Genomic DNA, 144,179 nt, shown 5'->3' with positions numbered 1-144,179 from the left:
AAAATTCTTATCACCTTGAAGTTGTCTGTAATCCTCTGTAATCTTGTTTAGTCTTTAATTTTCTTCAAGCTTCTTTCATCCTCGTCGCCAATGTCACATTTGTGGCCCGAAATGTGAAGTTAATAAAACATTAAACACAAGTTTTATCAGTTAAACTTCTCAGGGTCTTTATTTTTCCATTTCCCTTTGTTCTCCTGCTTGTTCTCTTATCTCTCTCTCATACCACGTGACTTCCGGTATATCTCATACATATTCATTATCATGACAACGGGCAGCAATCTCCTCCAATAAGTGCTGAGGAGGTGGGATTAAGGGGGTGAACTGCCAATAGGTAGCGGTAGAAGAGTCGTCAGAGCCTGAGTGGAAGCAACCTGCCACAATAGGAATTGAGGAGGCCTGCTGAAGGGAACCGGCCACGAAAAGGATGCGGGAAGCAGGGCCATCCCAATAATGACTTCAACTTCCCTTCCCACCAATCGAGGAGATGGGGGGGGGGCGCTAAATCCATGGGGAAGGAGCCTGATCCGCAGTTATTCGCGTCTTGCCCGACGCTGACTAACCGCCCTCACAGCCATGGCGACCATCCCTAACCCAACATCTTTCACTCCCCTGTGGACGTGGCGTCCATCCAATTTCTAGCATCCTTCACTCCCAGGAGAATGTGGCGACTGTCCCTATTCCTTCATCCATCACACACTGTGTCTGAGGAGGCGACCATCTCTATCCTAGCATCCTTCACTATCGTTTGGACGTGGCGAACATCCTTATCCCAGCATCCTTCACTTCTGGGGGACAGCGGGACAGTCCTCATCCCTGCATCCTTCACACGGGGACTGATGAGGCGACCATTTCTATTCTAGCTTCCTTCACTCTCGGGCGGGGGGTGGGGGTTGTGACAACCGCGACTAACCCAGCATCATTCACTCCCTGAGGGGAGGTGGCGATCGCCACTACCACAGCATCATTCACTTCCGGGGTAGATGGTGACAGTTCCTATCCCAGAATACTTCACACCCTGGGGGACGGGCGACCTTCCTTATTCCCAGCAGCTTTGACTCCCGGAATAGTGTCGTGGCGACCATCTCATCTTCGACTCTCGCTTTGGGGCCGATGCGACCGTCTCATCCCATCATCGTACATTCCTGGGGAGAATCATGGTAATCATCCCTATCCCAGCATCGTTCAGGTCATGGACGGAAACATGCTGACAATCCCTATGCCGGCATCCTTAGGTCCTGGAGAAAATATCGACTGTCCCTATTCAATCATAGCAGCCGTCCTTATCCTTCCATCTTTCTCTCCCGCGGAGGAACGTGGTCAATTCCCTTTTCCAGCATCCTTCACTCCGGGGGACACGTGTCAACCAAACCTATCCCAGCATACTTCACTTCCGTGGGGGACATGGGGAACGTCCCTATCCCTGCATCCTTCACTCACAGGGAGGCATGCCGATTAAACCTATTTCTGCTTCCTTCATCCCCGCGGGAGATGTGGCGGAATTCCCTAGCCCAGCATCATTCATTCACGGCGGGGAGGGGGGGGGGCGACGTGGCAACCGGAGGGCATGGCCACCGTCCCTTTCACATTATCCTTTATTCCCTTGGAGGACGTGCCAACCGCTACAATCTTTGCATCCTTAACTCACGGGGGATCATGGCGACCCTCCCTTTCCAAGCATCTTTCATGCCCGGAGGAAACGTGGCGATCCTTCTTATTTCCAGTTTCTTAGACTCCCCGTGGGGACGGGGGAACGTCCCTATCCCCGCATCGTTCACTCCCAGCGAGACATGGCGTCCATTCCTATCGCTGCATCCTTCACCCACGGGGTGGGGGACGTGGCGTCCGTCTCTATCGCAGCAATTTTAACTCAAGGGGGTAAGTTGCGTACATCACTTTCCCAGCCATTCCTCCTGGGGAGAGGTGGCAACCGTCCCTATCCCAGCATTCTTCACCTCCTGAGTAGGACGTCGTGATTCTTCCAGTCCAAGCATCAATCACTCTCGGGTGCAACATGGCCACTATCACTATCCCAGAGTCCTTCACTCCCAGCAGGACGTGGCATCCATCACTCTCCCAGCATCTTTCACTCCGGGAGGGAATCCTGGCGACTATCCTTATACCAGCATCCTTCAGACGTTGGGGAATACATGGCAAGCATCCCTATCCCAGCATTTTCACTCCTGTGTGAAACATGTGAACATCCCTCTCCCATCATTCTTCACTCCCTGGAGGATAACATGGCCACTATCACTATCCCAGAATTCTTCACTCCCTATCTCAGCATTCTTCACGGTGCATACTTCCCTATCCCCACATCCTTCAATCCAAGGTTCACGAGGCGTCCGTCCAAACCAGCATCCTTCTTTGCTGGAGGGAAACATGGCGACCATCCCTATCACATCATCCTTCACTACCAGGACGGAAACATGGCGACTATATCTATCCCATCATCCTTCACTCCTAGGCAAAATGGCAACAAACTCTTTCCCAGCATCGTTCAGTCCCTGGCTGACATGTCGTCTGCCCATACGCCAGCATCCTTTACTCCTGGGACGACGTGGCGTACCTCCCTCAGCCCCTGGCTGACATGTCGTCTGCCCCTATCCCAGCATCCTTCACTCCTGGGGCGACGTGGCGTACCTCCCTGTCCCAACACCCTTCACACTCAGGGTGACATGGCGACCATCCTTATTCCCGCATCTTTCACTCTCGTGGCGAAACATGACGACCTTCTCGATCCCGGCATCCATCACTTCAGGTAGGAAAGAGCGACTTTCCCTATCCCAGCATCCTTCAGTCGCGGGGTGGGGGATTTGGGAAGTGTTGTGGCTTGACGGGCAGCCGGCTTCCCCAATTAGAGTACAGGTGGCAGTGATGAATGAAGGCAACTGAGGAATAGGGACCAGGAATAGCTTGACGGGCAGGCAGCTTCCTCAATAATTGGGCAGATGGCGAAATTTAGCTGCTAAGCGGCAAATGGGAAGCAGGATCCGCGCTGATAGACGCTTGACGGACAGGCGTACTCACAATAGTGGGCGGGATAGCCTCGGTATTCGTGGATTGGATGTGCATAGCTACCATTTGCGAGCGGGAGCCGCCTGAAGGATATCCAGTGCCTCCAATAGAAAACAGTAGGCAGTATTAATGGTACCGGCTCGCCAATAGGGAGAGAGAGAGAGGTGAAACGTCAATACCTGACGGGCAGCCACCTCCTCCAATAAGTGATGAACAGTCGGGATTAAATGGGTCGAACTGCCAATAGCAAGCGGGAGACGTGACGTCAGAGCCTGTCGAGCAGCAACCTCCCCCAATAGGAATTGAAGAGGCGGGCTGAAAGTAACGGGCCATAAAACTGATGCGGGATCCGGGGATAGCACTATGATGACGTAGTCTTCCCTTCCCACCAATCGAGTTGGAGGCGGTTCTCAAGCCACACAAAAGGACCGGGAACCGCAGCCATTCGCGGCTTGCCCGGAGCTGACTTAACGCCCTCCCCTTCATGGTGACCATCCCTATCCCAGCATCCTTCATTCCCAGGGGGACATGGTGACAGTCCCTATCCCAACTGCTATCACTCCCCGGGCGACGTGGTGACCCTTTCTATACTAGCATCCTGCAACCCCTCGGGGATGTGGCGCCCGTCCATATCCAAGCAATCTGCACTCCCATGGGGATTTGGCGACTGTCCACATCACTTCATCCTTCACCAAGGGGGACTGACGAAGCTACCATCTCTATTCCAGCATCCTTCAGCTCGGGGGGTTGGGGCAACCGCCACTAAACCAGCATCCTTCACTCACAGGAATGACGTGGCGACCGCCACAATCCCAGCATAATTTACTCCCGGGGAGTGGGACGCGACGACCGTCCCTATCCCAGCATTCTTCCTCTCCTGGGGAGGACATGGCGTCCCTCCCTGTCCCAGCATCCTTCACTCTCAGGGTGACATGGCGACCATCCATATCCCCGCATCCTTCACACTTGTGGTGAAGCATGACTACCTTCCCTATCCCAGCATCCATAACTGCTGGAAGGAAACAGCGGCTTACCCTATAGCAGCATCCTTCCGTCGCGGGGGTGGGGGGAATTTGGGAAGTTTTGCCGCTTGACGAGCTGCCGCCTTCCCCAATTGGAGTACAGGTGGCGGCGATGAATGTAGCCGACTGGGCAATAGGGACCAGGAATACCCTGATGGGCAGGCCGCTTCCTCAACAACAGGGCAGATGGCGGGTTAGCTGGGAATCGGCCAATGGGGAGAACGGACCGCTCCGATAGACGCTTGACGGACAGGCTTAGTCACAATAGAGGGCGGGATTGCGTCGGTGTTCGGGGATTGGAGGCGCAGAGAGAATAATTGAGAGCGGGAGCCACCTGAAGGATATCTAGAGCCTCCATTGGGAAAACAATAGGCAATATTAATGGTAGAGGCCCGCCAATAGGGAGAGAGAGGTGGAACGTCAAACTTGACGGGCAGCCATATCCTCCAATAAGTGCTGAGGAGGTGGAATTAAATAGGGCGAATTTCTAATAGAGTGCGGGAGATGATTCGTCAGAACTGAAAGGCAGCCACATTCCCCAATAGGAATTGAGGAGGCGGGCTAAAGGGAACCGCCATGAAAAGGATGCGGGAACCAGGGCCAGCCCAATGATGACTTGCTCTTCCCATCCCACCAATCGAAGGGGAAGAGGGGCTAAAACCATGGGGAAGGAACGGCATCCGCAGCCATTCACGGCTTGCCTGACGCTGACTGAGCGCCCTGCCCGCAATGGAGACCATCCTTATCCCAGCATCCTTCACTCCCGTGTGGGCGTGGCGGCCGACATTCTCCCAGCATCCTACACTCCCAGGGGTATGTTGCGACTCTCCCCATCCATGCATCCTTCACACTCGCGGACTGACGAGGCAACCATCTCTATTCCAGCATCCTTCATCCCTTGGGGGTGTCGCAACTGCCACTAAACTAGCATCCTGCACTCCCAGGGGAGACGTGGCGACCGCCACTATCCCAACCTTATTCACTCCCGGGGGACATGGCGGCAGTTCCTATCCCAGCATCCTTTACTCCCGGCTGGACATGGCGTCCCTCCCTGTCCCAGCATCCTTCACTCTCCGTTTGACATAGCGGCCACCCATATCCTCGCATGCTACATTCTTGTCGGGAAACAAGCCGACCTTCCCTTTCCCAGCATCCATCTCTCCTGGGAGAAAATAGCGACTTTCCCTATCCCAGCATTCTTCAGTAGCGTGGGGGGCATCTGGGAAGTGTTCCCGCTTGACGGTAAGCCAGCTTCCCCAATTGGAGTACAGGTGGCAGAGAATAATGAAGGTGACTGAGCAGTAGGGGCAAGGAACAGCTTGACGGGCAGCCCGCTTCCTCATAAATAGGGCAAATGGGGGCATCTAGCTGCGGAGCGACCAATGGGGAACAGGGGACGCGCTTTTAGACGCTTGACAGTCAGACGTAGTCACAATAGGGGGCGGGATTGCGTCAGTATTCGCAGATTGAGGTACAGAGTGACCAATTGGGAGCGGGCCCCTGAAAGATATCCAGATCCTCCAATTGAAAAACTGTAGGCTCCATTAATGGTGGCGGCACGCCAATAGGGAGAGAGAGGCGGAACATCAAATCCTGACGGGCAACCATCACCTCCAATAAGTACTGAGGAGGTGTGATTAAATTGGGCGATCTGCCAATAGCGAGCGCGAGACGAGACGTCATATCCTGACGGGCATCAACCTCCCCGAATAGGAATTGTGGTGGCGGGCTGGAGGGAATCGGCCACCAATCGGATACGGGAACCAGTGCCAGCACCAAGATGACTTCGTCTTCCCTTCCCACCAATCGAGGGTGGTGGGGCTAAAGCCACAGAGATGGAGCTGGATCTGCAGCCATCCCTGGCTCGCCCGGCGATGACTGGAAGTCCTCTCCGCCATGGTGATCATCCCTATCCCAGCATCCTTCGCACCACGGGGGACGTGGCGAACTTCCCTATCCCAACTTTCTGACTCCCAGCATCCTTCACTTCCAAGGGGACGTGGCGACTGTTTCCATCCCTGCATCCTTCAAACTCTTGGGCGGACGCGGCGACCATCCCTATCCCAGAATCCTTCACTTCCGGGGGGGGGACTTGGCGGCCGTCATTGTCGCTGCATACTTCACTCTCGGGTCTAGGTTGCGTCCATCCCTTCCCCAGCATCCTTCCGTCTTGGGGGTACGTGACGACAGTCCCAATCCCAGCATTCTTCCTTTCCTGGAGAAGACGTGGTGCCAGTCTTAATCCCAGCATCCGTCACTCCCGGGTGTAACAAAACCACCATCACTATCCCAGAATCCGGCACTCCCAGCGGGATTTGGCATCCGTCCCGCTCCCAGCATCTTTAACTCCGGGAGGGAAACCTGGCGACTATCCCTATCCCAGCATCCCTCAGTCTTTGGGGAATACATGGCAACCATCCCTATCCCAGCATTTTCACTCCTAGTGTAAACCATGCGACCATCCCGATCCCAGCATCATTCAGTCCCGAGGGGACGTACCCACTAAACCTATGCCAGCATCCTTCACTCCAGGGTGGACGAGGCGACACTTTCTATTACAACATCCTTCACTCCAGAGGTCACGTGCCAAACATCAGTAACCCAGCCTTCGTCACTTCCGTGGGGAACATGGGGAACGTCCCTATCCCTGCACTCTTCAGTCATAGGGTGACATGCCGACTAATCCTATCACTGCATCCTACATTCCGGGGGAGGGATGTGGCGGCATTCCCTATCCCAGCACCATTCACTTACGGGGTGGATGTGCCAACCGCCACTATATTTGCATCCTTCACTCACGGGAGGATATGGGGAATAACCCTATCACCGTATCATTCTCTCCCATCGAGACATGGCGCCCGTCCCATTCGCAGCAACCTTCTCTCCCGGGGAGGGGGACGTGGCGACCGACTCTATCGCAGCATTTTTCACTCCAGGCGTCAAGTTGCGTCCATCCCTTTCCCATCATCCTTCCCTCCTGGTGGGAAGTGGCGACGACCCTATCCCAGCAATCTACATCTCCTGAGGAGGACGTGTTGACCGTCCCAATCCCAGCATCCTTCACTCTCGAGTGCAACATGGCGATCATCCCTATCCCAGAAACATTCACTCCCAGCGGGATGTGGCATCCTTCTCTATCCCAGCATCTTTCACTCCAGGAGGGAAACCTGGCGACTATCCATATCCCAGGATCCTTCAGTCCTAGGGGAATACATGGCACTCATCCCTATCCCAGCATTTTCACTCATAGTGTGAAACATGCGACCATCCCCATCCCAGCATAATTCACTCACGAAGGGGGCGACGTGGCTACCATCCATTTCCTAGCATCCTTCACTCCCAGAGGGCATGGCCGCCGTACCTATGCCAGCATTTTTCTCCTCCTGGGTGGACGTGGTGACCGTCCCACTCCCAGCATCCTTCACACCCAGGACGAAAACATGGCAACAATACCTATCCCAGCATCCTTCACTCCTAGGCTGACATGTCGTATTTCCCTATCCCAGCATCCTTCACTCTTGACATGGCGACCATCCATATCCCCGTATCCTTTACACTTGTGGTGAAGCATGCTGACCTTCCCTATCCCAGCATTCAACTCTCCTGGGTGGAAACAGCAACTTTCCTTATCCCAACATCCTTCCGACGGATGGGGGGTGGTGGTGGTGAGCGATTTGGGAAATGTTCCCGCTTGACGGAAGCCAGCTTCCCCAAATGGACGACAGATGGCAGCAAAGACTGAAGGTGACTGAGCAATAGGGAAGAGGAACAGCTGCACGGGCAGCTGGCTTCCCAGCATTCTTCACTCAAGGATGGACCAAGCGACACTCCCTATCAGAGCATCCTTCACACCCGGGGGGACATGGCGACCTTCCCTATTCCAACATCCTTCACTCCAGGGCGATGTGTCAACCATTCCTATCCCAGCATTCTTCACTCCATGTGGCAGTGGGAAACGTCCCTATGCCGGCATCATTCACACCCAGCGGGACATGGCGACAGTCCCTATCCCAGCATCTTTTACTCCCGGATGGAAATGGTGTCCATCCATGTCCCAGCATCCTTCACTCTCAGGGTGACATGGCGACCATCAATATCCCCGCATACTTCAGTCTTGTGGAAAAACATACCGACATTCCCAATCCCAGCATCCAGCTCTCCTGTGTGGAAACAGCGACTTTCCCTATCCAGCATCCTTAAGACGCGTGGTGGGTGGGGGGGATTTGGGTTGTGTTCCCGCTTGACGAGAAGCCAGCTTCCCCAAATGGACAACAGGAGGCAGCAAAGAATGAAAGTGACTGAGCAATGGGGAAGAGGAACAGCTTGACGGGCTGGCAGTTTCCCCATTGGAGTACAGGTGGCGACGAAGAATGAAGGTGATTGAGCAATAAGGACCAGGAACAGCTTGTCGGGCAGACGGCTTCATCAATCTTAGGGAATATGGCGGGATTTAGCTGGGTTGCGGACAATGGGAAGTATGGTCCGCGCTGATAGACGCTTGACGGACAGGCTACTCACAATAGGGGGCGTGATTGCGTCGGTATTCGGAGATGGGAAGTGCTGTGCAACCAATTGGTTGCGGGAACCTCCTTAAAGATTCCCAGGGAAAACTGTAGGAACTACTAATGTTTGCGCCCCACCAATCAGGAGAGAGAGGAGGAAAATCAAAACCAGACGGGCAGATATCACCTTCAATAAGTGCTGAGGAGGTGGGATTAAATTGAGCGATCTGCCAATGACGAGCGCGAGACGAGACGTCAGATCCTGACGGGCAGCATCCTCCCCCAATAGGAATGGTGGTGGCGGGCTGAAGGAAATCGGCCACCAATAGGATACGGGAAACAGGGCAAGCCCCATGATTACTTCGTCTTCCCTTCCCAGCAATCGAGGGGGCTGACGCTAAAGCTACAGGGATGGAGCGGGATCTGCAGACATTTCCGGCTCGCCGGGCGATGACTGAAAGTCCTTTCGGCCATGGAGACCATCCCTACCCCAGCATCCTTCACACCCGGAGGGACGTGGCGAACTTCCCTATCCCAAAATCCTGACTCCCAGCATCCTTCATTCCAAAGTGGACGTGGCGACTGTCCCCATCCCTGCACCCTTCTCACCCTGGATCGGACGAGGCGATCATCCCTATCACAGAATCCCTATTCACTACCGGAGGGTTGTGGCAACCGCCGCTAACCCAGCATCATTCATTCCCGGAGGACATGGCGACATTCCCTATCCCAGCATTATTCACTCCCGGGCTGACATGGCGTTCGTCCCTGTCCCTGCATTCTTCATTCTCAGAGTGACATGGCGACCATCTCTATCCCTGCATCCTTCACTCTTGTGGGGAAACATGCCGACCATCCCTTTCCCAGCATCCATCTCTCCTGGGAGGAAAGAATGATTTTGCCTATGCCAGCATTCTTCAGTCGCGGGGTGGGGGCCTTTGCGAAGTGTTGCCGCTTGACGGGCTGCCAGCTACCCCAATTGGAGTACAGGTGGCGGAGAAGAATGAAGGCAACTGAGCAATGGCCCAGATGGGCAGCCCTATTCCTCAATAATAGGGCAGATGGAGGGATTAAGCTGGGGATCGGCCAATGGGGAGCAGTGTTCGCGCTGATAGACGCTTGACGGACAGGCGTAGTCACAGTAGAGGGCGGAATTGCGTTAGTATTCGGGGATTGGAGGTGCAGAGTGAAAATATTGGGAGCGGGAGCCACCTGAAGGATATACAGACCCTCCATTAGGAAAGGAATAGGCAGTATTAATGGTAGAGACGCGCCAATAGGGAGAGAGAGGTGGAACGTCAAAACCTGACGGGCAGCCATATTCTCCAATAACTGCTGAGGAGGTGGGATTAAATGGGGCGAATTGCCAATAGTGAGCGGGAGACTGGTCGTCAGAGCCTGAGGGGCAGCAACTCCCCACAATAGGAATTGAGGAGACGGGCTGAAGGGAACCGGCCATGAAAAAGGTACGAGAACCAGGGCCAGATCACTAATGACTTCCTCTTCCCTTCCCACCAATGAAAGGGAAGCGGGGATAAAACCATGGGGATGGAGCGGGATCTGCAGCCATTCGCGGCTCGCCGGCGATGACTGACATTCCACTCCGCCATGGCGACCATATTTATCCCAGCATCCTTCACACCCGGAGGGACGTGGCAAACTTCCCTATCCAAATATCCTGACTCCCAGCATCATTCACTCCAAAGGGGACGTGGCGACTGTCCCCGTCCCTGCATCCTTCACACCCTGGAGCGGACGAGGAGACCATCCCTATCCCAGAATACTTCACTACCGGGTGGTTGTGGTAAAGTGACTTTCCCTATCCCAGCATCCTTCAGTCGCGTGCGGAGGGGGGCATTTGGGAAGTGTTGCCGCTTGACGGGCAGCCGGCTTCCCTAATTGGAATAAAGGTGACGGCGAAGAATGAAGGCGACTGAGCAATAGGGTCAAGGAAGTGCTTGCCGGGCAGTAAGCTTCCCCAGTTGAGGAATTATGGCGGCGAGGAATTAAGGCGACTGAGCAATAGGGTCCAGGAACAGCTTGACGGGCAGCCCGCTTCCTCAATAATAGGGCAGATGCCAGGATATAGCTGGGGAGCTGCTAATGTGGAGCAGGAGCCGCGCTGACAGACACTTGACGGACAGGCATAGTCACAATAGGGGGCAGGATTGCATCGGTATCCGGTGATTGGAGGTGAAAGGCGACCAATTGGGAGTAGGAGCAGACTGAAGGATATCCAGCACCTCCAATAGGAAAAGAGTAGGCAGTAATAATGGTCGCGGCCTCCCAATAGGGAGAGAGAGGGGGAACGTCAAAACCTGACAGGCAGTTAACTTCTACAATAAGTGCTGAGGAGGCGGGATTAAATGGGGAGAACTGCCAATAGGGAGCGGGAGATGAGACGGCATACCCTGACAGGCAGGAACCTCTCCAATAGGAATTGAGGTGGCGGACTGAAGGGAACCGGCCACCGAAAGAATGCGGGAACCTGGGCCAGCCCGATGAAGACGTCGTTTTCCCTTCCCACCAAGTGGGGGAAGCAGGGCTAAAGCCATGGGTAAAGAGCGGGATCTGCAGTCATTGGCGGCTCGCCCGGCGCTGACAGATAACCCCCCGCCCCCGCCCCCACGGCATGGCGATCATCCATATCCCAGAATCCTTCACTCCCTGGGGACATGGCGACAGTCCCTATTGCAACATACTTTGCACCCAGGGCAATGCGTCGACTCTCCCGATTCTGCATCCTTCGCACACGGGGACTGACGAGGCGACCATCTCTATTCCAGCATATTTCATTCCGGTGGGATGTCGTAACCGGCACTATTTCAGCATCCTTCACACCCGGGTGACGTGGCGAACTTCCCTGTCCGAACATCCTCACTCCCAGAATCATTCACTCCAGGGGACGTGGCGAGTGTTCCCATCCCTGCATGCTTCACAACCGGGGGCGGACAAGGCGACCAACCCTATCCCAGAATCCGTCACTCCAGGGAGTGTGTGGCAACCGTGACTAACCCAGCATCGTTCACTCCCGGTGGGACATGGCGACAGTCCATATCCCAGAATTCTTAACTTTGGTGTGGATGTGGCGATCCTCCATATTTCCAGCAGCTTAGATTCCCGGAGGGACGAGGACAATATCCCAATCCCCGCATCCTCCACTCCCGGGGAGGAGGACGTGGCGTCCTTCTCTATCACAGCATATTTCACTCTCGGGGTTAAGTTACGTCCATCTCTTTTTCAACAACCTTCCCTCATGGGGAAATGGAAACCGTCCCTATCCCAGCATTCTTCACCTCCTGTGGAGGACTTGGTGACTGGCCCAATCACAACATCCTTCACTCCCGCGGGCAACATATCCACCATCCCTATCCCAGAATCATTAACGCAGCGGGAGGTGGCATCCGTCCTTCTCCCAACATCATTCAATCCGGGAGGGAAACCCAGCGACTATCTCTATCCCAGCATCCTTCAGTCCTTGGGGAATACATGGCAACCATTCCTATCCCAGCATTTACACTCCTAGTGTGAAAAATGCGACTATCCCTAACGCATCATCCTTCTGTCGGGGGGGGGGGGGGCGTGCCCACCGAACCTATCCCAGCATCCTTCACTCCAGGGTCGACGAGACGACACTCCCTATCATAGTATCCTTCATACCCGGGGGGACATGGCGATCTTCCGTGTTCCAACATCCTTTACTCCAGGGGGATGTGTCAACCATCCCTATCCCAGCATTCTTCACTGCCGTGCGGCACGTAGGAAACGTCCCTATCCTGGCATCATTCACTCCCAGGGGGACGTGGCGACTGTCCCTAGCATAGCATCTTTCAATCCGGGGGGAACGTTCCGTCCGTTTCGATCGCAGCATATTTCACTCCCGAGGCGGACATAGAAGCCGTCCTTATCCTTGCTTCTTTCTCTCCCGGGGAGGAACGTGGGGATCTTCCCTTTTACAGCATTCTCCACTCCCGGGGGAATGTGGCGGCCGTCCCTATTCCACTATCCCTCACTCCAGGGGGCATGTGGAGCAGCATCCATCACTTCCGTGGAGTACATGGGGAATGTCCCTATCGCTGAACCCTTCATTCACAGGGAGATCTGTCGACTAACCCTATCTCTGCATCCTTCATTCCCGGGGGGATGTGGTGGCTGTCCCTATCACAGCATCATTCACTCACGAGGGGGGCGACGTGGCTACCATCCCTTTCCTAGCATTCTTCAGTACTAGGGGGCATGGCCACCGTCCCTATCCCAGCATTTTGAACCTCCTGGCGAGGATGTGATGACCGTCCCAATTCCAGCATCTTTGACTCCCAGGATGAAAACATGGTAACATTACCTATCCCAGCATCCTTCACTCCCAAGCTGACATGTCGTCTGTCCCTATCACAGCATCTTTCACTCTGAGGGCGACATGGTGTCCATCCATATCCCCGTATCCTTTACACTTCTGGTGAAGCATGGCGACCTTCTCTATCCCAGCAACCATCTCTCCTGGAAGGAAATAGCGACTTTCCCTATCCCAGCAACCTTCAGTCGCGGGGGTGGGGGGCATTTGTGAAGGATTGTCGCTTGACGGGCAGCCGGCTTCCCAATTGGAGTACAGATGGCGGCGAAGAATGAAGGCGACTGAGCAAGAGGGACAAGGAACAGCTTGTTGGGCAGCCCGCTTCCTCAATATTAGGGCATACGGCGGGATTTAGCTGGGGAGCGGCCAATGGGGAGCAAGGCCCGCGCTGATAGACGCTTGATGGTCAGGCGAGGTCAAAGTCGGGGCACGATTGCGTCGGTATTCGGGGATTGGAGGTGCAGAGCGATCATTTGGGAGCGGGAGCCGCCTGAAGGATATTCAGATCCTCCAACAGGAAAACAGTAGGAAGTATTAATAGTAGATAGGGAGAGAGAGAAGTGGAACAACAAATCCTGACGGGCAGCAAACTCCTCCAATAAGTGCTGAGGAGGTAGGATTAAATGGGGCGAACTGCTAATACGGAGCGGGAGACAAGTCGTCAGAGCCTGAGGGACAGCAACCTCCCACAATAGGAATGGTGGAGGCCTGCTGAAGGGAACCGGCCACGAAAAGGATGCGGGAACCAGGCCAGCCTAATGATGACTTCCTCTTCCCTTCCCATCAATCGAGGTGCAAGCGGGTGTTAAGCCATGTGGAAGGAGCGGAATCCGCAGCCATTCGCGGCTTGCCGGACGCTGACTGCCCGGCCTCCCCGCCATCCCTATCCCAACATCCTTCACTCCCGAGAGAAGGTAGCGACCGTCCCTTTCCCAGCATCCTGTTCCCCGGGGGATTTTCGCGACTGTTCCCATCCCTTCATCCTTCACACACGGGGACTGACGAGGCGACCATCTCTATTCCAGCATCCTTCATCCGTGGGGGGGAGATGAGGGTGGGTGGGGTGTAGCAACCGCCACTAACCTAGAATCCTTTAGTCCTTGGGGGGACGTGGCGGCAGCCACTATCCCATCCTCAGTCACTCCCTGTTCACATGGCGACAGTCCCTATCCCGGCATCCTTTATTCCCGGGGGCGACGTGGTGACCCTCCCAATTCTTGCATCTGACAATCCCGAGGAGAATTGGCGACAGACCCTAACCCATCATCCTTCACTCCCGTGTCGACGTTGCGACCATCCCTATCCCAACATGCTTCACTCCCGTGTGGACGTGGCAACCGTCCCTTTCCCAGCATCCTTCACACCCAGGGTAATGTGGCTACTGTCCCTAATCCTGCATCCTTCACACTCGGGGACTGACGAGGCGACCATCTCTATTCCAAAATCCTTCATCATGTAGGTTTGTCGCAAGCGCCACAAGCCCAGCACCCTTCACTCCCAGGGGGGACGTGGGGACCGTCACTATCCCAGCCTCATTAACTCCCAGACGGACAATGCGACAGTCCCTATCCCAGCATCCTTTACTCCCGGCTGGAAATGGCGTCCATCCATGTCCCAGCATCTTTCACTCTCAGGGTGACATTGCGACCATCAATATCCCCGCATACTTCACTCTTGTGGAAAAACATGCCGACCTTCCCAATCCCAGCATCCAGCTCTCCTGTGTGGAAACAGCGTCTTTCCTATCCAGCATCCTTCAGACGCGTGGTGGGTGGGGGGATTTGGGATGTGTTCCGAAGCCAGCTTCCCCAAATGGACAACAGTTGGCAGCAAAGAATGAAGGTGACTGAGCAATAGGGAAGAGGTACAGCTTGACGGGCAGCTGGCTTCCCCAATTGAAGGACAGGTGGCGGCGAATTGGTTGCGGGAGCCTTCTGAAAGATATCCAGAGCCTCCAATAGGAAAGCAGTAGGCACTATTAATGGTTACACCCCACCAATCGGGAGAGAGAGGAGCAAAATCAAAACCAGACGGGCAGTCATTTCCTCCAATAAATGCCGAGGAGATGGGATTAAATTGGGCGATCTGCCAATAGACGTCACATCCTGACGGGCAGCAACCTCGCCCAATAGGAATTTAGGTGGCGGCCTGAAGCGACTCGGCCAACAATACGATAATGGATCAAGGGCCAGCCCCACGATGACTTCATTTTCCCTTCCCACCAATCGAAGGGGGCGGGGCTAAAGCCACAGGGATGGAGCGGTATTCGCAGCCATCCCCCGCTAGCCCGGCGCTGACTGAAAGTCGTCTTCGCCATGGCGACCATTCATATCCCAGCACCCGTCACACCCTGGGGACGTGGCGAACGTCCTATCCCAAAATCCTCATTCCCAGCACCCTTCACTCCCAAGGAGACGTGGCAACTCTCCCCATTCCTGCATCCATCACACCCTGGGGCGGACGAGGCGACCATCCCTATCACAAAATCCTTCACTCCCTGGGGTTGCGACAACCACCGCTAACCCAGCGACATTCACTCCCGGTGGAAATGGCGACATTCCCTACCCCAGCATCCTTCACTCCCGGGGTGACATGGCGTTCATTCCTGTCCCAGCATCCTTCACACTCGGGTGACATTGCGACTATCAATATCCCCGCATCCTTCACTCTTGTGAAGAAACATGCAGACCATCACTATCCCAGCATCCATCTCTCCTGGGAGGAAACAGTGACTTTCCCTCTCCCAGGATTTTTCAGTTGCGTGGGGGGTGAGTGGCCTTTGGGAAATGTTGACGCTTGACGGCAGCCGGCTTTCCCAATTGGAGTGCAGGTAGCGGCGAAGAATGAAGGCGATTGAACAATAGGGACCAAGACGAACTTGACGGGCTGCCATCTTCCCCAATTTTAGTAGAGGTGGCCGCGAAGAGTGAAGGCGACTGAGCAATAGGGACCAGGAACAGCAAGGCGGTCAGTCTGCTTCTTCAATAAGAGGGCAGATCATGGGATTAAGATGGGAATTGGCCAATGGGGAGCAGGGGCCGCGCTGATTGACGCTTCACGGACAGGCCTAGTCACAAAAGGGGGCGGGATTGGATCGGTATTCGGGTATTGGAGGTAAAGAGCGACCAATTGGGAGCGAGAGCCGCCTGAAAGATATCCAGAGCCTCCAATAGGGAAACAGTAGGCAGTATTAATGGTAGCGCCCAGCCAATAGGAAGAGAGAGGAGAAACGACGAAACCTGACGGGCAGCCATGTCCTCTAATTGCTGAGGAGGCGGGAATAAATGGCCGAACTGCCAATAGTCAGCGGGCGTCGAGACGTCAGCGCCGGTCGGGCAGCACCCTCCCCCAATAGCAATTGAGGAGGAAGGCTGAAGGGAACCGTCCACGAAAAGGATGCGGGAACCAGGGCCTGCCCAACGTGACGTCGTCTGCCCTTCCCACCACTCGGAGGGGATGCAGGGCTAAAGCCACAGGGACGTAGAGGAATCCGCAGCCATTCTATGCTTGCCTAGCGTTGACTGACCGCCCTCCCCTCCATGGTGACCATCCCTATCCCAGCATCCTTCACTCCCGTGTGGACATGGCGAACTTTCCTATCCCAGCATCCTTCACTCCTGGGGGGACATGGCGACAGTTCCTATCCCAACATCCTTCACTCCCGAGGGAGTGACCATCCATATACACGCATCCTTCATTCTTGTGGGGAAACATGCCGAATTATTTTTCACAGCATCCATCTCTCCTGGGAGGAACAGCGACTTTCCCTTTCCCAGCATCCTTCAGTCGCGTGGGATGTGGGGTGCATGGGAAAAGTTGCCGCTTGACGGGCAGCCGGCTTCCCCAATTGGAGTGCAGGTTGCTGCAAAGAAAAATGGCGAATGAGCAACAGGAACTAGGAACAGCTTGACGGGCAGCCCGCTTCCTCAATAACAGGGCAGATGGCGTGATTCAGCTGAAGAGCGGCTCAAAGGGAGCAAGGGCCGCGCTGATAGAAGCTTGACGGACAGGCGTAGTCACAATAGGGGGCGGGAATGCGTCAGTATTTGGTGATTGGAGGTGAAAAGCGACCAATTGGGAGCAGGATCCGCTGAAGGATATCCAGATCCTCCAATAGGAAAAGAGTACGCAGTAATATTGGTCGCGGCCCCCCAATAGGGAGAGTAAGGAGGAACGTTAAAACCTGACAGGCTGCTAACTCCTACAATGTGCTGAGGTGACGGGATTAAATGGGGAGAACTGACAATAGGGAGCGGGTGACGGGCAGCAAGCTCCCCAGTAGGAATTGAGGAGGCGGGCTGAATGGAACCGGCCACCCAAAGGATGGGTGAACCAGGGCCAGCCCAATGAAGACGTCGTTTTCCCTTCCTACCATGTGGGGAAGGTGGTGCTAAAGCCATAGGGAAAGAGCGGGATCCGCAGACATTGGCGGCTCACCCGGCGCTGACTGACAGCTCTCCCCGGCATGGCGAATATCCCTATCCCAGCATCCTTCACTCCCGTGTGGATGTGGCAGACATCCCTATCCCAGCATCCTTCACTCCAAGGGAACATGGCAACAGTCCCTATTACAGCATACTTCACTCCCAGGGTAATGTGGCGACTGTACCAAACTCTGCATCCTTCACACACGGGGACTGACGAGGTGACCATCTCTATTCCAGTATCTTTCATCCCGTCGGGGTGTCGCAACAGCACCATTCCAACATCGTTCATATCCGGAGGGACGTGGCGAACTTCCCTATCCCAACATCCTCACTCCCAGAATCCTTCACTTCCGGGGGACGTGGCAAGTATCACCATCCCTGCATCCTTCACAACCGAGGGCAGACGAGGCAACCATCCCTTTCCCAGAATCCATCACTCCTGGGGTTTGTGGCAACCGCCACTAACCCAGCATCATTCACTCCCGGGGCGACATGGTGACAATCCATATCCCAGAATCCTTCACTCCGGTTAGGACGTAGCATTCCTCCTTATTTCCTGCAGCTTAGACTCCCAGGGGAACGTGGTGAACCTCCCTATACCCGCATCCTCCCCTCCTGGGGAGGAGGATGTGGCGTCCGTCTCTATCGCAGCATATTTCACTCTCGGGGGTAAGTTGCGTCCATCCCTTTCCCAGCATCCTTCCCTCCTGGGGGGACATGGCGTCCATCCTATCCCAGCATCTATCCCCATCCCAGCATCCTTCAGTCCTGGGGAAAATGGCCACTGTCCCTATCCAATAATCCTGCACTCCCAGCATCAAGTGTCTGTGGAGGACTTGGTGACCGACACAATCCCAGCATCCTTCACTCCCTGGGGTAACATGGCTACCATCCCAATCCTAGAAAACTTCACTTGCAGCGGGACATGGCATCCGTCCTTCTCCCAGCATGATTCAATCCGGGATGGAAACCTAGCGACTATCCCTATCCCAGCATCCTTCAGTCTTTGGGGAATACATGGCAACCATCCCTATCCCAGCATTTTCACTCCTAGTGTGAAAAATGCGACCCTTCAGTCCCGGGGGGACGTGCCAACCGAACCTATTCCAGCATCCTTCACTCCAGGGTGGATGAGGCGTCCCGCCCTATCACAGCAACATTCACACCTGGGTGGACGTGGCGATCTTCCCTATTCCAACATCCTTCCGTCCAGGGAGGATGTGTCAACTATCCATATCCCAGCATCATTCATTCCCAGGTGGACATGGTGATCGTCCCTAGAACAGCATCCTTCAATTTGAGGTGGTGGGGAAAGTTGTGTCCGTTTCTGTCACAGCATATTTCACTCCCGAGGCAGACATAGCAGCCGTCCTTATCCTTGCATCCTTCTCTCCAAGGGAGGAATGTTAGAATCTTCCCTTTTCCAGCATTCTTCACTCCATGGGAAATGTGGTGGCCATCCTATTCCACTATCCCTCACTCCGGGTGGCACGTGTCAACCATTGCTATCCCAGCATCCATCACTTCCGTGGGCGACATGGAGAATGTTCCTATCCCTGCACTCTTCACTCACAGGGAGACATGGCAATTATCCCTATCTCTGCATTCTTCATTCCCGGGTGGATGTGGCGGGAGTACTTATCCCAGCATCATTCACTAACGAGGGGGGCGACGCGGCTACCATCCCTTTCCTAGCATCCGACACTCCTGACGGCATGGCCACCATTCCTGTCGCAGGATCCTTCACTTCCGAGGAGGACATGCCAACCGCCACTATCTTTGCATCCTTCGCTCACGGGGGGATATGGTGACCCTCCCTCTCCAATCATCCTTCACGTCTGGAGGGACGTGGCAATCCTTCTTATTCCCTGCAACATAGACTCCCGGGGGGACGTGGAGAATGTGGCTATAACCGCATCATTCACTCCTAGCGAGACATTACGTACGTCCCTATCACAGCATCCTTCACTCCTGGGGAGGGGGTCGTGGAGTCCGTCTCTATCGCAGCATTTTAAACTCAAGGGGGTAAGTTGAGTCTATCCATTTCCCAGCATCCTTCCTTCCTGGGGGGACGTGGCGACCGCCCCTATCCCAGCATTTTTCACCTCCTGGGTAGGAAGTGGTGAACATCCCAATCGCAGCATCCTTCACTCTCGGGTGCTACATGGCCACCATCCCTATCCCAGAATCCTTCACTCCCAGCAGTACGTGGCATCGTTACCTCTCCCAGCATCTTTCACCCCGGGAGGGAAACCTGCCGTGTATCCCTATCCCAGCATCCCTCAGACCTTGGGGAATACATAGCAACCATTCCTATCCTAGGATTTCCACTCTCTGTGTGAAAAATGTGACCATCCCTCTCCCAGCACTCTTCACTCCCAGGAGAGTAAAATGGTCACTGTCCATACACCAGCATTCTTCACTCCCTCTCCCAGCATCATTCATGGTGCGTCTTTTCCAATCACAGAATCCTTCATTCCTGGGGAGAATCATGGCGACATCCCTATCCCAGCATCACTCACTCCAAGGACGGAAACATTGTGACTATCCCCATCCCAGCATCCTTCAGTCTTGGGGAAAATGGCCACTGTCCCTATCCAATCATCCTTCACTCATAGGCAAAATGGCAACAATCCTTATACCAGTATCCTTCACTCCCAGGCTGACATTTCATCTGTCCCTTTCCAGAATCCTTCACTCCCGGGGGGACATGACGTCCCTCCCTGTGGCAGCAACCTTCGCTATCAGGGTGACATGGCGGCCATCCATATCCACGCATCTTTCACTATGTGTGGAAACATGGCGACCTTCCCTATCGCAGCATCCATCTCTCCTGGAAAGAAACAGCGACTTTCCCTATCCAAGCATCCTTCAGTCGAGGGAGGGGGGCATTTGCTGCTTGACGTACAGCCGACGTCCCCAATTGGAGTACAGGTGGCGGCGAAGAATGAAGGCGACTGAGCAATAGGGACCAGGAATAGCTTGACGGGCAGCCCGCTTCCTCAACAATAGGGCAGATGGCGGGACATACCTGTGGAGCAGCCAATGGGGAGCAGGGGCCGCATATTTGAAGCTTGACGAACAGGCATAGTCACAAAGGTTCTGCGTCAGTGTTGAGGGATTGGTGGTGCAAAGCGATAAATGGAAGCGGGAGCCACCTGAAGAATATCCAAAGCCTCCAATAGGAAAACAGTAGACAATATTAATATCGGCACCCGTCGATAGAGAGAGAGAGAGAGAGAGAGGTGGAACGTTATATCCTGAAAGGCAGCCATTTCCTCCAATAAGTGCTAAGGAGGCGGGAATAAATTGAGCGATCTGCCAATAGGGAGCGCGCGATGAAACACCAGGGTCTGACGGGCAGCAACCACCCCCAATAGGATTTGAGGTGGCGGGCTGTAGGGAATTGCCCACCAATAGGATACGGGAACTATGGCCAGCCCCATGATGACTTCGTCTTCCCTTCCCACCAATCGGGGGGGGGGGGGGCGAAAGCCACAGGGATGGAGCTTGATGCAGCCATTCCCGGCTCGCCCGGCGCTGACTGAAAGCCCTCTCTGCCATGGCGATCATCCCTATCCCAGCATCCTTCATACGTGGGAGGATGTTGCGATCATCTCTATCCCAAGATTCTCACTCCCAGCATCCTTCACTCCCAAGGAGACTTGGCGATTGTCCCCATCCCTGCATCCTTCACACCAGGGGGTGCATGAGGCGACCATCCCTATCCCAGAATCGTTAACTCTGGTAGGGACTTGGCGATCCTTACTATCACCGCATCCTTCACTCCCAGTGAGACATGGCATCCGTCCCTATTGTAGCATCCTTCACTCCCGGGTTTGGGGACATGGCATCCATCTCTATCCCAGCATCCTTCATTCCAAGGGAGACATGGCGACCGTCCCTATCACATCATCCTCCACTCCTGTGGAGGGGGACGTGGCGTCCGTCTCTATCGCAGCAGTTTTCACTCCAAGGGGTAACTTGCGTCCATCACTTTTGCAGCATCCTTCCTTCCTGGAGGAACGTGAGACCGTCCCTATCCCAGCATTCTTGCCCTCCTGGGGAGGACGTGGTGACCGTCATAATCCCAGCATTCTTCACTCCCGGGAACTACCTGGCCACCATCCTTATCCCAGAATCCTTAACTCCCAGTGGGACATGGCATCCATCCCTCGCCCTGCATCTTTCACTCCGGGAGGGAAACCTAGCGACTATCCCTATCCCAACATCCTTCACTCCCAGGAAGGAAACATGGCCACCATCCCTATCCCAGCATTTTTCACTCCCTATCCCAGCATCCCTCACGATGCATCCTTCAATCCCAGGTTCACGTGGCGTCCGTCCAATCACAGCATCCTTCATTCCTGGGGGGAATCATGGCGATCATCCCTATCCCAGTATCATTCACTCCCTTGATGGAAACATGGAAACTATCCCTATCCCAGCATCCTTCACTCCCGGGGGATGTGGCGACTGGACTGTCCCCACCCCTGCATCTTTCACTAACAGGAACTGACGAGGTGACCATCTCTTCCAGTTTCCTTCACTCCCGGGAGTTGTGGCAACTGCATCATTCAGTTCCGGACCACATGGCAACAGTCCCTATCCGAGAACCCTTCACACCCTTGGGGAAGTGGCCACCCTACTTATTCCCTGCAGCTTTAACTCCCGGGATGGGGTCATGGTGAAAGTCTCTATCCCAGCTTATTTCACACCTGGGTTTAGGACAATGCACCATCCCTGTCCCAGTGGTGGGACGTGATGACCCTCCCTATCCCAACATCCTTCACCCCAGGGGGCGACGTGATAACCCTCCCTTTCCCAGCATCCTTCAATCCCTAGGAGATATACCGAACATCCTTAACCCAGCATTCCTCACTCCCAGGGGGACGTCGAGACCACCACTATCCCAGCATTCTTCAGTCCTCGGGGAATATATGGCAACCATCCCTATCCCAGCATTTTCACTCCCTGTGTGAAACATGCGATCATCCCTCTTTCACTCCCTATCCCAGCATCCTTCAATCCCGGGTGCATGTGGCGTCCGTCTCATCCCAGCATCTTTCACTCCCAGGAGGGAATATGGTCACTATCCCTATCCCAGCATTTTTCACTCCCTATCCCAACACCCTTAACGGTGCGTCCTTCCCTATTCCAGCATCCTTCAATCCCGGGTGCACATGGCGTCCGTCTTATCCCAGCATCCTTCATTCCTGGGGGGATAATGGCGATCATCCCTATCCCATCATCCTTCTCTCATCGGCAAAATGGCGACAATCCCTATCCCAGCATCCTCTGCTTCCAGTGTGACATGGTGACCCTCTCTGTCCCAGCATCCTTCACTCTCAGGGTGACATGGCGACAATCCATATCCCCTCATCCTTCACTCTTGTGGGGTAATATGGCGACCTTCCCTATCCCAACATCCACCTCTCCTTGTCAGAAACAGGGACTTTCCCTATCCCAGCATCCTTCAGTCACGGGGGGTGGGGCATTTGGGAAGTGTTTCCGCTGATGGGCAGCCGGCTTCCCCAATCCCACAGATGGCAGGATTTAGCTGGGTAGCGGCCAATGGGGAGCAATAGCAGCGCTGATCACAATAGGGGGTGGGATTGCGTCGGTATTCGGGGATTGAAGGTGCAGAGCAACCAATTGGGAGCTGGAGCCGCCTGAAGGATATCCGGAGCCTCCAATAGGAAAACAAGGGAGACATGGCGACCATCCCTATTAATGTCATGACCCACCAATAGGGAGAGAGAGGAGGAAAAACGTTAAAACCTGACGGGCAGCCACCTCCTCCAATGTGCTGAGGAGGTGGGATTAAATGGGGCGAACTGCCATAGGGCGCGGGAGACAAGACGTCAGCTCCTGATGGGCAGCAATCTCCCCAAAAATAAATTGAGAAGGCGGCCGGCCACCAAAAGGATGTGTGAACCAGGGCCAGCGCTATGATGACGTTGTCTTACCTTTCCACCAAGAGGGGGAAGCAGGTCTAAAGTTATAGGGAAGGAGCGGCATCCGCAGCCATTCACGGCTCACCCAGCGCTGACTGACAGCCGTCTCCTGTATGGTGACCATCCCAATCCCAGCATCCTTCACTCACGTGTTGACATGGTGTTCTTACCTATCCCAGCATTCTTCACTCCCGGGGGGCATGGCGACAGTCCCTATCCCAATATCCTTCACTCCCGAGGCTGACCTGGTGACCCTCCCTATACTTGCATCCTATCATCCCGAGGGGATATAGTGAGCATCCCTATCACAGCATCCTTCACTCTGAGGGGGATGTGTTGACTGTCCACATCCCTGCATCCTTCACATACGGGGACTGATGAGGCGACCATCTCTATTCCAGCTTCTTTCACTTCCGGGGGTTGTGGCAACCGCCACTAACCCAGCATCATTCACTCCTGGACCACATGGCGACAGTCCCTATCCAAGAATCCGACTTACTCCCAGCAGCCCTAACTCCCAGGATGAGGTTGTGGCGACAGTCTCTATCCCAGTTTATTTCACTCGTGGGTTGGGGACGATGCACCCGTCCCTATCCCAACATCTTTCACTCCCGGGGAGCGACATGATGGACCTCACTATCCCATCATCCTTCAATCCCCAGGGGATATAACGAGCGTCCCTATCACAGCATCCTTCACTCCGAGGGGGATGTTTTGACTGTCCACATCCCTGCATCCTTCAACGGGGACTGATGAGGCAACCACCTCTATTCCACCTTCCTTCACTTCCGGGGGTTGTGGCAACCGCCACTAATCCAGCATCATTCCCTCCTGGACCACATGGTGACAGTCCCTATCTGAGAATCCGACTTACTCCCAGCAGCCCTGACTCCCAGGATGGGGTCGTGGCGACAGTCTCTATCCCAGCTTATTTCATTCATGGGTTGGGAACGATGCACCTGTCCCTATCCCAACATCCTTCACTCCCAGGGGGTGACATGATGGCCCTCACTATCCCATCATCCTTCAATACCCAGGGGATACAGCGAGTGTCCTTAACCAGCATCCTTTACTCCGAGGGGGATGTGTTGACTGTCCACATCCCTGCATCCTTCAACGGGGACTGACGAGGCAACCACCTCTATTCCACCTTCCTTCACTTCCGGGGGTTGTGGCAATCGCCACTAACCCAGCATCGTTCACTCCTGGACCACATGGCGACAGTCCCTATCTGAGAATCCGACTTACTCCCAGCAGCCCTGACTCCCAGGATGGGGTCGTGGCAACAGTCTCTATCCCAGCTTATTTCACTCGCGGGTTGGGGACGATGCACCCGTCCCTATCCCAACATCCTTCACTCCCAGGGGGCGATATGATGGCCCTCACTATCCCATCATCCTTCAATCCCCAGGGAATAGGGCGAACGTCCCTATCCCAGCATCCTTCACTCCCAGGTGGATGTAGCGACTGAACTTATCCCAGCAACATTCACTCCCGGGGGAACATGGCGACCGAAACTAACCTAGCATTCTTTGCTCCTGGGGGGGAAGTGGCAACCGTCCCTTGCCTAGCATCCTTCACTCCCAGGGGACCAGGTAACAGTTCCCCTCCCAGGATCCTTCACTCCCGTGGAGGACATCCTTCACTCCCATGGGACCAGGTAACAGTTCCCCTCCCAGGATCCTTCACTCCCGTGGAGGACATGCCATCCGCCACTATCCCCACATCCTTCAAACCCAAGCAGATGTGGCGATCATCCCAATCCCAGCATCCTTCACTTCCAGTGGGACATGGCCACCGTCCCTATCCAAGCATCATTCACTCCCAGGGGGACCGGGAGACCGAACCTACCCAAGCATCCTTCACAACTGTGGGACAGGGCGACTGTCCGTATCCCAGCATCCTTCACTCCTGGGGCTGTGGTGAATGTTTGCCAAGCTGCCTGTCTTCGCTCTGGTGAGCCCTACTGTACTAAAATTGGCCATGCATTATCTCTACTGATAAGGACACTGCCCATGGATATAACTGGGAGTGAAGGATGCTGGGATTGGGACGATCGCCACGTCCGCTTGGGATTGAACGATGCACGGATAGTGGCGGTTGGCACGTCCTCCACGGGAGTGAAGGATCCTGGGAAAGTGACTGTTCCCATGTCCCCCGGGAGTGAAGGATGCTAGGGAAGGGACGGTTGCCACTTCCCCCCCCCAGGAGCAAAGAATGCTGGGTTAGGTTCAGTCGCCACGTCCCCCTGGGAGTGAAGGATGCTGGGATAGGGACGACCAGTCTGCCCCTAGGGCCAGAGAAAGATTGCTTGTTTCAATTATTACATTGCTCGAAACAATGTGGTCGATGAGGCGATCCAGTGGGGCCATCTGAACTCTCTGGTGGGTGAGTTCCCTTTCGCCGGAACACAAGGAGCTACCACTCTGGATATAGCCTTGGAACCGAAAAGGAAACATCCAGGAGTGCTGGAACCCTGAAAGAAAGAAAAAGGCGAACTCCTGAAAAATGCTACTTCTGTGCTAAAAGCTGGCACCTCAGACAGAAGTCCCCGGCTCGATTTGCTACTTGCAGCTATTGTGGGAAACTCGGCCACTTTGCTAAAGTGTGTAAGGAGAAAAGTACTCCCACTGATAAGAAGAAGAAGAGAAAAACCAGGAAAATGCTTCCTGGACCTGCAGGAATGGAAGACAACTGTGAAAAGGGGGAATTTTCAGACGAGCAGGCTAAATCAACTTCGAGTGACAGTGAGGTGAGATCCCCTGTGATAGCTCAATTGTCTCCAAAGCTTGGGGGATGTTACAGACTGGAATGTTCGACTATGAAGGGGGAGGTGAATGGTGAGACTCTTGATTGTCAAATAGACTTGGGGAGTGCTGACAACACGAGAGAGGTGTCAGAGCCATAAATTTGCAGAGATATCTAGCGAACCGAAAGATATCGATGGCTTGTAGTGGAACTTACAAAAACTGTATGGGACAAGTGTAAAGTTACTTCAAATTTTCAGGGACACTGCCTGGCTGATGTGTGGCTCTTTATCATACCAGAACTCTTCGCCCCTGTGGTACTGGGTATAGATATTCAATCTCAGATTAACAGTGTAGTGTTAAATTTCGGTGGGCCATTACCCACACTTATCATCCCCTGCGCTAGTTACTGCAGTCTGTCCACATTAAAGATCAAAGCTCCCTCCCTTTTCAGTGATTTATCCTGAGCCATTCTTACAGCAAAAAGGATCGTGAGTTTATCAAAGCTGAGACCCAGAGATTGCTTAAAGAGGGATTAATTGAACCCAGTAATAGTCCATGGCGAACCCAGGTGGTAGTTGTGAAAAATCACACTAAGAAACGACTGGCTATTGACTACAGCCAGACAATCAACCATTACACTAACCTGGATGCCTACCCCCGCCACGCATCAATGAAATTATTAATCAGATAGCGTAATACAAACTGTTCTCCACTATCGACTTCAAAGCAGCTAACCACCAAATCCCATTCAAAAAAGGGAATGAACCTATACAGCCTTTGAGGCTGATTGGGGGGGGGGGGGGTTATACCACTTTAAAAGGGTTCCTTTTGAAGTCACTAATTGTGTGTCAGTGTTTCAGAGGGAAATGGATAAGATTGTTAGGATGTATGAGTTACAGGGTACATTTTCCTAGCTAGATAATGTCACTATCTCTGGGAAAACACAGACTGAGCACAACAACTTAACTAAATTTTTAGCAACAGTTAAAGAACTCAACCTTACATTTAACGAGGGTAAATATGTGTTCAACGTGACAGAGCTACCAATTCTGGGCTACATTGTCTGGAAGGGCGAAATCTGCCCCGACTGGAAAGAATGCCCCCCCTTAAGAAGTTACCACCCCCAAACTCAGAAAAACCCCTGTAAAGGTGTGTGGGATTATTTTCCTACTACTGCAAATGGATTCGGGACTACGCCATGAAGACACACCCTCTGTTTGACACTAAATCTTTTCCTCTCTCTCCAATGGCCTTGAAGGGTTTCAACAGAATTAAAGCTGATATTGCCAAAGCTGCACTCTCGTCCACTGACGAGGATGTCCCATTCCAAGTGGAAACTGATGACTCAGATTGTGCCTTGGCATGAACGCTTAATCAAAAGGGCAGACCTGTGGCATTTTTCTCCCGCACCCACGGACCTGAACTTAAACATGCTGCCATTGAAAAAGAAGCCCAGGCTATTATTGAAGCTGTTTGCTACTGGAGACATTTTCTAGCCGGGAGAAAATTTACTCTTGTCACTGATCAGAAATCTGTAGCCTACATGTTCAGTATGAAACACAAAAGTAAAATCAAGAACATTAAGATGGCACGCTGGCGAATAGAACTCTCAACTTATGAGATCCAGTACAGACCAGGCAGGTTAAATGATCCCTCTGACGCATTGTCACGATCTGCTGCTGGAGCTCAGCTGGAAGGGCTGAAAGGATCCTCAGTTGACTGTGCCACCCAGGAGTCACGAGATTCTTCCACTACATTAGGACTAACAACCTTCCTTATTCTCTGGAAGAAGTCAGAAAACTGATTAAATGCTGTCCTGTTTGTGCAGAATTCAAACCGCAATCCTTCAACGCTCCAGAGGCCACTCTCATCAAGGCAACCCGACCTTATGAGAGGATTATCCGAGATTTTAAAGGGACATTACCTTCCAACAAAAATGAATATTTCCTTTCTAAATCAGGAAATGTGATGGACTTGCCAGCATGTTTATCTGAGCCTGGAAACATGCTGCTGAAGAGCCATGCTCGGGCGCGTAAAACAAACCCCCTAGTCCCACCAGTTCAGCTACTGCATACTAACCCCAACTGCGCTCATGTTAAATTCCCAGACTGGAGTACTGCCACTTTACCCCTAAGAGATCTGGTCTCACCTGGTTCGCCCCTTCCTCGCATCCCAACCTAGAGAGGTTGAACTCAACCCCTTCCCCAGCCTGTGACCCCTAGTAAGCTTTCAGATGGCCATGCTGGGGCTCCAATGCATCATGCTGGTGATTTTGGAGTGGGTCCAGAAGCCAGTCCTTCCCACACTACAGACCCAGGGCCTGTACCAGTTCCCAAGGTTGCAAAGGAGCCCACCTGTTTTGAGACAAAACACCAGAATTTTGATTGCTTGCAAGATACTGGCATATTTTGGCTGTTAGAGTATCTCAAGGCCAAACATGGTATCCAAGTATTGCTTGGTTCACTCTTTCCTAGCAGCTGTCTGTCATGATAATGAATATGTATGAGATGTACCGGAAGTCACGTGGTATGAGGGAGATAAGAACACAGGCAGGAGAACAAAGGAAACCGTAGAATAAAAGCCACAGAGAAGTTTACCTGATAAAACTTGTGTTTAATGTTTTATTAACTTCACATTTCGGGCCACAAATGTGACATTGGCAACGAGGATGAAAGAAGCTTGAAGAAAATTAAAGATTAAACAAGATTACAGAGGATTACAGACAACTTCAAGGTGATAAGAATTTTCTCTGTGACTCAGTACTTTTTGGGCTGGAATATTTCCTCATGGCTGGGGCAGACGGTAACACATAGTGGAATTGCTCATTTTGATCCAACGGGTGATGCAAGTACTGTAAGTGTGAAGTGGAAGGCATGGCTGGAAGAATTTGAATCCTACGCCGACAGTTGTGGCCTATTTCTAGATACTGGTACAGTTGAACAAAAAGCGCAGAGAAGGGCGTTACTTCTTTTTACTGCAGGACCCTCAGTTTGGGAAACATTTAAGACACTTTTAAATACTGGAAGAAAAGATGAGTACCAGAAAGCGGTAGATGCATTAAATGCACACTATGTAGTGACACTGAATGCTACATTTCAACGCCATTTGTTTCGGAGAACGAGACAAGAAGATGGCCAGACAATTGCTCAGTACGTGACGAGACTACGCCAGCTAGCTGTTGGATGCAATTACATGCCAGCTGATTTGGACAACAAATTATTGGATCAAGTCGTACAGCACTGCAGATCAGATAAACTCAGAAGACGTCTACTGGAAAGAGGGAGTGAGTTGGAACTCACCGATGCTTTAACCATTGCTGCTGCATTAGAGGCTGTTGAAGGGCAATTTCATACCATGACCCTGAAAGACAACTCAAGCCAGCAAATTAAGAGGCTCTCACATCGCCATAATCAGCCAAGATATACGCCAACACAGGACGTGGAGTGTTATTGATGTGGAAACCGAGGTCACTTTGGAAAAGACCCATATTGCCCGGCCAAAGGCAAAGTTTGCAGAAAGTGTGGAGGTAAGGATCACTTTGCAAAGAAGTGCAAAAGCAAGTCCAATGCAGACCAGAAGAAGAAGAGTACAACTTCCAAAGGCAAAGCCTGGGGGAAAAGAAAGTATCCTGGAAAGAAAGATACCATTCGCCAGATAGGCGGTGACGATGATGATACCCAGGAGGAACAGAGTTGTTACCAATTTACATTGAATGAAGTACATCATGAGAAGGTCCCAGTGATCATTGGTGGAGTGACAGTTCAGGTGATTGTAGACTCAGGCAGTGACAGTAATGTGATTGATCGACATTTATGGCAGAAGTTGAAAAGGAAATAGATCATCTGTACCTCAAAGAAGTGTTCCAAGAAACTGTATCCATACACAGCAACTAAGCCATTGCAGACCATTTGATGTTTTACTGCAACTGTTGAAGCTGGAGATAAGTACACCGAAGCAGAGTTTATGGTCATAGAAGAGAAGGGAGAACCATTGCTGAGTAGAAGCACAGCGCAAGACCTGGCAATACTTCATATTGGAGCTTGTGTCAATTCAATTCAGTCATACGAGGATATGAAGCAAGAATTCCCCGCAGTCTTCCAAGGAGTAGGAAAACTGAAAGGTCGACAATTGAAGCTAGCGGTAGATGAAACGGTCAAACCCAAGGCACAACCAATGCGCCGAACTCCGTTTGGACTTTGTGGGAAAGTCGAAGCCAAAATTAAAGAATTGATCGAATAAGACATTATAGAACCAGTGGAAAATTCGACACAATGGGTCAGCCCAGTAGTGATTGTGCCCAAACCAAAGGGTGACATAAGATTATGTGTTGACATGAGAATGGCCAATGAAGCTATAATTAGAGAACGACACCCTATACCAACAGTGGAGGAAATACTTCAAGAACTAACTACCAGCAAGGTATTCTCAAAAATTGATCTGAAATAGGGCTATTATCAATTAGAGCTGGATCCAGGTTCCCGAGATGTAACTACATTTGTGACTCACTGTGGATTGTATTGTTACAAGAGACTATCATTTGGAATTAATGCAGCTTCGGAGATCTACCAGTATGAAATCCATTGAGTGATTCAAGGCATTCCTGGAGTTGCCAACATTTCTGACGACATCATAGTCCATGCACCAATGAAGGAAGAGCATGACAAATGGTTGAGGCGTGTACTATCTAGGCTACAGGAGGCAGGCCTTACCGTGAATGGAAACAAGTGCCTGTTCGGTGTGTCAGAAATGGACTTCATGGGACACAGACTTACACAGGAAGGACTAAACCCTGCAGAGGCCAAGGTGAAAGCTATTGAAGAGGCACGTGCACCTCAGAACGCAACAGAGGTGAGGAGTTTCCTGGGATTGGTCAATTTTTGTGCAAAGTTCATTCCTAATTTCGCTACAGTGGCAGAACCACTAAGAAAACTAACCAGGAAAGGTGTACCATTTCATTTTGGATCTGAGCAGAAGAAAGCATTCACAGCGCTGAAGCAAAGCCTGACAGATGCAAAAATTCTTGGATATTACGATCCGGCGGCATCAACCAAAGTCATAGCGGATGCCAGCCCGGTTGGTTTAGGAGCCGTGTTGGTCCAGATGCATGATGGAGGACCAAGAATCATTGCCTATGCCAGCAGATAGTTATCAGATGTGGAAAGAAGATACTCTCAGACAGAGAAAGAAGCACTCGGACTTGTATGGGCCTATGAGAGGTTCCATGCATATTTATACGGCATTGAATTTGAACTCATCACAGATCATAAGCCATTAAAGGTGATCTATGCACCTAGATCCAAACCATGTGCCAGAATAGAGAGATGGGTACTCAGACTACAACCCTACAAATATAAAGTAACCTACATTGCAGGGAAAGCAAACATTGCAGGGAAAGCAAACATTGCAGATCCGCTGTCCAGATTGGTGAAGGATGGATGTCCACAATCCAAGTCAGAATTGGGAACAGAAACAGAGAGCTTTGTACGCTTCGTAGCTATTCAGGCGACACCGAAAGCTGTGACTACGAAGGAGGTCGAGAGAGAATCCGAACGTGATCCAGAACTCATGGAAGTAAGAGAATGCATACAGAGTGGACAATGGGACAAGTGTTCTCACAAGGCTTACATTCACATTGGAGACGAACTTTGTTGCTTCGGACAGTGTGTATTAAGAGGTTGCAGATTGGTGATACCGCAAAGATTGAGACCGAAGATCGTATCCTTAGCGCATGAAGGACACCTAGGCATTGTTGGTACCAAACAAAACCTCAGGACCAAGGTATGGTGGCCAAATTGTGATAAAGACGCCGAGAAATTTGTTAAAACTTGTCACGGATGTCAAATTACAAGTAGGAGTAACCCGCCAGAACCGATCCGGAGTACGCAATTTCCGACAGGACCATGGATCGACGTAGCTGTTGATTTTCTTGGACCTTTACCGACGGGTGAATCAATTATGGTAGTGATAGATTACTACAGCAGATACTATGAGTACGTGGTGTTGAAGTCCACAACCACTGAAAAAACAATACAAGCATTAGCAGAGATATTCGCAAGATATGGATTACCTGTTACATTATACTCTGACAATGGTCCACAATTCATTTCAGAGACATTTACGGAATACATGAGGACCACAGGTATCCACCATCATAAAGTAACTCCGAAATGGCCGCAAGCCAACAAGAGAAGTAGAGAGACAAAATCAATCCATTGAAAAATGATTGAGGATTGCACACGCAGAAGGACAAAATTGGCGAGAAGCATTGCTATCTTTTGTGGCTGTCTATCGAGCAACGCCTCATGCAACCACTGGAAAAAGTCCTGCAGAAGCATTTTTTGGGAGAAAAATCTGCACAAAAATGCCAGAAATAAAGGAAATCCGAGACAACCAGGAGATGAGGGACCATGATGCTGAAAAGAAAGGTGCAGCAAAGCTGTACACAGATTCGAAACGCGGAGCCAAGTACTCAGACATCATGCCAAGGGATAATGTTCTAGTGAGGCATGAAACTGGTGGTAAGCTAGACACACCTTATTACCATCAACCCTATACTGTCGTATCCAGAAGTGGCAGTGTGGTGACAGTCAAGTCTCCGACTGGAGTCCTGTATAAGAGAAATGTATCAGGTGTAAAAAGGTACCAGTCCAGAGATACATCGAGCAAAGAGGTTGAAAGGCCAAAACGAGATGCTGAAACTGAGAGACCTGATGATGTTCCAGAGGCAGTTACCAGCACTCCTGATGAAGTGACTAGAGTGCCAGAAACACCCGAAGCCGTGGCGAGCAGTATTTCCGATGCCGAGAGTGAACAACTGAGAAGCGACGACAATATCGCAGGCAGGCCGAAACGAAACCGGAAAGTGCCCAAACGATACGAAGACTTTGTGCCATAGTTTTAATAAGAACTTTGGGACAGTATTTTAATCTTATATCATAAAGTGCATGTATGAATGCTGTAGGAAGTAAATTTTATGTAGTTGAGTTATAGTATTACCATTAGTTACGGTGTTTGTATGTTTCCGAGGGATATTGGTAAGTGAAGGTAAAGTTTATTTCTGATTAAAGGAGGGATGTCATGATAATGAATATGTATGAGATGTACCGGAAGTCACGTGGTATGAGAGAGAGATAAGAGCACAAGCAGGAGAACAAAGGAAACGGGAGAATAAAGACCCTGAGAATTTGACCTGATAAAACTTGTGTTTAATGTTTTATTAACTTCACATTTCGGGCCACAAATGTGACACTGTCCTTTTGATTTTAACCCTTCTTCTGCCAGGGTGAGTCTGTGGTGAATGTCTGCCAAGCTGCTTGTCTCCCCTCTGGCGAGCCTTGCTGTACTAACATTGACTGTGCATTATCTCTATTGTTAAGGACACTTCCCATGGGTATAACTGTATATGCACCTATTGTCTTTCATTATTGTACCATGAGTTTCTGCTTATAAAAACCATGATTATTGTTTGACCACATCGACTTTGTCTACTTCATCAACTGGCACTTCAGGAGGGAACATGGCCACCTTCCGTCCTGGGGGGAAAGTGCCAGCCAAACATATCCCAGCATCCTTCACTGCAGGGTGGCTGAGGCGACCCTCCCTATCACAGCATCCTTCACACCCTGGGGGACGTGGCGACCTTCCCTATTTCAACTTCCTTCATTCCAGGTGGGATGTGTCAACCGTCCCTATCCCAGCATTCTTCACTCCTGTGGGGGACGAAGGGATCGTCCCTCTGCCGGCATCATTCACTCCGGGGAGACATGGCGACCATCCCGAGAGCAGCATGCTCTCCCGGGAGTGGGGGAGGACGTTGTTTCTGTTTCTATCGCAGCATATTTCATTCTTGGGGCGGACATAGCAGCTGTCCCTATCCCAGCTTCTTTCTCTCCCGGGGCGGAACGTGGGGAACTTCCCTATCCCAGCATCCTTCACTCCCGGTACGGACATAGCGGCCGTCCATATCCCAGCTTCCTTCTCTCCCATGGCCGAACGTGGGTAACTTCCCTATCACAGCATTCTTCACTCCCCATCCCAGTATCATTCACGGAGCGGCCGTCCCTATCCCAGCATCCTTCACTTCTGGAGGGGAATCATGGTGACCATCCCTATCCGAGCATCCTTCACTACCAGGACGGAAACATGGCGACTATCCCTATCCCAGCATCATTCAGTCCTGGGGAAATTGGCGACTGACCCTATCCCATAATCCTTCATTCCTAGGCATAATGGCGACCTTCACTATCCCAGCATCCATTTCTTCTGGGAGGAAACAGTGACTTTCCCAATCCCAGCATCCATCAGTCGCATGGGGAGCATTTGGGAAGTGTTCCCGCTTGACGGGCAGCCTGATTCCCCAATTGGAGTAGAGGTGGCGGCGAAGAATTAAGGCGTATGAGCAATAGAGATCAGGAAAGGCTTGACGAGCAGCCCGCCTCCTTAATAATAGGGCAGATGGCGGGATTTAGCTGAAGAGCGGCGAATGGGGAGCAGGGGCCTCACTGATAGAAACTTGAAGGACAGGCGTAGTCACAAAAGGCGGCGGGATTACGTCGGTATTCGGAGATTTTAGGTGTAGAGCGACCATTTGGGAGCAGGAGCCGCCTGAAACATATCGAGAGCCTCCAATAGGAAAACAGTAGGCAGTATTAATGGTCGCGGCCCGCCAATGGGAAGAGAAAGGAGGAACGTCAAAACCTGATGGGCAGCTATGTCCTCCACTAAGTGCTGAGGAGGCGGGATTAAATGGGGCGAACTGCCAATAATGAGTGGCATTCGAGACGTCAGCGCCTGACGGGCAGCAACCTCCCCCAATAGGAATTGAGAAGGCGGGCTGAAGGGAATCAGCTACGAAAAGGATGCGGGAACCAGGGCCTGCCCAACGCGACGTTGTCTTTCTTTCCCACCAATCGAGGGGGATGCGGGGCTAAAGCCACAGGGATATAGAGGAATCCGCAGCCATTCTCGGCTTACCCGGCGTTGACTGACCGCCCACCCCGCTATGGCGACCATCCCTATCCCAGGATCCTTCACTCCCGTGTGGCCGTGGCGAACTTCCCTGTCCCAGCATCCTTCACTCCTGGGGGGGACGGCGACAGTTCCTTTCCCAACATCATTCACTCCCGAGGGGACATGTCGACCATCCATATACACGCAATCCTTCATTCATGTGGGGAAACATGCCGACCTTCCCTTTCCCAGCATCCATCTCTCCTGTGATGAAACAGCGACTTTCCCTATCCCAGCATCTTTCAGTTGCGTGGGGGCGTGGGGGGAGCATTTGGGAAGTGTTGCCGCTTGACGGGCAGCCGGCTTCCCCAATTGGAGTACAGGTTGCGGGGAAGAAAAAATGCGACTGAGCAATAGGGACCAGGAACTGCTTGACGGGCAGCCCACTTCCTCAATAATAGGGCAGATGGCGGGATTTAGCTGAAGAGCGGCGAATGGGAGCAGGGGCCGCGCTGATAGACGCTTGACAGACAGGCGTAATCACAATAGGGGGCGGGATTGCGTCGGTATTCGGGGATTGGAGGTGAAAAGCGAACAATTGGGAGCAGGAGCCGCCTGAGGGGTATCTAGAGCCTCCAATAGGAAAAGAGTAGGCAGTAATAATGTTAGCGTCCCGCCAATAGGGAGAGAGAGGTGGAACGTCAAAACCTGACAGGCAGCCATCTCCTCAAATAAGTGCTGCGGAGGCGGGATTAAATGGGGCTTTTTGCCAAGAGGGAGCGGGAGACGAAACGTCAGCGCCTGACGGGCGGTAACCTTCTCCAATAGGAATTGAGGACCCTGGATAATGGAAATCGGCCACCAAAAGTATGCGGGAACCAGGACCAGCACAATGATGACTTCGTCTTCCCTTCCCACTAATCTAGGGGGGAGGGGGGGTTGGGCAAAAGCCGCAGGGATGGAGCGGGATCCGCTCACATCCCCGGCTCGCCCAGCGCTGATTGAAAGCTCTCCCCGTCATGGCGGATATCCATATTCCAGTATCCTTCACACCTGGGGGATGTGGCGAACTTCCCTGTCCCAACAACTTCACTCCCAGCATCCTTCACTTTGGTGTGGACATGGCAATCCTCCTTATTCCCAGCAGTTTTGACTGCCGGGGGGGACATGGGAAACGTCCGTATCCCGGCATCCTTCACTCCCAGGGAGACACGACGCCCATCCCTATCGCAGCATCCTTCACTCCCGGGTTTAAGTTGAGTCCATCCATTCCCAGAATCGTTTCCTCCTGGGGGGAGGTGGTGACCGTCCCTATCCCAGCATTCTTCCCCTCCTGTGGAGTACTTGGTGACCGTCCCAATCCCAGCATCCTTCAATCCCGGGGGCAACCTGGCCACCATCCCTATCCCAGTATACGTCACTCCCAGGGGACGTTGTATCGGTCAGTTTCCCTACATCTTAACTCTGGGAGGGAAACCTAGCAACTATCCCTTTCCCAGTATCCTTCAGTCCTTGGGGAATACATGGCAAACAACCCTATCCCAGCATTTTCACTCCTTGTGTGAAACCTGCAGCCATCCCACTCCCAGCATCCTTCACTTTGTTAGAAACAGAAATACCTTTAAAGAAATTGCTCGAGACAAAAATTGAGAACAAAGAACATTTATTACAACAACAATGCAAAGTTGGGTGCTTCTCCTTACCCTGGGAATACACACAAACACAGGGGCTCACCCAACTTTTATACAGTAAATTTCAGTATCAGAATACCCTCCCCCTTACATTCTTCTGCCCCCTGGATGGGTTTGGCATAGGCAATCCTTCCTGCCTACGTGCAGTTTCAGTATACTTGGAGGACCAGGGGGTATCCTGTCGGTGCCCCTTCATGTTATTGTCCTTATTCACACCTTCCTGTTTCTCGGAGCTACAGTCTCTTGGTATGTAGAGTTGGCTCATCCTGTCTAGGGTTGACTAATTTAATATGTATAGCTTTGTAAATCTGTGTAAGGTTAACTAATTAGATATGTAGAACTTGGCACTTCTGTCTATCCAGACTTCCTACATTCTATTGTTCCTTACCGCTCGTTATCTTATTCTTATGGTAGCTCATTGATCTTGTCACAAAGACTAGAAGATTCTTATGTTAATCGTGCTGACTCTGCTTTCCTGCATCCTAATTCCCAAGCTCATCCTGTTTGTACTGGTTACAGCCATTAACTGATGTATGAATTTTAGTTTCCTTCATGTTCATAATTTTAGATCAGTTTTCCCATCTCTCACAATCCTCACTTTTCTTTTAGATCAGTAATACTGATCTTTCACCATGATCAGTGTTACTGATCTTAGGTTACTGGTCTCAGTGGTACTGATCCCCCCCCATCCTCACTTTTCTTTTAGATCAGTATTACTGATGCTGTAAAGTGTAAGGTGTTGTTTTTCCCAGCTGGTCAATAACCGAATTGCAGTCTCTGTGTCGTTGGAGAGTTAAGGCTTTGGGGTGTAGTGTTCTGACGAAGGGTTCGATGAATTTAAAGTCTTTAGGTAGGGGAGCACCATAAAGGTCAGAGTAGCGAGTCCAGCTGCTATTAGGGTTGTTAGTATCAGGCTCCAATTCTCAGTAAAGAGTCTAGTCCATCCCACATCAGTCCGAGGTTGCCAAGTCTGAACATGGGCATGGGCAGATTCTCGTTGAAGTCCTGAAGCAGTGTCTTTAACCGCCCGACTGTTGTAAGCATTGTCCTGTAGAAGTCTGTGAGAAACGCTGCCTTCAGCAGCGAACGTGTCCTGAAGAAGTCTCTGAGAAATGCTGCCTTCAGCAGCGAACGAATAGTCGAGAGTCAGACGGTTCCGTTGAATTGTGGCTCGTATCTGCCGTTCTTCTTCAGCCCCAAACCCTAGGGCCACCGATCTCCGAAGGCTGTCTGGAGTCTGATATTGAAATGCCAAGCAGCTTTAGAGTACTGTAGCAGCTCACGTTGTTTGTAACTGGTGCTCCCCTTCACGAGGTGGTGTTTGTGATGAGAAGAGACCAAGCTGCGGGGATTGTTTCTTGTGTGTTGCAGCTTGTCTGCTAACATTAGCATGAGTATCATTGAACTTGTGAGTGCAAGCCTGTCTGTGTACATTAGCATATGTATTAACTCTCTCTCTCTGCGACATGTACAATCCTGACTACCATTCTGTCTGTCTTTGTCCCACCATGTCCTTTGTGTTATCGCTTTAAAACTCCTGTCTTTAATACCTGTGTAGGCTAAGATACAAATTAGATGTACTCCACTAAAGCTGTTCAGTTCCCCTGGTCCATATTGGAATCCCTTGTTAACCCATATCCCACTATGACTATACATTAAATCTATGCCCTGTCTACATTCTAAAGGAAAATAATTGTCACCTCTGCTGCCCCTATCCCAGGAGGACTTAATACATTGTGAGTAATTAAGTGATGTCCCAGAAATGGAGAAGCAACAATTAAACAATACAATAAATGGTAAAAACAACATTACGGCACTTTTTCACGTCGTAGTGTAACTTTCAGGTCAGAAGGAAGAGGGACTGCACGCCAGGTGGAGGGTAGATTATCAATGTTGTTATTCTGTGGTTCAGTAGCTGGTTTAATTCGTTGGATGTGGCTCCAGCCTTTTTCTTTCGTTCGCACGGCAGTGTCTGTAATAAAAAGTACACAATAGGGGCCATCCCAGACAGGTTTCTGTTGGTGATGTTGGCATGCTTTTACATATAACCAATCACCAGATTTAATAAAATGAATAACAATCTGACTTTTCTTTGTGTTAGTGTAAAAATTGTAAAATGAAACACAAACCATATTTCCATGGGTTTTGAATATATTAGACCTTATTAAAATGCAGTTGGAGCTGCTTGTCTGTATGAGGCAACCAACCTGCAATTTGTTAGAGTGAGTACATAACAGACATTGCAGCACAAGAGCCCCTGTGAGAGAACTTGAAACATATTCAACCTTTAGTTCTGCCTTAAGTAAAATGCCTTGTGCCACAGCTCACAGGAGCTGGCCTTATTTAAAACAGTCTGTAAAATAGGCACCAAAAAAATTTAAAAGATGTTCTTATGAAGATTGCACACACAATCATTTAAGTACAGGCTAGTTTCTATTATATTCCACTTAAAGTTCTGCTGCATGAATCCTGGAGCTTGTGGAGTCATTATTGAATCAAGAAATATTGGTGCCATACCAATCTCATTCTAACATGCCAATTTCTCCAGTCCTTAAGTCAAGATGTACTGAATAGCATCTGGTACAAGATCTGTGAGTTATTAATGATATTATTATTCTTATGCACCCAATTGTTCTGAACTATGCCACCAATTTAAATCATATTCCACCTATGGCAGTACTCACACAGCACCATAGACCAGTTCGCAGGTTTATTTCTCCATTAAGCTAAATCCCATTGCGCAGGGTTTACCTCCGTGATTATTTACAATGTAACTTCCGCACTACCGGATTTAAATATAAACCTGATGAATGGGGGGGAGAGTTATCATGAATTAAATTACAGCGGCAATACAGAGAAATTGTGCTGAGGCATTAATTTCACTCCGGAGGTAAATGCACCAGAGAAATGAATGATTAAACTTATGGGAATCACCAGAGGTATCTTTATTCACCAGAGGTGGGTGATCTTTAAACTCACGGACCTTGACTGCTGAATGTGTAGAAGGAATGTACTAAATCTATTGATAGGGCTCCATACCTCTAACTGCAAGAGAGGAGCCTGGAGCCTCAGATTCAAGTGAACAGCACACAATTAATTAGAGCCACAATGTGCTTAAAGGGACATGCACACTCCCCCTTCAACTGGCTGATCCAGCCACTTTACACATCAGATCCTTTCTTTATCTCACACGCTTAAAGTTAAGATGTATAGAACTCACCCTATTTGCGCAAACATTTATCCCTGCAAATGTTATAACATCACTCAACTCTCAGGTACTCCCTGTGCAAAATCACGTTTGAATACAATTTATTTCATAAATTGGAATTAACTGGTAGTTAAATTTGCTCATTCTACAGTATTGATAAATGATCATTTATGACATTTAAATTTTAGCATGAATTTTAATCAATATTGGTCAGTGACTGAAGTGGGAAGTCGTGATTTATGAAATTATCTCTGGTCTCTACTCTCCCACTCCCAGCGCTTCTCCCAATGTCCAGGAGCTGGCACACAGTCCCTGCCATTTTTTCATGTTACTCATCTACTATTCCTTTAACTGCTTGCATTAAAATTTTAGCCTTTGCTTTCTGCTTATCCTCAGATGTCTGGACAAATGCTTTTTGTGTGATCATTAGAAGCTGGGTTATTCCCTGCTCATGCCAATTTTCTGTCTTTTGTAATTTTCTTCTAATGTCTGGGGCTGAGTTGGTAACAAAACCAGTTAGTACCAATTGTTCCCCTGCTGGGGATTCTATGTCGAGACCCCCATATTGTATTTTTATTTGGTCCCAAAAATTGGTCTAACTGTTCGGCACATCCCTGGGGATCTTCTATCAGGGAGGTCAGTTCTTTCTTAAAGTTACGCACTTCAGTACTGATCAGGGGCACATTTACGAAACCGAGACCCTCTCCCACGGGAACTTCCCGCAGTGGTCTCATCCAGTTGGTTTCTGGCTTATTAGGTCTGGGTTCCTGCTCCCTGGGAAATGAATCAAAGGGTTCTGCCCTTTCTTCCTGAAGAGTCTCACACTGTTCTGAATTAAAGTTACCTCTCTCTCCTGTCAACAGAGGTGGTAATCGAGTGCTTTGTGAGCGAGTCATCATACCACTCCTGCTCTCTTCTCTAGTGGTGGGGGAGGTGCAGAAGGGTAGGTTATAGGAGGGGGTGGAAAGATAGGAGCCGGCATAGGAGAAACATAAGGTGGAGGGAGGGAATGTAGCACATCCCACCCTTGTGGTTCAGGGACAAAAGGTTCCTCCTCTCTCTTGTCCCTGTACTCTTTTTTCTTTCAAAACCAATTGATCACACGATCCCCTAAGCCAGCAGGCTGCATATTCCCTGCTCTCTAGGTTATCTCTCTGGTTTTGATAGAGCCAGATGTTCAAAGCTTGACACATCCAGTCATCCTCGGATCCGAGCTTTGGCCAGTACACGGAGCTCCCTTTAATCGGGTATTTAACCCAGTCCCTACAACAATACCTGACCATGGTCAGTTTGTCCTTTCCACGGGTCCTTCCTGTGCCCCACTCAGATAACATCAACCCGGGCGGCTGTACATAGTTATCTGATTCTTACATCCTTTACCAGGACTCTCTTCCTTGCTACCCACACTTCCCATACTGATAGGCAAGTAAAATGCCTCTTACCGAGTTCCAGTAGCAATGCTCTAGCGCGCTTCCTTCCGTCATTTGTTCTCAATGCCTCTTCTCGGATATCACTCGCTTCTTCCACTGACCAGCCACCCGTCGTCTGTGAGTCCAGCTGAATCAGCTGGGGTGCTCCTACTCTCGTCGTCAGGCACTCTGTCAGTGGAGGGAGTGTGATCCCGGACGAGCCCCCATTTGTTAGGAACAGAATTACCTTTAAAGAAATTGCTCAAGACAAAAATTGAGAACAAAGAACATTTATTACAACAACAATGCAAAGTTGGGTGCTTCCCCTTACCCTGGGAATACACACATACACAGGAGCTCACCCAACTTTTATACAGTAAATTTCAGTATCAGAATACCCTCCCCCTTACATTCTTCTGCCCCCTGGATGGGTTTGGCATAGGCAATCCTTCCTGCCTACGTGCAGTTTCAGTATACTTGGAGGAGCAGGGGGTATCCTGTCGGTGTCCCTTCAAGTTATTGTCCTTATTCACACCTTCCTGATTCTCGGAGCTAGTCTCTTGGTATGTAGAGTTGGCTCATCCTGTCTAGGGTTGACTAATTTAATATGTATAACTTTGTAAATCTGTGTAAGGTTAACTAATTAGATATGTAGAACTTGGCACTTCTGTCTATCCAGACTACCTCAACTTCCTACATTCTATTGTTCCTTACCGCTCCTTATCTTATTCTTATGGTGGCTCATTGATCTTGTCACAAAGACTAGAAGATTCTTATGTTAATCGTGCTGACTCTGCTTTCCTGCATCCTAATTCCCAAGCTCATCCTGTTTGTACTGGTTACAGCCATTAACTGATGTATGAATTTTAGTTTCCTTCATGTTCATAATTTTAGATCAGTTTTCCCATCTCTCACAACTCCAAGGGGGAAACATGGCCACCCTCCCTATCCCAGCATCCTTCAGTCCTTGGGGAACACATGGCAACCGTCCCTATCCCAGCATTTTCTCTCCATTGTGAAGCATGAGATGATCTCTCCCAGCATACTTCACTCCCAGGATGGAAACATGGCCACTATCCCTATCCCAGCATCCTTCACTCCCAGGATGGAAACATGGCCACTATCCCTATCCCAGCATCCTTCACTTCCAGGCTGACATGTCGTCTGTCCCTATCCCAGCATCTTTCACTCTTGTGGGGAAAATGCCGACCTTCCCTATCCCAGCATTCATTTCTCATGGGAGGAAACAGCGACTTTCCCTATCCCAGTATCCTTCTCTTCTGAGAGGAAACAACGACTTTCCCTCTCCCAGCATCCTTCAGTTGCGGGGCGGGGGGGGGGGGGGTCATTTGGGAAGTGTTGTCGCTTGACGGGCAGCCGGCTTCCCCATTTGGAGTACAGATGGCGGCGAAGAATAAAGGCGACTGAGCAATAGGGACCAGGAACTCCTTGACGGGCAGACCATTTCCTCACTAATAGGGCAGATGGCGGGATTTAGCTGGGATGTGGCCAATGGGGAGCAGGGGCAATGCTGATAGACGCTTGACGGACAGGTGTAGTCACAATAGAGGGCGGGATTGCGTCGGTATTCAGGGATTGCAGGTGCAGAGCGACCAATTGGGAGCGGAAGTCGCCTGAAGGATATCGAGAGCCTCCAATAGAAAAAGAGTAGGCAGTATTAATATTAGCGGCCCGCTAATAGGGAGAGAGAGGATGTACGTCAACACTTGACGAGCGGCCATGTCCTCCAATAAGTGCTGAGGAGGCAGGATTAAATAGGGCGATCTCCCATGAAGGAGCGGGAGACTTTTCCCCAGAAAGAATTGAGGAGGTGGGTTGCGTGAACCAGGGCCAGCCCTATGATGACGTTTCTTTCCTCCCCACCAATCGTGGAGGAGGAGGGTCTAAAGCCGCAGGGATGGAGTTGGATTCGTAGCCATCTCTGGGCCGCCCGGCGCTGACAGCCCTCCCCGCCATTGTGAACGCCCGGCTGCATGCGAGATGGGAGGGCAACGGGCTTTCTTCCCCCATCCGGGCTGACCACTGGGGAGACGGGCTGACGTGACGGCTGGGCGGTGACGGTCTAAGGGGCATGGTAAACGCCGCCCTGGCTGGAGGGATAGGACGGCTGACAATTGGGTGAGCGGGAGCTGGAACCCACCCAACGACGCAATGACTGACAGCCACCTCCACCATTCGGATGCCAAGTTCGGCGTGAGGGACGTAGTTAGACGAATCAGAGAGAGGCCTATCAATAGGAGGGCGGAACGTCGGCACCTCCTCATCCTTGACCGACTGTTGAACTGACCATTGGGGGGGGGGGGGAGAGTTGGTGCGCGGGTGGCGCTAAGGGAATTGGTGGGCCAATAGTAACGCAGGACTGGTGATCGACTGAATAATTGGGAGCCTGGGCGTGCCGACCAATCGCTGCTGAGGAACTCTGACGTGTGGGCGAAGCACTCCTTCCTGCACCCCCTCCACACATCATTGAGCGACGGGAGGACTGACTATTCGGAGCCAGGAGGCTTTAGCGGCGCACCAATCGGAAAGCAGCATTCCCGACATGAGGGCGGGTCTTGACGGGACGTGATGAGCGACGGACGCCCAACCAATGGACGTGGGCGGAAGTTCCGCCCAATCGGTACGTTCTGTTAAATGGAAACGTCCTGTGCGACGTTGGCATCGGCCAATTGCCTGCAAGCTCCACCGATACAGGAGGCGGGATCTACGTAATTGACGGCTGCGCCCACCAATGGAGTGGGCGCGGCGTATGAGCAGTGCGCAGACGTCACCTCGCCGGGTGCCCGCCCGCCCGCCCGCGTAGAGCGATGGCGGCGGCCGAGCGGGTTTGGACGCGGCGGGACGAGGACGAGGAGGCCCCGGACGGGCGGAGGCCGCATAGGCGGCGGCGGCGGCGGCGAGGCGGCCAGGAGCAGGCCGGAGCCGAGGCGGTGCCCAAAGAGGCGTCTGAGGAGGAGGAGGCGAATGCCGGGGCCGAGGTGGAGGTGGAGCTGGAGGGGCCCGGGGGGCCGGAGGTGAGGCGGGGGGACGTGGGAGGTGGTTTTGGGGTCTTTAGGGGTTTGTAGAGGGGGTCTATGGTGTGTAGAAGGTACCTGGTCGGTGTAGAGGGGCTGTGTAGAGGGATACCGGGAGAGTGTAGAGTAGGTCCGGCGGGGGGGGAGGGGGGGGGTGGAGTAACAGGAGGGACCGGCGTGGTGCAGAGGGAGTTCTGGGGAAGTGTAGGGGGGGGTTCTGGGGAAGTGCAGGGGGGGGGTTCTGGGGAAGTGCAGGGGGGGTTTCTGGGGAAGTGCAGGGGGGGTTCTGGGGAAGTGCAGGGGGGGTTCTGGGGAAGTGCAGGGGGGATTCTGGGGAAGTGCAGGGGGGGTTCTGGGGAAGTGCAGGGGGGGTTCTGGGGAAGTGCAGGGGGGTTCTGGGGAAGTGCAGGGGGGTTCTGGGGAAGTGCAGCGGGGGGTGCTGGGGAAGTGCAGCGGGGGTCTGGGGACGTGCAGGGGGGGTTCTGGGGAAGTGCAGGGGGGATTCTGGGGAAGTGCAGGGGGGGTTCTGGGGAAGTGCAGGGGGGTTCTGGGGAAGTGCAGCGGGGGGTGCTGGGGAAGTGCAGCGGGGGGTGCTGGGGAAGTGCAGCGGGGGGTGCTGGGGAAGTGCAGCGGGGGTCTGGGGACGTGCAGGGGGGGTCTGGGGACGTGCAGGGGGGGTCTGGGGACGTGCGGGGGGAGGTCTGGGGACGTGCGGGGGGGGTCTGGGGACGTGCGGGGGGGGTCTGGGGACGTGCGGGGGGGGGGTCTGGGGACGTGCAGGGGGGGGTCTGGGGACGTGCAGGGGGGGGTCTGGGGACGTGCAGGGGGGGGTCTGGGGACGTGCAGGGGGCGGTCTGGGGACGTGCAGGGGGGGTCTGGGGACGTGCAGGGGGGGTCTGGGGACGTGCAGGGGGGAGTCTGGGGACGTGCAGGGGGGGTCTGGGGACGTGCAGGGGGGGGTCTGGGGACGTGCAGGGGGGGGGTCTGGGGACGTGCAGGGGGGGGTCTGGGGACGTGCAGGGGGGGGGTCTGGGGACGTGCAGGGGGGGGTCTGGGGACGTGCAGGGGGGGGTCTGGGGACGTGCAGGGGGCAGTATTGGGGTCTAGGGTGTACAAGTGTGCAGGGGGTGCATAGGGGTCTGAGGGGTGTCGAGGGCATCTGAGGGGTGCAATGGGGTAGAAGAGGGGAGAGAGAGGGGGCCTGAGAAAGGGGTTTTGTTCGGTCTCACCCTGAAGTGGTCCGAGTATTGACTTTCCCCTTCCTCCCTCCCCCCTCCCCCCCCACATCTCACCCATGACAAACGCACTGACACTGCCTCTCCCTCAGGACCAGCCCCGTGGCCCGGAGGCAGACTGGGACGAGCCTGAGGCCCCCGTCTGGTCCTGGAGTCCCAGCAGCGCCGAGCGTCGTCTCCGGCCCCCGCCTCAACGGCGGCGGAAGTCCGAATATCCGCGGAGACGGACCTGCATCGCTTTCACCTACTCAGGGGCAGAGAGCAGAGAGACCTTGGGGTACGGGGACCATCGTGGTGGGGAACGGAGAGACCTCGGGGTAGAAACGTCAGGGACTGAGTTACAGGGAAAGAGCCAACAGGTTCGGCATTTATCCCCTGAAGATTTACTGGGATGTTGCCCGGAAGGCAGGGACTGAGTTACAATGAAAAGTCCTACAAGTTCTGGACATTATCCCCTGAAGATTTACAAGGACTTTGGCAGGAAGTCCAGGACTGAGGTACAGGGAGAGGTTCGACAGGTTCGGGTCTTTATCCCCTGAAGATTTTCTGGATCCTTGTCCGGACATCAGGGACTGAGTTGCAGGGAAAGGTTCAACATGGTTGGGGCTTTATTCCCTGAAGATTTACTGGGATGTTGCCTGAAATTCAGGGATTGAGTTACAGGGAAAGTATCAACATGTTTGGCACTTTATCCCCGGATATTTATTGGGATGTTGCCTGGATGACATGGACTGAGTTATCGGGAAAGGTCCTACAAGTTCTGGATATTATCCCCTGAAGATTTTGAAGTACTTTGGCAGGAAGTCAGGGACTGAGGTACAGGGAGAGATTCGACAGTTTCTGGACTTTATCCCCTGATGATTTACTGGGTTGCCCGAACGTCATGGACTGAGCTACGGGGAAATATCCTACAAGTCTACTTGGATAGTTACATGGAGAGGACTGGAGGGGTATGGATTGGGTGATGGTCAGTGGGACTAGGAGGGTGGGGATTTGTTACGCATGGACTAGTAGGGCCGAACTGGCCTTTTCTGTGCTGTAAGTGGTTATATGGTTAAGTCCTGGACAGTATCCCCTGAAGATTTACAAGGACGTTGGCAGGAAATCAGGGACTGGTACAGTGAAAGGTCTGACAGGTTCAGACGTCATGCACTGAGTTACAGGGAAAGGTCCTACAAGTTCTGGACATTATCCCCTGAAAATTTACAAGTTCGTTGGCAGGAATGCAGGGACTGAGGTAGACGGAGAGATTCGATAGGTTTGGGACTTTATTCCCAGAAGATTTATTGTGTTTCCTCGATGTCAAGGATTGAGTTACAGGGAAAGTTTCACCTGGTTCATGGCTTTATCCCCCTAAGATTTACTTGGATGTTGCCTGGACGTCAGGGACTGAGTTACAGGGAAAGCGTCACCATGTTTGGGACTTCATTCCCTGAAGATTTACTGGGATTTTGCCCGGAGTTCAGGGACTTAGTTACAAGGAAAGGTCCAACAGGTTCGGGACTTTATCCCATTAAGTTTTACTGTGACGTTGGTTGGAAGTCAGGGACTGAGTTTCAGGGAAAGGGTCAACATATTTGGCACTTTATCACCTGAATATTTATTGGGACTTTGCTTGGACGTCATGTACTGAATTACAAGGAAAGATCCTACAAGTTCTGGACATTATCCCCTTAAGATTTACAAGGACGTTGGCTGGAAGTCAAGGACTGTGGTCCAGTGAAAGGTCCGACAGGTTCGGGTCTTTATCCCCTGAAAATTTACTGGGATGTTGTCCGGACACCAGGGACTGAGTTACAGGGAGAGGTTCAGCAGGTTTGTAACTTAACCCCCTGAACATTTTCTGGTACATCTTCCGGATGTCGGGAACTTAGTTGTGGGGATAGGTTCAACAGGGTCAGGGCTTTATCCCCTGAAGATTCACTGGGTTGTTGCCCGGACGTCAGGGACTGAGTTTCAGGAAAGGGCCAACAGTTTCGATACTTTATCCCTCTTAAGATTTACTGGGATGTTTCCCGGATGTCAAGGACTGATTTACAAGGAAATGTTCACCAGGTTTGGGACTTTTATCTCCTGAATATTTACTGGGATGTTGCCCGGAATTCCAGTATTGAGTTACAGAGAAAGGATCATCATGTCTGGCACTTTATTCCCTGAATATTTACTGAGTTGCCTGGACGTCATGGACTGAGTTACAGGGAAATGTCTGACAAGTTCTGGGCATTAACCCCTGAAGATTTCTTCGGACGTTTCTCGGACGTCAGGGACTGAGTTACAGGGAAATGGTCAACAGGTTTTGAACTTTATCCCCTGAATATTTACTGGGATGTTGCCGGGACATCAGGGACAGAGTTACAGAGAAAGGTCCAACAGGTTAGGGACTTTATTCCATGAAAATTTACTTTGAAGTTTGTTTGACATCAGGCACTGAGTTTCAGGGAACGAGTCAACATGTTTGACAAATTATCCCCTGAAGATTTACTGGGCTGTTGCCTGGACGACATGGACAGAGTTACAAGGAAAGTTCCTACAAGTTCTGGATATTCTCCTCTGAATATTTACTTGGACGTTGACCGGATGTCAGGGAATGAATTACAGTGAAAGGTTTGACAGGTTCGGGACTTTATCCCTTGAAGATGTATTGGTTTGCCGGACATCATGGACTGAGTTACATGGAAAATTTCAGGTGGTTCGGGACTTAATCCGCTGAAGATTTTGTGGGATGTTGCCCAGAATTCCGGGATTGAGTTACAGGGAAAGTGTCAACATGTCTGGCACTTTATCCCCTGAATATTACTGGGTTGCCCGGACGTCATGGACTGAGTTCTGGACATTATCCCCTGAATATTTACAAGCACGTTGGCAGGAAGTCAGGGACTGAGGTACAGGGAGAGATTTGACATGTATGGGACCTTATCCCCTGCAGATTTACTGGGATGTTGCCAGGAATTCAAGGATTGAGTTACTGGGAAAGCATCAACATGTTTGGCACTTAATCCCCGGAATATTTATTGGGATGTTGCCTGAACGACATGCACTGAGTTACAAGGAAAGTTCCTACAAGGTCTGGACATTATCCCCTGAATATTTACTAGGACGTTGGCCGGATCCCAGGGACTGAATTACAGTGAAAGGTTCGACAGGTTTGGGACTTGATCCCCTGAAGGTGTGCTGGGATGTTGCCTGTACGTCAGGGACTGAGTTACAGGGAGAGCTTCAACAGGTTTGGCAATTAATCCCATGAAGATGTTCTGGAACATTGTCCTTGTGTCAGGAACTTGTTTACAGGGAAATATTTAACAGGGTCGGGTCTTGATCCCCTGAAGGTTTACCAGGTTGTTGCCCAGAAATCAGGGACTGAGTTTCAGGGAAAGGGCCGACAGGTTCGGGATGTTATTACCTGAAGATTCACTTGGATGTGGCCCAAACAACAGGGTCTGAGTTACAGAGAAAGTGCCAACAGGTTCAGTACTTTATCCCTCCGAAGATTTTCTTGGATGTTGCCCGGACGTCAGGGAATGAGTTACAGGGAAAGATCCAACAGGTCCGCGTCTTCATTCCCTGAATATTTATTGGGACGTTGCCTGGATGTCATGGACTGAGTTATTGGGAAAGGCCCTACAAGTTGTGGATATTATCCCCTGAAGATTTGTAAGTACGTTGGCAGGAAGTCAGGGACTGCGGTACAGGGAGAGATTCGACAGGTTCAGGACTTTATTCCCTGAAGATTTTCTGGGTTGCCAGGACGCCAAGGACTGAGTTACAAGGAAAGGTTCGACAGTTTCAGGACTTACCCCCTGAAGGTTTCCTGGAACGTTTCTCGGATGTCAGGGAATGAATCACAGGGAAAGGTCCAACAAGTTCTGGATATTATCCCCTGAATATTTTCAAGGACGTTGGCAGAAAGTTGGGGACTGAAGGACAGGAGGAGATTCGATAGGTTTGGGACTTTATTCTCAGAAGATTTATTGTGTTTCCTCGATGTCAAAGATTGAATTACAGGGAAAGTTTCTCCTAGTTCATGACTTTATCCCCCGAAGATTTACTGGGATGTTGCCTGGATGTCATGGACTGAGTTATCGGGGAAGGTCCTACAAGTTCTGAACATTATCCCCTGAAGATTTACAAGGACGTTGGCTGGAAGGTCCAACAGGTTACGGACTTTATCTCCTGAAGATTTATTGGGATGTTTCCCGGACGTCAGGGACTGAATTACAGGGAGAGGTTCTGCAGGTTTGGAACTTAATCCCTTGAACATTTTCTGGTACATCGTCGGAACGTCAGGAACTTAATTATGGGGATAGGTTCAACAGGGTCGTGGCTTTATCCCCTGAAGATTTAGTGGGTTGTTGCCTCGATGTCAGGGATTGAGTTTCAGGGAAAGGGCCAACAGGTACGGGACATATTCCCTTAAGATTAACTGGGATGTGGCCTGGACATCAGGGACTGAGTTACTGTAAAAGGTCACCAGGTTTGTGACTTTAATCCCTGATGATTTACTGGGATGTGGCCCAGACTTCAGGGACTGAGTTACAGTGAAAGGGATGTTGCTGGATTGTCAGGGACAGAGTTACAGGGAAAGGTCCCACAGGTTGGGAACTTTTTCCCCCGAAGATGTGCTGGAATGTTGCAGGGATGTCAGGGACTGAGTTACAGGGAAAGGACCTACAAGTTCTGGACATTATCCCCTGAATATTTGCTAGGATATTGGCCGGATGTCAGGAACTGAATTACAGTGAAAGGTTAGACAGGTTTGGACTTTATCCCCTGAAGATATGCTGGGATGTTGCTGGATTGTCTGGGACGGAGTTGCAGGGAAAGGTCCCACAGGTTCGGTACTTTTTCCCCTGAAGATGTGCTTGAATGTTGCAGGAACGTTAGGGACTGAGTTACAGGGAAAGGTCCTACAAGTTCTGAACATTATCCCCTGAAGAATTACAAGTACGGTGGCAGGAATTCGGGGACTGAGGTACAGGGATAGATTCGACAGGTTTGGAACTTTATCCCCTGAAGACTTCCTTTTTTTTGTCTGAACGTCAGGGACTGGGTTACAGGTAAAAGGGTCACACGTTCAGGACTTTATCCCCTGAAGATTTCCTGGGATGTTGGTCGGAAGTCAGGGACTGAGTTACAAGGAGAGGTTCAGCAGGTTTGGAACTTAATCCCCTGACTATTTTCTGGTACATCGTTCGGACGTCGGGAACTTAGTTATGGGGAAATGTTCAACAGGGTCAGGGCTTTATCCCCTGAATATTTACTGGGTTGTTGCCCGGACATCAGGGACTGAGTTTCAGGAAAAGGGCCAACAGGTACGGGACATTATTCCCTTAAGATTAACTGCGATGTGGCCCGGATGACAGGTTCTGAGTTGCAGTGAAAGGGCCCACAGTTTCGGTACTTTATTCCCTAAAGATTTACTGGGATGTGGCCCAGACATCAGGGACTGAGTTACAGGGAAAGGGTTAATATGTTTGGCACTTTATCACCTGGATGTTTATTGGGATATTGCTTTGGTGTCATGGACTGAGTTATCGGGAAAGGTCCTACAAGTTCTGGACATTATCCTCTGAAGATTTATAAGTACATTGGCAGGAAGTCTGGGACTGAGGTACAGGGAGAGATTCAACAGGTTTAGGACTTTATCCCCTGATGGTTTACTGGGTTGCCCGAATGTCATGGACTGAGCTACAGGAAAATGTCCTCCAAGTCCTGGACAGTATTCCCTGAAGATTTGGCAGGAAATCAGGGACTGTGGTACAGTGAAAGGTCTGACAGGTTCGGGACTTTATCCCCTGAATATTTGCTAGGACATTGGCCGGATGACATGGACTGAATTACAGTGAAAGGTTCGACAGGTTTGGGACTTTATCCCCTGAAGATATGCTGGGATGTTGCTGGATTGTCAGGGACAGAGTTACAGGGAAAGGTCCCATAGGTTCGGTACTTTTTCCCCTGAAGATGTGCTGGAATGTTTCAGGGACTGAATTACAGGGAAAGGTCCTCCAAGTTCTGAACATTATCCCCTGAATATTTGGTGGGACATTGGCCGGAAGTCATGGGCTGAATTACAGTGAATGGTAAGACAGGTTTGGACTTTATTCCCTGAAGATATGCTGGGATGTTGCTGGATTGTCTGGGATGGAGTTACAGGGAAAGGTCCAACAGGTTATGTACTTTTTCCCCTGAAGATGTGCTGGAATGTTGCAGGGACATCACGGACTGAGTTACAGGGAAAGGTCCTACAAGTTCTGAACATTATCCCCTGAAGATTTACAAGTACGGTGGCAGGAATTCAGGGATTGAGTTACAGTGAGAGGTCTGACAGGTTCAAGACTTTATCCCCTGAAGATTTACTGTGACGTTGGTCGGAAGTCAGGGACTAAGGGACAGGGAGAGATTCAATAGGTTTGGGACTTTATTCCCTGAAGATTTATTGGGTTCCTAGATGTGAAGGATTGAGTAAACAGGGAAAGTTTCATCTGGTTCATGACTTTATCCCCTGAAGATTTACTGGGATGTTGCCAGGACGTCAGCGACTGAGTTACAGGGAAAGCGTCACCTCGCTTGGGACTTTATTCCCTGAAGATTTACTGGGATGTTGCCCGGAGTTCAGGGACTGAGTTACAGGGAAAGGTCCAACAGGTTCGGGACTTTATCCTGTTAAGTTTTACTGTGATGTTGGTCGGAAGTCAGGGACTGAGTTTCAGGGAAAGGGTCAACATATTTTGACACTTTATCACCTGAATATTTATTTCAAATTTGCTTGGAAGTCATGGACTGAGTTACAGGGAGAGCTTCAACAGGTTTGGGAATTCATCCCCTGAAGATTTTCTTGAACATTGTCCTTACTTCAGGAACTTATTTACAGGGAAATGTTCAACGGGGTCGGGGCTTGATCTCCTGAAGGTTTACTGGGTTGTTGCCCAGAAATCAGGGTCTGAATTTCAGGGAAAGGCCCAACCCATTCTGGACGTTATTACCTGAAGATTTACTCGGATGTTGCCCAAATGACAGGGTCTGAGTTACAGAGAAAATGCCAACAGGTTTGGTATTTTATCCCCCCGTAAATTTTCTGGGATGTTGCCCGGAAGTCAGGGACTGAGTTACAGGGAAATGGCCAACAAGTTCGGCACTTCATCCCCAAATTATTTACTGGGATGTTGCCCGGAAGTCAGGGACTGAGTTACAGGGAGAGGTTCAACATGTTCGATACTATATCCCTTGATGATTTTCTGGTTTGGCCGGACGTCAAGGACTGAGTTACAAGAAAAGGTCCTACAAGTTCTGGACATTATCCCCTGAAGATTTACAAGGTCATTTGCTGGAAATCAGGGTCTGCGGTCCAGTGAAAGATCCAACAGGTACGGACATTGTTCCCTTAAGGTTAACTGGGATGTGGCCCGGACGACAGGTACTGAGTTACAGGGAAGTGTTCACCAGGTTCCTGAGTTTATCTCCTGAAGATTTACTGAGATGTTGGTCGGAATTCAGGGATTGAGTTACAGGGAAATGGTCAACATGTTTGGCACTTTATCCCCTGAATATTTATTGGGACGTTGCTTGGATGTCATGGACTGAGTTACAAGGAGATGTCCGACAGGTTCTGGATATTATCATCTGAATATTTTCAAGGACATTAGCAGGAAGTCAGGGACTGAGGGACAGAGAGAGATTTGATAGGTTTGGGACTTTATTCTCTGAAGATTTATTGGGTTGCCGCCGGATGTCATGGATTGAGTTACAGGGAAATGTCCTACAAGTTCTGGATATTATCCCCTGAATATTTTCAAGGATGTTAGCAGGCAGTCAGGGACTGAGGGACAGAGAGAGATTTGATAGGCTTGGACTTTATTCCCTGAAGATTTATTGGGTTTCTTAGATGTGAAGGATTGAGTAAACAGGGAAAGTTTCACCTGGTTCATGACTTTATCAGCTGAAGATTTACTGGGATGTTGCCTGGACATCAGCGACTGAATTACAGGGAAACCGTCACCACGTTTGGGACTTTATTCCCTGAAGATTTACTGGATGTTGCCCTGAGTTCAGGGACTGAGTTACAGGGAAAGGTCCAACAGGTTTGGGACTTAATCCTGTTAAGTTTTACTGTGACGTTAGTCGGAAGTTAGGGACTGAGTTTCAGGGAAAGGGTCAACATATTTGGCACTTTATCACCTGAATATTTATTTGGACGTTACTTGGATGTCATGGACTGAGTTACAAGGAAAGATCCTACAAGTTCTGGACGTTATCCCCTGAAGATTTACAAGGTCATTGGCTGGAAGTCAGGGACTGTGGTCCAGTGAAAGTTCCGACAGGTTCGGGACTTTATCCCCTGAAGATTTACTGGGATGTTGCCCGGAAGTCAGTGACTGCTTTACGGAAAGGGCCAACAATTTTGGGATGTTATTCCCTGAAGATGAACTGGGATGTTGCCTGCGCAACAGGGACTGAGTTACAGTGAATGGGCCAACAGTTTCTGTATTTTATCCCTCCGAAGATTTACTGGGATGTTTCCTGGACGTCAAGGATGAGTTACAAGGAAATGTTCAACATGTCTGGACCTTATCCCCTGATTATTTACTGAGTTGCCCCGACGTCATGGACTGAGATACAGGGAAATGCCCAACAAGTTCTGGGCATTAACCCCTGAAGATTTCTTCGGAGTTTTCTCGGACGTCAGGGACTGAGTTAGAGGGAAGGGTCCTCCAAGTTCGGGACTTTATCCCCTGAAAGTGTGCTGGGATGTTGCCCGTACTTCAGCGACTGAGTTACAGGGAAAGCTTCAACAGGTTTGGGAATTCATCCCCTGAAAATTTTCTGTAACCTTGTCCTTGCGTCAGGAACTTAGTTACAGGGAAAGGTTCAACAGGGTCGGGGCTTGATCTCCTGAAGGTTTACTGGGTTGTTGCCCAGAAATCAGGGTCTGAGTTTCAGGGAAAGGCCCAACACATTCAGGACGTTATTACCTGAAGATTTACTTGGATGTGGCCCAAACGACAGGGTCTGAGTTACAGAGAAAGTGCCAACAGGTTCGGTACTTTATCCCCCCCGGTAGATTTTCTGGGATGTTGCCCGGAAGTCTGGGACTGAGTTATAGGGAAATGGCCAACATGTTCGGCACTTTATCCCCAGATTATTTTCTGGGATGTTGCCCGGATGTCAGGGACTGAGTTACAGGGAGAGGTACAACAGGTTCGGTACTGTATCCCTTGATGATTTTCTGGTTTGGCCGGACGTCATGGATTGAGTTCCAAGGAAAGGTCCTACAAGTTCTGGACATTATATCCTGAAGATTTACAAGGTTATTGGCTGGAAGTCAGGGACTGTGGTCCAGTGAAAGTTCCGACATGTTCGGGACTTTATCCCCTGAAGATTTACTGGATTGTTGCCCGGACGACAGGGACTGAGTTACAGTGAAAGTGCCAACAGGTTCGGTACATTTTTCCCTGAATATTTATTGGGACGTTGCCTGGATGTCATGGACTGAGTTACAAGGAAAGTTGCTACAAGTTCTGGACATTATACTCTGAAGAATTCCTGGGATGTTGCCCGGATGTCAGGGACTGAGTTACAGGGAGATGTTCAACAGATTTGGGACAATCTCCTGAGGTTTTTCTGGAACATTGTTCAGACATCAGGGACTTATTTATAAGGAAAGGTTCAACAGGGTCATTGCTTTATTCCCTGAAGATTAACAAGGATGTCGGCAGGGACTAAATTACAGTGAAATGTTCGACAGGTTCGGAACTTTATCCCCTGAATATTTACTTGGATGTTGACCGGATGTCAGGGACTGAATAACAGTGAAAGATTTGACAGGTTCGGAACTTTATCCCCTGAAGATGTGCTGGGTTGTTGCCAGGACGTCAGGGACATAGTTACAGGGAAAGGTTCAACAGGTTTGGGACTTTTATCCCCTGAATATATACTGGGCTGTTGCCCGAACGTCATGGACTGAGTTATATGGAAAGTTCCTATAAGTTCTGGTCATTATCCTCTGAATGTTTACTTGGACGTTGACCGGATGTCAGAGACTGAAATACAGTGAAATGTTCGAGACTTTATCCCTGAAGATCTACTGGTTTGCCTGGACATCAAGGACTGAGTTACAGGGAAAGTTTCAGCTAGTTCGGGACTTAATCCCCTGAAGATTTTCTGGGATGTTGCCTGGAATTCCGCGATTGAGTTACAGGGAAAGTGTCAACATGTCTGGCACTTTTATCGGGACATTGCCTGGATGTCATGGACTGAGTTATCGGGAAAGGTCCTACAAGTTCTGGACATTATCCCCTGAAGATTTACAAGGACGTTGGCAGGAAATCAGGGACTGACGTACAGTGAAAGGTCTGACGGTTTCAAGACTTTATCCTCTGAAGATATGCTGGGATGTTGCTGGAATGTCAGCGACAGAGTTACAGGGAAAGGTCCAACAGGTCTGGGACTTTATCCCCTGAAAATTTATTGGGACGTTGCCTGGACGACATGCACTGAGTTACATGCAAGTTCCTACAAGTTCTGGACATTATTCCCTGAATATTTGCTAGCACGTTGGCTTGATGTCAGGGACTGAATTACAGTGAAAGGTCCAACAGGTTTGGTTCTTTTTCCCCTGAAGATGTGCTGGAATGTTTCAGGGACTGAGTTACAAGGAAAGAGCCTCCAAGTTCTGATAATGATCACCTGAAGATTTACAAGTACGATGGCAGGAATTCAGGGACTGAGGTACAGGGAGAGATTCGACAGGTTTGAAACTTTATCGCTTGAAGATTTCCTTTTTTGCCTGAATGTCATGGACTGAGTTAGAAGGGAAGGTTTGACAGTTTCAGTACTTTATCCCTTAAAGATTTCCTGGAATTTTTCTCAGATGTCAGGGAGTGAGTCACAGGGAAAGGTCCAACAAGTTCTGGATATTATCCCGTGAAGATTTACAAGGACGTAGGTCAGAAGTCAAGGATTGAATTACAGTGAAATGGCCAACAGATTCTGGACTTTATCCCTTGAAGATGTACTTGGTTGCCCGGACGTCAAGGACTGAATTACAGAGAAAGGTTCACCAGGTTCTGGACTTTATCTCCTGAAGATTTACTGGGATGTTGCCCGGAATGCAGGGATTGAGTTACAGAGAAAGGGTCAACATGTTTGGCACTTTATCCCCTCAATATTTATTGGGACTTTGCCGGACGTCATGGACTGATTTATAGGGAAATGTCCTGCAAGTTCTGGATATTATCCCCTGAATGTTTTCCAGGAAGTCTGTGACTGAATTACAGTGAAAGGTTCAACGGGTTCGGAACTTTATCCCCTGAAGGTGTGGTGGGATGTTGTCCGTACGTCAGGGACTGAGTTACAGGGAGAGCTTCAACAGGTTTGGGAATTAATCCCCTGAAGATTTTCTGGAACACTGTCCTTACATCAGGAACATAGTTACAGGTAGAGGTTCTACAGGTTCGGTACTGTATCCCTTGAAGATATACTGGGTTGGCCGGACATCAGGGACTGAGTTTCAGGGAAAGGGCCAACAAGTTCGGGACTTTATTCGCTAAAGATTTACTGGGATGCTGCCGGGACGTCAAGGGCAGAGTTACAGGGAAAGGTCCAGCAGGTTCGGGACATTAACCCCTGAAGATTTACTGGGTTGTTGCTCGGACATAACGGACTGAGTTTCAGGGAAAGGGCCAACAGGTTTGGAACTTTATTCCCTGAAGATTAAATTTGATGTGGCCCGGATGACAGGGACTGAGTAACAGTGAAATGGCCAACAGATTCTGGAATTTATCCCTTGAAGATGTACTAGGTTGACTGGACGTCAAGGACTGAGTTACAGGGAAAGTTTCACTAGGTTCGGGAATTTATCTGCTGAAGATTTTCTGGGATGTTGCCTGGAATTCTGGGAATGAGTTACGGGGAAAGGGTCAATATGTCTGGCACTTTATCCCCTGAATATTTACTGGATTGTCCGAATGTCATGGACTGAGTTACAGGGAAAGGTCCTATAATTTCTGGACATTATCCGCTGAAGATTTACAAGTACGTTGGCAGGAATTCAGGGACTGAGATACAGGGAGACATTCGACAGGTTTGGGACTTTATCCCCTGAAGATTTACTGGGATGTTGCCTGGAATTCAGGGATTGAGTTACAGAGAAAGGATTAACATGTTTGGCACTTTATCTCCGAATATTTATTGGGACGTTCCTCGGACGTCATGGACTGAGTTACAGGGAAAGGTCCACAAGTTCTGGACATTATACCCTTAAGATTTACAAGGAAGATGCTCGGACGTCAGTGACTGAGTTACAAGGAAAGGTCCTACAATTTCTGGACATTATCCCCTGAAGATTTACAAGTACGTTGGCAGGAATTCGGGGACTGAGGTACAGGGAGAGATTTGACAGTTTTGGGACTTTATCCCCTGAAAATTTACTGGGTTACCTGACGTCAAGGACTGAGTTATTTGGAAAGGTTCGACAGGTTCAGGACTTTATCCCCTGAAGATTTCCTGGGACGTTGCTCGGACGTCAGGGACTGAGTCACAGGAAAAGGTCCTACGTTCTGGATATTGGCCCCTGAATATTTACTTGGACATTGGTCACAAATCAGGGACTGAAGTACAGTGAACAGTTCGACATGTTTGGGACTTAATCCCCTGAAGATTTACTGGGATGTTGCCCGGACGTCAGGGACTGAGTTTCAGGGAAGGGGCCAACAGCTTTGGGACTTTATTCCCTGAAGATTTATTGGGATGTTGCCCGGAAGTCAGGCAGTGAGTTACAGGGAAATGGCCAACAGGATCGGCACTTTATCTCCTGAACATTTACTGGTATGTTGCCCGGACGTCAGTGACTGAGTTACAGGGAGAAGTTCAACAGCTTCAGGACTTTGTCTCTTGAAGATTTACTGGGTTGTTGCCTGGATGTCAGGGACTTAGTTTCAGGTTCGGGATGTTATTCCCTGAAGATTTACTGGGATGTGACCCGATTGACAGGGACTGAGTTACAGTAAAAGAGCCAACTGGTTCAGTACTTTATCCCCCCCGAAGATTTACTGGGATGTTGTCCGGATGTCAGGGAGTGAGTTACAGGGAAATGGCCAAAAGGTTCGTCTCTTTTTCCCATGAACATTTACTGGTATGTTGCCCGGAAGCATGGATTGAGTTACAGGGAGAGGTTCAACAGGTTCGAGACTTTATCGCTTGAACATTTACTGGGTTGGCCGGACTTCAAGGACTGAGTTACAGGGAAATGTCCTACAAGTTCTGGAAATTATTCCCTGAAGATTTACTCGGATGTTGGCCTGACGTCAGGAACTGTGTTACAGAGAGAGTTTCAACAGTTTCGGGACTTTATCCCATGAAGATTTGCTGGGATGTTTCAGGACATTGGGGACTGGGTTACAGGGAAAGGTCCAACAGGTTCTGGACTTCATCCCCTGAAGATTTACTGGGTCGTTGCCTGAATGTCAGGGACTGAGTTACAGGGAGTGATTCAACAGTTTTGGGACTTTATCCCCTGAAGATTTACTGGGACATTGTATGTACATCAGGGACTGACTTATAGGGAAAGGTACAACAAGTTTGGTGCTTTATCTCCAGAAGATTTACTAGAATGTTTCCTGTGTGTCAGTTACTCATTTACAGGGAAAAGTCCAACAAATTGTGGACATTTTCCCCTGAATATTTACTTGGACTTTGGCAGGAAGTCAGGTCTAGGAAAAGGTTTGACAGGTTCAGGACTTGATCCCCTGAAGAGTTACTTGGTTGTGCGGATGTCAAGGACTGAGTGACAGGAAAATGTTCAACTGGTTCATGACTTTATCCCCAGGAGATTTACTTGAATGTTGCCTGGACATTAGGGACTCAGTTACAGGGAAGGGGTCACCACATTTGGAATGTTATTCCCGGAAGATTTACTGGGATGTTGGCCGGCTGTCAGGAACTGAGTTACAGGGAGTGATTCAACAGTTTTGGGACTTTATCCCCTGAAGATTTACTGGGACATTGTACGTACATCAGGGACTGACTTATAGGGAAAGGTACAACAAGTTTGGTGCTTTATCTCCAGAAGGTTTGGGATTTTATCCCATGAAGATTTACTGGGATGTGGCCCGGACTTCAGGGATTGATTTACAGGGAACTGTCGTACAAGTTCTGGACATTTTCTCCTGAAGATTTACTAGGATGTTGGCTGGATGTCAGGAACTGAGTTGCAGGGAAAATTTTGACAGATTCGGGACTTAATCCCATGAATATTTACTGGGATTTTCCTGGTAGTCAGGGACTGAGTTACAGGGAAAGGTCCAACAGATGCTGGACTTCATCCCCTGAAGATTTACTGGGTCATTGCCTGAACGTCAGGGACTGACTTACAGGAAAAGCTCCTCCAAGTACTGGACATTATTCCTTGAATATTTACTAGGATGTTGTCCGGATGTCAGCAACTGAGTAACATGGAAAGCTTCGACATACTCAGGACTTTATCCCCGAAGATTTACTGAGATGTTGCCTGGATGTCAGGGACTGATTTACAAGGAAAGGGTCACTAGGTTTGGGACTTGATTGCCCGAAGATTTACTGGGATGTGACCCGGATTTCAGGGATTGCGTTACATGGGAAGGGCCAACAGGTTCGGCACTTTATCCCCTGAAGATTTACAAGGACGTTGGCAGGAAGTGAGGGACTGCCGTAAAGGGAGAGGTTCAACAGGTTCAGGACGTTATCCCCTGAAGATTTACTGGGTTGACCAGACGTCAAGGACTGAGTTACAGGGATAAATCCAATAGGTTTGGGACTTTCTCCCGTGAGGATTTACTGGGATGTTGCCGGGACGTCAGGGACTGAGTTACAGGGAGAAGTTCGACAGGTTCGTGACTTCATCTCCTGAAGATTTACTGTGTTGCATGGACGTCTAGGACTGAGCTACAGCGAATACTTCACCATGTTCATGTCTTTATCCCCTGAAGATTTACTGGGATGTTGCCAAGACGTCAGGGACTGAGTTACAGGGAGAGGGCCAACATTTTCGGGACTTTATTCCCCGAAGATTTACTGGGATGTTGCCTGGATATCTGGGAGTGAGCTACAGGGAAAGGGCCTACAGGTTCAGCACCTTATCTCCTGAAGATTTACTGGGATGTTACCTAGACGTCAGGGACCGAGTTACAGGGAAAGTCTTGATAGGTTTGGGATTTTATCCGCTTAATCTTTACTGGGATGTTGCCGGACATCAGGGACTGAGTTACAGGGAAAGGTTCAGCAGGATCGGGACTTTATCCCCTGAAGATTTACTACGATGTCTGGACGTCAGCGAATCAGTTACAGGGAAATGTCCTACAAATTCTGGAAATTATCCCCTGAAGATTGATGAGGAAGTTAGCAGGTCGTCAGGGACTGTGTCACAGGGAAAGTTTCGACAGGTTCGGGACTTTATCCCCTGAAGATTTACTTGGTTGTTTCCCGGAAGTCAGGGACTGACTTAGAAGGAAAGGTTCAACAGGTTCGTGGCTTCATCCCCTGAAGATTTACTGGGATGTTGCCTGGATGTTAGTGACTGAATAAAGGGATAGTGTCAACATGGTATGGTTTTCATCCTTTAGATTTTCTGGGATTTTGCATGGACATCAGGGACTGAGTTCCAGGGAAATGGTCACCAGGTTCTGTACTTTATTCCCTGAAGATTTACTGGGACGTTGCCCGGTCATCAGGGACTGATTTACCGGGTAATGGTCAACAGATTTGTGACTTGATACCCTGAAATTTACTGGGACATTGGCTGGAGTTAGGGACTGAGTTACAGGGAAAGGGCCAACAGGTTCGGGACTTTATCCCCCTGAAGTTTTACTGGGATGTTGCCTGGATGTCAGGGACTGAACTGCAGTGAAAGGGCCAACAGGTTTGGCAATTTATCCCCCTCAAGATTTACTGTGTTGCCTGGATGTCAGGGACTCAGTTACAGGGAAAGGTCCTACAAATTCTGGACATTATTCCCTGAAGATTTACAAGGATGTTGGCAGACTGAGGAACAGGGAGAGATTCGACAGTTTTGGGACATTATGCACTGAAGATTTACTGTGTTGTCCAGACGACAGGGACTGAGTTGTAGGGAAAGGACCAACAGGTTCTGCACTTTATTCCCTGAAGATTTACTGGGATGTTACCTGAACGTCAGGGACTCAGTGACTGTGCAAGGTCCAACAAATTCTGGAGATTATCCCCTGAATATTTTTTTGGGATGTTGCCTGGACTTCAGGGACTGAGTTACATGGAAAATTTACACAGGTTTGGGACTTTATCCCCTGAAGATCTGCTGGGATGTTGCCGGGATGTCAGTTATGTGAGTTTCAGGGAAAGGTTCAACAGGTTCGGGAATTTATCCCCTGAAGATTTACTGAGACGTAGCCGGACATCAGGGACTGATTTACAGGGAAAGGTTCAACAGATTCGGGACTGTGTTTGAGGTCTCTGGTGGGTGACATGGGTGTTGGGTGGTGTGGATTGTTCTACCACTCTTTCCCAGGGCTGACTGTCCCTCCTTCCTTCCCACAGGGAGAGGCAGACACTTGAGACATCGCAGGCAGGTAGGTCACTGTCTGTCGCCGGACCCCTGTCCTCGAACCCCTCTCCATAATTGCTGATACTGTCGTGTCCTCTCTCCCCTGTGCTTACTCTCTCTCCACCTACCCCCCCCCCCCCCCACAACCCCCACCAGAACCCCTTCAGGATCTGCCAGCGTACCCCAGCAGCCAGAAGGACCCGGGGCTCCCCAGACCAGCCCTGGGCCGTTGGAGGGGGCCTGGATCCGGACCGGACCCCTCGGCCCAGGAGGAGGAAACGCGGTGGGAGCCCAGCCACTGGGGCGAGTCCTTCCCCCCTGACACTCCCTGCCCGGCCGCTCGTGGCCAGGAGTCCAGCCCAGACCCCAGGACCGTGGAGCTCGTTTGCGAGATGGAGTGCCCGCGTCCCCCAGAGGAGGGGTGCTTCTCCCTGTCAGGTGAGGAGGGATCACAGGTTGGGTGGCGGGGGGTAAGAACGAGTGGTCTGCGTTGGGTAGGGGTGAACGAGAGTGGTTGGTTGGAGGAGGTGGTGGAGTGGGAGGGGTCAGGGAGATGGGCGAATGGGAGGGGTAGAGGGGAATGAGATGGGTCCAGGGGCGAGGAGGGAATGGGAGTGTCTTGGGGAACCAGGGTGTTCTGCGGGCAGTGGGGTAATGACGGGTCCGGGGAATTAGGGGGGAATGAGATGGGTGGGGGTTACAAGGGAAATTTGAGGGAAAGGGAGGCATCCATGGTTTGGGGGGAACAGGAGGGGTAGACTGCAACGAGGGGTCCCCCCCACGTCTCGCTCCGCCCCCACGTCTCGCTCCGCCCCCCCACCTCTCGCTCCGCCCCCCCACCTCTCGCTCCGCCCCCCCACCTCTCGCTCCGCCCCCCACCTCTCGCTCCGCCCCCCACCTCTCGCTCCGCCCCCCACCTCTCGCTCCGCCCCCCCACCTCTCGCTCCGCCCCCCCACCTCTCGCTCCGCCCCCCCACCTCTCGCTCCGCCCCCCCACCTCTCGCTCCGCCCCCCCACCTCTCGCTCCGCCCCCCCACCTCTCGCTCCGCCCCCCCACCTCTCGCTCCGCCCCCCCACCTCTCGCTCCGCCCCCCCACCTCTCGCTCCGCCCCCCCACCTCTCGCTCCGCCCCCCCACCTCTCGCTCCGCCCCCCCACCTCTCGCTCCGCCCCCCCACCTCTCGCTCCGCCCCCCCCACCTCTCGCTCCGCCCCCCCACCTCTCGCTCCGCCCCCCCACCTCTCGCTCCGCCCCCCCACCTCTCGCTCCGCCCCCCCACCTCTCGCTCCGCCCCCCCACCTCTCGCTCCGCCCCCCCACCTCTCGCTCCGCCCCCCCACCTCTCGCTCCGCCCCCCCACCTCTCGCTCCGCCCCCCCACCTCTCGCTCCGCCCCCCCACCTCTCGCTCCGCCCCCCCACCTCTCGCTCCGCCCCCCCACCTCTCGCTCCGCCCCCCCACCTCTCGCTCCGCCCCCCCACCTCTCGCTCCGCCCCCCCACCTCTCGCTCCGCCCCCCCCACCTCTCGCTCCGCCCCCCCACCTCTTTCTCATCCTCACTTCTTCCAGGACTGGCTGCTGTCTCTGCACTTCCCAACTCCAATCGAGACCCGGACCTCGAGAACAGGTAGGAACTGGTGGTGAGAGGGGGTGGGAGTCCCGGGTGAGTGGGAGAGATAGGAGGGTGAGAGAGTCCTGGTCGGAGGGTGGGAGAATCCTGGGAGGGGAGAGAGACATCAGTGAGGGGGAGAGAGTCTTGAGTCGAGAGAGGGACTCGATGAGGGGGAGAGATTCCCGCAAATGGGGGACAGAGGGTGAGAGTGTCCCTGATGGGGACATAGAGGGGGAGAGAGGGTCCCGGAAAGGGGACGAGAGATGGGGATAGGATCCCAGAGATGGGGATAGGATCCCAGAGATGGGGATAGGATCCCAGAGATGGGGATAGGATCCCAGAGATGGGGATAGGATCCCAGAGATGGGGATAGGATCCCAGAGATGGGGATAGGATCCCAGAGATGGGGTGTAGAGTGGGGGTCCTGGGGAGGAATGTGGGGCGGCGTATCTCGGCACAGATGAAGAGGTTTCCCGGGCGGACGGGCAGCACCGAGGTTGGGTTGCCAAGGTGGGGGGGGGTTAAGGCCGGTGTGCACGACGACATTGCCTCACCCACCCCCCCCCCGCCTCTCCCTCAGTGACGCGGAGTCAGACGACGACGGGGTCCGTTCCGCGACGATCCCAAAGACAAGATGTACGACCCCTCAACGAACAGGTAATGGGGGGGTAGGGGGAGGTGGAGGTGGCGTGTGATAACCAGACTCCTCATCGACCCCCACTGAACCCTCCCTGTCCAGGGTTGGGATCTGACTGTCCAGATTAATCTTCTCCCCCACGGACGCTGGTCTCTATCTTTCCTCCATGGACGGGTGTCTCCCTCACGGACGGGGTTCTCCCCACGGACTGTGTGTGGTCTCTCTCTGTCTCTCCCCTCACGGATCGTGGTCTCATCTCTCCTACGGATGGTGGTCTCTCTCTCTTTCTCTCTCTCTCTTCCCCCCCCTCCCCACGGACGGTGGTCTCTCTCCACCACAAATGGTGATCCCTCTCTTCCCCCCCCATGGACAATGGTCTCTCTCTCCCCCATGGATGGTGGTCTCTTCCCCACGGACCGGGGTCTCTTGGACTGCTCCCCTCTCTCTGTTCCGCCTACAGGGACCGTGGGAAGTTGAAACGAAAGCCCCGAAAGGTGAAAGTCAAGGTCGAGCCCCCCGATCCACTGGAGTCCCCGACACGGTAGGTGAGGGGGTCCAGGGGGTTGTCGGGGGTCTGAGCCGGAAGGCTGGTGGTCTGGGTGGCCGAACTGGGGTCGCTGGTGGACCAAGCCAGGGTGGCAGGGGGTCTGAGACCTGGGCGTGGGGAGGGTCAGGGTCCTGGATATGCAGGGGGTCCGGGCCCCGGGCGGGCGGGGGTCCGGGCCCCGGGCGGGGGTCCGGGCCCCGGGCGGAGCGGGCGGGGGTCCGGGCCCCGGGCGGGCGGGGGTCCGGGCCCCGGGCGGGCGGGCGGGGGTCCGGGCCCCGGGCGGGCGGGCGGGGGGTCCGGGCCCCCGGGCCCCGGGCGGGCGGGGGTCCGGGCCCCGGGCGGGTGGGCGGGCGGGGGTCCGGGCCCCGGGCGGGGCGGGGGTCCGGGCCCCGGGCGGGTGGGCGGGCGGGGGGTCCGGGCCCCGGGCGGGCGGGGGTCCGGGCCCCGGGCGGGCGGGGGTCCGGGCCCCGGGCGGGCGGGGGTCCGGGCCCCGGGCGGGCGGGGGTCCGGGCCCCGGGCGGGCGGGGGTCCGGGCCCCGGGCGGGCGGGGATCCGGGCCCCTGGCGGGCGGGCGGGGATCCGGGCCCCTGGCGGGCGGGCGGGGGTCCGGGCCCCGGGCGGGCGGGGATCCGGGCCCCTGGCGGGCGGGCGGGGGTCCGGGCCCCGGGCGGGCGGGCGGGGGTCCGGGCCCCGGGCGGGCGGGCGGGGGTCCGGGCGGGCGGGCGGGGGTCCGGGCCCCCGGGCGGGCGGGCGGGGGTCCGGGCCCCGGGCGGGCGGGCGGGGGGTCCGGGCCCCGGGCGGGCGGGCGGGGGTCCGGGCCCCGGGCGGGCGGGCGGGGGTCCGGGCCCCGGGCGGGCGGGCGGGGGTCCGGGCCCCGGGCGGGCGGGCGGGCGGGGGTCCGGGCCCCCGGGCGGGCGGGCGGGCGGGGGTCCGGGGCCCCGGGCGGGCGGGCGGGGGTCCGGGCCCCCGGGCGGGCGGGCGGGGGTCCGGGCCCCGGGCGGGCGGGCGGGGGTCCGGGCCCCGGGGCGGGCGGGCGGGGGGTTCCGGGCCCCGGGCGGGCGGGCGGGGGGTCCGGGCCCCGGGCGGGCGGGCGGGGGTCCGGGCCCCGGGCGGGCGGGCGGGGGTCCGGGCCCCGGGCGGGCGGGCGGGGGGTCCGGGCCCCGGGCGGGCGGGCGGGGATCTGGGCAGGTTCGCTGCGGAGTGACTGTGGTCAGGGTCAGGGCCAGGGTCGCTTGGGATACAGGTGCGTGAGGGTCCAAGCTGGAAGCCCTCCCACCGCACCCACGGTGACACTGATCTGTTTGCTCCCCTTCAGGACAATTCAGCAAGCCAAGGAAGACAGAGGACCTCGACCGCCGAAAAAACGGTGTGTGGGTCCCTTCCCTGTCCCATCTTCTTTTCCGTCTCCTCCCTCTCTCTCTCACGCTCATCCCACTCCCCCTCCCTACCGTCTCCCTCCCTCCCTCCGTCTCCCTCCCTCCCTCCGTCTCCCTCCCTCCCTCCGTCTCCCTCCCTCCCTCCGTCTCCCTCCCTCCCTCCGTCTCCCTCCCTCCCTCCGTCTCCTCCCTCCCTCCGTCTCCCTCCCTCCTCCGTCTCCCTCCCTCCCTCCGTCTCCCTCCCTCCCTCCGTCTCCCTCCCTCCCTCCGTCTCCCTCCCTCCCTCCGTCTCCCTCCCTCCCTCCGTCTCCCTCCCTCCCTCCTCTCCCTCCCTCCCTCCCTCTCCCTCCTCCCCCTCCCTCTCCCTCCCTCTCCCTCCCTCCCTCCCTCTCCCTCCCTCCCTCCCTCTCCCTCCCTCCCTCCCTCCCTCCCTCTCTCTCCCTCCCTCCCTCCCTCTCCCTCCCTCGCTCCCTCCCTCCGTCTCCCTCCCTCCCTCCGTCCCCCTCCCTCCCTCCCTCCCTCCCCTCCCTCCCTCCCCTCCCTCCGCCCCCTCCCTCCGCCTCCCTCCCTCCGCCTCCCTCCCTCCGCCTCCCTCCCTCCGCCTCCCTCCCTCCGCCTCCCTCCCTCCGCCTCCCTCCTCCGCCTCCCTCCCTCCGCCTCCCTCCCTCCGCCTCCCTCCCTCCGCCTCCCTCCCTCCGCCTCCCTCCCTCCGCCTCCCTCCCTCCGCCTCCCTCCCTCCGCCTCCCTCCCTCCGCCTCCCTCCCTCCGCCTCCCTCCCTCCGCCTCCCTCCCTCCCTCCCTCCCTCCGCCTCCCTCCCTCCCTCTCTCCGCCTCCCTCCCTCCCTCTCTCTGCCTCCCTCCCTCTCTCTGCCTCCCTCCCTCCCTCTCTCCGCCTCCCTCCCTCCCTCTCTCCGCCTCCCTCCCTCCCTCTCTCCGCCTCCCTCCCTCCCTCTCTCCGCCTCCCTCCCTCCCTCTCTCCGCCTCCCTCCCTCCCTCTCTCCGCCTCCCTCCCTCTCTCCGCCTCCCTCCCTCCCTCTCTCCGCCTCCCTCCCTCCCTCTCTCCGCCTCCCTCCCTCCCTCTCTCCGCCTCCCTCCCTCCCTCTCTCCGCCTCCCTCCCTCCCTCTCTCCGCCTCCCTCCCCTCCCTCTCTCCGCCTCCCTCCCTCCCTCCTCCGCCTCCCTCCCTCCCTCTCTCCGCCTCCCTCCCTCCCTCCGCCTCCCTACCTCCCTCCCTCTCTCCGCCTCCCTCCCCTCCCTCCCTCTCTCCGCCTCCCTCCCTCCCTCTCTCCGCCTCCCTCCCTCCCTCTCTCCGCCTCCCTCCCTCCCTCCGTCTCCCTCCCTCCGTCTCCCTCCCTCCGTCTCCCTCCCTCCGTCTCCCTCCCTCCGTCTCCCTCCCTCCGTCTCCCTCCCTCCCTCCATCTCCCTCCTTCCGTCTCCCTCCTTCCGTCTCCCTCCCTCCCTCCGTCTCCCTCCCTCCCTCCCTCCGTCTCCCTCCCTCCCTCCGTCTCCCTCCCTCCCTCCGTCTCCCTCCCTCCGTCTCCCTCCCTCCGTCTCCCTCCCTCCGTCTCCCTCCCTCCGTCTCCCTCCCTCTCTCCGCCTCCCTCCCTCCCTCTCTCCGCCTCCCTCCCTCCCTCTCTCCGCCTCCCTCCCTCCGCCTCCCTCCCTCCGCCTCCCTCCCTCCGCCTCCCTCCCTCCCTCTCCCTCTCTATCTCTCTTTTCCCTCATCTTCCTCTCTCTCCCTCATCTCTCTCTCTCTCTCTCATCTCCCTCTCTCCCCTCATCTCCCTCTCTCTCTCTCCCCTCATCTCCCTCTCTCTCTCTCCCCTCATCTCCCTCTCTCTCCTCATCTCCCTCTCTCTCACCCCATCTCCGTCTTTCTCCCCTGATGTCCGGGCAACATCCCAGTAAATATTCAGGGGCTAAATTCCCAAACCAGTTGATCCTTTCCCTGTAACTCAGTCCCTGACATCTGGGCAACATCCCAGTAAATCCACAGGGGATAAAGTCCCAAACTTGTTGACCCTTTCCCTGTAACTCAGTCCTTGACGTCTTTTCCTCCCCCCAACTTCAGGAAGAAGCCCCCGATCCAGTACGTGCGATGCGAGATAGAAGGGTGTGGAACCATCCTGGCCAACCCCAGGTATCTGCAGGTCAGTCCTGGGTCAGGGCGAGGGTACGAACCGTTTCTCCCTCATCCTTCCCATGTCCCCCCCGTCCCCCACAGCCCCCCCGTCCCCCACTCAGCCCCCCCGTCCCCCACTCAGCCCCCCCGTCCCCCACTCAGCCCCCCGTCCCCCACTCAGCCCCCCGTCCCCCACTCAGCCCCCCCGTCCCCCACTCAGCCCCCCCGTCCCCCACTCAGCCCCCCCGTCCCCCACTCAGCCCCCCCGTCCCCCACTCAGCCCCCCCGTCCCCCACTCAGCCCCCCCGTCCCCACTCAGCCCCCCCGTCCCCACTCAGCCCCCCCGTCCCCCACTCAGCCCCCCCGTCCCCCACTCAGCCCCCCCGTCCCCCACTCAGCCCCCCCGTCCCCCACTCAGCCCCCCCGTCCCCCACTCAGCCCCCCGTCCCCCACTCAGCCCCCCGTCCCCCACTCAGCCCCCCCGTCCCCCACTCAGCCCCCCCGTCCCCCACTCAGCCCCCCCGTCCCCCACTCAGCCCCCCCGTCCCCCACTCAGCCCCCCCCGTCCCCCACTCAGCCCCCCCGTCCCCCACTCAGCCCCCCCGTCCCCCACTCAGCCCCCCCGTCCCCCACTCAGCCCCCCCGTCCCCCACTCAGCCCCCCCCCCGTCCCCCACTCAGCCCCCCCGTCCCCCACTCAGCCCCCCCGTCCCCCACTCAGCCCCCCCGTCCCCCACTCAGCCCCCCCGTCCCCCACTCAGCCCCCCCGTCCCCCACTCAGCCCCCCCGTCCCCCCACTCAGCCCCCCCGTCCCCCACTCAGCCCCCCGTCCCCCACTCAGCCCCCCCGTCCCCCACTCAGCCCCCCCGTCCCCCACTCAGCCCCCCCGTCCCCCACTCAGCCCCCCCGTCCCCCACTCAGCCCCCCCGTCCCCCACTCAGCCCCCCCGTCCCCCACTCAGCCCCCCCGTCCCCACTCAGCCCCCCGTCCCCCACTCAGCCCCCCCGTCCCCCACTCAGGTCCCCCGTCCCCCACTCAGCCCCCCCGTCCCCCTCCCTTAGCCTCCGGCCCCCCCATGTCCCCACTCAGCCCCCCCGTCCCCCACTCAGCCCCCCCGTCCCCCTCCCTTAGCCTCCGGCCCCCCCATGTCCCCCCTCGGCCCCTCCACGTCCCCCCTCACCCCCGTTCCCCCCCCTCTCACCCCCGTTCCCCCCCCAGTCCATCCTCCCCCATGTCCCCCTCTCTCCCCACCGTCCCGTCTCTCCGCTCTCCTAACCCGGTCTCCCCTTCTGCCCGCCTGCTGTGACCCCCTGTCCCCCCTCTCCACCGCCCCCTTCTCTGCCCGCAGCACCACATGAGGTACCAGCATCTGACGAAGAAAAAGTATGTCTGCCCCCACCCGACCTGCGGACGCCTCTTCCGCCTCCAGAAGCAGCTGCTCAGGCACACGAAACACCACTCGGGTAGGTGCGGTGGCTGTGGGGAGGGGTCCCGTCCGCTCTCTGTGTCCCCTCTCTCTCTCCTCCTTTCTCCCTCCTCTCCCCCTCTCTCTCTTCTCTCCCCCCCACCCCCCTTCCGTCTCGCTCTCTGATCTCTCTCGCCTCCTCCCCTCCTCCGCAGACCAGCGAGACTACATCTGTGAATATTGTGCACGTGCGTTCAAGAGCTCTCACAACCTGGCCGTCCACCGGATGATCCACACCGGGGAGAAGCCCCTACAGTGAGTAGAGAGGGGCTGGGTGGGGTCTCTCCCCCTCTCCGCACCCACCCTGTAACGAGGTGACCGGTACCGAATGTCCCAGCGAGTCCCCTTACCCCCTCTTAGCTCTCTCCTTCTCATGAGGCGACTGTGACCCTACATCCCAGTGAGTCTCCTCTGCACCCCCCTTGCACTGAACACAAGGGTGGTGTGCGGAGGACCCTGCGGTGATTGAGGCCCAACATTCCCACCGGCCTCTCTCCGATCGACCTGGGCGAGCATCCGTGAGGGGATTTGGATCTCTTATCCCCTCCCTCTCTCCCCTCCCCTCTTTTGTTCTCTCCACACTCTCTCTCCCCCTTACCTCTCCTCTCCCTCACTATTTCCTCTCACTCCTCCTCTATCTTCTTTCACTCCCCCTCTCTCCCTTCTCTCTCCCACTCTTTCGCCCTCCCCTCTTCCCTCGCCCTCTCCCTCCCCCTCTCTCCCCTTCCTTCTCTCTCCCCTCCTTACCCCTCCCTCCCCCCTCTCTCACCCCATCTCTCCCCCCTCTCTTCACCCCATCTCTCCCCCACTCCCCTTTCCCTCTCTCACTTTTGTTCTCTTTCTCTTCCCACCCCCCACCCTTCTCCAGGTGTGAGATCTGTGGGTTCACCTGCCGACAGAAAGCCTCCCTGAACTGGCACATGAAGAAGCACGATGCGGAGTCTGGATACCAGTTCCCTTGCGACGTGTGTGGCAAGCGCTTCGAGAAGAAGGACAGCGTGGTCGCCCACAAGAGCAAGAGCCACCCGGAGACCCTCATCGCCGAGGCGCTTGCGGACTCAATGGGCGGCCTTCAGCCCTAGGACCTGGGGCCGCGCCCCATCCCTCCGGTTCCTGCTCTCCGCTGCTGTTCTCTCTCCCCCACTCTGTCTCCCCACCTCTCTCTCCCCACCCCAGGCTTAGGCGAGGGGCTTCTGCACGATTGGGGAGCCACCCTCCCCGGGGCGAGGTTCGGACGCGAGTCATTTGTGGAGGAGGGAACGAGGCGTGCTTTCTGGCGAGGGAGAACGGCTGCTCACCCCCTCCTTCATCCCATCCCGCTCCCCTCGTTCCGTGACTTGAATCTGTATCATTAACTATTAAAACAAGAGCAATAAATCTGCTATTTTCTTCTGCCGTCTAGTCGTCCTGCGAGGGTATGAGACCCCTGTTCCCCCCCCCCCCACATGTCCCCACTCCTCTCTTCTCCGCACCCTCTCCCCCTCTCTAATTCGATCCACCTCAGACCCTTCTCTCCACCTGGACAGAGGGCGGATTGACACGATGCGGCATCACCTGGCGGGTTGTGGGCAAGGGAGAGAGGGTTGGAGGTCGCTTAGATCGCGGCGAGGGGCAGCGGGTTGGAGACAACCAGTCTACATGCCTGGATGCACGTCTGATTGGATGAAGCCGCTACCCGCCTGAGATGAGGGGAAGATGTTCCGGGACGTTCGGAGTCCAGCTCACGTTCGAAAATCAGGTTGCGGCCCAACTAAAATTTATTAATCAGACGTCGATCAATCTGGGCTTGAGTTGAAACCAATCTGAATTCGTGGACCTACGAATTCCCCGACTTCTGCAAGAACGTAACTTACCCGGGTGGAACCATTTCATGGAGTCCTGGAGTAAGAAAGGCCGCAGTGCCGGGGCCGAAGGGACTAAAATCGCGGGTGAAACTCCTGGCAACTGCAAGCGGTGCAGGGAGAAATACCACATCGGGACCAGCGAGTCCTGAGAATTGCTGCTTGTTCCGACTTCCAGCCTCTCTCGACGGATTCGCAATCGCGGACACGTCCCTGAAAGAAGACACACAATGGATCGATATGTCCCCGGGTGGGAGGAAATCTTTCCCTGCTGCTGGCGCCAAGTGTCTCGAATCTGGTCTAATGGCTCTCTGTCTTTAGGAATAACTGCTACTAACGCCCTTGAAATCGGCTCTGGGAATAAACTTGCATTGGTGGGTTGTTTAAGCGGCAGACCGTAAAATTCTTTGAAATCCCATTGTAACTACTGGAAATTTCCCGCTCAGCACAGATTGGGGGTGGGGTGGAGGGGGGGGTGGGGGAGGAGGAGGAATGATCTACTAACATTCGACGATTAAATACGTACTCACACGAGGTTCGTGTAGTCACCCAGTTGGCAAATAGATGGGGAAAGAGCTTGAGATCGGCAGAAAGTAGCAACTACGGATATTTAATCATGGATACGGCAATAATAGAAGAGAATAATATTAATGTAATATATAATAGGATAATATATTAGAATATAATAACATAGTGTGGCGGTGTGAGCAGTGGAAGAAATAGCCACCACGTTGATGACAATTTTTATTCAAATTCAGCACTCCCCTTTAAGGGCAGCAGGAGCTCAGTCACGTGGTTCATTTTGATAATCACTGCCCAGGGTGCAGGACGGGATGCTGGAGTCAGAGAAACCTCTGAGGACACCATTTCCCCATGGCTGCCCCACCACGTGGCAATACAAGCGAGGCCGGTTCGCAATGAGGATGTGAACTGCCACACAACCCCCAGAACCGGCTATGCGTCCTGTAGCTTTGGCGGCTGGCACTTGGGCGAGGCCATCTCCTCCCGGCTGTGACAAGTCCAGATGGGCCTCCTTCAGGCGGTCCACAGTGTAAAGTTCCTCTCTCCCCTCAACATCCAAGATGAAGGTTCCGCAAGACTTTGTATGGCCCCTCGTATGGGCGATGTAGCGGTGCACCTTGTGGTCCCTCTGCACGAAAATGAACTGGGCCGAGCTCTTTTGGGAAGATGAAACAGCCGGGTGCTATGGTGTGTTGGGGGTGGGTGAGCTAAGGAGGCCAGTTGCCTGCGTAGGTCCACCAGCAGGTTTTTGTCGGTGGATGTGTCGGGGTCTGGGCCAAAAAAGCTCAACCAACAGTGAAAGCGGTGAGCCATAGACCACCTCCGCTGCTGAAGCCTGCAGGTCTTCATTGGGTGCCGTCCTGATCCTGAGGAGGACCCAGGGTAATTCGTCCACCTCGTCTAGTCCAGTGATCCTGGCCATAAATTATACTTTCAGATGCCTGTGGAACCTCTCCACCAACCTGTTGGACTGTGGGTGGTATACTGTGGTGTGTTGGGCCTTGACCCCCAGGAGCTTTGCCATCTGAGTCCACAGGGCAGACGTGAACTGCGCCCCTCTGTTGCTAGTGATGTGCACCAGGACTCAGAAATGGGCGATCCATTGGCTGACCAGAGTCCTGGCACACATCTCCATGGAGGCCTCCTTAATCGGGATGGCCTCCTGCCACATTGTGGCCCAATCCACCACCGTGAGGGGGCTGGCGACATCAACGTAGATGTGTTGGAATCTGCAAACCGCCGGGTCAAAGTTCTGAATGGGGGCTCGTGTGTGTCGCTGGACCTTGGAGGTCTGGCACCTGGTACATTTCCACCACCTCCTTCAGTCCGTCCCACAAAAAATGCTCTGGGACCATCCGCACGGTTTTTACCGCTGGGTGAGCAAGGTCATGGATCAGACTGAAGATCTTCACCCTCCAGTGTGGTGGGACCACTGGGCACGGCGTGCCCCTTGAGATGTTGCAGAGCAATGTGTCTGGGCTGCTGAGCACCTGACATCCTTGAGTTTGAGACCTGAGATGGTGGTCTGCAAAGCCTGCATCTCCACATCGTTCCGCTGTGCCTGAGCCAGTTGCTCGTAAACCAGGCCAGGCACGAGAGTGTTGATGGCTGGATGGGAGAGAGCATCTGCCACTACATTGTCTTTGCCAGCCCTGTCTCGGATGTCGGTCGTGAACTCACATATGTACGAGAGGTGGCACTGCTGTCTGGTGGACCACTTATCCTTGGCCATCACCAGTGCTTGAGTGAGGGGTTTGTGATCCATGAAGGCTGTGAATGGCCTGCCATTGAGAAAGTAGTGGAATTGGCAGATGGCCAAATACAGCACTAGGAGCTCCTGGTTGAAGGCACTGTATTTGAGCTCCGGCTGGCACAGCTGCTTGCTGAAAAAGGCCAGCGGGTGTCATCGTCCAATGAGCCACTGTTCCAGAAACCCCTTCATTGCCATAGCTGAGGCATCCACGGAGAGCGCCATGTGCATCTCTGGCTGCAGGTGCACCATCAGCGTGATCCTGGCTAGAGCCTCCTTTGTCGCAAAGAAAGCCCTGTCCACCTTCTCTGACCATGATAAAGTCTTTTCTTTGGTGGCCATGAGTGCGAAAAATGGGCGCATGGTGCGCGCTGCTCTGAGGATGAAACAATGGTAAAAGTTTACCATCTCTGCGAAATCTTGAAGGCCTTTCAGGGTGGAGGGTTTGGAGAATCGTTGAACAGCTGCTACCTTCACTGGCACCAGCGTGGCCCCAGCTGCTGAAATGGTGTGCCCCAGGAACTGGAGGGACTCCTTGCTGAACTGGCATTTGGCAGTGTTGACCGTGAGGCCGAAGTCTGCCAACCGGGCAAAGAGTGTGCAGAGGTTGGCTTTGTGTTCATCGCAGTTGCAACTGGCAATGAGAATATTGTCCAGGTAAATGAACACAAAGTTCAGGACTTTTTCAACTGCATCCATGAGGAGTTGGAACATTTGGGCTGTGTTCTTTTGACCAAAGGAACTCGAGGCCGAAAGGGGTGATAATGGCTATCTTACCCACGTCATATTGATGTACTGGGATCTGATGGTATTCCCACATGAGGTCCACTTTGGACAAGACCCGTGTGCTGTGGAGGTTGGCAGAGAAGTCCTGTATGTTGGGTACTGGGTACCTGTCGGGAGTGGTTGCGTTGTTCAACCAACGGTAGTCCCTGGATGATTCCCAGTTGCTGGAGCCTGGAGAACTCCTTCTTTGCCTGCTGGAGCTTCTTGGGTGGCTGCCATCTGAGTCGAGCATGCAACGGGATTCCTGTGTGGCAATGTGGTGGAAGACCTCATGCTGGGGCAGGGTGGAGTTGAACTGTGGCTCTAAGATGGCAGGGAATTCATGGAGGATCTCGTCAAACTTGTCCCTGGCGGTGGCTACGGTGGTTATTTTGGGCCTGTGGGCATCTGCTGTGTCCAGTTAGGTGGAGTGGAATGTTCAGGTGTTGACCAGCCTTTTGCCCTTCATGTCAACCAGTAAGCCATGAGCTCTGAAGAAGTCGGCCCCTAACAGCACGGTCCCACAGAGGCTAGGACGAACCTCCAGTGGATCTCGGGATCTAGTGCATGTCTCTAATGCTGTGGGGGTAAGGACGCTGAGCTCAGCCCCTGTGCCCACCAGGAATCAGTGGCTGGTGGCTCTGACTGTCATATGAAGGAGGCTGTTTGGCCAGCCATCGCAGCCATTAATGGCTGGCCTGGTCGTTTCCCTGAAAACCGCAGGGATGGCGGCACTTACAGGCTTGCGCTCCCCAGCACTGATGGTAGAAACACCAGGTCAACTGGCCTTCCTCCGGCTTTGCCTTGGGAGTGGCTTGCGGTCAGCTTGCTCCTGGACATGCCACCTGGTTGAGGGCTGCCTCATTCTCCTTCTTCATGCGCTGCTCTCCTCAGGTTTGAGAAGTCTTCATCTGTGAGAAGCAGCTGGATGACCTCTGGCATCTATTGCAGGAATATCTGGTAGAAGAGAAAACAAGGCTTGTGGTCTTCCACCAGGGCCAGCATTTTGTCCATCAGCACTGACGGACTATGGTCCCCAAGCCCATCTAGGTGAAAGAGCCTGGAAGCCCGTTGCTGGGGAGTTAGCCCAAAAGTTCCAAGCAGCAGGTCTTTGAGGGTGGTGTACTTGCCCTTAGCCAGGAGGTGGTGGATGATGTTGTCTACCTTCACTGCCGTATCTTGGTACAGAGTACTCATGACATGATAGAACATCGTGGTGACTGAGGAGATGTTGCAGAGTTGAAATTGTGCTTCTGCCTGCCCGAACCACGTTCTCAGTCGGTGGGTTCTAAAAGGAGGAAAGCTTGATGGAGACAACATTAACCTCTGCTGAATCCATGGTGTTTTGCGTCCAGAAAGATGTCTGGGGACGTCAGGGTCACCACTGTGGCTGTGTGAGCAGTGGAAGAAAAACAGCCACCAGGTTGAGGGTCGTTAACGACTTTATATTCAAATTCAGCGTGCCCCTATAAGGGCAGCAGGAGCTCATTCACCTGGTGCCTTGTGACATCATAATCGCTGCCCAGGGTACACGCTGGAAGGGATGCTGGAGTCAGAGAGAAACCTCTGACGATGCCATTTCCCCATGGCTGCCCCGCCACGTGGTGACACAAGCGGAGCCAGTTCGCCATGCGGATGTGCACCGCCACAATAGAATAACAATAATAGTGTAATAAAAATATAATAGAATAACAATAATAATATAATATAAAAAACCTCTGATATAAGCACCCTGCCCACGTAAAAAACCCCACATAAACACAAACCCATGTAAACAACCCACACATACACAACTCCCCACACAAACACCCCCACATAAACTCCCAACCACATAAACACTGCCCCACCGTAAACACCCAAAAAATAAACACCCACCCCACATAAGCACCCCCACATAAACACACCACATAAAAACCCACCCACATAAACACACCCTCAGCACATAAATACACCACATCATAAACACCCACACTGACATAAACACCGCCCCCCCAGATAAACACACCTGCTCACTTAAACACCCCACACCACATAAAAATAACCCCCACATAAACAACCCCCACAAAAAACACCACCCCACATAAACACCCGAGATATTAACAACCACCCCCAAATTAACACGCGCCACTTAAACAACCCAGGACATAAACACTCTCCACATAAGCACCCCCTCTAACATAAACACCACCCTCCCCTGCATAAACACCCACACATAAACATCCCCCACATAAACAAACTCCACATAAACAACCCAGGACATAAAACACCATCCACATAAACAGCCCCTCCAACAAAACACCAACTTCCACCACATAAACAGCCACAGCATTAACATCCCCCACATAAACACCCCCACATAAACAACCCCCACATAAACACTCTCACAGATAAATGTCCCCCACATAAACACCAATTGTCTCCAAATAAACAACCCATGACAGAAACACATTCCAACATAAGATCGTCCCCCCCACATACACACACCCCAGACATAAACAATCCCAAAAATAAACACCCTCCCCCACATAAACGCCCCCACACAAATACAACCCAGTACATAAACATGCCCCTCCAAAATAAACATCTCCCTCCCCCACATAAACATCCCAACACATAAAGAGCCCCACTTAAACAATTCCCCAGATAAACAATGCCAAAGTAAACAACCCCCATATAAACAACCGATGACATTAACACCATCCACATAAACAGCCCCTCCAACATAAACACCAACTTCCACCACATAAACACCCACAGCATTAACAACCCCCACATAAACAACCCCCACATAAGCACTTCCACAGATAAACGTCCCCCACATAAACACCCATCGACACATGACATAAACACTCTCCAACATAAACAACATCATCCCCCACATAAACAAACCCAAATAAACAGCCCCTACCACATAAACACTCCCCTACACATAAACAGCATTAACATAAAAAGAACCCCAGATAAACACCCCGCACTTAAACAACCCCCCAAAAAATTAACCCCAATAAACAACCTCCCTCACATAAACACCCCCACATAAACAAACCTTCCACATAAACAACTACCCACCTGATAATTAACACCCACCCAAATAAATCTGCCCCAACATAAACACGCAGCCACATAAACTCCCCCAAGATAAACTCCACCCCACATAAACACCCCCCACATAAACACTCCCCTCACCACGTAAATATCCCACAACTTGAACACGCCTCACCACATAAACACCCCACACATAAAACTCCCCGACATAAACACAACCCGCCACATAAACACCCACATTAACACCACCCCACATAAGCACACCTCCACATCAACACCCCGCACATAAACAACCAGCAGATAAACATCAATCCCCCAAAAAGACCCCCAACATTAACAAACCCCCACATAAAAACCCTGCCACATATAAACCCCACCACATAGAAACCCCCCAACAAAAACAACACCTACATAAACACCTCCAATATAAAAAATCCCCTGACATAAACACAACACCGCACATAAACACCCCTCAAATAAACACACCCACAACATAAACACTGCCATATAAACACACCCCACATAAACACCCCCCTCACCACGTATATACCCCACAACATAAACAAGCCCCACCACATAAACACTCCACAAATAAACAACCCCCTGACATAAACTCAACCCTGCACATAAATATCTCCAACATAAACACTCCCACATAAACACACCCACAACATTAACACCATTCCACCTAAACACAACCCCACATCAACACCCACCCACATAATCAACAAACATAAATACCCCCACATAAACATCCCCTAAATAAACACCCCACCCACATAAACACACCCCAAAATAAATATCCCCCACATAAATACCTCCACATGAAGACACCCCCCCCCACATAAGCATCCCCCAACATAAACATCCCCCACATAAATACCCCTCGCATATACACACCTGCCCAAATAAACACCCCCACATAAACACTAATTCCACATAAACAACCACCATATAAACACCAACACGGTAAATAAATAAACCACACCCAAAAAAAACAATCAATATAAGACACTCCCCCACATAAACACTACCACAAAAATTCCATCCCGCATGAACACCAAACCACATAAACACACACATCCCACATAAACAATCCCCCACATAAACAACCCCCACATAAACAACCCCCACATAAACAACCCCCACATAAAATCTACCCCACATAAACACTCAACCACTTAAACAAACCACCCCAATTAAACAACCCCCACATAAACAATCCCCACCTAAACAGCTCCCAAATAACCAACACCACATAAACATCCCACACATAAATTCCACCCCACATAAACTCCCCCAACATTAACACCACCCATATAAACATCCACTCTCCTAAACAACCCCCAAATAAACACATACCCACATAAACACACCACACAAAAACACCTAGCAGATAAACACCACTCCCCCATAAACACCCCTAACATTAAGAAACCCCAACATAAAGACCCCCAATATAACACCTCCCCAAGATAAACACAACACCGCACATAAACACCCTCAACATAAACCACCCAAATAAACACACTCACAACATAAACACTCCTCTCGCCACATAAATACCCCACAACATATAACCATATACCACACAGAACAGGCCAGTTCGGTCCTACTAGTCCATGCCATAACAAATCCCCACCCTCCTAGTCCCACTGATCAGCACCAGGTCCATACCCCTCCAGTCCTCTCCTCTCTATCCAGTCTATCCTTAAATGTAACCAATGATCCTGCCTCAACTACGTCTGCCAGAAGCTCATTTCACATCCCTACCACCCTTGGCATAAAGAAATTTCCCCTCATGTCCCCTCATAATTTTCCCCCTTCAATCTTAAACCATGCCCTCTAGTTTGAATCTCCCCCACTCTTAATTGAAAAAGCCTATCCACATTTACTCTGTCTGTCCCTTTTAAAATCTTAAACACCTCTATCAAGTCCCCCCTCAATCTTTTACGCTCCAGAGAAAAAAGCCCTAGTCTGCACAACCTTTCCCTGTAACTCAAAGCTTTAAATCCTGTCAACATTCTCGTGAACCTTCTCTGCACTCTCTCTATTTTGTTTATATCTTTCCTATAATTTGGTGACCAAAACTGTACACAGTACTCCAAATTTGTCTTCACCAATGCCTTGTACAATTTCATCATAACCTCCTTACTCTTGAATTCAATACTCCGATTTATGAAGGCCAACATTCCAAATGCCTTCTTCACCACACCATCTACTGAGTATCAGCCTTGAGGGTACTATTTACCATCACTCACATATCCCTTTGTTGCTCTGCACATCTCAATAGCCTACCATTTAATGCATATGACCTATTTAGATTTGCCTTTCCAAAATGTAACACCTCACACTTATCTGTATTAAATTCCATCAGCCATTTCTCAGCCCACACCTCCAGCCTTCTTAAATCACCTTTTAATCTACGGTAATCTTCCTCACTGTCCACAACACCACCAATCTTTGTATCATCTGCCAACTTGCTTATCCAATTCTCCACCCCTACTTCCAGATCGTTAATATATATAACAAACAATAGTGGACCTAGGACCGATCCCTGAGGAACTCCACTAGTCACCGGCCTCCAATTGGACAAACAATTTTCTACCACTACTCTCTGACACCTCCCATCCAACCATTGCTGAATCCATTTCACTACCTCCTTATTTATACCTAATCCCTCCACCTTTTTTCCTAACCTCCTGTGGGGAACTTTGTCAAAAGCTTTACTAAAGTCTAAATAGACAACATCCACAGCTTTCCCTTCATCAACCTTTCTTGTAACCCCCTCGAAAAACTCAATCAGGTTTGTCAAGCATGATCTACCCCTGACAAAACCATGCTGATTACTCCCTATCAATCCCTGTACCTCCAAATATTTGTAAATACCATCCCTCAGAACACTTTACATCAACTTACCCACCACAGACGTCAGACTCACGGGCCTATAATTCCCAGGTTTACATTTGGACCCTTTCTTAAACAGCAGAAACACATGCACCACCCTCTAATCCTTTGGCACTACCCCCATGGCCAGTGACATCCTAAATATCTCTGTTAATGGCCCCACTATCTGTCCACAAGCCTCCCTGAGTGTCCTTGGGAATATTTTGTCCGGTCCCGAAGATTTATCCACCTTTATCTTTTTCAACACAGCCATCACTACCTCCTCAGTTATCCTTATATGCTTCATGACCTCCCCACTATTTTTCTTTACTTCAACTGCTTCAATATTTTTTCCCTAGTGAATACTGAGGCAAATAAATCATTCAAAATTTCCCCCATTTCCTCTGACTTCTCACTCAGCCTACCTTCGCTATCTACAAGGGGTCCAATTTTATCCCTCACTAATCTTTTACTTTTAATGTACCTTTAGAAACTCTTTGGATTTATTTTTACTCTGTCTGCCAAAGCCTCTTCATGCCTTTTTTTGGCCTTTCTAATTTCTTTCTTTAGATTCCTTCTACACTCATTGTAGTCCTCCTTCAAATTCTCTGCTCCTTGCTCTTTATACCTCTTGTACACCTCCCTTTTTCTCCTAACCAAATTTCCAATATTCCTCAAAAACCAAGCCTCCCTATGACTTCTAGCCTTTCCTTTGATCCTCACTGGGACATAACTACTCTGTACCCTCAAAATTTCTTTTTTGAATATCCTCCATTTTTCATTTACATCCTTTCCTGAAAATATCCTGTCCCACTCAATACTCCCCAAATCCCATCTTATTCCTTCGAAATTTGCTCTTCTCCAATCCAGAACCTCAACTTTAGGCCCCTCCTTGCTCTTCCCTAAAACTACCCTAAAACTAACAGAGTTATGATTACTAGACCCAATTTGTTCTCCAACAATAATGTCCGATACCTGACCTAGCTCGTTCCCTAACAGGAGATCTAGTATTACTGTCCCTAGTCGGTTCTTCTACTAATTGATTTAGAAAGCAATCTTGAACACATTTAATGAACTCTAGCCCATCCAGCCCTCTAACTGTATGGGTATCCCAATCAATGTGAGGGAAGTTAAAATCTCCCATGATCACTACCTTATGATTCTCACACATATACGTTATCTCCCGACAAATTTGTTCCTCTAATTTTCTTGGCCCATTTAGTGGTCTGTAATAGACCCCTATTAGCACCCTCATGCCTCCTTCACCCCTCATTTCCACCCAGACAGCCTCACTGGATGATCCCTCCAGACCATCGTGCCACCTCACGGCAATAATGTCCTCCTTAACAAGCAGAGCAACTCCTCCCCCTTTTTTAACTCCAGATCTATCACATCTTAAACAAATGTATCCTGGAATATTAAGTTGCCAGTCCTGCCCCTCCTGTAGCCAGGTCTCACTAATTGCCACAATATCATGACCCCAAGTATCTGTCCATGCTCTAAGCTCATCTATCTTGTTCACTATGCTTCTTGCATTAAAATATATGCATTTCAGAGAATGACCCTCACATATATTTTCTTTTCTACCTTTTACCCTAATCTCCATTCTACCTTTGTTATCGTTATTATTCCTATCGAGGTGGCCATGCTCCCTTGATACTACTCTCACACCCTGTTCCCCACCTCCCACCCCCCCACCGCCAAACTAGTTTAAACCTTCCCCACAGCTCTAGCAAATCTGCTTGCCAGCACATTGGTCCCCCTTCGGTTCAACATGAACAAGCTGCACCACATAAACACCCCACACATAAACAACCACATGACATAAACACAATCCCGCACATAAACACACCCCACATAAACAGTCCCCCCACATATAAACATCCCCACACGTAAACAACCCCCAATCAACACTCTACATATAAGCACCACCCACATACCCCACATAAACACCTCCCATGTAAACACCCCCAACACAAAAAATCCACGACATAAACAACTACCACATACACACCCACGACATAAACACCACTCACTTAAACATCCCCACAGATAAATGCCCACCCAATATTTACAACACATGACATAAACACCCTCCACATTAAGACACCCTCCAACATAAAAACTACAATCCCCCACATAAAGACCCACCCCCACATAAACACACCTCTCATAAACACACACCCCCACATACAAAACCCACACATTAACACTCCCCCACATAAACACCCACCCAATTAAACACACCACACACGCACAAGTTCCCCCACATAAACAGCACACCAATATATACACCACCCCACATAAGCACCCCCAAAAGAAACACCCCCCACATAAACATCACTCACAAAAACAAACCCACAAATAAATGTCCCCCCCCCACATTTACAAAATACGACATAAACACCCTCCACATAAATACCCTCGCCAACATATACACTACCCTCCTGCATATAAAGACATAAAGACCCACTTAAACACACCTCTTATAAACACCCCTCACATAAATAACCCATGGCATGAACACCTAAGATATAAATAAACCTCACACACATAAAAACCACTTAAATAAAAAATCCCAGATCAACAACCCGCAAATAAACAAACAACCACCTGAACAACCACCCGCACATAAACACCTACCACATAAACACCCCTCACATAAACAACCCCCAACATAAACACACCCCTACATAAAATCCACCATATAAACAACGCACCCCCACTTAAACAGCACCCAAATAAACACCACACACATAAACAACATCCACATAAACACCCCTCCACATAATCAGCCCTTCCACATAAACACCCCCACCCACATAAATAACCACCGCCAAAATAAATACACCCCAACATGAACACATCCCCCACATAAACTCCACCAACAAAACACTAAATCACATGAACATATCCCCCCCCAAATAATCAATACCCATATAAACACACCCACACATAAAAAGAACCCTCGTCACATTTATACACCATAACACAAACACCGCGCACATAAACTCCCCTCCCCACATAAACAACCCCTTCCCAAATATCCACAATATAAACAATGCCCCACCACATAAACACCACCCACATAAACATCACCCACATAAACTTCACCCCACATAAACTCGCCCATGTAAACAACCCCACCACATGACCAATCCACGATATAAACAACCACCACATATACTCCTATCCACATGTACACACTCCCCACATAAACACCACTCACAAAAAAACAACCCCAAGGCAAACGACCCCAGATTTACAACACACGACATAAACACCTCCACATAAACACCCCTCCAAAATGAAAAAATCCCTCCCCACTTAAAGATTCTGCCCCACATAAACACACCTCTCACAAACAACTCTCCATATAAAAAATCCCCATTTAAATAGCGCCATAATAAACACCCCCCACACACACACACAAGAACCCCCACATAAGCACCACACACACATATACACCACCCCACATAAAAACCCCCACATAAACAGGCCCCCCACAATAACACAAACCCTCATAGACATTCCCACCACATAATCACCCACCACGTAACATGCCCCCACAGAGACACCAACATACATAAACATAGCCCGCTTAAACAAGTCGCCAAATAAACAACACTATCCCACATAAAAACGCCCACATATAAACACCCCACACATAAACATCCTAAAAATAAACAGCTCCACATAAACACCCCCACATGTACTCCACCCCACATAAGCTCCTGCAACATTAACACCCCCCATTTAAACACCCATTCACATAAACTCCACCAACATAAACATACACCCACATAAACACTCCACACAAAAACACACAACCCCATATAATCACCACCCCACATAATCAACTGACAACATAAACCAACCCACACAATCACCCCCTCCAAATAATCAACACACAAACATAAACAACCCCACATAAAAACTACCCCAATAATACCTCACCACATAAACAACCCCGCTATATAAACATCCCATGCACATAAACACCCCTCAAAATAAGTACCCCCACATAATTACCACAATCACTTAAACACCACACAAAATAAACAGCCCCAAACTAAAAACTCCCCACACTAACAAGCCAGCCACATAAACAACCACACACATAAACAACCCTCCAATAAACACCCTCCACTTAAACAGCACTCACATACACATCCACGACATAAACACCTCCCACGTAAACACCCACATCACAAAAAACCCATGACATAAACAACCACCACATAAACACACCCCCACATAAACACCACTCACATAAACAACCCCACAGATAAATGCCCCCCTAGATTTACAATACATGACAGAAACACCCTCCACACTAACACGCCCTCCAACATAAACACTACCCTCCCCCACATAAAGACCCTCCCCCACATATACACATCTTATAAACTCCCCGCCCACATAAACAACACCCACATTAAAACTCCCCCACATAAAACCCCCCACATAAACACACCCCACACGCACAGGTATCCCCACATAAGCACCACACAAACATATACACCACCCCATCTAAACACACCCAAGATAAACTCCCCCCACATAAATACAACTCACATAAACAACCCCACAGATAAATTCCCCCCACACATTTAAAACAGACGACAAAAACACCTTCCACATAAACACCCCTCCAACATATACACTATCATCCCCCACATGAAGTCCCTCCACCTCATAAACACAACCTTATGAACATCCCCCACGTAAACAAACCCAACATAAGAACTCCCCCACTTAAACACACCTCACACACGTAAACACCCCTCACATAAAAAAACAGATAAACAATCCCCAAATAAACAAACCACCACATGAACAATCACCCCCACATAAACACCCACCACATAAACATCCCTCGCATAAACAAGTCCCCTACATAAACACACCCTACATAAAACACAACATATAAACAATGCACCCCCACATAAATACCACCCACATAAACACACCCCACATAATCACCCCCTCCACATAAACACCCTCACCCACATAAATAACACTCCCACAATATATACACCCCAACAAAAACACGCTCCCCCACATAAACACCCCCGACTTTAACTCCACCCCACATAACACCTAACCACATAAACCAAAATAAACAACACCCACATACAAACCCGCAGGTAAACACCCCCACCACATAAACCCATGACATAAAAAACCACCACATAAACACACCCGCACATAAACACACTCCCCACATAAATATTTCCCCACTTAAACACCACTCACAAAAACAACCACGCAGATAAAAGACCCCAACATTTACAACACACGACATAAACACCACACACATAAACAACATAAACTCTACCCACCCCATATAAAGACCCTCACCCACATAAACACAACTCTTATAAACAACCGCCCACATACAAAATGCCCAAATAAACACTCCCTCAGATTAACACCATGCAAATAGACACCCCCCACACAAGTACCCCATATAAGCACAACACATACACAAGTATCCCCACATAAGCACCACACACATATAAACACCACCCCACATAAACACCCTGAAAATAAACATCCCCCACATAATAATATCCCCCACAATAACAGAAACCCACATAAACACTCGCCACACATAAATAATCCCCACAAAAACACCCCCATGTAAACATGACCCCACATAGACACTACACGTAGAAACACACACATACACACACACACATAAAAATATCCCCAAATAAACACCAACCCCACATAAAAAAACCCAGACATAAATACGCCAGACGTATACAGCCCCACATAAACAGCGAACATAAATTCCACTCCACATAAACTCCCCAAACATTAACACCTCCCGTTTAATCACCTCCTCACCTAAACACCCGCAAATAAACACACACGCATAAACACCCCACACAAAAACACTGAGCAGATAAACACCACTCCTCTATAAAAACCCCCAACATTAAGAAACCCCCACATAAAGACCCCAATATAACATCTACACAACATAAACACAAACCCAGACATAAATACCCCCAACATAACCCCCTCAATTAAACACACTCACAACATAAAGACCCCTCCCATATAAACACAACACAAATAAACACCCCTCTCACCACTTAAATATCCCACAACATGAACAAGCCACATCACATAAACACAACACACATAAACAACCCCACAACATAAACACAATCCCGCACATAAACACACACAACATAAACACCCCCCACATAAACACCTACCCCACCTGAAAACCCACCCACATAAACAAACATAAACACCCTCACATAAAAAAACACCAGATTAACACCCCAACAATAACACCCTGCCACGTAAACAACCCCATATATACATTCCCCCTATAAACACCCACCCACAGAAACACCCCACCCCACATAAACAATACCCACATAAACACCCCCAACATAACTGCACACCACATAAACACCCACCAACCTAACACACAGCCACATATAAAACCCACATAAACACCCCCTACATGAACACACCCTTGTAATCACCCCCACATAAACACCCCACACACAAAAACACATACCACATAAATACCCCCAACATAAACTCCCCCCCCACATAAACACCCAGAACATAAACACCCCACGTAAACACCTCAATCACATAAACAACCCACGACATAAAAAACAACCACCACATAAAGACCCACACTCCACATAAACACAGCCCCACATAAACATCACTCACAAAACAGCCCACAGATAAATTCCCCCCATATTTACAACACCTGACATATACACCCTCCACATAAACACCCCCTCAAAAACACTCACTAACCCACATAAAGACACTCACCCACATAAACACACCTCTTATAAACAACCTTCAACATAAAAAATCAGCACATAAACATCCACAAAATAAACACACCCCACATAAACAGGTCCCCAACAATAACAGAAACCATCATAAACACCCCCCCACATAAACACCAACCTCCACATAAACACCTACAAGTAAACAGTCCCCCACTTAGACAGCACACGCATAAACACCCCCCCACATAAACAGATTCCCAAATAAACACCATCATCCCCACACAAAAACACCAGCATATAAATACACCACACATAAACATCCCCCATATAAACAGCACAAAAATAAACACTCCACATAAACACACCACACATAAACATCCCCCATGTAATCACCACCCCACATAATCAACCAACCACATAATCCACCCCACATAAACACCCACTCCAAATAATCAACCCCCAAACATAAACAACCCCACATAAAAAGCATCCCACATAGTACATCACCAATATAAAGAACACGCCCTTTTAAACATCCCACCCACATAAAAAAACCCACAGAAGTATCCCTATTAAGCACCACCACCAAATAAACACCATCCAACATAAAAAAAACCAAAATAAACACTCCCCACAAATATAAGCCCCCATCATAAACACCCCTACACATAAACAAACACTCAATAAACACCCTCCACATAATCACCACCCACATACACCCCCCCACTTAAACACATCCTACGTAAACACCCACACCACATAAAAAACCATGACATAAACAACCACCACATAAACACCCACCACATAAACACCACTAACATAAACAAACCAAAGATAAATGTCCCCCACCACATTTACAACACATGACATAAACACCATTCTCAGAAACACCCCTCCAACATAAACACTACCCTCCCCATATAAAAACACTCACCCACATAAACACACCTCTTATAAACACACCCCACATAAAGAAACCCCACGTAAAAATCACGACATAACACCCACCACATAAACACACCTCCCACACATAAACACCCCTCATATAAAAAAAACAAATAAACAACCACAAATAAACAAGTAACCACATGAACAACCACCCCCACATACATACCCACCACATAAAAACCTCATATAAAACACCCATATGAACACCCTCTACATAAAACCCACCATAAAAACAACACCCCCCACATAAACACCACCCACATAAACTCCACCCCACAAAACACCTAACCACATAAACAAGCAATCTTCCAAAATACCACATAAACACACCCATCGGCACATTAATACCACACAAAACAAACACCCCACACATAAGCACCATCTCCACATAAACACCCACCAGATAAACACCCCTCGCATATACACACACATATAAACATGCCCCTACATAAAACCCACCATATAAACAACGTCCCCCACATAAATAACAGCCAGATAAACACCACCCATAAAACACACCCCCACATAAACTCCACCCCTCATAAACACCCCCATTACATAAACATAAAAATCCACGGCATAAACACCCTCACGTAAATACTCCCACCACCTTAACAACCAACGACATAAAACAACCACCAAATAAATGCCCCCACACATAGAAATACTCCCCACATAAACACCTCTCATATAACCCCCCCACATAACACCACCCTACATAAAACCTACAATATAAACAACGCCCCCCATAAACACCACCCACATAAACACCCCAACATAATAACCCCTTCCACATAAACACCCACCACCCATTTAAATAACCCCCACCAAAATAAATACACCCAACAAAAACATGCTCTCCAACATAAACACCACCCACATAAACTCCACCACACAAAACACCTAACCACATAAACAAGCACCCCCCCAAAAACCAAACACCACATATACACCACCACACATAAACACACCCATCGGCACATTAATACTACACAACACAAACACCCCCAACTTAAACACCACCCCCACATAAACACCTTGCATAAATACACACCCCATATAAACACGCTCCTAAATAAAAGCCACCATATAAAAAATGCCACCTACATAAACACCACCCAGAAAAACACCACCCTTATAAACACCCCCCCACATAAACTCCACACCACATAAACACCCCCACATAAACAAACCCACCACATAAACATTCCATGATATAAAAAAACCACCACATAAGCACCCTCAGGTAAACACCTCCACCAAATAAACAACCAACGACATAAACAACCACCACATAAATGCTCCCGCACATACAAACAGTCCCCACAGATAAACGGCCCCAGATTTACAACACACGACATAAACACCCTCCACAAAACACCCCCTCCAACATAAACACTATATTCCCCACATAATGACCATCTCCCACATAAACACACCTCATAAACACCCTGCACATAAACAACTCCCATATAAACATACCCACAATAAACACCGCCCAAAAAACAAAACCACACACACACATAAACCATCCCACATAAACACCCCAAGAATAAACACCCCCTCAAATAAACCAACCCCACATAAACACCCCCCATGTAAACATGCCCCCACATAGGTAACACACACATAAACACAATCCCAAATAAACAGATCTCCAAATAAACACCACCAACCCCACATAAATGTACCCACACATAAATATTCCACACATAAACACCCCCCACATTAACAGCCCTCAAATAAACACCCCCACAAAAATTCCACCTCACATAAACTCCCCAAACATTAACACCTTCCGTTTAAACACCCCCTCACATAAATACCCCCAAATAAAAAAAACACTGGCATAAATACCCCACACAAAAATACCCAGCAGATAAACACCACTCCCACATAAACCCCCCACATTAACAAACCCCCACATAAACACCCCCAATATAATCACCCACCACCGACATAAACACAACCCAGCATGTAACCACCCCAACATTAACACCCTGCAAATAAACACACACACAACATAAAAACCTCTCCCATATAAACACACGCCACATAAACACCCCTCTCGTCACATAAATACCCCACAACTTAAACATGCCACACCTCTAAACACTCCCCACATAAACACCTACAACATTAAGACCACCCCACCTAAAGTGCCCCCCACATCAACACCCAAGCTCATAACGAACCAACATAAACACGCAGCAGATAAACACCACTCCCCCATAAACACCCCCAGCATTAACACCCCACCACATAAACATCCCCATATAAACACCCACCCACATAAACACCATGCCCCACATAAACAGTTTCCCACATAACCCCTCCAAAATAACAACCACTCACATAAACACCCACCAACATAAACACGCAGCAACATAAAAAAACCACAAAAACACACTACATAAACACCCTCATATAATTACACCACACACAAAAACACACCGGACACAAACACCACCCAATATAAATATCCCCCCACGTAAAAAACCCTCGAATAAACACCCTCCACATAAACACACCCATATAAACATCTCCCACACAACACCACAACATAAACACCCCCCACATAAACATCTATTCCATAAAAACAACCAGGACATAAATACCCACTCGCCACATAAATAAACTCCACCCAAATAAATACCCGTCAATATAAGACACTCCCCAACATAAACATCCCTCACGTAAACAGCCCCCAAATAAACACCACCACATAAACATCCCCCATATAAATCCACCCCATAAAAACTCCCCCAATATAAGCACGCCCCATTTAATCATCCCCTCACATAAACACCCCCCACTAAAATACAGACCACACATAAACACCCATCACATAATACCCCATCATATAAACACCCACCACATAAGCACAACCCCCACATAAGCAACACCCCACATAAACACCCCCAAATAAACAGGACCCCCATATTAAAACACCCGCACATAAACTGCCCCTCCAAAAACACCCTCCACATAAACACCCCCTCCAACATAAATTCCAACCTCCCCCACATAAAGATCCTCCCCAACATAAACACACCTCTTATAAACACCCCCCCCAGATAAACAACACCCACATAATTACATCCCCACATAAACAACCCCCCCCAGATAAACCACTACACACACAAGTACCCCCAAAATAACCACTCACATACACTGGCCCCTCACAATAACACAAACACACTTAAACACTCCCAGAACATAATCACCCACCCCCGCATAAAATAACATGCACATAAACACACCCAACATAGATACCCCCAAATAAACAAACCTACAACATAAAAACCCACCCATTTTAATGCACCCCATATAAACACACCCCTCTCTACATAAATACCCCACAACAAAAACATGCCCCACCACATAAACACCCCAACATAAATGCCACCCAACCTAAATACACCACCACATCAACTCCCACCCAAATAATCAACTAACATAAACATCCCCCAACATTAACACCCAGCAGATAATAAACACTCCCCCATTAAAAAACATTAACACCACGCCACATAAACAACCCCCACATAAACACACCCACATAAACACACCCACATAAAAACCCCGCCTCACATAAAGAATTACCCACATAAACACCCCCAACATAAATTCCCCCCACATAATTAACTAACAAAGTAAAGACCAAGCCACATTAAAAAACACATAAACACCCCACATATAAACAACCCCCCGACATAAACACAATGCAACACATAAACACACCCAACATAAAGACACCCCACATAAACACCCACAAAATTAACACCACCCCACCTAAACACCCCCACATCAACACCCACCCACATAATGAACCAACATAAACAGCTTGTACATAAACACCCAGCAGATGAACACCATACATCCATAAACACCCCCAACATTAACAAACACCTACATAAACAACACCCAAATAATTACTCCCCCACATAAACAACCCCCCAAATAACACCACCACACACAAGTACCCGCAAAATAAACACCCCCACATAAACCAAACCCCTACAATAACACAAACCCACTTAAACACTCTCACCATATAATCATACACCCCCACATAAAATAACCCACACATAAACATTCCCAACATAGATACCCCCAAATAATCACACCCACAGCATAAACACCCACCCATCTTAACACACCGTGCCACATAAACAACCCCCACATAAACACACACCCACATAAAAACCTCGCCTCACATAAAGAATTACCCACATAAACACCCCCAACATAAATTCCCCCCACATAATTAACTAACAAAGTAAACACCAAGCCACATTAAAAAAACACATAAACACCCCACTCTTCACATAAATACCCCAAAACATAAACACACCACACCACATAAACACCCCACACATAAACAACTCCCTGACATAAACACAACCCCGCACGTAACTATCCCCAACATAAACTCCCACAACATTAACGCCACCCCACCTATACACACCACCATATCAACACCCACTCACATAATCAACCAACATAAACACCCCCCACATTAACATCCAGCAGATAAAAACCACTACCACATAAAAAAACCACAACTTTAACACCACAACACATAACCTCCACATAAACATCCCCCATATTAACACCCACCCACATAAACACCCTGACCCACATAATCACCCACCCCCACATAAACAACCCGCACATAAACAACCCGGAAGTAAACAAGCCCTCACATAGACACCGCACACATAAACACATCCCCACATAAACACCACTGCCCACATAAACACCACTCACAAAAACAACACCACAGATAAATGCCCCCACATTTACAAAACATGACATAAACACCCCCCCACATAAATAGGGCCCCCACAATAACACAAACCCATATAAATACCCCAAACACATATTTAACCACACCCATATAAACTAACCTACACATAAACATCCCCAACATAAACACCCCCCAAATAAACACACCCACAACATAAAAGCCCACCCATATTAACACATCCAATATAAAAACTGACATTGCCACATAAATACCCCAAAACATAAACACACCCCACAACATAAACACACCACACATACACAACACCCCATCATAAAAATAACCCGGCATGTAAACACCCCTAACATAAACACCAACAACATTAACACCTCCCACCTAAACACACCACCATATCAACATCCACCCAGTAAATAAACCAACATAAACACCTCAAACACATTAACATCCAGCAGATAAAAACCACTCCCCCATAAAGAACCACAACATTAACACCACGCCACTTAAACAAACCCCATATAAATATCATCCATATACACAGCCGCCCAACATAAACACCCCCAACATAACAACTCCACAAATAAATACCCACCAACGTAAACCCCCATCCACATGAAAACCCCCACATTATCACCCCCAGATAATCAACCCCACATACACACCCCACCCACATAAACAACCCCCACATAAACAACCGTCACATAAAGAACCCCCATGCATATACCCCCCACATAATCACCCACCCCCACATTTCCTGCATAACAATAAGCACATAAACATGCCCCCATGTAGACACTGCACACATAAACACACCCATACATAAACACACACCCACATAAACAAGCACCCACAAAAAAACCACATAAATACCCCCACGTAAACAGCCCCCCACATAATCATCCACCCCCACATGAACATCCTCAGCATGAAAAAACCCACTCAAAAACATGCCGCCATGTAGACACCACACACATAAACACATCCCCATATAAACATCCCCCACATAAACATCACTCACATAAATAACCCCACAGAAAAATGCCCCTCACATTTAAAACACACGACATAAATAATCTCCACATAAACACACCCTCCAACAAAAATGCTAACCACCCCCACATAAAGACCAACCCCCACATAAACACACCTCTTGTAAACACCCCCACATAAACAAAACCCACATAAACACTCCACACATAAACACACCTCCACATAAACAGATCCCCAAATAAACACCATCAACTCCACATAAAAACACATAGACATAAACACCCCACACATAAACTCCCACAAAATAAACAGCCCACAAATAAACACCCACACATAAACATCCCCCAAATAAATTCCACCCCACATTAACTCCCCAAACATACACATCTGCCATTTATAGAGCCCCTCTCATAAACACGCCCCAAATAAACACATACCCACATAAACACCCCAAAAAACCCAGCAGATAAACACCACTCCCCCATATACACCCCCAACATTAAACATCCCCACATAAACAACCCACCACATATAAACCATCCAACGTAAACACACCCTAGAGAAACACACCCATATAAACACCTCCATTGTTTATGTGGGGGTGTTTATTTGTGGGCTGTTTATGTGGGGTTGTTTATGTGGGGTGGGAGATTATGTGTGGGTGGTATTTATGCATGGGGTGTTTATGTGGGGGATGTTTATGTTGGGTGTGTTTATGTGGTGTTTGTTTATGTGGGTGGGGTGTTTATCTGGGGGTGATTATATGGGGGTGTTTACGTGGTTTTTTATGTGGCTTGGTGTTCATGTTGCTGGTTGTTTGTGTGGAGGGTAGTTATGTTAGGGGTGTTTATGTGGGGAATTGTTTATGTGGGGTGGGGTGTTTATGTGGGTGGGTGTTTATATGGGGTGATGTTTATCTAGGGGTTGTTTAAGTGGCGGGGTGTTAATGTTGGGGTGTTTATGCGGGAATGGATTTTATCTGCTTGGTGTTAATGTGGGGTTTGTTTATGTTGGTTGATTATGTGGGTGGGTGTTCATGTGGGGATGTTTTTAGGTGGGGTGGATTTTTAGGTGTTTATGTTGGGGGTATTAACGTGATGAGGTTGTGTTAATATGGGGTGTGTTTATTTGGGTGGGTGTTTATTTTGAGGGGTATTTACATGGCGAGAGTGTTGTTAGTATGGGTGTGTTTATATGGGTGTGTTGATATTGTATATGTATTTATTTAGGGTTTGTTTTTGTTGGTAGTGTTTAGGTGCGCTGCAAAATGCATCTTCAATTACAACGGTTTTTCCAGACATCGATTCACTGAAGATGATTAAAGAGATTTGGCTTAAAGATAATCCTGATCTTCAGTCTCCTGGCATTGCTGGGGGGACTTTGAGAGGGATTTTTATACGAAGTCAATCTACTAGAAAAGATACTAAATTAAGGGAAGAGACAGAAGATCCTGTGGTCTCTAAGGAACAGCAAGACCCCATTATGCCTGAATCTACTTCTGTTAAAATGTTTGTTAAGAATCTTGAAGATAAGATATATTCTGTATTGAGTCACTTAGCTAATTTTGTGAACCCATTTATTTCCAAGATGAATGCGATGGCGGAAGCCATTAATGGAGCTTTTAAGCTTGAAACCATTGAAAGATTTGAAATGTGTGATCAAGGTTTAGTCAATGTACAGGATCAATTGCAAGATGAAAATAGAATAATTAAAACATTGCAGATCCAAAATAAAAATTTAGCAAAAAAGGTTGATTATTTGGAGAATCAATCTAGACGGAACAATGTGAAAATTGTTGGTTTGCCAGAAGGCATAGAAGGACCAGATCCAAGAAAATTTTTTACTGAATGGATTCCACGAGTGTTAGGACAGGATAAATTCCCTGAAGGTTTAACACTGGAATGTGCTCATAGAGTTTTAACAAGAAAATCTTTTTCAGGACAGAATCCAAGACCTGTTCTGATCCGTTGTTTAAACAACGGATCAGCCATGATCTGTAAAATGGCGGTGCTGGATCGACGGGCCGAAGGGCCTACTCCAGCTCCTATTGTCTATTGTCTATTGTCTATTGTGAGAGAGTGACAATTTTACGTACGACTATTAGAATTGCCCAGCAAAATAGATCTCCTTTGATGGTTCAGAATAATCCTGTTTTCTTCTATCAAGATTTGAGTCAAGAAATTATGTTTCAACGACGCGAATTTAATTCTGTGAAAAAACGGTTGTGGAAAAAAAGACATAAGGCAACATTTAGGTATTCTGCGGTAGTGAAGATTTTTCAGGATGGAAATCAGCCAAAGTTCTTTGACAATCCTAAAGAGGTTATGGACTTTGCTCAGTCTCTACCAATCATGCAGTTTCAGGAACGATGTAGTCCTTTAAGGTCTCCAAAGAGAGTCGAGATGTAAGGTGGGATCCAGATTTTTAAAAGAAATGGAAGCAATGGTGACCAAATTGGTAACGTTGATTAAAAAAAATAAGTCTTTTATCTTTTTTTTTAGAAGATTTTAAATAGTTTAAATAATGATGATAGTTTAATGAAATGGGAGTTGGGAGAGGGAACTGGGTGGGCACTAGTTTCCAGAAGTCATCAGCTACCTGTGAGTTATCTCAAGCCCAATATTTTGGGGGAGTTAACGCTTTGGGCGGTTTAAACAGGAGGAGGTAGTCGTGACCTCCGACCTGTTTTTTTCTTTTTAATTTTTGGGTTAAGAAGTGAAGGTTTTTTTATTATTTTTTTTAAATAAATAATTTTTTTTAATTTTTTGTTTTCTGATTGTAATTGAGAAGGAATTAGGAGGGTTTTTTCTCTCCTTTTTTTTCTCTTTGTTTGGGTTTTTTTCTCTTTTTTCTCTCTTTTTTAAGAGGATGATGTCACAGAAGATAATAAGTCAAAAATTGAGGATGTTGAATTAGATGAAGAGGAAGATGAGGGGAAAGGTGATAAGAAGAAAAAGAAGAAAATCAAGTACAAATACATTGAGGGAGAAGAGTTTAATAAAATTAAGTTAATTTTGATAGAGAATTTTGAAGATGATATAAATGAAGAATATGGAGAATTTTATGAGTTTGAACTTTTTTTTCTTTTTTTTCTTTTTTTATATAACGGGAGGGGAAGGGAATAAAAAGTTTATCTGATTGTTTTTCTAAGGGATGTTTTTGTTCTTTCGATGAATTATAAAGGAAACGGTATTAATGGAAATTCTGTATTTATGTATTATTAATTATGATTTTTTGTATAACAGATATGTGGTTGATATATGATTTTAATATTTGAACTTAGTTTTAAAGTGGATTTCATTTGTTAAATACATGTATTATGTTTGATTTAAATATATGTTTAAGGGTATTATTTTAGTATTGATATTTTTTTGTTGTTAAGTTTTATCCTTTTTTTTGTAAGTGGGGTTTTTTCTATTTTATTTACAACATTGTTAATTAATTCTTCACTCTTTATTTTGGGGGGAGGGTTGGACTAATTTTAAATTAGAGGATTAATGTTGTGTTATAATTATTGGGGGTGGGTTAATTTGTGTAGTTTAATGATGTAGTATTCTAATTTTTATTATCTTATATTTTATTATTTCTTTAAATGTAATTTTTATTTTATTCATGTCATAAAATTTTAAATAAAGTTTAAAAAAACACAAACAAACCCACAGATAAATGCCCGCCTCATTTTCATCACACGACGTACACACCTCCCATATATGTAACCTCACATAATCACCCCACCACATAAACAGCACCCCACATAAACATCCCCAAAATAAACACTCCTGACATAAACAGGCCCCCACATAAACTCCCCCACACATAAACAGCACCCAATAAACAACCTACACATAAACACCATCCACATACACATACTCCACATAAACACCTCCCACGTAAACATCCCCATCACAAAAAAGCCACGACATAAACAACCACCTCAAAAACACGTATCACATAAACACCACCCACATAAACATCACCCAGATCAACTCGCCCATGTAAACAGCCCCACCACGTGACCAATCCATGATATATACATCCACCACATACACTTCTACGCACATGAACACACTCCCCACATAAATAACTCCACATAAACACCCCCACATAAACAACCCTCCAACATAAAAACTACCCTCCCCCACATAAACACACCTCTTATAAACAACCCTCCACATAAAAAAATCCCCACATAAACACTCCCCCAAATAAACAGCCCCATAATAAACACCCACCACAAACACAAGTATGCCCACATAAGCACCTCACACACATCATCCCACATAAAGACCCTCAAAATAAACATGCCCCACATAAACAGGCCCCCCACAATAACACAAAATCTCATAAACATCCCCACCACATAATCACCTAGCCCACACAAACACCCCCATGTAAACATGCCTACACAAAGACACCACACACATAAACACACGCCACATAAATAGGACCCCAAATAAACACCACCATTCCAGATAAAAACACCCGCATATACACACCCCACACATAAACATCCTAAAAATAAACAGATTCACATAAACACCCCCACATGTACACTACCCCACATAAGCTCCCCAACATAAACACCCCCCGTTTAAACACCCATTCACATAAACAGCCCCCACATAAACATACACCTGCATAAATACCCCACACAAAAACACACCTTTGGCTTGGCTTTGTGGACGAAGATTTATGGAGAGATAATGTTTACATTAGCTGCAGGTTCGTTTGTGGCTGACAAGTCCAATGCGGGACAGGGAGACACGGTTGCAGCGGTTGCAGGGGAAAATTGGTTGATTGGGGTTGGGTGTTGGGTTTTTCCTCCTTTGTCTTATGTCAGTGAGGTGGGCTCTGCGGTCTTCTTCAAAGGAGGTTGCTGCCCGCCGAACTGTGAGGCGCCAAGATGCACGGTTTGAGGCGATATCAGCCCACTGGTGGTGGTCAATGTGGCAGGACCAAGAGATTTCTTTAGGCAGTCCTTGTACCTCTTCTTTGGTGCACCTCTGTCATGGTGGCCAGTGGAGAGCTCGCCATATAACACGATCTTGGGAAGGCGATGGTCCTCCATTCTGGAGACGTGACCTACCCAGCGCAGTTGGATCTTCAGCAGCATGGATTCGATGCTGTCGACCTTTGCCATCTCGAGTACTTCGATGTTAGGGATGAAGTCGCTCCAATGAATGTTGAGGATGGAGCAGAGACAAAGCTGGTGGAAGCGTTCTAGGAGCTTCCACATATAATCACCACCCCACATAATCAACTGACTACATAAACCAACACACATATTCACCCCCTCCAAATAATCAACGCACATACTTAAACAACCCCACATTAAAATCACGCCAAATAATACCTTACCACATAAACAACCCCTCCATATAAACATCCCACGCATATAAACAACCTCCAAAATATGTACCCCCACATAATTACCGCCATCACATAAACACCACCCAAAATATACAGCCTCAAAATAAAGCTCCCCACACAAACAGGCCATCCACATAAACAACCATGCACATAAACAACCCCACAATAAACACCCTCCACATAAACAGCACTCACATACACATCCGCCATATAAACACCTCCCATGTAAACACTCCCTACATAAAACACAACATATAAACAATGCACCCCCACATAAATACCACCCACATAAACACACCCCACATAATCACCCCTTCCACAAAAACACCCACCCACATTACTAATACCCCCAAAATAAATACAACCCATCAAAAACAAGCACCCCAACATAAACACACCCCAGTTTAACTCCACCCCACATTACACCTAACCATATAAAGATGTTCCCCATAATAAACAATATCAACATAAATCCACCCCCACATAAACACACCCCTCAGCACATTTACACCCCACAACACAAACACCCCCCATAAAGACACACCCATACATAAACACCACCTTACATATCTTTGGCTTGGCTTCACGGATGAAGATTTATGGAGGGGTAATGTCCACTTCAGCTACAGGCTCATTTGTGGCTGACAAGTCCGATGCGGGACAGGCAGACATGGTTGCAGCGGTTGCAAGGGAAAATTGGTTGATTGGGGTTGGGTGTTGGGTTTTTCCTCCTTTGTCTTTTGTCAGTGAGGTGGGCTCTGTGGTCTTCTTCAAAGGAGGTTGCTGCCCGCCGAACTGTGAGGCACCAAGATGCACGGTTTGAGGCGATATCAGCCCACTGGCAATGGTCAATGTGGCAGGCACCAAGATCATATATACATCATATAAACAACACCCCCCCCACATAGACGCCAAAAACATAAACACTACCTACATAATCACCCCCAACATAAACTCCACCCCACATTACCACACCCACATTAACACCCCACCACATAAACAACCCCCAATAAACACCCTCCACATAAACACGCCCCATATTACAATACTCCACATAAACACCCGTAGGTAAACACCCCCACCACATCAACAACCCATTACATAAACAACCACCACATAAACACCCCCCACATAAACACACTCCCCACATAAACACTTCCCCACGTAAACACCATTCACAAAAACAACCGCACAGATAAATGTCCCCCAGATTTACAACACACGACATAAACACCCTCCTTAGATGCACCCCCTCCAACATAAACTCTACACACCCCACATAAAGACCCTCACCCACATAAACACAACTCTTATAAACAACCAGTCACATAAAAAATGCCCATATAAACACTCCCCCAGATTAACACCCCCCCCAAATAAACACCTGCACACAAATACCCCCATATAAGCACAACACATATGCAAGTACCCCCACATAAGCAACACACACATATAAACACCCCAAAAATAAAGTCCCCCCACATACAAATGTCCCCCACAATAACACAAACCCACGTAAACACTCCCCACATATAATCATTCCCCACAAAAACACCCCCACGTAAACATGACCCCACATAGACATCACACAAAAAACACACAACCACATAAAAAGATCCCCAAATAAACCCCACCAACCCCACATAAACACCCACCCATATAATTAAACAACATAAACACCCCCTACATAAACCACAACCAAATAAACACCATTCCCCCATAAACATGCCCCACAATAAAACTCCCCCATGTAAACAACCCCACATAAACATCCCCCTATTAACACCCACCCACATAAAAACCCTGCCCCATATAAACACCCCCTACATAAACACACCCTTATAATCACACCCATATAAAGACACCACCCACAAAACCACACACCACATAAACACACGCAACATAAACAATCCCCCACATAAACACCCACCACATAAGCACCATGTCCACATAAACAACACCCCACATAAACACCCCCAAAAGAAACACTCCCCACATAAATAGGCACCCCACATAAATAGGCACCCCACATTAACACGCATACACATAAAGAATCTCCCCAATAAACTCCCTCCACATAAACACCCCCACATAAACATACCCCACATAAACATACCCCACATAAACACATCCACGTAAACACCTCCACCACATAAACAACCCACGACATAAAAAACAACCACCACATAAACACCCACTCACATAAACACACTTGCCACATAAACTCAGCCGCACATAAACACCACTCACAAAAACACCCCACAGATAAATGCCCCGCTCATTTACAACACACGACATAAACACACCTCTTATCAACAACCCCACATAAAAAATCCCCCATAAACACCCCCAAATAAACACCCCCCACACACACACTAGTACACCAACATAAGCACCACACACACATATACATCACCCCATATAAACAGATCCCCAAATAAACACCACCATCCCAACATAAACACACCCCACATAAACAGCCCCAAAATAAACACCCCACATACACACCCCAGATAACGCCACCCCACATAATCTCATTCAACATAAACACCCCCGTTTAAACACACCCTCACATGAACAGCCCCCACATAAACACATACTCACATAAATACCCACATAAAAAAGCACCCCACACAAAAAACACCCCCATATAATCACCAGCACACATAATCAACCGACCACATAATCCACCCCACAATAACACTGTGAGAGATGAGTAACACTGATCTAAAAGAAAAGTGAGGATTGTGAGAGATGAGTAAAACTGATATAAAAATATGAAGATGAGGAAACTAATATATGGGTAAATGAATAAAGCCAGTATGAACAGGATAAGAATAGATATTAGAATGTAGGAAGTAAAGTTAGTCTGAATAAGATAAGGGTCTTCTAGCCCTAGACAGAATTAGCAAATTCCGCATGTGTAATTGGTAAGCCCTAGACAACAGACTCGCCAAGGCAAATAGCGCCTTTGGAAGACTACACAAAAGAGTCTGGAAAAACAACCAACTGAAAAACCTCACAAAGATAAGCGTATACAGAGCCGTTGTCATACCCACACTCCTGTTCGGCTCCGAATCATGGGTCCTCTACCGGCACCACCTACGGCTCCTAGAACACTTCCACCAGCGTTGTCTCCGCTCCATCCTCAACATCCATTGGAGCGCTTACACCCCTAACGTCGAAGTACTCGAGATGGCAGAGGTCGACAGCATCGAGTCCACGCTGCTGAAGATCCAGCTGCGCTGGATGGGTCACGTCTCCAGAATGGAGGACCATCGCCTTCCCAAGATCGTGTTATATGGCGAGCTCTCCACTGGCCACCGTGACAGAGGTGCACCAAAGAAAAGGTACAAGGACTGCCTAAAGAAATCTCTTGGTGCCTGCCACATTGACCACCGCCAGTGGGCTGATATCGCCTCAAACCATGCATCTTGGCGCCTCACAGTTTGGCGGGCAGCAACCTCCTTTGAAGAAGACCGCAGAGCCCACCTCACTGACAAAAGGCAAAGGAGGAAAAACCCAACACCCAACCCCAACCAACCAATTTTCCCTTGCAACCGCTGCAATCGTGTCTGCCTGTCCCGCATCGGACTTGTCAGCCACAAACGAGCCTGCAGCTGACGTGGACTTTTTACCCCCTCCATAAATCTTCGTCCGCGAAGCCAAGCCAAAGAAAAAAAGAAGACAGTATTAGCAAGTTCTGCACATGAAGAGGTTGTAGCCCTGAGAGTCGGGAAGGTGTGAATTAGAACAAAAGCAGGTTTGTGAATAAGGATAATGACATGATGGGACACCAACAGGATACCCCCTGGTCCTCCAAGTTCACAGAAACAGCAAGTAGGCAGACAGGATTGCCTAATGCCAAACTCATCCAGGAGGCAGAAGAATATAAGGGGGAGGGTATTCCTATACTTAAATCAACTGGTGAGCCCCAGTGTATGTGTGTATTCCCAGGGTAAGGGGAAGCAGCCAACTTTGCATTGTTGTATAATAAATGTTCTTTGTTCTCAATTTTTGTCTTGAGCAATTTCTGTGAAGGTACTTCTGTTTCTAACAACACCCACTCCAAATAATCAACCCCCAAACATAAACAACCCCACATAAAAAGCACTCCACATAGTACATCACCAATATAAAGAACCTGGCCACACAAAGATCCTACCCACATAAATACCACTCACAGAAGTATTCCCATTAAGCACCACCCCCACATAAACATCACCCCAAAATAAACACTCCCCACTAATATAAGCCCCATCATAAACACCCCAACACATAAACAAACACACAATAAACACACTCCACATAAACACCACCCACATAAATACCCACACATAATAACCCTTTCCATATAAACACCCCCCACCCACATAAATAACACTCAACAAAATAAATATACCCCAACAAAACATGCACCCCCACATAAATACCCCCCACATAAACTCCACCCCACAAAACTCCTAACCACATAAACAAGCACTCCCAAAATAACACACATAGACATCCCCAAACATAAACACACCCAACGGCTTATTAATACCACACAACACAAACAACCCCCACATAAACACCACCCGCACATAAACACCAACCAGATAAACTCCCATCGCATGAACACACCTCCATAAAAACATGCCCCTACATAAAACTCACCATATAAACAATGCCCCCCACATAAACACCAGCCAGATAAACACCACCCATAAAAACACCCCGACATAAACTCCACCCCACATAATCACCCCTACATAAACAGCCCACTAGATAAACATCCCATGACATAAACACCCTCATGTAAACACTCCAACTACATTATCAACCAACGACATAAACAACCACCAAATAAGTACCCCTGCGCATAAAAGCACTCCTCACATAAACAGCTCTCATATAAAGCACCCCACATAACACCACCCTTCATAAAACCCACCATATAAACAATACCCCCCACATAAACACCACCCACATAAGCACCCCCCACATAATAACCCCTTCCACATGAACACCCACCATCCATATAAATGACCCCGCCAAAATAAATACACCCCAACAAAAAAACTCTCTGCCGCATTAACACCCCCCATATAAACTCCACCCCACAAAACTCTTAACCACATAAACATGCACTCCCAAAATAACACACATAAACACCCCCAAACATAAAAACACACCCACAGCACATTAATACCACACAACACAAACACCACCCACATAAACACCACCTCCACATAAACACCAACCAGATAAAGAACCCTTGCATAAACACACCCCCATAAAAACACGCCCTTACATGATAAAAAACCATATAAAAAACACCCCTCACATAAACACCACCTAGATAAACACTACCCATAATACCACCCCACATATACTCCACCCAACATAAACACCCCCACGTAAACACCTTCACCACATAAACATCCCACGACATAGTAAAACACCACATAATCACCCTCACGTAAACACCCCCACCATATAAACAACCAATGACATAAACAACCACCACATAAATACCCCACACATAAAAAACTCTCCCGACATAAACGCCAATCTCAAAACCAACCCCACAGATAAACACCCCCCAGATTTACAACACATGACATAAACACCCTCCACATAAACACCCCTCCAACATAAAAACTACCCTTCCCCACATAAAGACTCCCCCAAATAAACAGCCCCAGAATAAACACCCCACACACACAAGTACCCCCACATATGCACATACACCAGCCCACATAAACACCCCAAAACTAAACACCCCCTCAAATAAACAAACCCCACATAAACACCCACCATGCAAACATTCCCCCACATAGATAGCACACACACAAACACAACCCCACATTAACAGATCCTCAAAGAAACACCACCAACCCCACATAAAAACACCCAGACATAAACATTCCACACATAAACACCCCCACATAAACAACCCTCAAATAATTACACCCATATAAACATCCCCACATAAATTTCCCAAACATTATCCCCTCCCATTTAAATAGCCCATCACATAAACACCCCCCAAATAAACAAACACCTGCTTAAACACCCCACACAAAAATACCCAGCGGATAAACACCACTTGCTCATAAACACACCCAACATCAACAAACCCCCACATAAACACCCACAATATAATCTCCCACCCCCGACATAAACACAACCCAGCACATAACCATCCCCAACATTACCTCCTTGGCTTGACTTCGCGGATGAAGATTTATGGAGGGGTATGTCCACGTCTGCTGCAGGCTCATTGGTGACTGACAAGTCCGATGTGGGACAGGCAGGCATGGTTGCAGCGGTTGTAAGGGAAAATTGGTTGGTTGGGGTTGGGTGTTGGATTTTTCCTCCTTTGTCTTTTGTCAGTGAGGTGGGCTCTGCGGTCTTCTTCAAAGGAGGTTGCTGCCCGCAGAACTGTGAGGCGCCAAGATGCACGGTTGGAGGCGAGATCATCCCACTGGCAGTGGTCAATGTGGCAGGCACCGAGATTTCTTTAAGCAGTCCTTTTACCTCTTCTTTGGTGCACCTCTGTCTCAGTGGCCAGTGGAGAGCTTGCCATAGAACACGATATTGGGAAGGCGATGGTCCTCCATTCTGGAGATGTGACCCACCCAGCACAGGTGGGTCTTCAGCAGCATGGATTTGATGCTTGTGGACTCTGCCAGCTCGAGTACTTCGATGTTGGTGATGAAGTCATTCCAACGAATGTTTAGGATGGAGCAGAGCGCAGAACAGCGGCTTGTCATTACTAACACCCTTTTCCAGCAGAGAGACAGCCTGAAGACTACCTGGATGCATCCCCGATCCAAACACTGGCACCTCTTGGACTACGTTCTGGTGCGTGGAAGAGACAAATAAGATGTGCTCCACACCAGGGTCATGCCCAGCACGGAATGCCACACTGACCACCGGCTTGTTCACTGCAAGCTCAACCTTCACTTCAAGCCAAAGTTCAAGAACAGTGGAGCCCCCAGAAAGAGGTTCAGTGTTGGAAGCTTGCAGTCAGACATAGTGAGAGGAAACTTCCAAGCAAAGCTCGAGGATGCAAACTGCCTCACGGACATGTCTTCTGAAACCCTCTGGGATCAGCTGAAAATAGCCATGCTGCAATCCACTGAAGAGGTACTGGGCTTCTCTTCCAGGAAAAAACAAGGACTGGTTTGACGAAAACAACCAGGAAATCCAGGAGCTGCTGGCAAAGAAGCGATCTGCCCACCAGGCTCATCTTGCAAAGCCTTCCTGGCCAGAGAAAAAATGAGCCTTCCATCTCGCATGCAGCCACCTTCAGCGCAAATTCCAGGAGATCGAAAATGAGTGGTGGGCTAACCTTGCTAAACGAACCCAGCTTAGCGCCAATTTTGGCGACTTGAGGGGTTTCTACGAGGCTCTAAAGGCTGTGTACGGCCCCTCACCCCAAATCCAAAGCCCTCTGCGCAGCTCAGATGGCGGTCCTCCTCAGCGACAAGATCTCCATCCTCAATCGATGGTCAGAACACTTCCAATCCCTTTTCAGTGCCAATCACTCAGTCCAAGAATCCGCCCTGCTCCAGCTCCCTCAACAACCCTTGAGGCTAGAGCTGGATGAGCTCGTTACCCGGGAAGAGACATATAAGGCAATTGAATGAAAGTGGCAAACAGCAGGTATGGATGGAATCTCCCCAGAGGTCTGGAAGGCTGGCGGCAAAGCTCTGCATACCAAACTGCATGAGTTTTTTATGCTCTGCTGGGACCAAGGAAAGCTGCCTCAGGACCTTCGTGATGCCACCATCATCACCCTGTACAAAACAAAGGCGAGAAATCAGACTGCTTAAACTACAGGGGAATCACCCTGCTCTCCATTGCAGGCAAAATCTTCGCGAGGATTCTCCTTAATAGACTAATACCTAGTGTCGCCGAAAATGTCCTCCCAGAATCATAGTGTGGCTTTCGTGCAAACAGAGGAACTACTGACATGGTCTTTGCCCTCAGACAGCTCCAAGAAAAGTGCAGAGAACAAAACAAAGGACTCTACATCACCTTTGTTGACCTCACCAAAGCCTTTGACACCATGAGCAGGAAAGGGCTTTGGCAAATACTAGAGCACCTCGGATGCCCCCCCCCCCCAAGTTCCTCAACATGGTTATCCAACATTAACACCCCCAAATAAACACACACAGAATGTAAAAAGCCCTCCCATATAAACACACCCACATAAAAACCCCTCTCCACATAAATACCCCACAGCTGAAACATGCCGCACCTCATAAACAACCCACACATAAACAACGAACCGACATAAACACAATCCCGCACATAAACACACCCAACATAAACACCCCCAACATAAAACACCCACAACATTAACACCATCCCACCTAAACAGCCACCCACATCAATATCCACCCACATAATCAACCAACATAAACACCCCCCACATAAACACCCACAACATTAACACCACCTCACTAAACACACACCCTCAACAACACCCACCACATAATCAAACCACATAAATATCCCCACATAAAAACCCAGCAGATAAACTCCACTTCCTCAGAAATACCCCATATTAACACCCCACTACAAAAATAACCCCTACATAAACACCCCCACACATAAACAACCCCCCAATAAACACCCTCCACATAAACACTACCCACAAGCAAGTCCTCCACATAATAACCTCCCACATAAACACCCCCCCACATAAACACCACTCACATAAACAAACCCACAGATAAAAGCCCCTCCCCCAAATTTACAACACACGACATAAACACTCTCCACATTAACACCCCTTCCAACATAAACGCTACCCTCCCCACATAAAGATCCTCCCACACATAAACACACCTCTTATAAACAACCCCCACTTAAACAAACCCCACATAAAAACTCCTGCACATAAACAACCCACGACATAAACACCTATCTCCGAAACACACCTCCCACACATAAAGACACCTGAAATAAAATACCAGATGAACAACTCCCAAATAAGCAAACCACCACATGAACAACCACCCCCACATAACCACCCACCACATAAACACCCCTCGCATAAACACTCCCCACATAAATACCCCCCTACATAAAACCCACCATATAAACAATGCCCACACACAAACACCACCCACATAAACACCACCCACATAAACATTCCCCACAAAATCACCCCTTTCAGGTAAACACCCTCACCCACATAAATAACCCCCGCCAACATAAATACACCCCAACATATACACGCTACCCCCACATAAATACCCCCACTTTAACTCCACCCCAAATGAACACCCAATCACATAAACAATCACACCCCCATATAAACAAACCCCACATAAACACCTCCCCCACATAAGCACCCCCTTTGGCACACTAATAACCCACAACATAAACACCCCCCACATAAATACCACACCCGAAATAAGAAACACACCACAAATAAACCCCACACGTAAACACCCCCACCACATAAATATAACCCCTACATAGACATCCCCCCACATAAAATACCACCCCAAATAAACACACCCAAACATTAACAATCCACCAAATAAATACACTCCACATAAACACCGCCCCAAATAAAAACCACCCCACATAAACAACCCCCACATAAACATACAGGACATAAATACATAGGACATAAACACCCTCCGCATGAACACCACACTCCAACATAAACACCACCCTGCTCAACATAACATCCCCCACATAAACAATCCCACATAATACATCCCCAAATAAACACCCGCCACATAAACAACCACCACACAAAAACAACCCCCACATGATTACCAGACCCGCACATAAACATCCTGACAAATAAACACTCCCACCATAAACCCCCCCACATAAACAAACCCCTCAGCACAAAAATACACCACAACATAAACACCCCGCACATAAACATCCCTCGCATTAACACCACCCACATAAACAATCCCCACAAAACATCCCTTCCCCATAAACACCCCCCACCCACATAAATAACCCCATCAAAATAAATACACTCCAACATAAACATGGTCCCTACATAAACACCCCTACTTAAACTCCACCCGAGATAAGCACGCAACCACATAAACAAGCACCTTGCCTAATAAATAAGTCCTACATAAACACCCCCAACATATAAATATCCCCCTCGGCACATTAATAATCCACAACACAAATACCCCCACATAAACATCCCCACATAAACAACCCCCACTTAAACACCCCTTGCATAAAAATACTGCCACATATATTCTTCTTTTTTTTCTTTTGGCTTGGCTTCGCGGATGAAGATTTATGGAGGGGGTAAAAGTCCACGTCAGCTGCAGGCTCGTTTGTGGCTGACAAGTCGGATGCGGGACAGGCAGACATGGTTGCAGCGGCTGCAGGGGAAAATTGGTTGGTTGGGGTTGGGTGTTGGGTTTTTCCTCCTTTGCCTTTTGTCAGTGAGGTGGGCTCTGCAGTCTTCTTCAAAGGAGGTTGCTGCCCGCCAAACTGTGAGGCGCCAAGATGCACGGTTTGAGGCGATATCAGCCCATTGGCGGTGGTCAATGTGGCAGGCACCAAGAGATTTCTTTAGGCAGTCCTTGTACCTTTTCTTTGGTGCACCTCTGTCACGGTGGCCAGTGGAGAGCTCACCATATAACACGATCTTGGGAAGGTGATGGTCCTCCATTCTGGAGACGTGACCCACCCAGCGCAGCTGGATCTTCAGCAGCGTGGACTCGATCAGCCGTAGGTGGTGCCGGTAGAGGACCCATGATTCGGAGCCGAGCAGGAGTGTGGGTATGACAACGGCTCTGTATACGCTTAACTCCCCCACATAAGAACAACCCACATTAATACTTCCCAATAAACACATCCCACATAAACACCCACACCCACATGAATCAACCCCAACAAACTAAATACACCCCAACATAAACATGCTCCCCCACATAAACACAACCCACTTAAACTCCACCCCACAGAAACACACAACCACATAAACAAGGTCCCCAGATAAACAACCCCCATATAATCACCAGACCCGCACATAAACACCCTGACAAATAAACTCTCCCACCACATAAACCCCCCCACATAAACAAACCCCTCAGCACAAAAATACACCACAACATAAAAACCCCGCACATAAACATCACCCCTGACATAAACATCGCCCCCCCACAAAAACACACCCACTCACTTAAACACCCCACACCACATAAACATAACCCCCACATAAACAACCTCCACAAAAGAACCACCCCACATAAACATCCCAGATATTAACAACCACCCCCAAATTAACACCCTCCATATAAACAACCCAGGATATAAACACTCTCCACATCAACACCCCCTCCAACATAAGCACCACCCTCCCCTGCATAAACACACACACATAAACATCCCCAAATAAACAAATCATACACAAACAAACCCCACATTAAAAAAAAGCCTACGTATACACCCCCCCCCCCATCACATAAACAACCCAGGACATAAACACCATCCACATAACCAGCCCCTCCAACAAAAAGACCAAGTTCCACCACATAAACACACACAGCATTAACAACCCCCACATAAACAACCCCCCATAAGCACCCCCTCCACATAAACACTCCCACAGATAAATGTTCCCCAGATAAACACCCATTGCCGACAAATAAATAACCCATGACGTAAACACTCTCCAACATAAACCACACCGTCCCCAACATAAACACTGCACTCATAAACATCCCCAACATAGAGAAACCCCAAATAAACAGCCCCCACCACATAAACACACCCCTGCACATAATCAGCACTCACATGAAAAGAACCCCAGATAAACACCCTGCATTTAAACAACTCCTCAAAAAACAACACCCACATAACCAACCACCCCCACACAAATATCCCCACATAAACAAACATTCCACCTGATAAATAACCCCCTCCAAAATAAATGCCCAAAACATAAACACGCAGCGCTAAACACACCCAACATAAACACCACCCCACGTAAATACCCAACAACATAAACACACCCACCACATAAACACACCCCACATAAACATCAACCCACATAAACACCCAACCACATAAACACACCCACCACATAAACACACCCCACATAAACATCAACCCACATAAACACCCAACCACATAAACACACCCACCACATAAACACACACACCACATAAACACACCCCACATAAACACGCCCCACATAAATAATCCCAAAATAAGCACTCCCCTCACCACATAAATAACCCACAAATTGAACACACCGCACCACATAAACACCCCACACATGATCACCCCCACATAAACACCCACATTAATACCACCCCACGTAAACCCCCTTCCACATCAACACCCCCACATAAACACCCCCAACATGATCACCCACAACATGATCACCCCCACATAAACACCCACATTAATACCACCCCACGTAAACCCCCTTCCACATCAACACCCCCACATAAACAACCAGCAGATAAACACCACGCCCCCATAAACATCTCCAACATTAACAAACCCCCACATAAAAACCCCACCACGTATTATCTCCCCAACAAAAACAAAACTTACATAAACACACCCATATAAACACCACCAATATAAACTTCTTTCTTTGGCTTGGCTTCGCGGACGAAGATTTATGGAGGGGGTAAAAAAGTCCACGTCAGCTGCAGGCTCGTTTGTGGCTGACCAGTCCGATGCGGGACAGGCAGACACGATTGCAGCGGTTGCAAGGGAAAATTGGTTGGTTGGGGTTGGGTGTTGGGTTTTTCCTCCTTTGCCTTTTGTCAGTGAGGTGGGCTCTGCGGTCTTCTTCAAAGGAGGCTGCTGCCCGCCAAACTGTGAGGCGCCAATATGCACGGTTTGAGGCGTTATCAGCCCACTGGCGGTGGTCAATGTGGCAGGCACCAAGAGATTTCTTTAGGCAGTCCTTGTACCTTTTCTTTGGTGCACCTCTGTCACGGTGGCCAGTGGAGAGCTCGCCATATAATACGATCTTGGGAAGGCGATGGTCCTCCATTCTGGAGACGTGACCCATCCAGCGCAGCTGGATCTTCAGCAGCGTGGACTCGATGCTGTCGACCTCTGCCATCTCGAGTACCTCGACGTTAGGGGTGTGAGCGCTCCAATGGATGTTGAGGATGGAGCGGAGACAACGCTCAACCTCAACCAATATAAACACACCCCACATAAACAACACCCCCACATAAACACCCACCACATAAATACAACTCGCATAAACACGCACCCCACTTAAACACCCCCTACATAAAATCCATCATATAAACAACACCCTCCCACATAAACACCAACCACATAAATAATCTCCACATAATCACCCCTTCCACATAAATATCCCCACATCCACATAAATAACCCCCGCCAAAAATAAATACACCCCAACATAAACAGGCTCCCCCACATAAACAACCCCCACTTAAACACCCACCACATAAACACAACTCGCATAAACACGCACCCCACTTAAACATCCCCCAACATAAACCCATCATATAAACAACGCCCTCCCACATAAACACCAGCCACATAAACTCCACCCCACATAAACACCCCCACGTAAGCACCCTACCATAGAAACAACCCACGACATAAAAATCCACCACATAAACATCCCCACACATAAACACAATCCCAACATGAACAACCCACATAAACAACACTCACAAAAACAACCCCACAGATAAATGTCCCCCATATTTACAACACATGAAATACCCTCAACATAAACACCCCCTCCAACAAAAACACTAACCTCCTCCACATGAAGTCCCTTCCCCACACAAACACACCTCTTATAAACATCCCCCACATAAACAACCCCCACTTAAACACTCTCCCAAATAAATACCACCCAAATAAACACATCCTTCACACACAATTACCTCCACATAAGCACCACACACACATTTACATTACCCCACATAAACACGCAAAATATAAACATTCCCACACCAACAGGAAGCCCCACAATATCACAAATGCTCAGAAACACTCCCACATAATCACCGACCCCCAAATAAACAATCCCAACATAAACACACCCCACGTAAATACTGACCCCACATAAAACGCCCCCACATAAAACACCCCCACATACCAGGCACCAAGCATTAACAACCCCACACATGAAGACCACCCCCAATAGACACCCTCCACATTTGTCTTTTGTCAGTGAGGTGGGCTCTGCTGTCTTCTTCAAAGGAGGTTGCTGCCCGCCAAACTGCCCGCCAAGATGCACGGTTTGAGGCGATATCAGCCCACTGGCGGTGGTCAATGTGGCAGGCACCAAGAGATTTCTTTAGGCAGTCCTTGTACCTCTTCTTTGGTGCACCTCTGTCTCGGTGGCCAGTGGAGAGCTCGCCATATAACACGATCTTGGGAAGGCGATGGTCCTCCATTCTGGAGACGTGACCTACCCAGCGCAGTTGTATCTTCAGCAGCATGGATTCGATGCTGTCGGCCTCTGCCATCTCGAGTACTTCGATGTTGGTGATGAAGTCGCTCCAATGAATGTTGAGGATGGAGCAGAGACAACGCTGGTGGAAGTGTTCTAGAAGCCGTAGGTGATACCGGTAGAGGACCCATGATTCGGAGCCGACCAGGAGTGTGGGTATGACAACGGCTCTGTATATGCTAATCTTTATGAGGTTTTTCAGTTGGTTGTTTTTCCAGACTCTTTTGTGTAGTCTTCCAAAGGCGCTATTTGCCTTGGCGAGTCTGTTGTCTATCTCGTTGTTGATACTTGCATCCGATGAAATGGTGCAGCCGAGATAGGTAAACTGGTTGACCGTTTTGAGTTTTGTATGCCCGATGGAGATGTCATGGTGGGGAGCTAGCTGAAGGAGGACCTCAGTTTTCTTCAGGCTGACTTCCAGGCCAAACATTTTGGCAGTTTCCGCAAAATAGGACGTCAAGCACTAAAGAGCTGGCTCTGAATGGGCAACTAAAGCGGCATCATCTGCAAAGAGTAGTTCATGGACAAGTTGCTCTTGTGTCACAATGGCATGAAGCAAGGCTGCGTTCTCGCACCAACAACATAAACATCCACCACATAAACACACATCCCACACATAAACACCTGTAACCTAAAAAAATCTAGGTAAACAATCGCAAAATAAATAAACCACCACATGAACAACCAACCCCACATAAACTCCCACCACATAAAAACCCCTCACATAAACAATCCCCCCTCATAAACACTCACCATATAAAACCCACTATATAATCAACTCTTCTTTCTTTTCTTTGGCTTGGCTTCGCGGACGAAGATTTATGGAGGACGTAAAAAGTCCACGTCAGCTGCAGGCTCGTTTGTGGCTGACAAGTCCGATGCGGGACAGGCAGACACGATTGCAGCGGTTGCAGGGGAAAATTGGTTGGTTGGGGTTGGGTGTTGGGTTTTTCCTCCTTTGCCTTTTGTCAGTGAGGTGGGCTCTGCGGTCTTCTTCAAAGGAGGTTGCTGCCCGCCAAACTGTGAGGCGCCAAGATGCACGGTTTGAGGCATTATCAGCCCACTGGCGGTGGTCAATGTGGCAGGCACCAAGAGATTTCTTTAGGCAGTCCTTGTACCTTTTCTTTGGTGCACCTCCGTCACGGTGGCCAGTGGAGAGCTCGCCATATAACACGATCTTGGGAAGGCGATGGTCCTCCATTCTGGAGACGTGACCCATCCAGCGCAGCTGGATCTTCAGCAGCGTGGACTCGATGCTGTCGACCTCTGCCATCTCGAGTACTTCGACGTTAGGGATGTAAGCGCTCCAATGGATGTTGAGGATGGAGCGGAGACAACGCTGGTGGAAGCGTTTTAGGAGCCGTAGGTGGTGCCGGTAGAGGACCCATGATTCGGAGCCGAACAGGAGTGTGGGTATGACAACGGCTCTGTATACGCTTATCTTTGTGAGGTTTTTCAGTTGGTTGTTTTTCCAGACTCTTTTGTGTAGTCTTCCAAAGGCGCTATTTGCCTTGGCGAGTCTGTTGTCTATCTCATTGTCGATCCTTGCATCTGATGAAATGGTGCAGCCGAGATAGGTAAACTGGTTGACCGTTTTGAGTTTTGTGTGCCCGATGGAGATGTGGGGGGGCTGGTAATCATGGTGGGGAGCTGGCTGATGGAGGACCTCAGTTTTCTTCAGGCTGACTTCCAGGCCAAACATTTTGGCAGTTTCCGCAACTACCCCGCACATAAACACCACCCACATAAATAACCCCAACATAATCGCACCTTCCACATAAACTCCCCCCACCCACATAAATAACCCCTGACAAAATAAATACACCTCAACATAAACAAGCTTCCCCACATAAACACCGCGACTTATACTCACCAGAGATAAACACCCAACCACATAAACACGCACCCCACATAAACCTAATGCCACAAAAACACCAAAATACATAAAGAAGACCCCACAAATAAACTACCACCACCTAGACACACTCCCACATAAACCCACCCCTTGGCACGTTAATAGCCCTCAACACAAACACCCTCCACAGAAACACCACCCACACATAAACACCCACACACGCACATAAAACCCCCAGCATTAAACCCACCATATTAACAACGCCCTCCACATGAACACCACCCACATAAACACAACACACACAAACATCCACACAAAAACTCCACACCACATAATCAACCCCACATAAATACCCCCACCACATACACATCCAACGACATAAACAACCACAACATAAACACCCCGCATAAATACATCCACCACATAAACAACCCACGAAATAAACAACCACTACATAAACACTCCCACACATAAACACACTCCACACATAAACACCCAATACATTTACAACACACGGCATAAATGCCCTTCACATAAACGCAACCTCCAACATACACACTAACCACCCCCACATAAAGACCCACCCCACATAGACACACCTCCTATAAACACCCCCAATAGAAATCCCTCAGATAAACATTCCCCCACATAAGCACCCCCCAAATAAACAGACCCCCCACACACAAGTACCCCCACATAAGCACCACACACACATAAACAACACCCAAATAAATACCCCCAAAATAACCACCCCCCTCATTAAGAGGCCCCCACAATAACACAAACGCACATAAACACCCCAACACAAACAAAGCCACATAAACACCCCCCACATAAATATGCCCACACATACACACCACACACATAAACACACCCCCACATAAACATATACCCAAATAAACACAACCACCCCACATAAAAACACCCACACATAAACACCCCGCACATAACCACCCACCACATAAACACCCATTCCACAAAAACAAACACCACATAAACATTCACCCGCAACGTAAATAAACCCCGCTCAAATAAATACCCCTCAATATAAGACCATTTAACAACGCCCCCACATAAACACCACCCACATAAACACCACCCACATAAACAACCCCCACATAAACACTCCTTCGACATAAACACCCCCACCACATAAATTACACCCACCAAAATAAATACACTCAACATAAACAGTCTCTCCAACATAAACAACCCCTACTTTTTTTTTATTTATTTAAAATTTTATGACATGAATAAAATAAAAATTACATTTAAAGAAATAATAAAAAATAAGATAATAAAAATTAGAATACTACATCATTAAACTACACAAATTAACCCCCCCAATAATTATAACACAACATTAATCATCTAATTTAAAATTAGTCCAACCCTCCCCTTCCCCAAAATAAAGAGTGAAGAATTAATTAGCAATGTTGTAAATAAAATAGAAAAAAACCCCACTTACAAAAAAAAGGATAAAACTTAACAACAAAAAAAATTACTAACAACAAAAAAAATATCAATACTAAAATAATACCCTTAAACATATATTTAAATCAAACATAATACATATATTTAACAAATGAAATCCACTTTAAAACTAAGTTCAAATATTAAAATCAACCACATATCTGTTATACAAAAAAATCATAATTATTAATACATAATACAGAATTTCCATTAATACCAAGCTTCCTTTATAATTCATCGAGAGAACAAAAACATCCCTTAGAAAAACAATCAGATAAACTTTTTATTCCCTTCCCCTCCCCTTAAATAAAAAAAAAAGAAAAAAAAGAAAAAAGTTCAAACTCTTATAAAATTCTCCATATTCTTCATTTATATCATCTTCAAAATTCTCTATCGAAATTAACTTAATTTTATTAAACTCTTCTCCCTCAATGTATTTGTACTTGATTTTCTTCTTTTTCTTCTTATCACCATTCCCCTTATCTTCCTCTTCATCTAATTTAACATCCTCAATTTTTGACATTATCTTCTGTGACATCATCCTCTTAAAAAAGAGAGAAAAAAGAGAAACCCCCCCAAAAAAAGAGAAAAAAAGGAGAGAAAAAAATCTCCTAATTCCCTCTCAATTACAATCAGAAAACAGAAAGAGTTAAAAAAAATTATTTATTAAAAAAAAATAATTAAAAAACTTTCACTTCTTAACCCAAAAATTAAAAAGAAAAAAAAACAGGTCAGAGGTCACGACTACCTCCTCCTGTTTAAACCACCCAAAGTGGTAACACCCCCAAAATATTGGTTGTGAGATAACTCACAGGTAGCTGATGACTTCTGGAAACTAGTGCCCATCCAGTTCCCTCTCCCAACTCCCATTTCATTAAACTATCATCATTATTTAAACTATTTAAACTCTTCTCAAAAAAAAAGATTTATTTTTTTAAATCAACGTTACCACTTCGGTCACCATTGCTTCCATTTCTTTTAAAAATCTGAATCCCACCTTACATCTCTACTCTCTTTGGAGACCTAACCTCTTTAGGATTGTCAAAGAACTTTGGCTGATTTCCATCCTGAAAAATCTTCAGTACTGCAGAATACCTGAATGTTGCCTTATGTCTTTTTTTCCACAACCGTTCTTTCACAGAATTAAATTCGCGTCGTTGAAACATAATTTCTTGACTCAAATCTTGATAGAAGAAAACAGGATTATTCTGAACCATCAAAGGAGATCTATTTTGCTGGGATTGTCTAATTTTCAAATGTCATTAGATATGGGGATAGTGCCGGAGGATTGGCGCATTGCGCATGTGGTTCCGTTATTTAAAAAGGGTTCAAGGAGGAAGCCTGGCAACTATCGGCCTGTAAGTTTGACGTCTGTGGTAGGTAAATTAATGGAGAAAATTCTTAGAGATAGTACTTATAAACATCTGGATAGACAGGGTCTGATCAGGAGCACTCAACATGGATTTGTGGGAGGAAGGTCATGTTTGACCAATCTGATTGAATTTTTTGAAGAGGTGACTAGGAATGTGGATGAGGGTAGCGCAGTGGATGTTGTCTATATGGACTTCAGTAAGGCCTTCGATAAGGTACCACATGGAAGGTTAGTTAGGAAGGTGCAGTCTTTAGGTATAAATTTTGAGATAGTCAAATGGATTGAACATTGGCTGAAAGGGAGAGGCCAGAGAGTGGTAGTGGATAATTGTCTGTCAGGTTGGAGGGCGGTGACCAGTGGTGTGCCTCAAGGATCTGTATTGGGCCCATTGTTGTTCGTTATATACATTAATGATCTAGATGATGGGGTGGTGAATTGGATTAGTAAATATGCAGACGATACTAAGATAGGTGGAATAGTGGATAATGAAGAAGGATTTCAAGGATTGAAGAGTGATTTGGGCTGCTTAGAAAAGTGGGCTGAAAAATGGCAGATGGAATTTAATGCTGATAAGTGTGAGGTGCTTCATTTTGGTAAGAAGAATCAGAATAGGACATATGTGGTAAATGGGAGAGCATTGAGGAATACAGAAGAGCAGAAAGATTTAGGGGTAACGGTACATCGTTCCCTGAAGGTAGAAACTCACGTGAATAGGGTGGTGAAGAAGGCTTTTAGTATGCTGGCCTTTATCAATCATTGCATGGAATATAGGAGTTGGGAGGTGATGTTGAGATTGTATAAGACGTTGGTGCGGCCTAATTTGGAGTTCTGTGTGCAGTTCTGGTCGCCTAATTATAGGAAGGATATAAACAGAGTGGAGAGAGTGCAGAGAAGGTTTACCAGAATGTTGCCTGGGTTTAAGCATCTGGAGTATGGGGAGAGATTGGACAGATTGGGTCTTTATTCTTTGGAGCGTAGAAGGTTGAGAGGGGATTTGATAGAAGTATTTAAGATTATGAAAGGGATAGACAGAATGGATGTGGATAGACTATTTCTGTTAAGAGGAGGAAAGTTTAAAACAAGAGGACATGAGTTAAGAATTAAGGGGCAGAGGTTTAGAGGTAACATGAGGGGGAACTTCTTTACTCAGAGAGTGGTAGCTGTGTGGAATGATCTTCCGGGAGAAATAGTGGTGGCGGAGTCAATTGTATTATTTAAGAAAAGGTTGGACAGGTATATGGATGAGAAGAAGATGGAGGGTTATGGGCATTGTGCAGGGAGGTGGGACTAGAAAGGGGTGTTTGGTTCGGTGTGGACTAGAAGGGCCTAATGGCCTGTTTCCGTGCTGTAATTGTTACGTTATGTTATGTTATGTTAATAGCTGTACGTAAAATTATCTCTCTGTCACAATAGTTTAAACAACGGATCGGAATAGGTCTTGGATTCTGTCCTGAAAAATATTTTCTTCTTAAAACTCTATGACCACTTTCCAGTATTAAACCTTCAGGGAATTTATCCTGTCCTAAAACTCATGGAATCCATTCAGTAAAAATGTTTTCTTGGATCTGGTCCTTCTATGCCTTCTGGCAAACCAACAATTTTCATGTTGTTCCATCTAGATTGATTCTCCAAATAATCAACCTTTTTTGCTAATTTTTTATTTTGGATCTGCAATGTTTCAATTATTCTATTTTCATCTTGCAGTTGATCCTGTACATTGACTAAACCTTGATCACACATTTCAAATCTTTCAATGGTTTCAAGCTTAAAAGCTCCATTAATGGCTTCCACCATCACATTAATCTTGGAAATAAACGGGTTCACAAAATTAGCTAAGTGACTCAATACAGAATATATCTTACCTTCAAGATCCTTAACAGACATTTCAACAGAAGTAGATTCAGGCATAATGGGGTCTTGCTGTTCCTTAGAGACCATGGGATCTTCTGTCTCTTCCCTTAATTTAGTATCTTTTCTAGCAGTTTGACTTCGTATAAAAATCCCTCTCAAAGTCTCCCCAGCAATGCCAGGAGACTGATGATCATGGTTATCTTTAAGCCAAATCTCTTTAATCATCTTCACTGAATCGATGTCTGGAAAAACCGTTGTAATTGAAGATGCATTTTGCAGCTCCACCACTGTAGCAGTCGAATGACAGCTCTTTAACTCTCCAGCTGGTGGCGCCCCAGCTGATTCAACTGTCAAAGTCTCAGTAACAGCACTCACAGTGGCCATTGTGTGAAATACTGGCACCCGGCCAGCCCTTTGTTTTGAAATCTGCTGAATGCGACATTCAGAGTGCCTTACTGGTATAAAACTGAGTTTCAATGCCGAATTCTGTACGTCTTCTTCTGGATCCATTCTACGCTGAGTCCTGGCTTCTTGTAAACAAGTAGGCTCAGACAATTTCAGAAAATGTAGTTTTTTAACAGTCCGTTGATGTTTTCTTTTACCCATTTTTTTGCATATAAACCATTAGGCTCTAATCCAGCACCTCTTACTATTTATAAACTTTTAAAAGAACTTTAACGGGCACTTAAAGACAAAACAATAAATCAGAGTCAGGAGAGGTCTGGAAGGCACATCTGTTCCCTACGCCATCTTGCCACTCCCCCAACACTCCCTACTTAAACTCCACCCCAGATAAACACCAAGCCACATAAACCAGACCCCCAAATAAACAACACCCACATAAACACCCCCATTTAAACACCCTCCTTGGCACTTTAATACACCACAACACAAACAAATCCCACATGAACACCACTCCCGATATATGGACCATACCCCACATTAACACAACCACATGTAAACACCCCCACCACATAAACATAACCCCCACATAAACAACTTGCAACATAAAACACCATCCCTAATAAACACCTCCAAACATGAACAATCCCCCAAATAAATACTTTCCACATAAACACCACCTCACATTAACAACCATCACATAAACAACCCTCACATAAAGAACCCCATGTAAACACCCCCCAAATAATCACCCACCCCCACATAAACAACAAGCACATAAACATGCTCCCACGTAGATGCCACACACATAAACACACCCACACATAAACACTCCCCACTTAAAAAACCACCCACAAAACTAAACACCACATAAATACCCCACATGTAAACAATCCCCCACATAATCACCTACCTCCACATAAACATCCCCATCATAAAACTCCTGCACGAAAACACACCCCCACGTAGACCCACACACATAAACACATCTCCAAATAAACATCGCCCACATAAACACCACTCACAAAAACAACACCACAGATAAAACCCCTCACATTGAAAACACACAAGATAAACAATCTATACATAAACACAACCTCCAACAAAAACGCTAACCACCCGCACAGAAAGAACCTCCCCCACGTAAGTACTTCTCTTGTAAACACCCCCACATAAACAACACCCACATAAACACTCCCCACGTAAACATTCCCCCACATAGACACCACACACATAAACACACCCACACATAAACACTCCCCATGTAAAAAACCACCCACAAAACTAAACACCACATAAATACCCCATATGTAAACAATCCCCCACATAATAAAACACCCAGACATAAACACTCCACACATAAATACGCACAAAATAAACAGCCCACAAATAAAACCCACCACGTAAACATCCCCCAAATAAATTCCACCTCACATAAAATCCACAAACATACACATCTCCCGTTTAAACACCCCCTCACATAAACACCCCCAAATAAACACATACCTGGATAAACAACCCAAACAAAAAATCCAGCAGATAAACACCACTCCCCCATGAACACCCACAACATTAAACATCCCACAGATAAACAACTCCACCACATATAAACCCTCCAACATAAACACCCCCTACATAAACACACCCTACAGAAACACACCCACATAAACACCCCCAATATAGACACCCCCAATATAGACACCCACTACATAAACACAACTCCGCACATAATTACCCTTCAACATAAGCACCCCCAAATAAACACACCAACAACATAAACACCCACCCAAATAAACACACTCCATATCAACACCCCTTCACCACGTTAATACCCCACAACATAAACACACCTCACCACATAAACACCCCACAGATAAACACCCCCAACATAAACACCACCCTACCTAAACACTTCCCCACATGAACACCCACCCACATAATCAACCAACATAAACAAACACCACATTAACACCCAGCAGATAAAATCCACTCCCACATAAACACCCCCAACATTAACACCCCTACATAAACATCACCCCATATAAACACCCACCAATATAAACACCCCACTCCACATAAACAATTCCCCACATAAATATCCCAACATAACTACACTCCACTCAACCACCAACATAAACACCCAGCCTAATAAAAAAACAAATTAACACCCCCTACATAAACATCCCCATATAATCACCCCCGTATAAACACCTCACCCACATAAACAAACACCACATAAACGACCCCAACATAAACATCCCCCAACATAAACACCCCTCATATAAACACCCCTTCACATAAACACACAACACATAAACACCCCCACCAAATAATCCCCACCCCCACATAAACAACCTTCACATAAACACCACACACATAAATATACCCCACATTAACATATTTTCAAATAAACACCAACATCCCCACATATAAACACTCGCAATTAAACACCCCACACATAAACAGATGCTACTTAAACAGCCCACAAATAAACAACCCCACATAAACACCCCCCACATGATCCCACCACACAGAAACTCCCCCAACATAAACACCCCCATTAAAAAACCCATTCACATAAACATCCCCAATAAATACCCCCACATAGGTAACATCACCACATTAACACCACCCAACATAACCACCCCCAAAATAAAAACTCCCCACATAAACAGGTCCCCCACATTAACAGCCCCACATATAAACAACCCCCAAAAAACACCCACACATAAACACACACCCACATAAACATCCACCCACAAAAACAACCTCCACATAAAGACCCCACGCATAAACATCCACCCATAATCACCACTCACATAAACAACACTGCAGATAAATGCCCCCCCCACATTTTCATCACGATATAAACAGCCTCCACTTTCACACACCCTCCAATATAAACACTACCCTCCCACACATAAAGATCCTCCCCAAAATAAACACACCTCTTATAAACACCCCACACATAAACAAACCCCACATAAAAACTTCAGCACATAAACAACCCATGACATAAACATGCACCACGTAAACATACCTCCCACACATAAACACCCCGACATTAAAAAAACATTAGTAACCCTGAAAAAAACAAACCACCACATGAACAACCAGACATATATATATACACCCACCACATAAACACCATTCACATAAAACCACTCCACATAAACACACCACTCAATAAAATCCACAATTTAAACAACACCCCCAACATAAACACCACCCATATAAACACCAACCACATAAACAACCCCCTCATAAATACTCCGTCCACATAAACACCCCCAACCACAAAAATTACCACCGCCAAACTAAATTAACCCCAACATTAACAGGCTCCCCAACATACCCCCCACTTAAACTCCACCCCAGATAAACACCCAGCCACATACAGTAGCCCCCCAAATAAACAACGCACACATAAACACCCTCCACAAACACCCCCCACATAAAAGCTCCCCCACATAAACATCCCATGACCAAAACCCCCACCATATAAACACACCTCCCACTTATAAACATCCCTCACATAAAATAACATATAAACAAACCGCAAATAAACAAACAACCACATGAACAACCACCCCCATACAAACACCCACCACATAAACATCCCTCACATAAATTCAGGCCCTACATAAGCACCTCCTACATGAAACCCACCATATAAACAATGGAACCCCACATAAACACCACCCATATAAACACACCCCACATAAACAAGGCCCCCCTAAATGACCAAAATTCACATAAACACCCCCACATAAAAACACCACTACATAAAACACACAATTCAAACAACGCCCCCCACATAAACGCCACCCACATAAACACCACCCACATAAACACCACCCACATAAACACTCTATCCACATGAACACCCCCAACCACAGAAATTACCACCACTAAAATAAATACAACTCGACATAAACAGGCTCCCCAACGTAAACGACCCCCACTTAAATTCCACCCCAGATAAACACCCAGCCACATAAAGAACCCCAAAATAAACAACCAAAATATAAACACTCTCCACGTAAACAGCCCCCACATAATCACCCACCCCCACATAAACATACCCCACATAAACAACAAGGACATAAAAGCACCCCCACGTTGACACAACATACATAAACACACCCCCACATAACTCACACCCTAATAAACACCCGCCAACAAAACCACTTCCACATAAAGACACATAAAGACACCCCATAAAATCACCACTCACATAAACAACCCCACAGATAAATGCCCCTATCCCACATTTACAACAAACGACATAAACACCCTCCACATTAAGACAAACTCCAACATAAACACTATCCACCCCACATAAAGACCCTCTCCCATATAAATGTACTACCTATAAACAACCCCCACATAAAAAGGTCCCCACATAAATATTCCCCCACCTTAAAATCCCCCAAATAAACACCCCACAAACACTCAGGTATCCCTACATAGCACCACACACACATATAAACCAGCCAATAAACACTCCGAAAATAAAAAAACCCACATAAACAGGCCCCCCCACAATAACACAAACCTACATAAACATGCCCCACCACATAATCACCTACCCCAGATAAACAATTCCAACATAATCAAACCCCAAGTAAACATGCTCCCACATAGAAACCACACACATAAACACCATACACCTAAACACTGCACACATAAACAGCCCAAACATAAACACCCCCACATAAACTCCACCCCACATAAATTCCCCCCACATAAACATTCACCCTCATAAGCACCCCACACAAAAACACATACCCCCATATAAGCACCTCCCCACATAATCAACTGATCACATAATCCACCACACATAATCACACCCTCAAATAATGAACCCACAAACATAAAAACCCCCACAAAAAAACCACCCCACATAATACCTCACCACATAAAAAACCCCACCATATAAATATCACATCCACATAAACAACCCCTAACATAAATACCCCCACTTAAGCACCACCACAACATAATCACCACCCAAAATAAACACCCCCAAATAAACACCCTCCACATAAACTCACCTCTTATAAAGTGCCCTCACATATATAAACCCCAGGTAAAAACTCCCAACATAAACAACCCACAAAATAAACACCACCACATAAATACATCTAACACACTTAAACACCCCTCACATAAAAAAAACACAAATAAACAACATCCAAAGAAACAAGCCACCACCTGAAAAACCAACCCCACATAAACACATCTTGCATAAACACCTCCCACATAAACAGCCCCTATATAAAACCCACAATATCAACAAAGCTCCCCCACATAAACACCACACACATATAAACACCACCCACAGAAACACCACCCACAGAAACACCCCTTCCACATAAACGTCTCCCACCCACATAAATATACTCCGCCAAGATAAATACACCCCAACATAAACATGCCCCCGACATAAACTCCACCCACAAAACACCTAACCACGTAAAAATGTCCCCCCAAATAAACAATCCCCACATAAACACACCCCACATATAAACACACCTGAGCATATTTATACCCCACAACACAAACACCACCCACATAAACACCCCCCACATAAACACACCCTTACATAAAACCCGTCATTTAAACGACGCCACACCACATAAATGCCATGCACATAAACATCACCCACATACACATCCGCCACATAAACTTTACCCCACATAAACTCCCCCACGTAAACACACCCATCACATGAACAACCCACGACATAAACAACCTCAACATATACTTTTACGCACAGCACACTCTTCACATAAACACCCCACATAAACACCACTCACAAAAACAACCCCACAGATAAATGTCCCCCAGATTTATAACGCATGACATAAACACCCTCCACATAAACACATCCTCCAACATAAACACTAGCCACCCCCACATAAAGAACCTCCCCCACATAAACACACCTCTTATAAACAAACCTCACATAAGAACTCCCCACATAAACACTCCCCAACATAAACAGCCCCATAATAAACATCCCCCACATAAACAGTTCCCCCACAATCACACAAACCCCCATAAATATCCCCACCACATAATAATCCACACCCATATAAACATCGCCCATATAAACACCCCCCACATAAATATGCCCCCACAGTGACACCACACACATAAACAACCCCGCACATAAACAGATGCCTAAATAAACCCCACCATCCCCACATAAAAACACACCCACATATAAACACCCCACACATAAACACTCCATACATAATCAGCCCAAAAATAAAATAAACAGCCCCAGATAAACAAACCCCAAATGTACTCCAACCCACATCAGATCACCAACATAAAACCCCCATTTAAACATCCATTGACATAAACTCCCCCACATAAACCTACACCCGCATAAACACCCCACACAAAAACACACAACCCCATATAATCATCAACCCACATAATCAACAGACAACATAATCCAACCCACATAATTACCCCCTCCAAATAATCAAGACCCAAATGTAAAGAACCCAAGATAAAAACTACCCCACATAACAATTCACCACATAAACAACCCCGCCATATAAACATCAGAACCACACCTCCCAAAATATGTACCCACACATAAGCACCACCACCACATAAACAGCCCCACACAGAAACAGCCCCAAATAAAAAAACCTCCACATATACAGCACTCACAAACACATCCCCACATAAATAGATACCATGTAAATACCCCCACCACAATAAAACCCTCGACAAAAACAACCACCACATTAATAGCCCCCACATAAACATCACACCCATAAACAACCTCACAGATAAATGCCCTCCCAACATATACAACAAACGACATAAACACATTCCACATTAAAACGCCCTCAAACATAAACACTACCCTCCCCACATAAAGAGCCTGCCCCACATAAACACAACTCTTATAATCCCCTCACATAAACAACCCCCACATGAACATTCCCCCACATAAACACTCCACAAGCCCACATGCACAAGTACCCCCACATAAGCACCACACACACATATACACCACTCCAAATAACCACACCTCAAATAAACACACCTACATAAACAACACAACAGATAAATGCCTGCCCCCACATTTACAACACACGACATAAACACCCTCCACATAAACACCACCTCCAACATATACATTATTCTCCCCCACATAAAGAATTCCCCCCACATAAATTCACCCCATATAAACACCCCTCACATAAATAAACCACACATAAATACTCCCCCACATAAACACCCACCACATATATACACCTCACACACATAAACATCCCTCACATAAAAACCAAGAACAACCCCCAAATAAACAAAATAAATACACTCCAACATAAGCACACTCCCCCACATAAACACCCCCCATTTAAACTCCACCCCAGATAAACACCCAACCACATAAACATGCCCCCCACATTAACTGCACCCTAGAAAAACAGGTAACCACATAAACAAGCCCACCTAATAAACAACCCCCACATAAACACCCTCCTCAACATAAACAAAACCCTCAGCACATTAATACTGCACAACACAAACACCCTGCACATAAACACACCCCCACATAAACACCCACCACATAAACAGCCCTCGCAGAAACATCCCCCACATAAACACCATGAACATTAAACCCAACATATGAACAATGCCCCCCACATAAAAGCCACCAAAATAAACACCACCCACATGAACACCACCCACATAAACTCCATCCCACATAAACACCCCCACATTAACATCCCATCACATAAATAACCCACGACATAAACAACCACCACATAAACACACTCTACTCATAAACACCACCCCACATAAACACCACTCACACATCAACCCCAAAGATAAACACCACCCACATTAACAAAATATGACATAAACACCCCCTCCAACATAAAGAATACCCTCCCGCTTATAAAGACACATCCCCACATAAACACACCTCTTGAAAATGCACCCCACATAAACAAACATCACAGAAACACTGCCCCACATAAACACCACCCCAAAAGAAACACCCCACACTCACACGTACCCACACATAAGCACCAGACACATATACACAACCCCTCATAAACATCGCCAAAATAAACACTTCCCACATAAAAAGGCTCCCCACAATAACACAAACCCACATAAACACCCACCACATTAACACCACTCACAGAAACACCCCGCACATAAACACCCCCAACATTAAACCCAACATATGAACAATGCCCCCCACATAAACACCACAAAAATAAACACAACCCACATAAACACCACCCACATAAACTTCATCCCACATAAACTCCATCCCACATGAACACCCCCACATAAACACCCCCAACACATAAACAACCCACGACATAAACACCCATGCACATAAAAATATTCCCCACATAAACTCCACCATATAAACACCACTCACACATCAACCCCACAGATAAACGCCACCCACATTAACAAAATACAACATAAACACATCCTCCAACATAAACAATACCCTCCCGCTTATAAAGACCCACCCCCACATAAACACACCTCTTATAAATGCACCCCACAAAAATAAACATCACAGAAACACAGCCCCACATAAACACCACCCCAAAAGAAACACCCCACACTCACACAAGTACCCACACATAAGCACCACACACATATACTCCACCCCACATAAACACCACCAAAATAAATACTCCCCACATAAAAAGGCTCCCCACATTAACACAAACCCACATAAACAACCCCCCACATAAACAACCTCCACATAAACACCCCCCACGTAAAAATTCCCCCACATATACACAACAGACATAAACACACCTCCACATAAACAGATTCCCAAATAAACACCACAATCCCCACAAAAAAAAACACCCACACATGAATACCCCACACATATACACACCCACATAAACAGCCCACAAATAAACACCCCCACATATATTCCACCTCACATAAACTCCCCAAACATAAAAATCTGTTGAAAAATCCCCTCACATAAATCCCCACACATAAACACCACCCGCATAAACTCCCCACACAAAAGCACCCTGCAGATAAACACCACACCCCCATAAATAGCTCCAACATTAACAAATCTCCACATAAACAACCCCACCACATATAAACACCCCAGCATAAACACCCCCTTCATAAACACACTCACATAAACACCACCAATATAAACACCCCACTGAGATAAACACAATCCTGCACATAAACACCCCAACATTTAAAAAAAACCCAAAATAACCACACCCACAACATAAACACCTGCCCATGTAAACACACGCCACATAAAAACACCCCTGGCCACATAAATACCCCACAATATAAACACGCCACACCACATAAACACCTCACACATAAACAACCCCCAACATAAATGCAACCCTGTACATAAACAACCCAAACATAAACACCCCCACATAAACACCCACAATATTATCACCACCCCACCGAAACACACCCCCACATCAACACCCTCCCACATAATCAACCAACAGGAACATCCCCACACATAAGCACCCAGCAGATAAACATCTCTCCAACAGAAATACCCCAAATATTTACACTTTGTCACATAAAGATACCCACATAAACATCCCCCATATAAACACACACCCACATAAACACCCCGTCCCACATAAAAATTAACCCACATAAACACCCCCAACATAACTACCACCCACATAAACACACTCCAACATAAACACCAAACCAAATATGAACCCCCACATAAACACTCTACATAAACACCCCCATAAAATCTCCCCTACATAAATACTCCAACCTCATAAACACCTACCACATAAACACCCAACCACATAAACACCCCTCACATAAACACAAACCCACATAAACACGCCCCCCACATAAACTCCAACCCACAAAAAAAAATAACGACATAAGCAAGAACACCCAATAAATAATCGCCACATAAACACCACCCCATATAAACACACACCTCGGCACATTAATACCTCACAACGCAAACATACCCACATAAACACAACATCCACATTAATACACCTCGCATAAACACGCACTCCATATAAGCAACCCCCTACATAAAACCAATCATATAAACAACGCTCCCCCACATAAACACCACCCACATAAACACCACCCACATAAACTCCACCCCACATAAATCCCCCACGTAAACACCCCCACCATAGAAACATTTAACGACATAAACAACCACCATATAACCTCCCCACACATAAGCACACTCATCACATAAACACCCCCCAAATAAACATCACTCACAAAAAGCAATCCCACTTATAAACATCCCACAAATTTACAACACATGAAATAAACACCCGCCACGTAAACACCCCCTCCAATATAAACACTACCCTCTCCACATAAAGACCCTTCCCCACATAAAAACCCTTCTTATAAACACCCCCACACAAACAACCCCCTCATCAACACTCCCCCAAATAAACATCCCCCAAATAAATACACCCCTCACACACAAGTACCCTCCCCACCTAAGCACCCCACACACATATACACCACTACACATAAACACCCCAAAAATAACCATCCCCACATTAAGAGGCACCCCACAATAACACAGACCCTCAGAAATACCCCTCACATAATCACCCAAACCTAAATAAACAATCTCCACATAAACACCCCCCACGTAAATACTTCCCCCACATAAACACCACCCACATATCAGCCCCCCCCACATTAACAGCCCCACACATAAAGAACACCCCCAATAAACACCCTCCACATAAACACCCCTACCACATAAGCAACACACCAAGATAAATAACCACCTCCTAATCACCCCTGCACATAAACACACTCCCCACATAAACAGCCCACCACACATAAACATCACTCACAAAAACAAACCCACAGATAAATTCCCCCACATTCACAACACACGACATCAACACCCTCCACATAAACACCCCCTCCAACATAAATACTACCTGCCCAGCACATAAAGACCCTCCCACACATAAACACCCCTCACATAAATAACCCAGATAAACAATCCCAAAATAAACAAACCACCACATGAACAACCAACCCCACATAAACACCCACTACATAAAAACCCCTTGCATAAACAACACCCGTCATAAACACATCCCATATAAAACCCACCATATAATCAATGACCCCACACATAAACACCACCCACATAAACACCCCGAACATAATCACACCTTCCACATAAACTCTCCTACCCACATAAATAACCCCCGACAAAATAAATTCACCTCACCATAAACAAGCTTCCTCACATAAACACCCCGACTTATACTCACCACAGATAAACACCCAACCACATAAAGATTCCCCCCACATCAACTAAACCCACAAAACACCTAAATACATAAACAAGACCCCACAAATAAACAACTCCCACATAAACAGACGCCCACATAGACACACCCTCGGCACATTAATATATCACAACATAAATACCCCCACAGAAACATCACCCCACATAAACACCCACCACATAAACACCACTCGCAAAAACACACCCGCACATAAAAAAACAACATAAAAGCCACCGTATTAACATCTCTCCCCACATAAAAATCACCCACATAAACACCACACACATAAACAACCCACACATAAACTCCACCCCATAGAAACAACCTCACATAAGCACCCCCCACATAAACACCACTCACAGAAATAACCCCACAGATAAATGCCCCCCATATTTACCACACATGACATAAAAACCCTCTAGATAACCACACTCTCCAACATAAACACTACCCTACCCCAAATAAAGACCCTCCCCCACTTAAACACTCCTCCTATAAAAGCCACCCAAATAGAAACCCCCAGATAATCACTCCACCACATAAAGAGCACCCCAAATAAACAGATCCCCCCACACTCACAAGTACCCCCACGTAAGCACCACAGACACACATATACACCACCCTAAATAAACACCCACAAAATAAATACCCCAACATAAATATGCCACCCACAATAACACAAACATACATAAACAAACCCCACATATACATACCCCATGTAAAAATGCCCCATATACATCCCCCACATAAACATGTCCCCCACAATAACAAAACCCCACATAAACACACCTCCTATAAACACCCCCAAATAGAAACCCCACAGATAATCACTCCCCAAATTAAACAGCCCCACAAATAAACAGACCCCACATACACACAAGTACCCCCAAATAAGCACCACGCACATATATACACCACTCTACATAAACACCCACAAAATAAACACCCCCCACATAAACATGACCCCCACAATAACACAAACACACATAAACAGCCGCCCACTTAAACATCCCCCACTTAAAATGCCCCATATATACACCCCCCACATAAACATGCCCCACATAAACATGCCCCCACATGCATACCACACACATAAACACACCCCCACATAAACACCCTCCCAAATAAGCACCCCCCACACACACAAGTACCCCCACATAAGCACCACAAACACACAAAACACCACCCCACATAAACACCCACAAAATAAACACCCCCAACATAAACAGGCCCCTCACAATAAAACAAACCCTCATAAACATCCCCACCACATAATCACCTACCCCACATGAACACCCCCACGTAAACATGCCCCCACAGAGACACCACACACATAAACATCCTAAAAATAAACAGCTCCACATAAATACCCCCACATGTACTCCACCCACATAAGCTCCCCAACATAGAACCCCCCATTTAAACACCCATTCACATAAACTCCCCCCACATACACATACACCTGCATAAACACCCCACACAAAAACACACAACCCCATATTATCACCATCCCATATAATCAACCAACTACATGAACCAATCCACATTATCACTGCCTCCAAATAATCAACACACAAACATCAAGAACCCCACATAAAAACTACCCCAAAAAATACCTCACCACATAAAAAACCCCGCCAAATAAACATCCCATGCACATAAACACCCCCCAAATTAAGTACACCACATAATTACCACCACCACATAAACACCACCCAAAATAAACTGCCCCCAAATAAAAACTCCTGACACAAACAGGCCACCCACATAAACAACCACACATATGAAGAACCCTCCAATAAACACCCTACACATAAAAAAAATCCCACGTAACCACCCACACCACAAAAAAACCACGACATAAACAACCACCACATAAACACACCCCCACATAAACACCACTCACATAAACAACCTCAAAGATAAATCCCCCCCAGATTTACAACACACGACAGAAAAACCCTCCACATTAAGACCCCGTCCAACATAAACACTACTCTCCCCCACATAAAGACCTTCCCCCACATAAACACATCTTATAAACTCCCCGCCCACATAAACAACCCCAACATTAAAACTCCCAAACATAAACACCCCCTCAAATAAACACACCCTACACGCACAAGTTCCTCCACATAAGCACCAAACATACGTATACACCACCCCACCTAAACACTCCAAAAATAAACTCCCCCCACATAAATGCCACTCACATATACAACCACACAGATAAATGCCCGCCACACATTTACAACACATGACATAAACACCCTCCACATAAACACACCCTCCAACATATCCACTACCATCCCCAACATAAAGACCCTCCAACTGCTAAACACATTATGAACATCCCCCACGTAAACAAACCCCACATAAAAACTCCCCCACATAAACAACCCATGACATAAACACCCATCACATAAACACACCTCACACACATAAACACCCCAAACATAAAAAAACAGATAAACAATCCCCAAATAAACAAACCACTTCATGTACAAACACCCCCACCTAAACACCCACCACATAAACATCCCTCGCATAAACACACCCACTACATTAATACCCCCTACATAAAACACAACATATAAACAATGCACCCCCCACATAAAACATAACATAAAAACAATGCCCACCCCACATAAACACCACCCAGATAAACACCACCCACATAAACACACCCCACATAATCACCCCCTCCACATAAATACACGACCAACATAAAGAACACCCCAAAAATTAATAGACCCCAACAAAAACATGCTCCCCCACATAAACACCACCCACTTTAACTCCACCTACATAAAACCTAACGACATAAACATGTTACTCCAAAATAAACAACACCCACATAAACACATCCCTAGGCACATTTATACCCCACAACACAAACACCCTGCACATAAACACCCCCATACATAAATCGGCCCTTAAATAAAACCCATCATATAAAGCATGCCCACCAAATAAACACCAACAACATAAACACCACCTACATAATCACCCCCAACATAAACTACACCCCAAATAACCACACCCACATAAACACCCCCACCACATAAACATCCCACAACATAAACAACCAACACATAAACACCCCCACCACATGACCAACCCATGACATAAACTATCACCACATAAACTCCCCCGCACTTAACACACTCACCAGATAAACACCCCCCACATAAACACCACTCACAAAACAACTCCACAGATAAACTCCCCCAGATTTACAACATACGACATAAACACCCACCACATAAACGCCACTAACATAACCAAACACATAAAGACCCCCCCCCGCACATAAACACATCTCTTATAACCACCCCTACATAAATAAATCCCACATGAATAGTCCCAAAACATAACCCCCCCCCAAATAAACACACCCCACACACACAAGTATAACCACTTAAGCACCACAAACACATATAAACCACCCCACATAAAAATACCCAAAGTAAACAGCCCCCACATAAACAGGCCCACCACGATAACACAAATCCACATAAACACCCCCACATAATCACCCACCACACATAAACAATCCCTACATAAACACCCCCACATAAATACAGCCCCACAGAAATACACCCCACATAAAAATTACCCCACATAATACCCAACCACATAAACACCCCCCACATAAACACCCCACACATAAACAACCCCCCAATAAACACCCTCCACATAAATGCCCCTCATATAAACATCACCCACATAAACACCCGCAGGTAAACACCTCCACCACTTAAACAATCCATGACATATAAAACACCACATAAACACCCCGCACATAAACACATTCCCCACATAAACACTTCCCCACATAAACACCACTCATGAAAACAACCACACAGATAATCGCTCCTCAGATTTACAACATACAAAATAAACACCCTTCACATAAACACACCCTCCAAATAAACATTATCATCGCCCACATAAAGACCCTCCCGCACATAAACACACCTCACATAAAGACCCTCCCGCACATAAACACACCTCTTATAACCACCCACATACATAAATAAATCCCACAAGAACAGTCCCACAACATAAACCCCCTCCCCCCCAAAATAAACACATCCCACACACTCAAGTGTAACCAGATAAGCACCACAAACACATATACACCACCCCACATAAAAATATCCAAACTAAACAGCCCCCACATAAACAGGGCTGCCACGATAACACAAATTCACATATACACCTCCACATAATCACCCACCACACATAAACAATTCCTATGTAAACACCCCAACATAAATATAGCCCCACATAAATGCACCCCCACATAAAAATCACCCCACATAATGCCCAACCACATAAATACCCCTCACATAAACACCCCACACATAAACAACCCCCCAATAAACACCCTCCACATAAACACCCCCATATAAACATCACCCACATAAACACCCCACCATTTAAACAACCCATGACATATAAAACACCACATAAACACCTCCGCACATAAACACATTCCCCACATAAACACTTCCCCACATAAACACCACTCACAAAAACAATCACACAGATAAACGCTCCTCAGATTTACAACATACGACATAAACACCCTTCACATAAACATCCCCTCCAACATAAACACTATCATCCCCCACATAAAGACCCTCCCGCACATAAACACACCTCTTATAACCACACCCCTACATAAATAAATCCCACATGAACAGTCCCACAACATAAACCCCCCCAAAATAAACACATCCCACACTCTCAAGTATAACCACATAAGCACCACATACTCATATACACCACCCCACATAAAAACACCCAAAATAAACATTCCCCACATAAACACCCCCAAGAAAACACCTCCACCACATAAACAACCCATGACAGAAAAAAAACCCACCACATAAAGACCCACTCACCTAAACACACTTGCCACATAAACACAGCCCCACATAACCATAACTCTCAAAAACATCCCACAGATAAATGTCCCCCACATTTACAACACATGACATAAACACCCTCTACATAAACACCCCCTCAAAAACACTCACCACCCCCACATAAAGACACATCCCCCACATAAACACACCTCTTATAAACAAACCCCACATAAAAAAATCAGCACATAAACACCCCCAAATAAACATCCCCCACGCACACAGGAACACTCACATAAGCACCACACACACATATACACCATACCATATAAACACCCGCAAAATAAACACCCCCAACATAAACAGGCTCACCCACAATAATGGAAACCCACATAAACACCACCCACATAATCACCCAACTCCACATAAACAATCCCCACATAAACACCGACAAGTAAACAGTCCCCCACATAGACAGCGCACACATAAACACACTCCCACATAAACAGATCCCCATATAAACACCACCATTCCCACATAAAAACACCTGCACAGAAATAGACCACACATAAATACTCCCATAAACAGCTCAAAAATAAACACCCCACATTAACACCACCCCACATAAACACACACCCACATAAACATCCCACATAAAAAACAAACCCCATATAATCACCACCCCTCATAATCAACCGACCACATAATCCACCCCACATAAACACCCACTCCAATTAATCAACACCCAAACATAAACAACCCCACATAAAAAGTATCCCACATAGTACATCACCAATATAAAGAACCCGGCTATTTAAATATCCAACCCATATAAATACCCCCACAGAAGTATCCCCATTAAGCACCACCCCCACATAAACACCATCCAACATAAAACCTCCCAAAATAAACACTCCCCTCAAATATAAGCCCCCATCATAAACACCCCCACACATAAACAAACACCCAATAAACAACCTCCACATAAACACCACCCACATACACATCCCCCACTTAAACACCTTCTACATAAACACCCACACCACATAAAAAACCACAACATAAACAACCACCACATAAACACCCACCACATAAACGCCACTAACATAACCAAACCACAGATAAATGCCCCTCCTCACCACATTTACAACACACGACATAAACACCATTCACAGAAACACCCCCTCCAACATAAGCACTACCCTCCCCATATAAAAACCCTCACTCACATAAACACACCTCTTATAAATACACCCCGCATAAAGAAACCCAACGTAAAAATACCTCCAGATAAATAACACACGACATAACACCCACCACATAAAAAAAACAGATAAACAACACCAAATAATGAAGTAACCACATGAACAACCATCACCACATAAATACCCACCATATAAACACTTCTCACATAAACCACCCACATAAACACCCCCTACATAAAACACACCATATAAACAAGGCACCACATTAACACCCACACATAATAACCCTTTCCAAATAAACACCCCCACCCACATAAATAACTCACCAAAATAAATACACCCCAACAAAAACACACACCCCCACATAAACACCCCACATAAACTCACCCCACAAAACACCTAAGCACATAAACAAGAAATCCCCCAAGAAAATCCACATAAACATGCCCAAACATAAACACATCCCTCGGCACATTAATACCACACAAAACAAACACCCCACATCTAAGCACCACCCCAACATAAACACCCACTAGATAAACACCCCTCGCATAAACACACCCACATATAAACAAACCCGTACATAAAACCCACCATATTAAAAATGCCTCCCACATAAACACCAGCCAGATAAACACCAGCCATAAAAACACCCCGACATAAACTCCAGTCCACATAAACACCCACACATAAACACTCCCACCACATTAACAACCAACGACATAAACAACCACCAAATAAACGCCCCCGCACATAAAAACACTCCCCACATAAACACCTCTCATATAATCCCCCCACATAAACACCACCCTACATAAAACTCACCATATAAGCAACGCCTCTCACATAAACGCCACCCATATAAACACCCCCACATAATAACCCTTTCCACATAAACACCCACTACCCATTTAAATAACACCCACCAAAATAAATGCACCCCAACAAAAACACGATCCCCATCATAAACACCACCCACATAAACTCCAACCCACAAAACACCTTACCACATAAACAAGCAGCCCCCAAAAATCAACTCCCACATACACCCACATAAACACACCCATCGGCACATTAATACCACACAACACACTAACACCCCCCACAGAAACATAGAACAGATAAAGACTCCATGCATAAACACACACTCCATATAAACATGCCCCTACATAAAACTCACCATATAAAAAATGCAGCCAACATAAACACAACCCAGATAAACACCACACATAAAAACAACCCCTACATAAACTCCACCCCACATAAACACCCCCACGTAAACACCCCCACCACATAAACATCCCACGACATAAATAACCACCACATAAACACCCTTAGGTAAATACCCCCACCAAATAAACAACCAACGACATGAACAACTACCACATAAATGCCCCCGCACATGCAAACACTCCCCACTTAAACACCACTCACAAAAACAACCCCACAGATAAAAGGCCCCAGATTTACAATACATGACATAAATACCCTCCACATAAACATCCCCTCCCACATAAACACTATCCTCCCCCACATAATGACCCTCCCCAAAATAACACACCTCTTATAAACATGCCACACATCAACAAATCCCACATAAACACTCCCCACCATAAACACCCCCCAAATAAATGCAACCAACACACACATGTATCCCCACATAAGCACCACACACATACACACACATATACACCAGCCGACATAAACAGTCCAAAAATAAACACCCCCTCAAATAAACAAACCCCACATAAACACCCCCAACGTAAATATGCCCCCACATAGGTAACACACACATAAACACAACCCCACAGAAACAGATTCCCAAATAAACAACACCAACCCCACATAAAAACACCCAGACATAAATATCCCACAGATAAACACCCCACATAAACACTCCTCAAATAAACACCCCCATATAAACATCCCCACATAAATTCCGACCCACATAAATTCCCCAAACATTAACACCTCCTGTCTAAACACCCACTCACATAACCACCCCCAAATAAACAAACACCCACATAAGCAACCCACACAAAAACACCCAGCAGATAAACACCACTCCCACATAAACACCCCCAACATTAACAAACCCCCACATAAACACCCCAAATATAATCACCCACCCCGACATAATCACAAACCAGGACATAACCACCCCCAACATTAATACTCCCAAAATAAACACAGACACAACATAAAAACCTCTCCCATATAAACATACCCCACATAAACTCCCCTCTCGCCACATAAATACTCTACAACTTAAACATGGCGCACCTGAAAAACATCCCACACATAAACAGCCACCCAACATAAACATAAACCCGCACCTAAACACACCCAACATAAACACCCCAACATAAAGATCCACAACATTAAGACCACTCCAGCTAACCAGCCCCCCACATCAACACGCACCCTCGTAATGAACCAATATAAACACCCCCACATAAACACGCAGCAGATAAACACCACTCCTCCATAAACACTCCAACATTAACACGCCACCACATAAACAACCCCCACATAATGTTAGGTCTGCTTTGTTCATGAATGAGTGAGACAAACACCAGGCTGAGTCGAAATCAGGGTTCTTTGTTCTTTATTACCGGATTGTAACACTTGCGACTAACAAAGTTAGTCGGAGAATGCATTCTGCCGTTATCAGCAAAATGGTGAGTTTTTATACCCTTGGATACATGCTTAGAACATCATCATATCATTACTTGTCCAATGACTAAAACTGTTGCTATCCTTTCCCTGCTAGCTTCCTGCCTCTCAATCCATCAATGTCTCTCTTATCTTGTAAGTACAAGGATGCATTTACATCTTGTTACAGCCCTGTACATTCCCATCTCATGATGTTTTACCTAACAGGAGTACAAGGACACCTCCCCTTCTTGTTACTGCCCTGTACAGGGTAACTCCCTACACATTCCCATCTCATGATGTTTTACCTTACAATAAACATCCTCCATATAAACACCCACCCACATAAAAACCACTCACCACATAAACAATTTCCCACATAATCCCCCAAAATAACTACCACCCACATAAACACCCACCAACGTAAACACGCAGCCACATAAAAAACCCACAAAAAACACGTTACGTAAACACCCTCATTCATGTCCCCCACATAAACACACCACACACAAAAACACACATGACATGAACACCACCCAATATCAATATCCCCCACACAAAAGCACCCCTCGCATAAACAGTCCCACACATAAACACACCCATATAAACACCTCCCACAAAACACCCCAACATAAACATCTATTCCATAAAAACAACAAGGATATAACGCCCACCCGCCACATAAATAAACCCCGCCCAAATAAATACCCCTCAATACAAGACATTCCCCAACATAAACATCCCTCACATAAACTCCACCCCACATAAACACCTAACCACATAAACACGCCCACAATACATAAACAATCCCTAAAATAAACACCCCCACATAAACTCCACCCCACAAAAACACCCCCAACATAAACACCCCCCATTTAAACACCCCATCACAAAACACCCCCCACTAAAATACAGACCACACATAAACACCCCCCCACATAAAACCACCCCACATAATACCCCACCACATAAGCACAACCCCCACATAAACAACACCCCACATAAACACCCTAAAAATAAACACTCCCCAATTAAATAGGCCTACCATATTAACATGCCCGCACATAAACCACCCCTCCAAAACCACCCTCCACAGAAACAACCCTGCACATAAACACACTCTACACATAACACCCCCCACATAAACACCACTCACAAAACAACCCTACAGATAAACGCCCTCCACATTTACAACACACGAAATAAACACCCTCCACATAAACAACCCCTCCAACATAAACTCTAACCTCCCACACATAAAGAACCTCCCCAACATAAACACAGCTCTTATAAACACATCCCCACATAAATAACACCCACATGATCACTCCCCCACATAAACAACCCCTCAAATAAAGCCCTACATATAAGTACCCCCACAATAACACAAACACATATAAACATCCCCACCATAGAATCACCCATCTCCACATAAACTAATCGCACATAAACACTCCCAACATAATCACTCCAATAAACACATCCACCCATCATAACACACCCAATATAAACACGCCCCTCTCCACATAAATATCTCACAACAAAAACACGCCACACCACATAAACACCTCACACACAAACAACTCCCTGACATAAACATAACCCCGCACATAAACACTGCCAACATAAATGCCACCCCACATAAACACACCACAATATCAACACCACACCACATAAACAACCCCCACATAAACACACACCCACATAAATACCCCCCTCATAAAAAATAACCCACTTAAACACCCCCAACATAAATACCCCCACATAATTAAGTACCAAAGTAAACACCCAGCCACGTTAAAAAAACCTACATAAACACCCAACACGTAAACAACCCCCCGACATAAACACAATGCAACACATTAACACACCCAATATAAAGACACCCCACATAAACACCCACAACATTAGCACCACCCAACCTAAACACCCCCACATCAACACCCACCCACATAATGAACCAACATAAACAGCCCCAAATAAACACCCAGCAGATGACCACCATACACCTATAAACACCCCCAACATTAGCAAAAACCTGCATAAACAACACCCACATAATCACTGCCCCACACAAACAACTCCCCAAATAACCCCTCCACACACACAAGTACCACCAAAATAAAAACTCCCACATAGACAGGTCCGCCACAATAACACAAACCCACATAAACACCCCCACCATATAATCACCTACCCCCACATAAAATAACCCACAGCATAAACACCCACCCATCTTAACACACCCCATATGAACACCACCCTCTGCACATATATTCCCCACAACATAAACATGCCACACCACATAAACACCTCACACATAAACAACTCCCTGACATAAATATAACCCCGCACATCACCACCCGAAACATAAATACCCACAACATTAACACCACCCCACCTAAACACACCACCATATCAACACCCACCCACATAATCAACCTTCATAAACACCCCCCACATTAACACCCAGCAGATAAAAAACACTCCCTAATAAAAACCCCAACTTTAACACCACGCCACATAAATAACACCCAAATAATTATTCCCCCAGATAAACAATCCCCAATTAACCCCCACCTACACACAAGTACCTCCAAAATAAGCACCCCCACATAAACAGAACCTCCACAATAACACAAACCCACATAAACACCCGCACCATATAATCACACCCCCCACATAAAATAACCCACACATAAACACTCCAAACATTGACACACCCCAAATTATCACACCCACAACATAAACACCCACCCATCTTAACACACCACATCTAAACACCCCCTCTCCACATAAATACCCCAAAACATAAACACGCCACACCACATGAACACCCTACACATAAAAAACTCCCTGACATAAACACAACCCCACACATGACCACCCCCAACATAAACTCCCACAACATTAACGCCACCCCACCTAAACACACTACCATATCAACACCCACTCACATAATCAGCCAACATAAACACCCCCCACATTAACATCTAGCAGATAAAATCCCACACATAAACACCCCCATATAAACACACCCACAACATAAAAACTCTCCCATATTAACACACCCAATATAAACACCAACATCACCATGTAAATACCCCGAAACATACAGGTGTCCCACAAAATAAACATACCACACAAAAACAACACCCAGACATAAACACAACCTGGC

At 48.3% G+C, this 144,179-nt stretch overlaps 2 protein-coding genes across 2 annotated transcripts; one reads left to right on the top strand and one right to left on the bottom strand.

The window, feature by feature from the left end:
• Positions 1-36,619: 36,619 nt before the first annotated feature.
• LOC138740971 (uncharacterized) lies at positions 36,620-121,217 on the bottom strand. Its single transcript, XM_069894343.1, has 4 exons — positions 120,544-121,217; positions 71,704-71,904; positions 41,315-41,542; positions 36,620-38,636 (listed from the first exon to the last, which is right to left on the bottom strand). The coding sequence occupies exons 1-4, from the start codon at positions 121,136-121,138 to the stop codon at positions 38,473-38,475; spliced, it is 1,188 nt and encodes a 395-aa protein (XP_069750444.1). The 5' UTR covers positions 121,139-121,217; the 3' UTR covers positions 36,620-38,472.
• On the top strand, positions 43,871-71,227 carry LOC138741634 (protein shisa-8-like). The gene is made up of 12 exons (XM_069895983.1): positions 43,871-43,922; positions 44,040-44,316; positions 45,644-45,828; positions 62,091-62,122; positions 62,254-62,535; positions 63,663-63,720; positions 64,286-64,362; positions 64,803-64,883; positions 66,205-66,255; positions 68,336-68,414; positions 69,734-69,848; positions 70,719-71,227. The coding sequence occupies exons 1-12, from the start codon at positions 43,871-43,873 to the stop codon at positions 70,930-70,932; spliced, it is 1,503 nt and encodes a 500-aa protein (XP_069752084.1). The 3' UTR covers positions 70,933-71,227.
• Positions 121,218-144,179: the final 22,962 nt, after the last annotated feature.

The sequence above is a fragment of the Narcine bancroftii genome, chromosome 8, assembly GCF_036971445.1.
Source record: "Narcine bancroftii isolate sNarBan1 chromosome 8, sNarBan1.hap1, whole genome shotgun sequence".
Lineage (NCBI taxonomy): Eukaryota > Metazoa > Chordata > Chondrichthyes > Torpediniformes > Narcinidae > Narcine > Narcine bancroftii.
This window is presented reverse-complemented; position numbering and strand designations above follow the sequence as displayed.

Bases quoted from the DNA above. Each gene is read 5' to 3' on its own strand.
- LOC138741634 (XM_069895983.1), top strand. From the start codon at position 43,871: ATGAGCGACGGACGCCCAACCAATGGACGTGGGCGGAAGTTCCGCCCA. The intron at 43,923-44,039 runs GTACGTTCTGTT...CCACCAATGGAG, and splicing joins GCGGAAGTTCCGCCCAATCG to TGGGCGCGGCGTATGAGCAG. The intron at 64,884-66,204 runs GTAGGTGAGGGG...GCTCCCCTTCAG, and splicing joins CCACTGGAGTCCCCGACACG to GACAATTCAGCAAGCCAAGG.
- LOC138740971 (XM_069894343.1), bottom strand. From the start codon at position 121,138: ATGGGTAAAAGAAAACATCAACGGACTGTTAAAAAACTACATTTTCTG. The intron at 71,905-120,543 runs GTAAGATATATT...GTCTTCTTTCAG, and splicing joins GTCTGTTAAGGATCTTGAAG to GGACGTGTCCGCGATTGCGA. The intron at 41,543-71,703 runs GTAAGTTACGTT...TTTTGTCTTGAG, and splicing joins CATGAAATGGTTCCACCCGG to CAATTTCTTTAAAGGTAATT.